The following is a 144179-nucleotide window of genomic DNA, read 5'->3' on the forward strand; positions in this document are numbered from 1 at the left end:
CACACTGAAGTTGCTGCTGACAACTGATGCTGGGACCGGACCAGAGTGGCGGCAGAACAGGTAAGTATAGTGTTTTTTGCTTTACAGGGCTAGATAGATTAGGCTTAGAAGATGGCTGTGAGTAGGTTTAGAGTTAGTTATGTGTTGACTTTACTTCCACTTTAAAGGAAAAACTGAAAATCTGATTAACTTGCACTTGTTTGAAAATAACACTTGCCTGGAAGTATGACCTATCTGCTGCCTTTTATTTTATGTAATATTTATTCACCCAATCTACTTTTTCACACACAGTCCCACACGTTCCTTTCCCCGAAGTCTATCCAGTCTTGAAGGTCGAAGTGTTCCGGCCACTCCAGTCCTGAGCCGAAATGCCTGCAGCAGCTCTGCACTGAGGTAAGTACTGCAGGGTTTCCTTAGTGGAGGGTGCTGGCAAAATCTGACAGTCCTGCATAGAAGGTTGGATATTGTGTCTTGCAATTTACAAAGCCATGTTAGGTGGCATAACCAGGTTGAAAACCTTAATTTCTTTTTACTGCATTTAAACAATTCAGCTAGGTCATCTTCCTTGCCAGCCCTTCATTGAAGAGTGAACATGTATTAGCGGTACAGTGGTGAATCAACACTCTGTTGTCCACTATTGATAGAGTGTTCCTTACCAGATCATATGCAAAGCAGCAAACCTAATCTTGGTGCAGCCCTAGCTTGAGATCTGCTGTACCAGGAATTACAGGAGTCTGATACTGAGCTATGTTCAGGTACTTCATAAGGCACATTTATTATTTCTTTAATGACTACATAACTAAATCATTCAGTATTTTTCATATCATCGTGTAGTTGAGATAAACATTGGGTTTGCAAAGAACAAATTAGAAAATCAAGGGACTGAGCTTTCATGTCTCCACCCTAAATAATTTGTTTTTCTCCTTTCCAGGTCGGATGGGTCAGGGTTGTCGCAGAGGCAATGGACAGGAAGTCAAGACTCTCAAGTGGGTTTCCCCAGTGAGCGTCCACACACTCATTCAGCCAGAAGCCGGCGAAGCAATAGTTCTGAAGCTCTGATAGAAAGACCTCCTCCTGCTGAAACCCAGGGAAAACCTTCCTTCAAGAGTTCAGAAGCCTTGAGCGATCGCCCTCAGGCTGGTTCAGCACCCACTCACCACCAACAGCGAGGGGCAAGATCCCCGGACCCCAGAACACCCAACACAAATTCCCGCCTTCCATATGAAGAGCTACTGTTAGATTACTATATGGAACGCCAGCAGCAACAGCAGCAGACAAGAGGGTGGGCAGAATCAGAAGGTCAGTGGTGGGTGGAACCTGACTCCCCCTGGTGGGCTGACCCTGATGGTAGTAGCCATTACTCTAGACGAGACGGCTACTACGAGGGATATATGGGTAGCCCAGCACTTCGGAGTCGTGCCGAGACTCAACAGCGCAGAAACGTTACTCGAAACAAATCATGTGGCCCTCAGTTGACTGATGTTGGTCATTTTCAGCAGCCCTGGCATTCCGATGGCTTCCAACAACGCAGTGCTCCCCAAGCGTCCCATCCGGGTCCTCGCTCTAGGAGTCAGCCTCGGGCTCCACCCCCTGAGACAATGGAGAGGAATGTGCACAAAGCTCTTGCACTGGAGGGGCTTCGGGACTGGTATTTGCGCAATTCAGCAGCATCTGGGGGAGTCCAAAGGGGCCCTATTCCCTCGCACATGCAGTACCAGAGATTTTATCGTCCAGGTTATCACGAGGGACACTATCAGACTGGATCTCCACTTCCACATTCAATCAGTTTTACTGGGGCCCCTTTGCATAGCAGGTACGAGGTCCTCTACTGAACTGTCTCCTACTGGCTGCTGAAAAATCTGGCCTTATCCTGGTCCTCAGAAAATTCTTCCTTACCGCAGAGTTAAAAAACAATTTTGTGTTTGTATTTGTGTGTGTATATGTATATTACTATGCAAAGGTTTTAGGCAGGTGTGAAGAAATGCTGTAACGTAAGAATGCTTTCAGAAATAGAAGCGTTAGTAGTTTATTTTCATCAATTAACAAAATAGAAAGTAAATGAATGGAAGAAAAGTCCAAATCAATATTTGATATGACCACCCTTTGCCAAACCAGGACTCCTTGTTGTTCTTTACACTGATGATAGTTCTTAATGATGTTTGCTGTATGTTTGGGGTTGTCGTCCTACTGCAGAATAAATTTAGGGCCAATCACACGCCTCCCTAATGGTATGGTATGATGACTAATATCTGCTCATATTTCTTAGCATTGAGGACGCCATTGATCCTTACCAAATCTCCAAGGAACCTCCACCATGCTTTACTGTTGCCTGCAGACACTCATTATTGTACCGTTCCCCAGCCCTTTGGCAAATAAACTGCCTCCTGCTACAGCCAAATATGTTACATTTTGACTCATCAGTCTAAAACACCTGCTGCCATTTTTCTGCACCCCAGTTACTATGTTTTTGTGTATAGTTCAGTTGCTTAAGGCTCGTACACACTTTAAGAAAATTGGGCGAGAATTATCCAATTATTGTATATTTCATTCGATTTTCGTATAGCGTGTACACAACTTTAGACAGCCGATTCAGACTTTTCATACGAGAATTCCTGAAGGGACAAACTCCAAAATTTTTCTCGTATGGGAACAGAACAAGTGATTTTTGTTTAATGTGTACTGTTTTGTACGATTTTCATACAAGAAAAATCAGAAAAGAAAGACTGCGCATTATCAGAAACAATAAACAACAACAAAGCCTTTGTCATACGAGAATTTTCGTACAAATTTTCTTTCATCGGTCCTGATTTGCTGTGAAACAACGAGAAAAATTGGACGATCGCTCGTCCGATTTTTTTATGGTGTGTGCTCTGCTTTCGTCTTCTTTCCACATTGGAGGTATGTGTTTTTGGCAGCAGTTCTTCTACGAAGCCAACTTCTGGTCAGACTTCTCCAGACAGTAGATGGGTGTACCTGGGTCCCAATGGTTTCCACCAGTTCTGTTCTGATGGCACTGGTGGACATCTTCCGATGTCAAAGGGAAGTAGACATGATGGGTCTTTTATCTGCTGCATTGTTTCCTTGGCCAACCATTGCATCTACAGTCCTCAACGTTGGCGCCATTTCTTTTTGCTTCTTCAAAAGAGATTGAACACATCTTAAAACCCCAGTCTGCTTTGAAATCTTTGCCTGGGAGAGACCTTGCTGGTGCAGTATAACTACCTTGTGTCTTGTTTCTGTGCTCCGTATTGCCATGGTGCATGACCTGTGACATGAAACGGTTTTCCACAACCTCACCTTAGTAGCAGAGTTTGGCTGTTCCTCAACCGGTTTTAAGCCTCTAATCCTACAACATCCCTGGCTTTGTGCAAGTGTAGGAATTGATGCTGGTTTGAAGTCAAAGGTTAGTCAGACCAAATATTGAGTTGTGTTAGATGTTTCTTCTGTATGCATTTAGTGAATTGATAAATTAAAAATAATTTAAATGTATATTTTCGAAAGCATTCTTACTTTACAGCATTTCTTCACACCTACCTAAAACTTTTTCACAGTACTGTGTGTGTGTGTGTGCGTGTGTGTGTGTGTGTGTGTGTGTGTGTGTGTGTGTGTGTGTGTGTATATATATATATATATATATATATATATATATATATATATATATATATATATATATATATATATAATTGTGTGTGTGTGTGTATGTGTATGTGTGTGTGTGTATATATATATATATATATATATATATATATATATATATATATATATATATATATAATATAAATATAAATACACACTGCTGAAAAAGTTATTAAAGGAACACTTTTTCGGTAGAGTATAGCATCAAGTCAATTAAACTCCTGGGATATTATGTCAGTTAAGTAGCAGAGGGGGTTGTTAGTCAGTTTCAGCTGCTTTGGTGTTAATAAAATTAACAGGTGCTTTAGATGGGCAACAATGAGATGACCTCCAAAACAGGAATGGTTTTACAGGTCGAAGCCACTGACATTTTTTTTCCCTACTTATCTTTTCTGACTGTTTTTCATTAGTTTTGCATTTGGCTCAGGCCAGTGTCACTTCTGGTAGCATGATGCCATACCTGGACCCTATAGAGGTTGCACAGGCAGTCCAACTCCTCCAGGATGGCTCATCAATCTATACCATTGCCAGAAGGTTTGCTGTGTCTCCCAGCACAGTCTCGAGAGCATGGAGGAGATTCCAGGAGACAGGTAGTTACTCTAGGAGAGCTGGACAAGGCCGTAGAAGGTCCTTAACCCATCAGCAGGACTAGTATATGCTCCTTTGTGCAAGGAGAAACAAGATGAGCACTGCCAGAGCCCTAAAAAATTACCTCCAGCAGGCCATTGGTGTGAATGTCTCTGACCAAACATTTAGAAACAGACTTCATGAGGGTGGCCTGAGGGCCCAACATCTTCTGGTTGGCCCTTTGATCACTGCCCAGCACCATGGAGCTCAATTGGCATTTGCCATTGAGCACCAGAATTGGCAGGTCAGCCACTGGCGCCCTGTGCTTTTCGTTCACCCTGAGCTCATGTGACAGACGTGAAAGGGTCTGGAGAAGCCATGGAGAATGTTATGCTTCCTGTAACAGCGTTCAGCATAATGGGTTTGGTAGTGAGTAAGTGATGGTCTGGGGAGGCATATCCATGGAGGGACGCACAGACCTCTACAGGCTAGGCATCCTGACTGCCATTAGGTATCGGGATGAAATCCTTGGACCCATTGTCGGACCCTAAGCTGGTGCAGTGGGTCCTGGGTTCCTCCTGGTGCACGACAATGCCTGGCCTCATGTGGCGAGAGTATGCAGCCAGTTCCTGGAGGATGAAGGAATTAATACCATTGAATGGCCCCCATGCTCGCCTGACCTAAATCCAATAGAACATCTCTGGAAAATGATGTTTCAGTCCATCCGACACCGCAAGGTTGCCCCTCCGTCTGTTCAGGAGCTCAGTGATGCCCTGTTACAGATCTGGGAGGAAATACCCCAGGACACCATCCGTCGTCTTATTAGGAGCACGTCCCAACATGGTCAGGCATGCATACAAGCACGTGGGGGCCATACAAACTACTGAGTACCATTTTAAGTTGCTGCAATGAAATTTCAGCAAAATGGACTAGCCAGCTGCATCATTTTTTCACATTGATTTTCGATGTGTCTTTAAAATCAGCCCTCTGTAAGATGATCATTTTTTATTTCCATAAAACTATGTGGCATCCTTTTGTTCCTAACACATTACCCAATCCATATCAGCATAGATATCCAGCATTAAATCTGATGTGTTTTCAAAAGTGTTCCTTTAATTTTTTTGAGCTGTGTGTATTTGTATGTATGTATGTATGTATGTATATATACAAAATTTGTGTATGGGCTTTTTGGGCAATATTCTTTGACTCAGTACAGCCAAATTCAACTGGATAATGGTGGGGAAAAGGGCTATGGTCTGGCTACTGAGATTTGCTGAGAAGAGTCCACAGCATCTGTGCACTATGCAGAAAGATTTTCTACAATATATGATTTTTTTTTTTTGATTAGTTGATATAAATTTAGTATATAAATAGGGGATGGGCACTCTGTTGAAGTGCTTCATTTGCATGGGCTGCATCGTGATCCTTATGACTTTCTAATTTCTTTTTCCTTTCTTCTTTGATTCTTTTCCAAACACCGCTCTCCATTTTATATTCATGTTACTGTTTCTTCTCCATTTTGCACATATTATCAATCTTGTGTCCACTCTCAAAAATGTGATCATAATTTTATTTTTTATTTTCTGCCTTTTCTCCCTGAACTTCCATTTTACTTTTGAATTTTCAATGCCCACATTGTTATCCTTCTTTTCACGTTCAAATGTTCTTACCCTCCTCTTCATTAATCTATCCAATTTTTGTGGAAAAACTTTTCCACCAATTTAATTATGGTATGCACTTTCTGCCCCCCTTCACAAACTCGGCATTACACTACTGCTTCGCATTCTGTCATCGGCCACCTCACCTGCCCGCCATGTTCCCTCCCACCCTTCCCCAATCAGGCACTTTTCAGAGTACGTCGATGAGGACCTGTACAGCCAGGCCACCATGACGAGTCGGGCACAAGGAGAGCGGTCGACAGAAGGCACACCACCAGGGACTTTAGTCTGACACTGGATGGCAGCCCTCCCGTCTTGCCTCCTACCACCAAATGCCGAAAATCTTCCTCAAAGAAGAACTAGAGACCCACACTGCTTTTTTTGGTTCTTCAGCAATAAGACTAGTTCAGGGGGAGTGAAGCAGGAGAGAAATGATCCCCGATTAATGGGCCTCATTGCTTGTTGGTTCTGTAAGTGCAATAAGTAGCCACACCGTTTTGGGCTTTAGTGTGCAGCAAGGAGAGACTGGTCCTCCTTGTCACAAATGCCAATTTAACCACTCTCTACAAGTGCCTCCCTGGTAGAGGGGGTTTTGTGATATGTACAGTTTCCATTTTTCGACCTTGTTGATAAATGTTCTGTTCTATCGTGCGTTCATTGGCATTCGTCTTTCTCAGTGTTAGGGGGAAAAAAAAGAAAACGGATAATTGTGTGTACTGTTAATATTGCTGCCTATTTGGATCTCTGTATCCTTGTGACTTAACTGAGATAGTACACGTTTATCTCAGCGTGAATTGTGACCTTCAATAGCGGGAAGAAGAAGACAAGAGAAGGCATTGTCTGTTTGCAGTAGGTAAAGACTGGTAAAATTCTATGTAAACCCTGTGCCAAACTAAAACTGCGAAGTGCTAACTGTCTGTAGTCCCTGCTGTGTAAAACACTGTATAGTTTGATAACTTGTATCTACACTGAATGTTTGTAAGTAGACACACTGGAAAGAAACCAATAATTATAGCTGCTGAAAGAAAAGAGCGAGGCTGAGCTGGACTCCTTGCCTCCATGCTGGTTGGGATCAATGTAAAAGAAGCAGTTTGTAGTATCCCTTCTTATTTGTTTTATTTGTTACACACTGAATGGTGACTGGACAACACTGTGCAATATGTACAAATGCATTTTATTTGGGGGAAACTTGTTTATTGGGCAGGACAATTTAACAATCAATTCTAAAAAATAAAGTAACAAAAATATTGCCTTTAACACATTTGATCAACATTCTGGAGTTTGTCGAGAATTATTTAAAATTGGACCACAATCACAACCTATAAGTTTCCCTCTTTTGGTGATCAGACGGTAAGTGAGAAGAATAACTAGTAATCCACTTGTGTTTTTTCCTAAATCAATTACATGCAGCGACTGTATGACCAGCTCTACTCTTAGGCAGGCCATAGATGATGCATTTTATTTTTTTTCCTGCAACCCAAGAAAATCACTTGATTTCCCCCATCAACATAGTAAAGCCTAGTAAACACGGCCTGAATGTCGGGTGACATCGGCATAAAAACCGGTCAACATTCGGCCCGCATGTGCAGTACGGCAGCCGGTCCGACAGAAGCCAGCCATTCAGCTTCTGTCTAAGGGCCATACCGAAAAAGGTCTGCCAAACCGTTCCCAGTCTGCGCTCCCGGCCAATGGCTGAGAGCGCTGATCGGAGTGCTCTGACGAATGCAGGGGGGAGGGGGCTGTCCCCCTGTGGGAACACAATAGTACAGCGGGGGAGATCGCTGTACTAATATCAGATTGTTAGTACAGCGATCAAGCTGTCAGTTTTTTTTTTTCCAACCCGTTGCTTTGAATAAAGAAAAAAACTAGAATTGTGTGCACCAGGCTTTAATGTTGATAGGGAATCCCTACCTGTGGAGCTATTGTGTTCTTCTGGCGGGGTGCGTGCTGGGAGCCATCCCTGCCAGGAGAACACAGTAAGTGCCAGTTTACACGACATGCAGTCCAGTAAAAAAAAAAATTCTGCATCAAAGATGCATGGAAAGTAGGTTATATGGTTTCCACCAGTATTTCCAGTTCCAGATAAAAAAGTAGAACATGCGTTTTTTCCTGCACTGGATTGTACTGGAATTATGTTAAATGCATTAAAAAGGCACCAGAACGCACCAAAAACTCACTGGAACACGTCTTTATTTAAGGTTAAGAAAAAAAGAGGGGAAAAATGCACTGAAACACATCAACACGCAAAAACATGCATGCAGAAAAGCGTCTGGAATGCATCCGGACTGCGTTTCTATGGTATGAACTGGCCTGAATGTTGCTAGCGGCTATAGCTGCTGGCAATATTTTCATGTAAAAATCCTACATGCTGGTTCTACCCAAGTCAAAGGATGGATCGAATTGGGTACAATTAGCCTGCTCCAACCATCTATGGCCAGCTTTATAGTTGCCTCCATAAACAACCATCCCACAATGACAGTAAAGCAGCAGGGCAATCGGTTGGCTGGTTATAGCTGAGGTAGTTTTGTCCTTAATCATTTCGCCACTCTCCGCTCTAAAGCCTGGTACACACGATGAGACGAATAATTGTCCTTTTTTTTTTTTGCATGTTAGTCTCCATATCAAAAATAAAGAGGTTACTAAAATTACAAAAATTCTTGTACGACAGAATACAAATTTGGAAGTTATGTAATGTATAATATTATATTTGTGTTGTATTTTTGGATTAAAACTACTGATTAAATGAAAATCGTACGAGCTGATATCGTACAAGAAAAACTTTCGTGCTTGTCCGCTCGGATAACTTTGCACGACGTATCCTGATTGGCTCTCGAAAGCTATGTACAAATGATCAGATTATCATACAATCGCTTGGAAAGCGGTATTTTTCATACGGTTCTCTGATCATGTGTACTAAGCTTAAAATGTTACTAGGACCCTGCATGCACTATATCTGGTCTCCCACAGTTCAGAGAACATGGAAATGCAATAGTTTTAGAAAACATAAACTGCTAAATACCTTTTCTCATCACAGTATATAGCAGTCTTGTGACTTCTATCAGTGTCTGGTTAAAGCGTGTAGGAGGAGTTTTCATTCTGCTCTAACTAGCCTATAAGGCTGCAGGACCCTCGACCCTCTCTTTCGACATTACTGATTGGCCCTGTGCTGATCACATGCACCTTCCCAAGAAAAAAAACTCTAGCAATACACACCAAACTGAGCATGTACAGCTTGTCCCCTGGCTCGTTTCCATCAGGAGATGGATTGGGGACAGTGGAAGAAGGAGAGGAACAGGATCAACACAGCCTTTTTACACAATTCAGAGTATTAACCCATTCAGTTCCACAATGAGTATAACAAGAATGCTTTACTGAATATACACACTGATTTTACTGTTGTGGGTTTAGTAACCCTATAAAGGGACTGCAAAATATTTAGAAAAATCCTGTGTTCCTGATGTTAAACTGACAGCCTTGTCCAAAGAGGTAATTGCTTCAGTGTACTGCTGTTGTATTGCGTGACAGGGGAAAAATATATTAATGAAGATTTGTAAGCTTACTAACCGGTCAACTTTCCAGGCTTCAAGACTCTTAGGGAGCCATACAAAGTAAGTGATCACACATGGAGGTACCTTAGACACAGCTAACTGGCAATTTTCATAGCGAGGTTCAGTCAATGAAAGAATTGACAGTTGTTGCTGCCACTTTTTGTAATGACAGTCACTCCCTCTCCAGGTTAAACGCTGCAGTTTTCAATCTAGTGTGAAAGGGACAGATTTGGCCAGAAAGGAGGCCCTTGTTTTTGAAAAGTAAAAAGGATCACAGATTCTACAGTGCATCCGGAAAGTATTCACAGCGCTTTACTTTTTCCACATTTTGTTATGTTACAGTCTTATTCCAAAATTAATTAAATTCATTATTTTCCACATAATTCTACAAACAATGCCGCATAATGACACCATGAAAGAAGTTTTTTTAAATCTTTGCAAATTTATTAACTAAAAAAATTACATGTATAGAAGTAGTTACAGCCTTTACTCAATACTTTGTTGAAGAACCTTTGGCACCAATTACAGCCTCAAGTCTTTTTGAGTATGATGCTACAAGCTTGGCATACCTATTTTTCCCAGTCATCTTCCAGGATGGCTTGATGAGAGATAGGCTCCTCCCACCTAGCACAGGAAACACATTAGTTTAAATATAGGTGAGAGCCAGAGGCCCTCAGTATTTTGTGTTTCCTCTGGCATACACGATCACTTCAAGAAAACTTCATGCTGTCAGGCCTCAGTGCTAGGTGACAGCAGACTACCAACCCTTGTCTTTCCTTAACAGGATGCAAATGCCATGGACAGAAAGGTGGAAGGTTATTTAAAGAATGCATGGGATGCAGGTGCTGCAAACTTTCAATCAGCCATTGCGTCTACCTGTGTAGCCAGGACATTGGATCTCTGGTTGAAGCAGTTGAGGATCCTTCTAGAACAAGACACCCCTAAAGAGGAGATTTTGGACTCACTCCCCATCCTCAACAAGGCAGCGGCTTATATTGCGGACGCCTCCGCAGAGGCCATCAGGTTTTCAACCAGATGCAAAGCGCTCATAAATGAGGCCAGACGAGCGATCAAGCTTAAAGCCTGGGCAGGAGACATGGTTTCTAAAGCAAAGTTATGCTCGTTACAGTTCAATGGTGGCGTAATCTTTGGTGAAGACCTGGATTTGGTTTTGGAGAGGTCTGCAGATAAAGGCTTTCCAAATCCAAAGAGGCAACAGTCCAAACCGCCTTTTCAAGGCAACAGTCCAAAAAGCCTTTTCAACCTTTCAGGAAAATCAGTCAGAAAGACGCAGGCAAGAAGGACCAAAATAGACCCTGGCAACGGAAGGTTAAAGGCAGAGGGGGATTTCTGTTTAATCCCTCCCAAACCAAATATAAAAGCCAGTGCCTCCCTTTCCAGGGTAGGAGGGAGGTTGGGGGCCTTCCTGCCAAAGGTTTACAACAAACGAGTTCATCCTGGATCTAATCGGCAAAGATTACAGGATAGAATTCCATCATGCACCCTCAAGCCATTTTTTTGGTGACTTCACTGCCAAAAGACTCAGATATGGCAGCTGCCATGACTAATCTAATCCAGGAGTTTCTAGATCAGGGCGTTATTTCCCCCATCCCTTGAGAGCAAGGGTATGGGGGTTCTATTCTCATATGTTCAGCAGAAGTAAACCTTTGGGGAAATACAGGTTGATCCTAAATTTAAAGGATGTCAACAAAAGCGTGGTATACAAAAAATTCAAGATGGACACGATTTTCACATAAGGGAGCTATTGTTCAGAGAAGCTTTCGTGGCAATGATCGATCTGAAAGATTCATACCTGCAAATTCCAATCAGAGACTGCTCCAAACCCATCCTCGAGTTTGCAGTAAAAGGACCAGGTCAGACCATCCTTTTCCAGTTCAATGCCCTCCCGTTCGGGTTGGCATCGTCTCCCAGGCACCTCAGGTTTCCAGATAATACCCTAGCTTGACGATCTGCTGGTTTTTGCAGAGTCATCCACAGAGCTGGAGAGAAACCTAACCTACACAATAAACCATCTGCAATCACTGGGGTGGATCGTGAACTCAGAAAAGTCAAGTTTGCAACCGTAGCAGAAAGTTGTCTTTCTAGATTACATGCTGGACTCGGTGGAAGCAAAAATATATTTACCGGAAGCAAAGAAAGATCTGTTAAAGATAGAAACTTCCAATCTCCCCCTGAGACAATCAGTATCCATCAGGGAAATGATGAGGCTTTTGGGCCTAATGATGGTATCTATCTCAGCGATCTCATGGGCTCAAGCACACATGCGAATATTGCAAAATTTCTCCCTGTCAGTATGGAACGGGCAACAGAGTACCTTGAACGATCGAGTAACCTTGCCAGATCAGGTAAAGAGTCTCTGCATGGGTGCCTGCAGGAAGACTTGTCGAAAGGAAGATCTTGGACTCCGGAAAATCCAGTCCGGATAACAACGGACGCGAGTGCGTGGGGTTGGGGAGCCCACATGGAATGTCTGTCTACTCAGAGAAAATGGGAGAGATCAGAGGCCGCCTACTCTTTCAATGTACAGTTGTGTTCAAAATGATTCAACCCCCACTGAAATTGATTGTTTTGGCCAGTTTGACATTGATTTTGATCATTCAGTCATCCTGCTTACAATTAAATCAAAGAGGCACGTGTAGGTCAGACAAATCTAACATAACATTTATAATGAAATAACCACAAATGTCTTTTCTGTGCTCACATCATTATCAGTTTTATTCAACCCCCAAGTGACATTCAATCTTAGTACTTAGTACAACAGCCTTTTACAGTTATAACAGCTTTTAAACGTGAAGCACAGCTTGACACAAGTGTCTTGCAGCGATCTACGGGTATCTTCGCCCATTCGTCATGGGCAAAAGCCTCCAGTTCAGTCACATTCTTAGGCTTGTGCACTGCAACTGCTTTCTTTAAGTCCCACCAGAGGTTCTCAATCGGATTTAAGTATGGTGACTGTGATGGCCACTCCAAAATGTTCCAGCCTTTAATCTGCAACCATGCTCTAGTGGACTTGGAGGTATGCTTGGGATCATTGTCCTGTTGAAAGGTCCAACTTCTCCCAAGCCTCAGGTTTGTGACGGACTGCATCACATTGTCATCCAATATCTCCTGGTACTGAAGAGAATTCATGGTACCTTGCACACGCTGAAGCTTCCCTGTACCTGCAGAAGCAAAACAGCCCCAGAGCATGATTGACCACCCGCCATGCTTCACAGTAGGCAAGGTGTTCTTTTCTTCATAGGCCTTGTTCTTCCTCCTCCAAACATAGCGTTGATCCATGGGCCCAAACAGTTCTAATTTTGTTTCATCAGTCCACAGAACACTATCCCAAAACTTCTGTGGTTTGTCCACATGACTTTTGGCATACTGCAGTCAACTCTTCTTATTCTTTGGAGACAGCAAGGGGGTGCGCCTGGGAGTTCTGGCATGGAGGCCTTCATTACGCAGTGTGCGCCGTATTGTCTGAGCAGAAACTTCAGTACCCACATCTGACAAATCTTTTCTCAGTTCCTCAGCAGTCACACGGGGACTTTTCTCCACTCTACGCTTCAGGTAGCGCACAGCAGTCAAAGTCAGCATCTTCTTTCTGCCACGACCAGGTAGCGTTTCAACAGTGCCCTTTGCCTTGAATTTGCGAATGATGCTTCCTATGGTGTCTCTTGGTATGTTTAACATCTTTGCAATCTTCTTATAGCCATTGCCCTTCCTGTGAAGAGTAATCACCTCTTCTCTTGTCTTCCTGGACCATTCTCTTGACTTCACCATGTTTGTAACCACACCAGTAAATGTCTAGAAGGAGCTGAGTATCACAGTCATTTTAAAGCTGCCTAATTGGTGCTTATTGGGCTTTATTGCTGCTCCCTGACATCCACAGGTGTTTTCAATACCTGATTGAAAACACTTCAATGAACCTCTGTTCTTCAGAGTGGTAGTCTTTAACCACTTAAGCCCCGGAGGATTTGGCTGCTAAAGGACCAGGGTTTTTTTTGCGATTTTTTACTGCGTGACTTTATCGGACAATTGCGCGGTCGTGCGACGCTGTACCTAAACGAATTTGACGTCCTTTTTTTCCCACAAACAGAGCTTTCTTTTGGTGGTATTTGATCACCTGTGTGATTTTTTTGATCACGCGCTATAAACAAAAAAAGAGCGTAAATTTTGCAAAAATAACAATATTTTTCACATTTTTTTATATGAAATTCCCCCCAAAAAAAAGTAAAAATCAAAATTTTTTAACATTTTTCGGCCAATTTGTTTTATGCTACCTATGTTTGGTAAAAAAAAATCGCAAAAAGCGTATTTTGATTGGTTTGCGCAAAAGTTATCGCGTTTACTAACAAAGGGAAAGATTTTTGTCATTTTTGGTGTTTTTTTTTTTAACGCGTAATGGCGGCGATCTGCGATTTTTTTTTCGGTACTGCGACATTGCGGCGGACAGATCGGACCCTTGACTGACATTTTTGACACTTTTGGGGGTACCAGTGACATTACTGCAGTAATCAGTGCTATACATATGCACTGTTACTGCAAAAATGACACTGGCAGGGAAGGGGTTAACTTTATTGGACAGGGAGGGGTTAAGTGTGTCCTAGGGGCGTGATTCTAACTGTGTAGGGACATTCCTATTGGTGTAAAAGCAAAGATCAACCGTTCTACATAGTAGAACGGACAGATCTTCACTTTTACACAGGGAGAACTGACAGGCAGCTTGTTTACACAAGCTGCTCTGTCTTTCTCCCTTCACAGGAGCGATCGCAGTGTGACTGGCGGACATCGAGTCCGCCGGTCACACGCACTGACTTGTCTGTGAACGAGCCGCGGCGGGCGCGCGCCCGCCCGCCCGCGATAGGCTCGCAAGTCAGTGACAGGCGAGTGACGTACCGATACGTCACTCTGCCTGGCCGGGGCTGACCGCCGCAGTATATAGTCGTGCGGCGGTCGGCAACCGGTTAAGGGGTTGAATAATTGTGCCAATGAAGAATTCACAAAAGAAACATTTACTACTATATTTCAAAACCAATTGATTGTCATTTTAGTTGCATATGGTTCTTTAAGAAGTCCTTGTAGGATTTCATTCTGAATACAATTACAAATGTACACTAAATTCCCTAAAACCCTTTACAGCATTGGGGGTTGAATAATTTTGAACACAACTGTAAGGGAACTAAAGGCAGTATGGAAAGCTCTTCTCTCCTTCGGACCCAACATAAAAGCGTGACCTATTTTGGTTCTATCAGACAATGTGGTGGCAGTATCCTACATAAGCAAACAAGGGGGTTCGTTGACTCCCTCCCTCATAGAGGTGGCAAACTTGACCCTTACATGGGCGGAAGAAAACACCCTCTTTCTGGCAGCCATTTGCCTCAAAGGGGAGCTGAATTCTCTAGCAGATTTCTTGAACAGGGAAAAGATTTATCACACGGCATGGAGCTTGAATCAGGAAGTGTTCAAGTCAATCTCGGAGATGTGGGGTCGCCCTCTAATAGACCTGTTTGCCTCATCCAAAAATACGAAAGTAGAACATTTTTATTCTCAATTCACAGGGACCCTTACAGTCTGGGTCTGGATGCTTTTCCATTTCCATGGTCAGATGATCTCCTGTACGCCTTCCCTCTGTTCAGGCTCATACCAAAGGTGATTCTGAAAGTCAAGTCCTCAAGAGTGAAAGTAATTCTGATACCTCCACCCTGGTCATGGTTTGCCGCTCTACAGAAACTATCAATAGCGACACCCTGGAGGCTGCCAGAGAGGATCGATTTACTGATCCAGGGAGATTTATGCCACCCACAGGTGAGACGTCTTTCTCTGACCGCTTTGCTCATAAGCAGTACCTGTTTCAGGAAAAGTATCAACACGATCTTAACCACTTTAGCCCCGGAGGATTTGGCTGCTCAATGACCAGGCTCTATTTTGCGATTCGGCACTGCGTTACTTTAATGGACAATTCTGGGTCGTGCGACACTGTACCCAAACGAAATTGACCTCCTTTTTTTAACCACAAATAGAGCTTTCTTTTGGTGGTATTTGATCATCTGTGCGATTTTTATTTTTTGCGCTATAAACAAAAAAAGGGCGACAATTTTGAAAAAATTACAATCTTTTTCAAATTCTCAAAAAAAAAAATTTAAAAATCAAATTTTTTTTAACATTTTAGGCCAATTTTCTGCTACATATTTTTGGTAAAAAAAAATCGCAATAAGTGTACTTTGATTGGTTTGCGCAAAAGTTATTGCGTTTACTAACTGCAGGAAAGATTTGTCATTTTTATTGTTTTTTTTTTTTTTTTTTTTTACTAGTAATAGCGGCAATCTGCGATTTTTTTTTTTTTTTTGTGGGACTGCGACATTGCGGCGGACAGCTCGGACCCCTAAGTGACATTTTTTACACTTTTGGGGGTACCAGTGACATTACTACAGTAATCAGTGCTAAAATATGCACTGTTACTGTAAAAATTACACTGGCAGGGAAGGGGTTAACATTACTGGTGATCAGTGGGTTAAATGTGTCCCTAGGGGCGTGATTCTAACTGTCGGGGGGGCGTGGCTTGTGAAGTAATCACAGAGACATGTGATCCTATATAGCAGGATCACATAACCTCTGTGATCATTTCAGGGAGAATGACGGACGGCTGTGTTTACATCAGCCATCTGTCCTCTCTCAGCTGCGGGAGAACGCGAGTGGCTGGCGGCCATCGGAGCCGCCGGTCACATGCACTGGCTCCCCAGCTAATGAGCGGAGCGGAAGCACCGCCGGCAGCGCGTGCTTGTCCCCTAGAGTCTCTAGAGCGAGCAACGTCGTACAACGTCACTTTGCCCAGGATCGGCTGCCTGCCGCAGTAAAACTGCGGTGGGCGGAGTTAAGTGGTTAAACAGTAGGAAAAAATCGACAAATTTAATCTATAGTAAAGTGTGGAAAAAAATCTGCTTTTGGTAGGAAGGACGATGGCGGCCATCGGAGCCGCCGGTCACATGCACTGGCTCCCCAGCTAATGAGCGGAGCGGAAGCACCGCCGGCAGCGCGTGCTTGTCCCCTAGAGTCTCTAGAGCGAGCAACGTCGTACAACGTCACTTTGCCCAGGATCGGCTGCCTGCCGCAGTAAAACTGCGGTGGGCGGAGTTAAGTGGTTAAACAGTAGGAAAAAATCGACAAATTTAATCTATAGTAAAGTGTGGAAAAAAATCTGCTTTTGGTAGGAAGGACGATAGGTTTTCTGGACCGATTATTCCGGCAGTATTGGATTTTCTGCAAAGTGGATCGGACCTAGGGCTAGCCCCCAATACTTTGAAAGTACAGGTGGCAGCATTATCCGATTTTGTATATATCTGATTGGTGGAAAATATTCTGATAAGAAGATTCATGAAGGCCGCCTCAAGAACTAGAGCGTCGCAGTCCAATAAGTTTCCTCCGTGGGACTTGTCTACGGTCCTTCAGAGTTTCTCAAAACAGCTTTTTGACCTGTTAGAGCAAAGTACATTGAAAGTCCTAACCTAGAAAACAGTTCTCTTAGTGCGGCTAATCACAGCTAAAAGAGTCGGCGAACTACAAGCCAATGTCTATAGCGGAGCGATATTGCTCCATTCTGCCTGATCGAGTAATTCTATTGCTGGACCCAGGCTTTCTCCCCAAAGTGTCAATGGACTTTCATTGATCACAGGAAATCATTATCCCATCGTTTTGTGGTCAAGCTAGCAACCCTGGAGCATGGGATTTCCATAAAATTGATGTAATCAGTGCTTATTAGATTACATTGAGTGCACCAAAGAATGGAGAAAAGTCCCTAATCTGTTCCTTCTATACTCGGGCACAAAAAAGGTTCAGCTGCTTCTAAAACTACCATCGCTAGATGGATGAAGGCTGCAATCATTGAGGTTTTTGCATCTGCTTGGCTCCAAGCTCCCCAAAATCTTAGAGCCCATTCTACCAGGGCCCTGGCTACATCCTGGGCTGAAAGGGCAGGAGCTACCCCGATCCAAACCTGCAAAGCAGCCACCTGGTCAGGTTTCCAGACATTTGTCAAGCATTACCGTCTGGATCTCTTATCCACTAGCGACCAGGCTTTTGGGGAAAAGTGCTTCAGATCTCTCCAGAGATGTTCAATCGGGTTCAAGTCTGGGCTCTGGCTGGGCCACTCAGGGACATTCAAAGAGTTGTCCTGTAGCCACTTCTTTGTTATCTTGACTTTGTGCTTAGGGTCGTTGTCCTGTTGTAAGATGAGCCTTTGCCCCAGTCTAAGAACCAGGGCCCTCTGGAACAGGTTTTCATTAAGGCCCCTTTCACACAGGCGGACCGTTCAGATCCGCCTGTTCGTTTTTTTGGCGGATCTGAATGGTCTCCCCATGCATTCCTATGGGGCATCGGATGGCAGTGGAGACATGTCCGCTGACATCCGATCCAATCCATCAAATCTGGACGGATGGAAACCCTATTTTCCACCCGTCCATCGGATCAGATGAGAACGGACCGACGGTCCGTTCCCATCCGATTTCCCCCATAGAGATGCATGGGGAACTGACAGCTGTGTCTCTGCACACAGCGCGGAGACACAGCTGTCATCCTCCTGTTTAGCGGGGGATCGGCGGCTCGATCCCCTGCTGAGAAAAACTGAGTCCGTCCAACGGACGGATAGTGTGAAAGGGGCCTAAGGATGTTTCTGTACATTGCTGTATTCATCTTTGCCTTGATCCTGACTAGTCTCCCAGTTCCTGCCACTGAATAATATCCCCACAGTATTGTGCTACCACCACCATGCTTCACTGTAGGGATGGCATTGGCCAGGTGATGAATGATGCCTGGTTTCCTCCAGACATGACGCTTGCCATTTAGGCCAAAGAGTTCAATCTTTGTTTCATCAGACAAGAGAATTTTGTTTCTCATGGTCTGAGAGTCCTTCAGCTGCCTTTTGGTAAACTCCAGTTGGGCTGTCATGTGCCTTTTACGGATAAGAGGCTTCCGTCTGGCCACTCTACTATACAGGCCTGATTGTTGGATTGCTGCAGAGATGGTTGTTCTTCTGGAAGATTCTCCTCTCTCCACCAAGAAATGCTGGATCTCTGTCAGAGTGACCATCAGGTTCTTGGTCACCTTACTGACTAAGACCCTTCTCCCCCGATCACTCAGATTGGTCGGGCGGCCCGCTCTAGGAAGAGTCCTGGTGCTTCCAAACTTCTTCCATTTACAGATGATGGAGGCCACTGTGCTCATTGGGACCTTCAATGATGCAGAACTTTTCCTGTACCTTTCCCCATATCTGTGTCTTAATACAATCCTGTCTCAGAGGTCTACAGACAATTCCTTGATCTTCATGGCTTGGTTTATGCACTGGCACCTGTGGGACCCTTTATAGACAGGTGTGTGCCTTTTCAAATCATGTCCAGTCAACTGAATTTATCACAGGTGCACTCCAATCAAGTTGTAGAAATATCTCAAGCATGATCAGTGGAAACAAGATGCATCTGAGCTCAATTATGAATGTCATGGCAAAGACTGTGAATACTTATGTATATATGATTTTTTTTCTTTTAATCATTTTTTTAAGACTTTAAACAAACATCTTTCACGTTGTCACTATGGGGTAATGTTTGTAGAATTTTGAGGAAAATAATGAATTTAATCCATTTTGGAATAAGGCTGTAACATCTAATGTGGAAAAAGGGAAGTGCTGTGAAATACTTTCTGGATGCACTGTATTTAACCGCTTGCCGACCGCCCACAGTATATTTACTGCGGCAGTCAGCCCTTCCTGGTCAAAGCAACGTAGTACTACGCCGCTCGCCCAGAAGCCTGCAGGGGGCGAGCGCGCGCTCCTGCCCCCGCTTACGGGCATCCCCGCACAAGTGACGGGCGGCTCCAATGTCTATTTTCTTTTTTTCATAGACTATAAGCTGGTGGAAGCAGATGGATAGAATAGTACCGTTTATGCAAATGTTAGTAAAAGGTAGCTTTGCAAAGCATGGTAGCATGAACCTTATAATGAAATGCAAGTGCAAATGCAGAGCATGTGACACAAAAACACAACTACTGCACCATAAAATACTCTTTTGTTATATTACACATTGTTAAAAAAAATATATATATATATAGCTGAACGCAGCTAAAAAATGTATGCTGAAGGAGTTATAAAAACCCAAAGCAATTTCAGCAGCATTCTTCTGGCACTGGTTAGAAAATGTTACAACGGTACCTTTGGATAATACCAATTTTTCCTTTGATCTAGTCTAAGTCCATGCAGCCTTGGCATGGTAGAATGGCAAACTACAGAAGTAAAAATAAATCTCATAAGGCTCCATTTTTTTTAAAACAAATGCCAGCATACTTTACAGATGTGCATTTTTGTTCTGCTTGTTTCAGGACTGCAAGGCAAACAGAATGGAATTCATTCCAATGGATGCATAGAAAAAGAAAAAGGCTGGGGCCTGACCTCCTTAAACTCATACCCGTCCTCTCCTCCAATTACTGAGTTATTTTCATAAGCAGGTTGGGAAAATTGTGGCAGGTATCTGGTTGCTATGGGCATCACTGGTCTATCAAACAGTCTGAGGACCTTATGAATGGTGACTACTACTGTACTACTGACAAAGAATCTCCCTCTATTTCATCAATCTGTGATCTAGCCAAAGAGAATACCAGTTAGGTTTTAGTTAAGCAGGCCATAGACGATTCGAATTTCGTACGATTTATCGTTCGATAAACGAAAGCGGCACTCGTGCACATCATCGAGTGTACCATCAATGTGAGCCGAAAATCGTACGACAAAACACTATTTTTTGTGCCTTTTAACCACATCTCTACCGGACACACTCCCTACTGTTCTGTGTTTTGTTATGCGAAATCATACAACTCACCCACTAATGATACGAAATTCGGCCGATTTTCGCAAAAAAACCCAACATGTTGGATATGTGAATTTTTGCTGTCGTACGAAAATCGAACGTTTTACATACCACACTAACGATACGAAAATCGTTCGATAACACTGCCATTTACGATTTTCGAACGAAATTCGAATCGTCTATGGCCTGCTTTAGAAATAAAAAGAGATCAATGGTGGTTGTGGATGGCAATTTTGGACAGCACTAAACAGACGAAAGTCGTCTATGGTCACCATAGTGGGAAACCATCAAAACTGTTGATGATTGGTTTCCTTGATCCGTTGGATCACTTTTGTGACTTCAGCATAGCCTGTATTACACACACACACTTGATAGTGCTCCTCCCTGTTATTGAAAAGTGTTGAGAACAGGGAGTAAGCCCTTTGAGGCCGGGTTCACATATGTGCTGCCGCGGTTCCCAGCATGGGGTCCAGAGCTTTCCTGTTCACTGGTTCAGGTATTAATCAGGTCTGAATTTTTGGACTGCAGTCATCCTTGCATGGCTGAGAGCTCCAGGATGACCAGGGTTAATGGTGCTTGGCATTAGTTTACTGGTCCTACCAAGAGTGATCGTTCTGTCAGCTTCTACTTAGTGGCACTGTACTGTGCCTGAAGCGTGTTCTGTGCAGGCATGGCTTAGTTGATGAGGTTACTGGGCTTGCGCACACTGCCTTATCTACTCTGTATGTTGGATGCTAATTGCATAACTTCTGATTTTCCCCTGCAAAGGTTGTGAGTACTCCTCTGGGGGCATTTTATATTATGGACCTGGCAGACCATAAGCACATAGATAAAGGGTCAGACAGGGTCAGCTGCAACTCCTTTTAGGCGCTGTAGTACAACCCCAATTCCAAAAAAATTTAGGAGAGGGCCATGTTGTAGCATTCACTCTTTTAACAACATCCTGCAAATATTTGGGAACCGAGACCAGTTGTTTCAGTTTTGGCATGTTGTCCCTTTCTTGCCTGCGCATATGCTGCTCTAAAACTTCTATATTTTTCAGCATTGATGGTGCCTTTCGAGGGGTGTAAGGTGACCTTCCCATGAGAGATGCAGCGCTGATGACAAGCAGGAAAGTCCCTCTCTTTAGGCCCAGAGGATGTGTCATCCATAGTTGGCAAAAAAAGAATGTCACATTTTCAATTTGTCTGACCACAGAACTGTTTTCCACTTTGCAACAGATCATTTTAAAAGAGCTTTGGCCCATAGAAGACAGCAGAGTTTCTGGATCAAGTTCAGATACAGTAAAACCTTGGATTGCGAGCATAATTAGTTCCAGAAACATGCTTGTAATCCAAAGCATTCGTATATCAAAGCAAATTTCCCCATAAGAAATAATGGAAACTCAGATGATTCGTTCCACAACCATTTATTCCTTATAAATTATATACATTCCGTAAAAAATCCCTCAGTTTATAGCCCATATAAAAAGATTATAGCAATGTGATAGGTTGTGTAACCATAAAATGTCCATCCACAAATGGAAGCCTCCACAAGGGGATTAAAAGCCAAATCCAGCTGGAGCTACGGAGTATAAAAGAGAAGAGAGGCGACTTTAAAGTGGAGTTCCACCCATTTTAATATCTTAGATTACATAGATGTATGTAAACTACTTTTACCAATGGAAACTTTTTTTTTTTTTTGCTAGGAAATGCCTTATTTTCTTCTTTATTCATCCTCTCCTCACTTCCGGGTCCGGCCGCCGATCGGCGATTACGTCATTCGGCGATTCGCAAGGGCTGCTGGGATGTATCTCATAGGATGAAATCTCGCATTATTACACGAGTCCTGAGCTGTACTCGCATGTATTGGATTGAGGCCGTGCTTCGCCCCGCCTCCGCCCGCCTCCTCTCAGTGAGCTGTACTCGGATGCATTGGATCGAGTCCGTGCTCTGCCCCGCCTCCTCTCAGTGAGCGAGGACTGAAAGTATTATATCCTCACTGAGCTCACTGAGAGGAGGCGGGGCAGAGCACGGACTCAATCCAATACATACAGTACAGCTCAGGACACCTGTTTAATAATGCCAGATTTCATCCCATGAGATACATCCCAGCAGCCCTTGCAAATCACCGAATGAGGTGATCGTCGATCGGCGGCCCGGACCCGGAAGTGAGGAGAGGATGAATAAAGAAGAAAATAAGGTATTTCCTAGCAAAAAAAAGTTTCCATTGGTAAAAGTAGTTTTAAAGGGGATTAAATACATCTAAAGTTACTAAAATGGGTGGAACTCCACTTTTAAGTGTAGCAATATGGTTACATTTAATTAAGGTTCAACATTTAGCAACTCACATTGTTGATGATTAAAACAGGCACATGTAAGTATGCAGGCATCTGGGGTAAAGCTGTCCACATAGACCGTCCTCCTCACCGCTGTCAGTCTGCAATCGTGACCGGGAAGACTACCTTGCAGTAGAGCGATCTGAAATTGAGGTTTGAATCGCTCGTGGAGTGCAGTGTGGAAGGGATGGTCTATGTGGACAGCTTTAGCCCGGATGCCTGCATACTTGGAAGTGCCTCTTTTAATCATCAACCATGTGAGTTGCTAAATGTTGAACCTTCATTAAATGTAACCATATTGCTACACTTAGAGGTTCCTCTCTTCTCTTTTACAGCCCATTCAGACTGGCGCGACATGACTTTGTGGGGCGACCTGTGAAGTCGCGGTGCACAACGTGCACCGCAACCTTGGCGCGACTTGCACGGACTTCATATAATTGAAGTCAATGCAAGTCGCCTCCAGGTCGCCCCAAAGTAGTACAGGACCCTTTTTCTAAGTCGGAGCGACTTGTGTCGCTCCTATTAGAACGGGTCCTGTACTACTCAATGGCAAGCGACCAACTGCGACTTGTCAGGCGACCAAGTCGCCTGACAAGTCGCGCTAGTCTGAATGGACTCTTATGCTCAGTTGTGACGTGATGCTACTTGTATATCAAGACATCGCTTGTTTATAAAGTCAAAATTTATTAAAAATGTTTGCTTGTCTTGCAAAACACTCTCAAACCAAGATACTCTCAGAGCCGGTTCACATAGGCACGACCCGACTTGCTGGACTTCATATCATTGAAGTCAATGCAGGTCGCTCCAGGTCGCCCCAAAGAAGCTCAGGACCCCTTTTCTAAGTTGGAGCGACTTGTGACGCTCCTATTAGAACAGGACCTGTGCTACTCTATGGCAGGCGACTTGTCAGGCGACCAGGTCGCCTGACAAGTCGCCCCAGGGGTCTCAATCCAAGGTTTTACTGTATTGCTTTTTCTTTGCATGATAGAGCTTTATTTTGGATTTTTGGATGCCACGGCAAACTTTGTTCACAGACAGTGATTTTTGGAAGTATTGTTAAACCCATGCAGTGATGCCCATTACCGAATCATGTCCGTTTTTAATGCAGTGCCATCTGAAGGCACAAAGATCATGGACATCCAATATTCCTTTTCCGCTTTATCACAGACATGTCTCTAGATTCTCAGAATCTTTTGATATTATGTACTGTAGATGATCATATATTTAAAGAATATGGAATTTTGAGAAACATTATTCTGAAAGTGTTCGACAATTTTTAGATGCAGCTTTTCACAGATTGGTGAATCTCTGCCCATCTTTACTTTTCAGACATTGACTTTCTAAGATGCTCTTTTTATACCCAGTCATGTTACTGACCTATTACCAATTCAGCTAATCAGTTGCAAAATGTTCTTCCGGCTCTTCCTAGTTAGTACCATTTACTTTGCCAGCTTTTTGTTGCTCTGTCCCAACTTTTTAGAGAGGAGTTGCTTCCATCAATTTTAACATTACCCTAGTTTTTCCTTTATTGTTTTTTCGTTGCCGATACCGATATTTTGCTGATTGCATATCGGTATCGGCCGATATTTTCACACATGTAAAAATTACCCAAAAAAACACAAATTTCGAGACAAATCTCCTAACAAACATGTTAATCTTTATTTATTAACATTTTTAACATTAAGTGCTCGTTCTTCACACCTTAAAGCGGAGTTCCGGCCTCAGCAATGATTTTTTACTAAAAATACCCCCGGGACAGTCAGGGCTAGTGCATTTCACAATGGAACTGAACTGTCTGAACTTCTGAACTGTCTCAGGTCGCACTTACCTTTTAGAAGAAATACTTACCTTGAATTTTTCTTCTCCAGCGCTGCTATCTCAGGTGTGGGCAGCTGAAGCCAGCGGGTCCTCTTCTGTGTCCTCTCCGGTCCCACAATGCACTGCACCGGCCCCGCCGTCACTTCCAGTGCAGGGGCATCATCCCCGCATAGCTTCTGGGCATGCCACCAAGAAGCTGTTTAGCAGGGAATGACGCGCTTGCACTGGAACTGACGAGCGGGGCCGGTGCAGGCGCATTGATTCCTGGGAGCGATGACGTTCAGCTCCCAGGAGTCCATGCAAGCAGGAAGTGACGGCGCGGGCCGTGGCCGCAGAGGGAGGAAGTGGAAGAAAGGTAAGTAAACAAAAAAAAAATTGTGATGATTCATTTATTTTACAGGTGACACTGAGCAAGCGGATGGCCCAACGTGGATTTTGAGGCCGAAACTCTGCTTTAACTGCATAAAAACTGATTGGAAAAAACTTCAATTGCAAGGAGTTGGACATTAGCATTTCACATCATCTGATTGTGCATTATGTATAATAAAGTGCTGCAGTAGTGGACTCACTCACTGCAATATAAACATTTTAATTCACTACTGCAGTGAAGTCAGCGCAAAACTGCTAGGAAAAAACTAGGCAACAGCAACAGCTATACAATAAAATACACATACACACTGCACAACTGCTATAAAAAGAGCAAGGCAACAGCTACACATGTCACAGTGGATTGGACTGGACTAGACTGGACTGGACTCTGAGTCAGTGCATAACTATCTGCACTGCAGTATGGCCCTCACTGCAACTACTGCAGTCAGTGCAATAGTGCTAGAAGAAAAGCAAGGCAAGTAGGCAACAGCTACACATGTCACAGTGGATTGGACTGGAGTCAGTGGAGGACTATCCTGCATTGCAGTATGGCACTCACTGCAACTACTGCAGTCAGTGCAAAACCGCTAGAAGAAAAGCAAGGCAACAGCTACACAGTGGATTGGACTGTGTGTACTACCACTGCAGTAGGGCACTCACTCATTGGAATATTTTAAATCACTACTGCAGTAGTGATTTAAAATTATTGCAGCAGTGAGTGGCATTCTGCTGCAGCAGTAGTCCACTGGCACTGACTCCAATCCACTGTCTATGTCTATTTTTTTTTCTCTATCACTTTTGCACTGACTGCAGTGCAGCGCATTTAGTGCAAAACTGTTAGAAAAAAAATAGACACAAGCTAGACAGTGGATTAGACAGACTCAGTGGACTGATGGGCAGACACTACACTATAGACTAGCTACACTAGCTCCCAGTTAAGTAGAACAATATTATAGTGCAGAAAGCATAACATTTCAGCATGTTCACCAGTTAAACGGCTTCGTTTCTTTTCATAAATTGCTGCCACTTCACTAAAAACACGCTCACTTGGTACTGAGGAAGGAGGAGCGGAAAGGTATCTTCTAGCATGAGAAGAAAGGGTCCTTTCACACGGCCGCTCCGTGTGTCCGCAAATCATCCCATCCGTTTGCGGATGATTTGCGGACATAATGTAAGTGAATGGCATTGCGGATGTCAGCGGAATACTATCCGCTGACATCCGATTTTCCTCCTTTCAGTTCTGTTCCGTTTTTTTGAATGGAACAGAATCCTATTTTTTTATCCGTGTAAAAAACGGAAAGGAAGGAAAATCGGATGTCAGCGGTGTCATCCGCTGACATCCGCAATGCCATATACTTACATTATGTCCGCATATCATCCGCAAACGGATGGGATGATATGCGGGCACACGGAGCGGATGACACAAATGTCATCCGCTCTGTGAAAAAAAAAAAAAAAAAGTCCCGCAGCGGACTTAAGCAGCGGAGCGGCCGTGTGAAAGGACCCTAAGTCTTTTGTAGCGTGACTCATTTTCTTTCCACCACTAAAGAGGATCACTTCTTCTGTCAACTACTGGTTCCTTCAAATAGAGATGAAGTTCATCATCCAGACTCATTATTGCTAATTCTGATGAATCCTCTGCATGAGGCCCAAATAAAACGCTGAACATTGCATCTATTTGACCACGATGAATTTTCTCTTCTGTCCGTTGTCTTTTGGGATATTTTTTTCCTGCATCCTGCTCTTCCACATCAGAAACCTTCTCTTCTTGTCCTTGACTTTTCTTTTCGTCAGGAGGAACCTCCTGCACCCTCTGTTGAATATCTTCTGTCAGCCATTGCTTTGCCTTGGCCAATACATCATCAGAGGAGAAAGGATGGTATTGAGGATCCAAAAGACATGCAAGCACAACAGTTTTATTCTGCCCATGCTTCTCAACCATTTGGCGAGGCTGTCCCTCATGGCCTGCCTACATGCTTTGATGCCACGTGTGTTGGGTCCTTCATTCTGTTGAAGAAGCATCTTCAGGACTCTCACACATAGGACCACAGAGGACACAGATGAGTCGTAATGACTGACCACCAGTGTCACTTCCTCAATGGGTAAAAGTGTCTCTATAATGTTGCCTACTATGTCCCACTGATCTGCAGTAGGGCAAGAATGTCATCCAAGTCCATATTCACCAGAATATATAGTGAGAGCTCGCTTCTGCTCCAGCATCCTCTGTAACGTGTAGCGTTGAGTTCCATCGTGTTGGAACAGCCATCAGGTTGTTTTTGGGTAGGCCAAGGTCTTCCTGAATGCACCACAGTCGCTGCTTGTCAAGAACAGAATGGTGGAAATGGCCTGCGCACTTCTTCAGCATGGTAATAATGTCAGGCAAAGCTTTCTGGTGTGACAGACCATCATTTACCACCAGTTGGAGGGTGTGTGACATGCAACTGAGGTCTGACACTTCAGCAAGTCTCATACCTTTAACCATGTTTGCTCCACTGTCTCGCAGCACAAGCATCACTCGGTCTTTGCTGATCCCCCATCTTCTAGCATGCCTAGAAACATTTCTTTAATGTACTCCCCAGTGTGGGATCCTTGCATCACTTTTGTATTCAACACCAAATGCCTTCTTGTCCATCCGCTGTCAATGTAGTGGCATGTAAGACTCATTAGTGATTCTGTTTGTCCTGACCAGCAGTCCGTCGTGAGTGAGAGTGAGTTGCCAGCATTCCCTGGTTGCAGCATAGTATTAACTTTGTCAACGACCTTTTGGTGAATCTTTTGCAGCATTTCATTTTGATAAAACTTGTCACTCTTCAGTGTGTCCCTGTGCTCAACTATGGACATCAACCACTTAAATCCAGAGTCGGACACTATTGTAAATGGCTGGTTATCAGTGACCATCATCTCAGTGATGTCCAGCAGTTGTGATCTTCCATCAGATTTTTGCCACCTGTTTTTTTTCTGAAACATATCTGTTATTGTTGCCTGGGATAGGGATGATTCAACTTGTGATTCATTTTGTTTTTCCTGTCCTGCATGATACAATTCAAGATGATGAACTCTTAGATGGGCCCAAAGATTAGCCATATTTTTGGTTTTTGCAGTTATTGATCCCATGCTTACATTGTTTTTGCATGTTTTGCACCGTGCTACTGATTTTCCTGGCGATGGAGAAGAGAAATACTCCCAGACCACACTTTTAATTTTTCTATCTCCATTGAAACAAGAAAGAGTCAGTCAGTCAGACACTAATTTAGGCTTACACAAAATGGATGGCTGGCACCCTGTGGTGGCTGGCTGGCTGGCACCCTGTGGTGGTTGGCTGGCACCCTGTTGTGGGTGGCTGTCTGGCTGGCAGCCACCGTGTGGTGGGTGGCTGGCTGGCACCCTGTGGTGGCTGGCATCCTGTTGTGGGTGGCTTTCTGGCTGGCAGGCACCGTGTGGTGGGTGGGTGGCTGTCTGGCACCCTGTGGTGGCTGGCACCCTGTTGTGGGTGACTGGCTGGCAGGCACTGTGTGGTGGCTGGCACCCTGTTGTGGGTGGCTGTCTGGCTGGCAGGCACCGTGTGGTGGCTGGCTGCCTGGCACCCTGTGGTGGCTGGCTGGCACCCTGTTGTGGGTGGCTGTCTGGCTGGCAGGCACCGTGTGGTGGGTGGGTGGCTGTCTGGCACCCTGTGGTGGCTGGCACCCTGTTGTGGGTGACTGTCTGGCAGGCACTGTGTGGTGGCTGGCACCCTGTTGTGGGTGGCTGTCTGGCTGGCAGGCACCGTGTGGTGGGTGGGTGGGTGGCTGTCTGGCACCCTGTGGTGGCTAGCACCCTGTTGTGGGTGACTGTCTGGCTGGCAGGCACTGTGTGGTGGCTGGCACCCTGTTGTGGGTGGCTGTCTGGCTGGCAGGCACCGTGTGGTGGGTGGGTGGCTTGCACCCTGTGTGGTGGGTGGCTGGCTGGCTGGCACCCTGTGTGGTGGGTGGCTGGCTGGCACCCTGTGTTGTGGGTGGCTGTTTGGCTGGCACCCTGAAGTGACTGTCTGGCTGGGACCCTGTGTGGTGGCTGGCCTGGCACGTATAGGCCCAGAGCCTGTGGCTGGAGAGCTGGTACAGTCAGGACGGAGGAGGACTCAGGCAGGGCCTGTGGCTGGCTGGTTGGACTGTGTGGGACTGGGTTGCTGGCTGGCACTGGGCAGCTGTGGGTGGGTGGATGGCCGCGGCGGCTGTGTTACAGAACATAGAGATAAAGAACGTGTCAGAGTGTTTGTTGGTCACTGTTATCATTTATCACAGAACAGATAGAATACAGAATGTGTGTCACACTGTTGGTCACTGTACTCACTAGATGTAGCAGAATTCTTCTTGTCCCGACTCTCAAGACCGACTGCCTGTGCCGCATGCAGACTCAAGTGTGGCAACGGCGGGTAAGACACTGTAGGAGGCAGAGGGAGGCGGCCTAAGAGCTGTCCAGTGTGTGGAGGCGCGTGGCGCAACATACGCGATGGCGTCACGAAAATATCTGTAAATTAAAAGGCCGATACCGATATATCGGGAAAGTGCATATCGGCCCCCGATATATCGGTGTTGCCGATAATCGGTCGATCTCTAATTTAAACATTTGATATGTTTTCTACTGTGAATTATATATGGGTTTATGAGATTTGCAAAATATTGCATTCTATTTTTATGTAGATTTTACACTGTTAGGGAAAACTCTACGAGATCTGTGAGTGCTTTATGTGTTTTTCAGCATAGATCATCCATTTCTTAGATTTGCATGGCTGCCACCTGGGTTTCTGTTCACACTTTTGTTTCATTCTTACAAGAGGATGCTCAATACTCCTCTGATTCCAGTTTCGGGTGTAAGGTGCTACAAGCTGCTCTCCGAGTCTTTCAGTCCCTTCATGCCCTGTTTGTTATATGGGCCTGTTGACGTTTGTTTGCTTTTTTTGTCTAGCTCACAGTTGGGCTGCTTTTTGCTGTTCCAGTTGTAATCATTTAGGCTGCATTCACACCTGGGCATTTTGAATTGCGGGCAGAATTGCCACGATTCTGCCTGAGATTTTCAAACTCCCAGGTGTAAATGACAAATTGCACAACACACATCTCAGATGCCATTCATTTGCGGTTCTGCTGTGATTGTAGCGTGATAAATTGCACTGCAATCGTGGCAAACCGCATCACATGAAGCATGTCGGCCAAAAAAGTTCAGGAGCTACTTTTGGCCGACATGCTTCACGCCATGCAGTTTGCTGTGATTGCAGCATGATTTATCCCACGGCAGAACCCCACAGCATTTTTTAGGTGCCATTTAAATGGATGCCATCTGAAATGTAAGTTGTGCGATTGGTCATTCACATTTGGGCGTTTGCAAATAGCAGGGAGAATGCAGCCTTAAAGAAGCCTGTGTCCTGTACTGTAAAATCAGAAAAATAGGATTTCTTTACTGTATATCACATGTACACCAAAATAAGGATTTTATTGGTAAGTGAAAGATCCTGTTTGGGATGTGTATACTACAGTGTGTTCAAGGTCCTACCAATATCCAGCAACTTCGCACAGCCATTGAAGAGGAGTGGACCAACATTCCACAGGCAACAATCAACAACCTGATCCACTCTATGCGAAGGAGAAGTGTTGCACTGCATGAGACAAATGTGGTGGTCACACCAGATACTGACTGGTTTTCTGCCCCCCCACAGAAAAAACTGAACATTTTAGAGTGGCCTTTTATTGTGGCCAGCTTAAGGCACACCTGTGCAATATTCATGCTGTCTAATCAGAATCTTGATATGCCACACCTGTGAGGTGGATGGATTATCTCGGCAAAGGAGAAGTGCTCACTAACACAGATTTAGACAGATTTGTGAACAATATTTGAGAGAAATAGGCCTTTTGTGTACATAGAAAAATTCTTAGATCTTTGAGTTCAGCTCATGAAATAAAAAAAAAAAAGTATTGCGTTTCTAATTTTGTTCAGTATATATACAATTCCAAAAGTGATAGGTCAGGCTCCATCCTGTGATAATAACACCTGAACTGTAGTATATCCTCCAAAATAAAAATTGCCTAATTACCAACTTGTAGAGACCTCTCAGGGTCAAACATGCCTGCGGCTTAAACCCAGCCAGGGCCTTGATCCATCCACAGAAAGAGAAAGATTGGCAAATCCCACCAAGCACAGGTAGCACTAACGTAGGATCAGCAAGCAGTATGCGATCACAGATGTAGACCTCCTCCAAATTCAAACAACAACTGAGGATGTCAATCACACTCATCGATGTTCCACAAAAGATATAAAAACTTGCCATAGTGTAATATCCTACAGAACATTAATAGTACTATAAAAGCTTGCACTTATAGTGAAAATAGCATAAACCACATGTAGGAACAAAAAGCCGGCCTTGTGTACATAAAAGTCTGTCCTTCCTGGATCACAAATGCGCGGTGACGTCAGCACGGCGCTCAATCTGACGTGTTTCGTCACAATCTACTGTCATCCTGGGACTCGAGCGATGTGCTGATTCACCGCATTAAATACTAAAAGCCACAACAACCATGCCTCGGTCTTAGCCTGGGACAGTCCCTCTCAATCTCTGCCATTTTGGAAAAGTTAAAAGCACTCATACTTAGGAAATTAAACCCTAAAATTCATTACTATATATGCGTGAGATATCAGGCCCACACCTATCAGATAGAAAGATCATAGCTAGGTAGTGGGAATCATCTATTCCCACACTCCACTAAAAAACGTTGCATTCAGGAGGGTTCGTTATATCAGCCTATCTTTAGCATTACACTAACTGGGTACCCTCTTATAGCCAGAATGTTAAAACAGCCCACATAAAAATAATATATATACAAAAATATTAATAGAGAAAAAAAATATTTATATAAAAATGTTTTATTAAAATTAATAATATTTTAAATATTATAAAAACATATTAAAAAATATATGTATACAACACCCCCTAGATCCAACCAACTGGAAATATCATCCCAAACAGATATGGGGTCACTAACACACAAAAAGAAAAATATAAAATTAAATGAATAGTATAAAAATGAAGACCGACCCCTAGTGGTCAAATCAGATAACTACCAAAATATTACTACAGTTATCGATCACCTGAACGAGGAAGGGGGCAAGGTTAACACTCCAATCCAATAATTTACATACACAAATAGGCGAGTTAAGAAAAAGGCACGGGAACTCAATCCCCACTACTGAAGTTTAAACAGGGGCTATAAACCTATCTCTGATTTTAAAAAAACCAGGACTGATAACAAAGACTCAGATCAAGTTTACAAAATAAAGGAACATAGCATAACCAAAATTCACAAAAACACTTCAATTCATGAATTATCTATAAACACATTGACGATGACGTCAACATTAAGGCCATAGGGGACATAACATTTAACCTTATGTATCCAAGACATCTCAAGTTTAGAAATCTCTCTCACTAGAGAGCTTCCCCTCCAGCGGGGGCTAGATGTATCTATCCCCAAAAATATAGTATCTTTGGAATCCCTATTATGTACCAAGGAGTAATGCTTGGATACAGAATGTTTTTAAAGCCCTTCCTGATTTTATAATATGCTCAATGAGTCGAACTTGAAGGCGGCGTTTAGTCCTGCCCACATATTGGAATCCACATGGGCATTGCAATTAATAGACCTCCCCTGTGCTCGAGCAAGTAACGCATGACTTAATTTCACATTCTGCTGAATTGCTAGTAGAAACAAAGCCATTTGTTCTTCTGCTCCTAAACCCATTGACAGAACACAACTGACATTTCCTACATTGATAATATATCGTAAGGTTCTGAAAAAAAGTAAGTTGGCCTACTGATGAAGGGATTGAATATATTAGGGACAATCTTATTTCTCAAGGAGGGAGTACTCGCCTCTAAAGATTATCTTTGGCTTATTAGGCAGAATGGTATTTAACACCCAATCGTTGCCCAAAATATGCCAATGTTTTTGTATAAGATGTTTAATATTTTGATGTATGGAAAAAGTGGTGATAAATGGGGCTGTAGGTGTGAAATTATTTCTCCCATGTTGGGGCTTTTACTTTAATAGGTCTGCCCTATTCATTTGGATGACTTGGCCCAGAGTGCCCTGAAGGGATTCCACATCATACCCTTTCACTACAAATCTATTCGTTAAAACCCCAGCCTGAGTCATAAACTCCTCAACCTCAGTACAATTACGTCTCAACCTCATATATTGGCTTTTGGGTACCGACCTCAGCCAGGAACTATGATGACAACTGTCTACCAGATTGTAGGAATTCCTATCAGAAGGCTTAAATTATGTAGAGGTGACCAACCTGTCTCCTCCGACTGAGATTTTGAGGTTTATAAAGTTGATCTCTTCCTGACTTGCCTTATGGTTTAATTGAATCCCTAAATCGTTATCATTCAAAGAACCCATAAACTGGGTGTATTTGTATGCCTGGTTCCCAACACACCTATTGGCCAGTTTGCAGAGCAGCAGTGGAATGCCAGTTGCTGAAATGCTGTCTTGAGCAAAGCCAGTACTGTCTGAAAGATGAACAACATTACAGCTGATCACTAATGAAGGGAGGGGGTAACAGCACTGCCAATATCTGCCAATGTTAGGTGTGAAGTTATAAGTAGAAATATAGGCAGAACTTTTTTTTATTTTGGATAGAGCAAGGGTGGGTTATAACCCCTGTCAGATTTTTTTTTTTTCATTTGTGTTCCATTGCGAAGATTTCTCTTCACTTCCTGTCCCATAGCCAAACAGGAAGTGAGAAGAAATCCCTGCAAATTAGGGATTTTTTTGGGGACCCCCAAGTAACCAGAACTAGTGTCCTGGAAGATTTATCCTCTATTACTTTTCTTGGGACAACCCAAAATGTGGGATTTTCATTTACTTTCAATGACAATGGTAAACAGGAAAAATAGAGAGAGTGAATCCCCTAATGAGGGCATAGACATCAATAAAAACTGACAGGGGTTCTAATCCTTCTATCCAAAATGTAAAAAAACTGTTTTGCCTTTGGTTATCCTTTAAGCAATTCTGTCACTGTGCAGAGGGTTATTTACCCAGTCATTGATATCATATGCAGGGGGGGGGGGGGGCTTTCTTGCTACACCCACTGACACTAATGTGGGGAGTTACTATTACTACCAATGACACCAACACTAGGACTTATTTTACTCCCGCTTTCTTTTCTGTAGGCATTATGGTACGCTGCAAAATATGCACCATGGGCAAAATTTGTGAGCAATGGAAGTGCTCAGGAGTCCATTCATTTTGAAAGGGCTGCTTAACTCAGTGCTGGGCACCTCAATGCCCGAAAAGGCAGTGTCATTTTGCTGCCCTCAAGGAGTTAAAGGGCCCTCTAATTTTCAACTTGACCAACAATCATTTATACTGTGCAGCTAGACTTCTGGAAAACCATTCCATGCCGTTAATTGAATTATTTACAACTTATATTAAGCACTTCCTGCCTGCCCGCAATGTGCTGCGGGTGGTGTAGGCAAAGAGACGTACTTGTACGCCACTGCCTACTTCTGGGTTTAGGGCGCATACATGCATACCCCCTCCCCCTGTCCGGTACCCGCTGTGATCGTACACAGCAGGAGCCTGTCAGCGAGTCACTGGCCAATGGTTCATGGCCTGGACCTGCTGATTGGCTGTGTGCAATCACAGCCCAGAGCTCTGTTTTGATAAAAAAAAACACAGAGCTCTGTAAAGAGGGGGCAGTCTGTCAGTTTTTGTATTGATGAGAAACTGAGTGATATAGTAGTAATAATAGCACACTTTAAACATAGACACACATTTAACACCTTGATAGCTGTTAACCCCATCCCAGCCAGTGCCATTAGTACAGTGACAGTGTATTATTATTACTGATATAAAGTAAAACTATAGGCAAAACATTTTTTTTTTTTTTTTTTTTTTGGATATAGCAAGGGAGGGTTATAACCCCTGTCACATTTTTTTGCCATCTGTGTCCCATTGTGGAGATTTTTCTTCATTTCCTGTCTTATAGCCAAACCAGGAAGTGAGGGGAAATCCCTGCAATTTAAGAGAATCTTTTGGGGACTCCAAGTTCACCAGAACTAGTGTCCCTATTGGAAGATCTGCTCTCTATTACTTTTCTGGGGACAACCCAAAATGTGAGATTTTCTTTCACTGTCATTTTCAGGCTGAGCTCATACTTAAAGCGGAGTTTCGGCCACAAAATCGGCATAATCGATTTTGTGGCCATCCGCTTGCTTTTCTTCACCTTTTTTTTTTTTACTTACCTTATTATTGTAGAAAGAAATACTCACCTTTCTTCCACTTCCTCTCTCGGCGGCCATGGCCCGGGCCGTCACTTCCGGTTTGCAATGATTCCTGGGAGCTGAATGTCATCGCTCCCAGGAATCAATGCGACGGCACCGGCCCCGCTCGTCACTTCCGGTGCGACCGAAAGTGACGAGAGGGGCCGGTGCAGGCGCATTCTGGGAGAAGAAGACACGGAAGAGGATTGCGCTGGCTTCAGCTGCCCACAACAGAGATGGCAACGCTGGAGAAGAAATTTTAAAAGTGAGTATTTCTTCTTGCAGGTAAGTGCGAACCGGGACAGATCAGAGGCTAGCCATTGTGGAATGTACTAGCCCTGACTGTCCCGGGGGTATGTTCATTGAAATTTTTTTTTGTGGCCGGAACTCCGCTTTAATAATGATGTGACTGACAGCAGGGGGTCTGGTGCATCCCTGTTCTCTGTTTCAGAGACGAATCAGGCCGAATCTGAATTCAGACTTGAAACTGAGCCAAAGACGCATAGGACCCCAGTGCAATGCGCTCCGTAGCCGCCCTGGAGATGTGTGAACTGGCTCCATTGAGAGCCAGGCACAATCTCCTGTCATGTGGGGCACAGACAGCAACAAAAACTGACAGAGGTTCTAATCCCTCTCCACTCTATCCAAAACTAAAAAAAAAGTTTTTAATTATGCCTTAATGTCACTAGTGATGTCAGTTCCTCCATGTCAGATTGACCGCCACATTATCGCAGCCCCATTAAAAGTCACTGATTACCACCATTAGTAGTATAAAAATTCCAGTATATATACCATAGTTTGTAGGCACTATAAGTTTCATGCAACCCAATCAATATACACTTGTTGGGATTTTTAACAAAGGCGTGTAGTAGAATACATTTTTGGCCAAAATTTATGAAGAAATTTGATTTTTTTTTCGTTGAAAGTGTTTTATAGCAGAATATTTTTAAAATATTTGGCCTTTTTCATTTATATGGAAAAAAATTAAAAATGCAGGGGTGATCAATTACTACCAAAAAAAATCTCTATTTGTGTGTAAAAAAATGTCCTATTTTCGTTTGGGTACAGCATTGCACAACAGCGCAATTACCAGTTCAATTAGGGCGGTGCTAAATAGCTAAAAATGGCCTGGTCATGGAGGGGGTAAAACCTTTCTGGAGTTCAAGTGGTTAAAATGGTGCATGACCTCCCTTCAACAAGGTGGGATGTGCTCTGCTTCTAAGGTCGGCAAAACATGGGTCGGATTTCAAAAGAATTTTCATTGGAAAATTGTATCTAAGAATTTTTTATTCAAATTTCGCACCATTAGTGGACAGCAGTAATAGCCGATTTTGATGTGATCATCGAATTTGAGTGATTGGGCACGTTGGAAATTTTTTGAATCATGTGAGAAATATAATCAAACAAAAAATGCAAGATTGCAAGAAAAGAAAATACCCAGAAAGAAGATTCCCACCCACGAAAACTATTTTCTGCTGCAATATGAGGTGAAATTGAAGGCTTAGCTGGTTGAATTTTTAAATCAATGGTGGCATTATCGGATCACAAAACGCACAAAATTTCTGATTTTCGAAAGAATTCGACCCATGTATGGCCAGCCTTAAGCCTCGTACACACAATCAGATTATCGGACGCATTTTCTTTAGTTTTTTGTGGCATGCTAGTCTCCTATGGAAAGTGAAGTGATTACTTTCATACAAAAATTCCCGTACGACAGAATTCAACTTCAGAAGTGATGTCATGTGTTGGATTGCTTTGTATGTGTTCTTTAGTTTCTGAGAATGCCTAGTCTTGCTCTTATGATTTTTTTCGGACAAAAACAGTACTAATTAAACGAAAATCGGACGTTGTGTTCGCGTACGATAAAAATTGTATAGCCTGCACCTTCAGTTTTTGTTGTCCAAAAATTCATAATCGGCTGTCGAAAGCCCCATACTAACGATCGGAAAATCAGCAGATCATTTGTTGGACGACATTTTACTTTTGATTTTCTTATAGTGTGTACAGGTCTTTATTCACTTTAATTTTTTCCTGGGTTTCCATCTCTGTATTACTACACCATCTTACCATTCCTCTGCTTTCCTGCACCCCACTTCTTACCACCCTTCCCTATTCCTGCACCCCACTTCCTACTACCCTTCCCCATTCCTGCATCCCACTTCCTACCACCCTTCCCCATTCCTGATTCCCACTTCTTACCACCCTTCCCCATTCCTGCATCCCACTTCTTACCACCCTTCCCCATTCCTGCATCCCACTTCTTACCACCCTTCCCCATTCCTGCATCCCACTTCTTACCACCCTTCCCCATTCCTGCACCCCACTTCCTACCACCCTTCCCCGCACCCCACTTCTTACCACCCTTTCCCATTCCTGCACCCTACTTCTTACCAACCTTCCCCGCACCCCACTTCTTACCACCCTTTCCCATTCCTGCACCCCACTTCCTACCACCCTTCCCCATTCCTGCACCCCACTTCTTACAACCCTTCCCCATTCCTGCACCCCACTTCTTACCACCCTTCCCCATTTCTGCACCCCACTTCTTACCACCCTTCCCCATTCTTACACCCCACTTCCTACCACCCTTCCCCATTCCTGCATCCTACTTCTTACCACCCTTCCCCATTCCTGCACCCCACTTTTTACCAACCTTCCCCGCACCCCACTTCTTACCACCCTTCCCCATTCCTGCATCCCACTTCTTACCACCCTTCCCCACTCTTACACCCCACTTCCTACCACCCTTCCCCATTCCTGCATCCCACTTCTTACCACCCTTCCCCATTCCTGCACCCCACTTTTTACCAACCTTCCCCGCACCCCACTTCTTACCACCCTTCCTGCTCCCCAATTCCTACCGCCCTTCCCCATTCTTACACCCCACTTCCTACCACCCTTCCCCGCACCCCACTTCCTGCCACCCTTCCCCATTCCTGCACCCCACTTCTTACCACTCTTCCCCGTTCCCACACCCCACTTCTTACCACCCTTCCTCATTTCCGCACCCCACTTCCTATCACTCTTCCCCATTACCGCACCCCACTTCCTACCACTCTTCCCCATTACCGCACCCCACTTCCTACCACCCTTCCCCATTCTTACACCCCACTTCCTACCACCCTTCCCCATTCCTGCACCCCACTTCTTACCACCCTTCCCCGCACCCCACTTCTTACCACTCTTCCCAGTTCCCACACCCCACTTCTTACCACCCTTCCTCATTCCCGCACCCCACTTCCTATCACTCTTCCCCCATTACCGCAACCCACTTCCTACCACCCTTCCCCATTACTGCACCCCACTTCCTACCACTCTTCCCCTTCCCCATTACTGCACCCCACTTTCTACCACTCTTCCCCATTACCGCACCCCACTTTCTACCACTCTTCCCCATTACTGCACCCCACTTCCTACCACTCTTCCCTATACAGCATCCCACTTCCCCATTCATTCATCCAACTTATCACTCTTCCCCATTACTGCACCCTACTTCCTACCCCCTACTTCTTATCATCCTTCCCCATTCTTGTAACCCACTTCTTTTCACCCTTCCCTCACCCTAATTCTCACCACCCTTCCCCATTCCTGCACCCTACTTCTTTCCACCCATCACCTTTCCTGCACCCCACTTCTTACCACCCTTCCCCATTCCTGCACCCTACTTCTTTCCACCCCATTTCTTACCACCCTTCCCCATTCCTGCACCCTCTGCATACTACTCTTTCTAACTTCTGCATCCCTCTTTATACTATCCTTCCCATTTCCTGCACCCCCTTTATCACCCTTCCCCATTACTGAACCTCTCTTATCACCTTTCCCTTTTATTGAACCCCTCTTCATCCCATCCTAATTCCTGCACCCCTCTTTCCCATTATTAAACCCCTCTTCATAGCACCCTTCCTAATTCCTGCACCACCCTTCCCCATTATTACATCCCTTTCACAGTGCCCCTGATCATCACGTGTACGAGCACAATGCATCGCTAAGACACGCCCCTTAGCCTAATTCGCGCCCTTCTGCCATCCTCCTCCGCTCAGCCCCGCCTCTGCCTCCCCACCGGCGCCGTTTGACGTCATCGGTCTGAGCCGGTCTCGTGAAGTCATACTGCGCGACGCGGGAGAGATGGAGCACCGGCTGGCGAGGGAAGCCGAGCATTCATTGTGTGATCGCCGTTCCCAGGGAGAAGAGAAGGAAGAGGAGGTACGGCTCGGGGGATTGGGAGTGAAATGTATGGCAGGATTGGGGGAGGATGCAGGCCAAGGAAGGGGGGTCCTTCTTTAATGGCTGGCACAGACAGGCAGCATGGAGTTTGTGTGCTGTACAGGCAGCTCCCCATATCTGGTGGGAGGGATACAGGCCACATGCGGCCCTCCAGTTACACTCTCCAGCATGCCATAACACTATCCAGATAACTTCAGAGTTCGCTGGGACTTGTAGTTCTACCATCTATTAGGGCCCAGTCTGTCTGATGTGTTCTTCTGCCCTCACAGCTGCTGTGCGACTGTTAAAGAAGAACTACAGGCACACTTTTTTTTTTTTTTTTTTTTTCATTTTGGATAGAGTAAGGGAGGGTTATAACCCCTGTCAGATTTTTTTTATCACCATCTGTGTCCCATTGGGGAGATTTCCCTTCACTTCCTGTTCCATAGTCAAACAGGAAATCCATAAAAATTAAAGTGACTGTAATGTCCCATTTTTTTTTTTCTTCTTTCCTTTAAAAAATACCAAACATGTTATACTTCCTCTGTACAGTTAGTTTTGCACAGAACAGCCCGGATCCTCCTCTTCGATCCCTTTCGGCTCTCTTGGCCCCTCCCTTTTGTTGAGTGCCCCCACAGCAAGCAGATTGCTAAGGGGGGAGCCGAGCAAAAGCTATTTCTAGGATTTGGATAGTGAACCGAGGCAACGGTGAATTGGTGCTCAGGGAAAAGTGCTGTTCTCTACATTACACCGCATAATAAATAACTGGGGGGGAATGTATAAAAACTAAGGTAGCGGTGTATGGCAACAAATCAGTTATTTTCTTTCGTTTTTGAAGCTTAAAGAGGAGTTTATCTCCCCCCCCCCCCCCCCCCCAAAAAATTATCAACAGCTACAAATGTAACTGCTGATTTTTTTTTAGGATACTTAACTGAGCAGGGATCTAGCGATGTCCTTACCCGAGCAGTGTCTTTAACCACTTGCCGATCGCCTGCTGCAGTTTTACTGCATGAAACGACGTAGTACTACAGCGCGCGCCACTCCCGCAGCGGGGATGCTGATGTTCGGGGCTGGGGGCCGCAAATGCCGTCTGGCACCTGCGATCGCAAAAATAAAAATCGCACAGGTGATCAAAAGGACAATGGTTTTATTTGGGTACAGCGTCACATGACCGCGCAATTTTACGTTAAAGTAACACAGTGCCAAATTGCAAAACATGGCCTGGTCATTAAGGGGGCAACTCCTTCCTGTCCAGAAGTGGTTAATTGGCTTTGGATCCAGGCTCTGGCATCCTAACAAAGGGAAACTGGCAGTGGATTCCCAGCCAGGTTCCCACTGTGCATGCGCTAGCTTGATGTGCTTTGTTGAATGGTCCCAGAGACTGCTGGGGAAGGGGGTGGGGGAGGTTGCAGAGATCATGAGTGAGAGCTGGTACCTGTCAAAACGAAGGTACCTAATCCCCCCCCCCCCCCCCCCAAAAAAAAAAATAAAGGGCCAAATGTGCGAGAAGGGGGGGGGGTGCAGGCAAACAAGTGGAACTTCCCCTTTTGAGGAAAGTTCCGTATTAAAACCGTTAGCATTTTTTATCTTAACACGTTGCGCTCAATAAAATAAACCCCTCCAGTATACTAAATTTATATAATCAAAAACTTTGCACTTGCCCAAAAATATCTTAAAATGAATGAAAAACAGCTGCAGCACTCAGAATTAGTTAACCTGTGTAAAATGTACACACACACACACACACATGTGCCTTTTCTAATCTCTAAAAATCTTTTCTAATTCCTCCCACCAGTGATATGATAGACACAATCGAGAAAATAAAACAAATTTAAAAGCTACATAATTCAGTCCATATAATTACTCGTGAAAATCCTTTGTGTCCAAAGGCACAAAGATCTGATTATGTATGTGCAACTTTCCAAGCCGTGCAAAATGCAGTCCGTCTGATAAAACCATGAAGATCCTTCCACCGATAAGTGCCAAAATCTTTAAATGTGTGTTCTCCGCTCCAACCACACCAGAGCCAAGCCAGATGCTAGAATTGTTACTCTGACACTTTTTCCAGCTTTCAATGCTGTTCGCTCCCGCTCCTGCCCTCTGTGCTGCTTCTCTGAACTTCCAGTCTTCCCAGGAAAAAGTTAAGGGTGGGAAGTGCAGTCTGGAGTCAGTATGTTGGCTTGGAGCAGGGGAGTTAAACAAATACAGTGCTGCGCAGTGTTAAACCTTCCACCCTCATACACTGTGTGCAATTAAAAAATCACAATATCATACAATCAATGGACAGTCACTAAAAATAAAATATCAATACCACACAATATCGCACCTTCTCCCATCATAAACGATGTGCATTTCATGAAAATGAATAAATACGTCAAACTAATATAAATTTGTGCAAATCAAATATGTATTCCAATGTTCTTTATTTAACCCCATGTTCAGTTTCTTCTTTTTAATAGGCCACTCAGTATGCTCAAAAATTGTCAATCTGACACCAACTCCGCCATGTGCTGTGCGGTCCCACCACCTTCACTCATATGCTCTCACCTTAATGTCTGCCCTAAATACTTTTGGGTCTGATGCGCCTTCCCTTTAAAAATGTATAATATCCCAACTAGTTGCCCTCCACGGATCAGATTTCTCAATCCACCTCCATCCAGGTAGATGCCCAATCACCTCACATTATCTATCTAAAAATAAATGAATGATCCTAGTGCTTTCCATCTAAATACTAAACTTTATTATAAACCATTCTTCAAAAATAACACTCGCGTTATATTCACCTAATTAAAGTATATGTGAACCCTCACCTCCTAAAACAACCTATTCGATTAAAATTGAAATGAAAGGCAACATTTTTGTGTATTAAAAAAAAAAAAAAAAAATTATATATACCTATATTTTTTGTAAGGGATTACATACCCTCTATTCTCCGCTGCATAAGGAGCTCAGAGAGCTAGGGGAGGAGTAACAGCAGTGCACCGGTCTTCCCAGTGAATGGCCATGTCTAGATAAGTCTAATCATTGGAAGAGAACAGGCCGAGTTTTCCAGCACAGCAAGAAAACTGACCACGCTGTGCTCTCATGTTTAGTATGGTCTGCTCTTAATGGGAAAGCAAAGGGATTGTCAGGATCACCAGGTATTTCACACAAAGGAAGCAATACAAAGAGAAGAGGATACTTTTTCAAACAAGAACATGATACAGCAGACATACAAAGATGTCAGAAATATGAAATGTTGGAAAGCTGAACTGCACAAACTACCCTTCTAGTGGGACTCCCCTACACTGCAAGGGTAAATAAAATGTCCAGGGTAGCAGAAAAAAAGGGGGCTTTTACTTACCTTATCCCTTGTTCTCCCAGCAGCCAGTCCACTTCCCTCCATCATCTAGGTCAGTGATGGCAAACCTTGGCACCCCAGATGTTTTGGATCTACATTTCCCATGATGGTCATGCACTCTGCAGTGTATTAGAGCATCATGGAAAATGTAGTTCCAAAACATCTGGGGTGCCAATGTTCGCCATCACTGATCTAGGTTGTGGGCAAGCCCTTCAATTACAATGCAGGACTGTTGGACCTGCCTTGTGTGTGCTGTCAGAGATGCGACAGCCCATACAGAGTGCTAAAGAGAAGAGGCTTAGTTTGGGGGACCAGTCGCATGGAAAGGAGGAGCGTGCGGGAGTTTGTGATAAAGTACCCTAGAATAAAATGAGCATTCAACCCTTTGTGGTGTGGTTGGGGGACTCAAGATAATGGTCCATTTAACATTCCTTTGTCCAGTAGTACCTTCGTAGTGGTCCTCTCCTTCCCAAACCGTATTTCACCTCGTCTCTAGGTCATGGTGACACTGAGATTCCACACAAACATTTGAAATTAATACGTCTGCAACTGAATAAAGCCTCTCCTTGTCCATCATGTGGTTATTGGTGGGCAAGTTCTTGACCTTCTATACTTCAAATAGCACGTGGCCAATTGATAAGCTTCAACGGACTTTCATCCCGCAGAGCTGCTCAGTGAAGCATCCTGGTCTTCCTATGGTCATTACAGCTGTACTGAACGATGCTCATGTAATGTATAGTCATCTTTTGAGCGCTGGCTGCATGAGGACTTCATCCCCTTAAGGAGGCAGCTCCACAACGGCTTGGGCTCAGGGGAATTCGGGTCAAATAATAATGGCTGTTTTACCTAGAAGAATAAAGAAATCTTTTGGAAAAGTACTGCCAGGGATACCTGTGGGTTGAAGATGAGTGTTGCCAAATACCTTCATGATAGGATATCCTGTACTTATTTAAATTAAATCTGTAGATTTAAAACAAAAAAAAGTAAAGAGGAACTAAAGTCCGCTGTAACATTTTTTTTTTTTTTTTTTTCAGGGCCCCGCAGGTGTGTTATGCCATAAAGCGCTAGGATGCACTGCATATTAGTACATTATGGCAGACTTGCCTGTCATATAGTGCCCTCCAGTGCTGTGGTGGGATCGATCTGCTGAGCTCCTGGCGCTTCCATCTTTGCCTGGTCTTCCTTCCAGCCATGGGATAGGTCAGGCTATGATGTCACTGCCATGCACGGGAGTCGCATCACCACAGCACAGCTCGGGGCTGTAAATGTTCCCTGAGATGCGCATGCACGGCTCAGTGATCATGACAGCTGACAGGCAGAACAATGCATTTATTCCAGAATAGACCAATAGGCCTCTTCTGCCATGAGTACCCTGTCTGTCAGCCATTTGTTTTACAATCAACTTTACTTCCACTTTAACCCCTTAATACTCTAAGTACTCGGGTGTCCTTCCAAACTCCAAAGACATGCTGGTAGGTTAATTGTCCCTAGTATGTGTATGTATGAATGTGAGTAAGGGACCTTGGATTGTAAGCTACTGTAGGGCAGGGACTGATGCAAATGTATAGGTATGTAAAGCAGTATATACATTGTTGACGCTATATATAAATACCTGTAATAATAAGTAAGCGCTACCGTCATCAACTCTCCCATATTGTAAAACCTTGTAGCGGTAGAGAGATTCTACTTGAGATTTTCCTCAATTTTCTCTTTAAATTTTTTTCGGTTTTCGAGATGCACTGAAATTTTGGCGGCCGAAAATGGGTGTTATCAGAATTTTGGTGTTATCAGAATTTTGGTGTTATCAGAATTTTGCCTATAAGAGAATAAAAGTGCTGATAATGGCATCAAACGCTCTTGCTGCGATTTTACTGTGTCCCTGGTGTTTTTCATAGGTCACGTGACTCAAAAACCCCATCAAAAACTTAACACGGGTGCGTTATTGATGCATTCTTGCTGCATTTTCAAAGCATTTCAAAGTGCATGCGAGTTTTTTTTAACTGAGCAACAAATGCAGCAAGCAGGATTTTTAACACAACGGAAGCGCAACTGACCAGTGTGAAGACATACATCGAATTTAAAGGGATACATTTTTCTTGAGCTTTTCTTGCGCTAAAGGTGCCAATAATTGACAATTCACATTCCTTTAAATTCATGATATTAATTAAACAGTTGAATATAATACAATTATATATAAAAATATATTTTTTAAAAACTATCATTTTTGGTTTCAGTTTTTTGTGCATCCTGCTTTTTTCGGTTTCGACACCAAAATTTCCATTCGGTGCACTTCTAATTAGTTTTACACAATGGCACAGAAATCAACCACTCATTGGTGTGTTGGATCCCTATATTCCCAGCCTCTGCTATTATTCTACCCAAATTCCTGGCTCTCACTTGCTACTCAAAGCAGCTTGCAGAACGTCTTTCTGCTGGTAAAAAAATGTGTTTTTTATTTTATTTTTATTTTTTTTACACTGAAGCCTGCAAAACATTGCACCTGCGATCAGCAAATCGCGGGTGCAATGCCAGGATCCTGCAGAATTTTAGGACACTGCCCGTAGTTCCCATATGTGGGCAGTTACTAAACTGCAGAAAGTATCGATGAACTAAGAGCGCTCACTGACTCTCTCGCAGTTCATGGAATATTGCAAGCTGCCAGCCACAATGGATGATGGTGCCTGTAGTTCATTCATTCATTCATTGAACTCTGAATGATGCAGTCATGTGGGAGGAGGAGATCCCCACCCGCTGTCACAGGGAGAGGAGACAGGAGTTGGAACATGTAACCTTTTCCATGGGTGAACTTATCCTTTAAATATCAAGCAGGACTAGTACAGAGTGTTACTGGAATGACAGCTCTGTGATTGTATCATTCGCTAACACCAGGGAAAAGATGGCAGAACTTGTTCTGAGCTTTTTTTTCATCTGCACGGCAAGGGACTTACAAGGAGATTGACCTCCAGCCCTAATGAAAATGGATATAACATACAATTGGCTCAGAATATTTTAAATCTGCAGACTAGGGATATGGTCTGTTTCACTGTCGGGGATGATTTTACCTTATTTTCTTCCCCTGTAGCCCAAGCACTATAAATGAAGTTAGTGATAGTTACTGAGAGAATGTGTAAAATCATTCTACCTCTTCCCAACTGCTAAAAACGTGATTTTGCCTATGGCTCTAATGAAGAATTTTCTTATCACTTCTTTTCTCACAGGAAGTCAGACTGGTAAAGCGTCCCAGTGGGAACACTGAGCGCATACCAACTTAACATAGGCTCTAACCCTTCTCTGCTGTGTCCAAAACAAATAGAATTCTGGAATTGGGCTTTAAATTCGTTGTAAAGGCAGAAGGTTTTTTTATCTTAATGCATTCTGTGCATTTGGATAAAAAGCTTTCTGTGTAGCAGCCTCCCCAGCAACCCCAAATATTTCCTGAGCCCCATCTCTGTCCAGCGATGTCCTTTAGTCCCTTGGCCGTCAGGCGGACACCCTCCTGATTGGCCAACTGACTTTGATGGACAGAGGCGGGAGCCAATGGCACCGCAGCTGTTTCTCAGCCAATCAAGAGAGGGGGGGGCAGGGCCGAACCACAGCTCCAGGTCTGAATGGACATACGGAGCTGCAGCTCGGCATGGGTGCCCCCATAGCAAGCTGATTGCTGTGGGCACTCGACAGGAGGGAGGAACCGGAGAAGAGGAGGATCTGGGCTGCCCTGTGCAAATCCACTGCATAGAGAAGGTAAGTATAACATTTTTTTTTTTTTTTCTTAAAAAGATGAGAGTTTACAATCGCTTTAACTGCTTGGGGTATACAATAAATACATGTTTACACACTGTTTTGTGTTCTGGAAATATTAATCTGTGTTCCATTTTAGGATCGGCCACATGCACATGATTGTGCAGTTTAATGTGCCCAAAGCGGTTGCTGACAGCTGCTAGAGCAGACTGGTGACTAGACAGTGATCACATTTCTTTTATTTGTAAACAAAGCTGCTTGGAAGGCAGCCATATTTCCCTCTCCATCCCTCACAAGTGTGTTGCAGTTGGGGAGAGGTATACACCGACACTTTTTACTAGCAGGTCGAGTGTAAAATTTTATTTAAAAGTGTTGAAGGATCACTCTACCCAAAAATGATACACTGCTAAAAAAAATTAAAGGATCGCTTTGAAAACACATCAGATCCTAATGGGGAAAAAAAATCTCATGCTGGATATTTATACTGATATGGACTGGGTAATGTGTTAGAAACGAAAGGATGCCACATTGTTTAATGAAATGTAAAATTATTAACCTACAGAGGGCTGAATTCAAAGACACCCCACAAATCAAAGTGAAAAAAATCATGCAGCAGACTAGCCCATTTTGCTGAAATATCATTGTAGCAACTCAAAATGGTACTCAGTAGTTTGTATGCTCCCCATGCGCTTGTATACATGCCTAATGTCTGGGCATGCTCCTTATGAGAGGATGGATGGGGTCCTGGGGTATTTCCTCCCAGATCTGGACCAGGGCATCACTGAGCTCCTGAACAGACTGAGGTGCCGGATAAACCGAAACGTAATGTCCCAGAAGTGTTCGCTTGGATTTAGGTCAGGCGAGCCAGGGGGCCATTCAATGGTATCAATTCCTTCATCCTCCAGGAAGATGGCGGCATACTCTCACCACATGAGGCCGGGCATTGTCATACACCAAGAGGAACCCAGGACCCACTGCACCAGCGTAGGGTATAACAATGGGTCCAAGGATTTCATCCTGATACCTGATGGCAGTTTGGGATCCATTTTCTAGCCTGTAGAGGTCTGTGCATCCCTCCATGGATATGCCTCCACAGACCATCAATGACCCACCACCAAGCTGGTCATGCTGAACGATGTTACAGGCAGCATAACCATTCTCCACCGCTTCTCCAGACCCTTTCATGTTTGTCACGTGTTCAGGGTGATCCTGCTCTCATCTGTGAAAAGCACAGGGTGCCAGTGGCAGACCAACCAATTCTGGTGTTTAATGGCAAATGCCAGTCGAGCTCTACAGTGCCGGGCAGTAAGCACAGGCCCCACTAGAGGATGTCGGGCCCTCAGGCTATCCTCATGAAGTCTGTTTCTGATTGTTTGGTCAGAAATTCACACCAGTAACCTGCTGGAGGTCATTTTGTAGGGCTCTGGCAGTGCTCATCCTGTTCCTCCTTGCACAAAGGAGCAGATATCGGTCCTGTTGATGAGTTAAGGACCTTCTACGGCCTTGTCCATCTCTCCTAGTGTAACTGCCTGTCTCCTGGAATCGCCACCATGCTCTTGAAACTGTGTGGGGAGACACTGAAAACTTTTGGCAATGGCACGTATTGGTGTGCCATCCTGGAGGAGTTGGACTGCCTGTGCAACCTCTATAGGGTCCAGGTATTGCCTCATGCTACCAGTAGTTACTGACCCTAGCCAAATGCAAAACTAATGAAAAGCTCAGAAAAGATGAGTAGGGAAAAAGTCAGTGGCCTCCACCTGTAAAACCATTCCTGTTTTGGAGGTCATCTCGTTGTTGCCCATCTAGTGCACCTGTTAATTTCATTAACACCGAAGCAGCTGAAACTCAATACTAACCCCCTCTGCTACTTAACTGACCAGATCAAAACCCCAGGAGTTTGATTGACTTCATGCTATACTCTAATTAAAAAATGTGTATTTTAATCATAGATGGGGGTCCTTGTATGCTCAGTCAATACTTGTATGCTTTTTATATTCCAGCTATGAGATTACCCCACCTATCTTATGCAATGGGTTATTTTTTTCCCACCCTCTACCTATTGTGTTGAATACAGTTAGTGAGTTTTTCCCCCTTGGTTTCAGCCTGATAGGCAGGTTGCATTCACAAAAAATGAATGTACAATTTCCCTAGATTACGTGGAGAGAATTAAAATTGATTGTAAAACAGCCAATTCAGTTTACAATTGAAACAATAGGCAAACATTTTGTTTATAGATATTAAAACATTATAAATACTTTTTTGCAGTTCTCCAGTATTCTGAACCATAGGGTTATATTTCGTCATATATAGGAGTAGGACACTAGGCAGAAAAAAGACTTGGCTACACCTATGGGCAGTCCTGGGTGGTATACATCCCCCTCTCTTTTATAGGCCTTCAGTTGCTTTGCATGCCCTGGATGTGGTTCAGGAGATTTGGGTCTATTTGGCAGTCACTGAGTCTTTCGGGGGTCAGACTCACTGTTTGATCTCCTCTTTTCCCTGTAACGGCACACTCTACTCGGGTGCTGCTTGGGCCTTCCATCATCAGGTGTCCGTGGCCCAGGTTTACAAGGCTGCCACTTGGTCCTCTGTGCAGACTTTCACTAAACTTTATAAAGTGGATGTGTTGGCATCTGCAGATGCTTCCTTTTGGCTGCAAGGTTTTGCAGGCTGCTGTTTAGAGGGTCTGTTCCCTCTTTGGGGGAGTATTGTTTCAGGTCAGCTCCAGTTGTTTTTTTTTTTTTTGAGTTCCTGTTTACCTGGTTGGCTACGGTTTAGCCTTGGGATTTTTTTTGCTGTTCCCGCCCTCATGTTTGACACTGTTTTGGGAAATCCCACGGGTCAAGAATCTAAGGAGCCCTGTCTGTCCATGAATGAAAGAGAAAATTGGATTTTTGACTTGACGTAAAATCAATTTCTCTGAGTTAATTGACGGACACAGCACCCACCCCTCTGTAGAGTTGTAAACTTCTGACACTGCTTGTCACAAAACTAAAGGATTATAGCAGGGAGGGGGAGTATACCACCTGGGACTGCCCCATAGATGTAGCCAAGTCTCTTTTTCTGCCTAGTGACCTACTCCTGTAGGGGCAATATAACCATATGGTCCAGAATACTGGAAAGCTGTGTCCCTCAAACTTGGAGAAATTGATTTTACAGTAAGTCAAAAATCCAATTTTTTTTTTCTCCACCCTTTTTATAAGCGATCACATTCCATCTGCTCCCTGGGTTCTCAGCTGCATAAGAGCTGGGGGGAGGAGAAGCAACAGCACACTGATCTTCCCCGTAAATGGCTGTGCATGGGCAGGGGGGGGTCCGTGTCTGGACAAGTTTAATCATTGGAAGAGGCAGAGTTCCCATTACAGCTGGAGAACTGACCACGGTGTAGTCAGTTTTTAAAGGGAAAGCAGTAGGACTGGCAGGAACAACTGGGATTTCACACAAAGGAAGCAATACAAAAAACTTTCATACAAGTACATGGCACAAAAGGCATTTTTTTTGCGTATAAAGTTTATTGATTTTCACATTATACAGAATACATATATTAATAAAAAAGAACACTTACATTATTCCCACCCCCTTCCCTTCGATCCCTTCTTAACACCTCCTTATCACTCCTTTTTTTCCTACTATCTTCAATTCAGTTCAGTGTGGGGCCCGTCTCAGGCAGGTGACCCAAGATAGAATGCAAATGACTAATTTCTGCAAAGCCATCAACTGCACCTGCAATACTACTCAGTCTGGCCTGGCCATCTTCTGCCCTAATGTTCAAGTACAGCGCCACATAAAGGGAAACCCTAAATGATGAAGGAAATAAACAGAGTCCACAAAAGTCTGTCTTCTGCCCTGCCCGGATCTCCAGCTTGTGACGGGAAAGGTACAGGGCACTTTTGCAGTCACTGTTGTCATAATACACTGATGCACCCTTCGGCACTCCCTTCTACAGTTTCATGGATCATGTTCAGTGAACAATCCTACTTCTGCTAGTTTCAAAATAACTATGCTAAGAAATTTTAGAGTATTTGATCTGTGTAATAAAAAAAAATCCACTGGCAAGCATGAAGACTGGCCTGCTACCTTTGTTGGCAACGTTGTATTAAATTTAAATGGCACATCAATGAACCTTGCTAGTGCACATCAACATGTATTTTAGCATGCCACAACGAACAAATGATATTCATATGGCGTCTTGATAAGAGAGGTTGTTTATGCCCCGATTCCTGGTGTGCTACCACCCTATTCAATCTGGAAAAGACACTAAATGTGTTGATATGAGGTTAGTAAGGAAACAAACCAGACAGGTGTAAAGAGGGCCGAAATAGAACAATAGGAAGTGGCTTTTCTAGTGGATGTAGTACAGTAGTAGGTTTGGTGTTTTTTCTTTCTCTAATATGGGAGCCTAAAATTCTGGCATCCCATGTAATAATGAAATGAAATACACTGCCTGGAGCAAATGTGAATGTAAAAGGTTTAAGGGCTAATTCAAGCCACAAAAATGTCTTCCAGATCAGTTTCGGATGCGTTTCTGCATGTAGGTGTTTCGGTGCGTTTTTTTTTATACAATTTCCTGCATTCCAGTACAGTTCTGTGCAGAAAAATGTAGCATGTTCCACTTGTGTGTGGATTTGTTTTTTCTGGAACTGCAAGCACTTTTGTGAACTATGCCATCATTGTACAGTCTGGGGGCCTATAAGATCACTAAAAAGTATTTAAAGCGGAACTAATTCTATTTACCAGTTTTAACAAAACCGTTACATTCCCAGGAATGTTAACTGTCACACTTGCTTTTGCTCTTAACCAAACTGTCAAACCACCAAATGGCTTGTGTCATAACTGATCACATGTGCAGCACCATGGCAGTTGTAGACCAATCAGAAGCTAAGATGGCAGATTCCTTGGCTGAAAAGGATAGGAGGATTTAGTTCCGCTTTAACACTCTTATATATTTTTACTCCTCCATAAATGCTGTACAAAAATAGGGGTGCGTTCCCAGGGTCCATGTTTGTGAAAAATAAAAAGGCAAATGTGTCTGCTTGAGACACAAGTCCATCCAATTCAACCAATAGAAGGGGAAAAAAAATTATATATATATATATATATATATATATATATATATATATATATATATATATATATATATATATATATATATATATATATATATATATATATATATATATATATATATATATATATATATATATGTATGTGTGTATGTGTGAGCAGAAACCAGCGGGAGGGCAGGTCGTGCGATACACAGCGCTCCGAGCCGGGTACAGCCAATGTCCGGAGGGACTACAACTCCCTGCAATCTACCTGTAATACACTATAGTCCTCTCCTCTTCTTTGGGTACGATCTCTTTTTGGCATTATCCCCTGATTGGAAGCCTACAGATCCCCCCCACTTTGGAAGCAGCTGATTGATCCGGTCTATTCCGAGAACCATCTCTTTCAGCCTATCAGTTGGGACCTCTGGACCAAACAGTACATGCTCACATCTCTCCACATAGTGGTAAGAGTCAACTCCTATCACTGGGTGTTCACTTGTGTATACAAGTTATTGAGAATCACTTTGGATCACTATTTTGGGATGAGGCCCCACCCACCTCCCAAAACTCCCTAACCTTCACTCCATCTTCTGAATTGAAAGACTTTTTTACAGTTTTGCACTTTTTGGAATTGAATGTACATGTTTAATTGGTGTCATCACAGACATCACCAATGAACTTTTTGTATTTTTTCATATTTAATTTGTCTTGCAGTGCTGCTTTCACCCCACTTTCATCTGTTTTTAGGTTTGCGCACCTATTTCCATATATACATATATATATATATATATATATATATATATATATATATATATATATATATATATATATATATATATATATTACACTCACACACACACACACACTCCTATAACCAGTTGATTTGGAGAGAGGCAAAAAAAACTCCAATAAAGCATGATCCAATAGGGAAAAAGATTCCTTCTGGATTCCCCCAAGAGGCATTCAGGTGTTCCCTGGATCAACTTTATCTATAAATATTAGTATCCAGTGATATTATGTGTATCTAGGAAAGAATCCAGGCCTTTCTTAAAACCATCTACTGAGCTGGCCAGAACCAGCTCTTGAGGAAGTCTATTCCACATTTTTACCGATCTTAGGCTGGCCAAATATAATATAATATAATTTTCTTCAATTTTCCTTTTTAGATTTACCAAAACAATATAATAGGAGGTCAAACCTAAACACTTTCATTGTGTATGCCCTTGCATTACATAGTTGAAGGTAAATCTTTAAAAATTTGTATAGTGTATTGCCAGCCTAACTGAAGAAACCTTTCTGTATTTGGATATTAAATCTCTTTTCCTCCATACCTAAAGAGTGCCCTCTGGTCCTCTGAGATGACCTTAAAGCGAATAACACCAAGTTCACTATATGGACCACTTATGTTGATAATATCCTCCCTTAATTTCTTCTCAAGAGAGAATAAATGCAGTTCCTTTTATCTTTCCTCATACCCGATCTCCATGCCTCTATCCGTGTGCTTTCCCTTCACTGCACTTTCTCCAGTTCCCCAATATCCATTTTGGGAACCGGTGCCCAAAACTGAACTGCATATTCCAGATGAGGTCTTAGTAATGATTTGTAGAGGGGCAAAATGATCTCCCTCCTCTATTTATTTATATAAGAGCATTTTGCTCGCTTTGGAAACTGCAGCTTGGCATTGAATGCTATTATTAAGCTTATCTGCCAGAACACCCAGATCCTTCTCCACCATTGATTCCCCCAGTTGTTCTCTTAGTGTGTATGATGCATGCATATTCTTAGCCCCCAAGTGCATAACTTTACATTTATCGGTATTAAATCTCATCTGCCACATAGTTGCCCAATTAGACAGTGCATTGAGGTTGCCTTGTAAATTGGAGACATCATGTAAGGACGTTATTCCTTTGGCTTGGTGTCATCCGAAAGCACTGAAAAGTATTTAAATCCCAGACCCTATATCATTTATAAATCTATTAAAAGGTAAGAGTCCCGTCGCTATACCTTGGGGTATACCAATATTAACTTTGGATCATTCAGAGTATTAAGCATTAACCACTACTCCCTGAATATGGTCTTTTAGCCAGTTTTCTACCCATTTACAAACTGATTTTTCCAAGCCTGTAGACTATACCTTACACATTAGCTGTGTGTGGGGAACTGTATCAAACACTTTGTCAAAATTTAAATCTACTATGTCCACAGCCACCCCTTTTGTCTAAGGTTTTGCTCATCTCCTTCATGCACAGCTGCATCTTTGCAAAGGCAGTATGAGGTCAAATAATGAACAATAGGAAAAAATGCAAATTGTGTCCAGTACAGTCTGTGGCCTATGCACATACTGCTAATTCACATATATGAAATATCCATTTATACTGGACAAGTATTAGTACAAATTAGTGATCGACTGATTATCGGCAAAGCCGATATATGGAGGGCCGATCTATCGGAATCGGCTACCAAGGTGACCGATATTGCCGATATTTCGGGAAAGTGCATGTACTGGAGTGATGCCTGCAACTAGAGGCATCACCCCGGTACTGGCGTCCATAGCCGACGGTCGGCTGTTTTGTAATGATAACCGATGCGGCTGAGAAGCCGCTCGGCTGTTATTACAAGGAGCAGGGGGGGGGGGGTGTCGTCGCGCCTTCTGCGGCTCGCCCGGGTCTCCCGTCAACCAGCCTGCACGGCTGCCGAAGGCCCGATCAAGGCCGCATTCGGCTCTGATCGGGTCTCCATCCGGAAGTGATGTCATGACATGGTACTCGGCGCCAGATTTAAAAAAAAAATTACAACATTCAAAACAGCCAAACTTGGCGTTTTGAATGCTTTTTAAGTGCAGAGGAGGGGTTTGGGGTCTTTTAGACCCCCAGATCCCTCCACAAGAGTACCTGTCAAGTGATGAAATTAAAACACATTTTTATTTTTTAAATGTATGAAAATTTTGGCCAATATTTACCGATATGCAATGGCCAAAATATCGGTATCGGCAACGAAAAACCAATATCGGTCGATCACTAGTACAAATATCCGGGCTCTTTTCCTCAGATGTTTGCTGTTCATGCAAAAAAAAAAAAACAAATAATTGGACATAACCTCAGTTGGTAATATTGGAATGTTCTACTATGTCTATTGCAACAAACTTCAGCACACTTGCATCCCTATTATGAAGTGGGCAGACAAATCATGAATCCCTAAAACCTCTTTTGATGTATTTATGCTCCCTTAGTCGGCCTCTACAACGTCTTCCTAGGTATTGCTTTCGACAAGGACATTCCAGCACGTATACAACATGTGTGGTGTTTCATATATATTGTTTAGGTGGTTATATAATTCACCTTTCTGTGCTAGCGGCTGCAGCCTCATAGCGCTCACTTGGTACATGTTTTTTAATATACAGTAAACCCCTCGCTCCATCGCGGTTCAGTTTTTGTGGTCCCGGTATATTGCGTTTTTTTTTTTTTTTTCTCTGTAATGTTATTTTACTATATAAATCATTGAAGATTAAATATTTTTGTGTTTTCCGTAGCTCTTGTTCTGTCTCCCAGTATCTTTTATTAGTTTGTATTGTTTTTAAAAGTGTGTTTAAAGACCTTTAAAGCGGAGTTCCGGCCACAAAATCGACATAGTAGATTTTGGGCCATCTGCTTGCTTATGGTCACCTGAAAAATAAATGGATCGTTACGATTTTTTTTTTTTTTTTTTTTTTGTTTACTTACCTTGTTATTGAAGAAAAATATATACTCGCCTTTCCTCCACTTCCTCCCTCTGCGGCCACGGCCCGCGCCGTCACTTCTCTTTGCATTGATTCCTGGGAGCTGAACGTCATCGCTCCCAGGAATCAATGCGCCTGCACCGGCTCCGCTCGTCAGTTCTGGTGCGGGCACGTCATTCCCTTTCTGAACAGCTTCTGGGCATGCCCAGAAGCTGTGGAGGGATGACGCGCCTGCACTGGAAGTGACGATCGGGACCGGTGCAGGCGCATTCTGAGAGAAAAGGACACGAAAGAGGATGCAGAAGAGGACGCGCTGGAGAAGAGATTTTCAAGGTAAGTATTTCTTCTAAAAGGTAAGTGCGACCCGGGACAGTACAGAGGCTATCCATTGTGGAATGTACTAGCCCTGACTGTGTCGGGGGTATTTTTGTTGAAAAAACTTTTTCGTGGCCGGAACTCCTCTTCAAAATGCTTTTAAAAGTACAGCGACAGTAAAAAAACACATGCCTACAGTGTATTTTAATAGGGTATTTCTATTTTGCAGATTTTCACTTTTTGTGGGTAGGTCCGGAACCCCCGCGATGGAGGGGGGTTTAATAAATATATATATATTGCAGACCATGTTCTTTTTGCCTCTTGGCGTTTTAACAATTGTAACTGTCGTTGGTAGGTGGTCCGGAAGTAGGATACAAATTGCAACCCAAACACCAGTTTTTAATGTCTGTGAACGAGGCCTAAAAGTTCACAAGTCAACAGGATACAAAAATGATAGTGACTGTTCAATCCAATGTACTGGGGAGACTGTCGTGTATCTCAAAGTTGTGGTAGATTATACAAAGTGGGGATAGACCGATTTATCGGCAAGGCCGATATGCACTTTCTCTGATATATCGGCCCCGGAACTGGCCGATATTGCCAATATTTTTGTGACGTCATATTGCCGCCTCCCTCCCACCCTTGCCTCGCCCTCAACCAGCCACCCACAGCCCCGGTGCCAGCCAGCCACCTACCACAGGGTGCCAGCCATTGAGCATTAAACAAAAATTAACAAGCGGATAGCAGCCAGAGTCTGCCCTGTGTGAAAGGGGCCTTAGACATGTTTGGGTATGTCAGTTACTTGGATGTTCATTTATTGGCCAGAATATTTAATTTATTCTGGCCACTGGAATGAACGTTCAAGCGGCGCTTAACGTGACTAGCGTTAACTTGTTTTTAGATGCGGTTAACTGGCGTTTAGGCCTGTTTGAGCTTTTTTGCTCAAAAGCTTCTCTCCTGGACATGCCTATGTGCATGGACACATAGGCTAACATGGAGGGGCATTTAGAGGCATGGAAAAAATAACTCGAATGCCTGTAAATTAGGTGTTTCTGAGCTGCTCTGTGCATGAACCCTTGGAGTTCCTTTATGTCCCTACTGGGGGTAGGGAAAGCATTTAATAAATGGATTGGCGGAGAGGGTTTGAGTTGTTTCTTATGAAGGAATTAAGTTGGAATAGACAAGCTGCAGTATCTCAGAGTTCCTGTATCTGCTTGCAAACCACCCGCCACGGGGGTTTTATCAATGGGCAAGACTATAAAATGTGAATTGGGGCACCTTTTTTTTTTTTATATTTTTAACAGGTAGGACGTCTTCAGGAAACATTTGAGGAAGTCTGGTCAGGGACTGTGCCATCTCTGGTCCATTTGTATCCAAATTCTAGAAGAGTGCTAGCGATACGTTTTATGTGTAAAATACACCATATAATCCTATTCTGGAGAAGGAGCCCCGTGTCAACGCCAGTTGGCGTTTACTTTTAGCTGAGGACTCTCTCCTTGCCCTGTATTTGCCAGTGCTTAGTAAATTACATGATTCCAATACCTGGAAATTCCAGCAATGTCTCTTTGCTCCTATTGTTGGGAGGCTGAAGTATGGGTATAGAAGGGAACAGCAAAGTGAACCCAATTGCTGCTCTGTGGGCAAAACGGGAGCTTAATTTAAAGTAGACCTTTACTCCATAGATTCACTTCTGCTTCCTGCACAACTCATCCATAAAATTCATGGAGGCCGATCAGTAAGATTTTCTTCCAGCAGAGGTCCAAATTGCAGCCCCCCCTCTCTTTATTCTATCCCACTCCTGTTCTTGCATCCGTGTCCTCTGCTCCTCTAATCACCCACCCCTCAGAGTAGTGTGGTCCTCTGCCCCCTTCACATCACTCCCTCAACAGCACTGCCCCCCTCCCTCCCCACACACACACACAACCTCCCCCCCTGTGCTCTCTGCCCCTTTACATCACTCCCAGCAGAAGGGTTCACTATTCCTCTACACCCCCCAACCACACGTTCACTCACTCTAGGGAAATCTGCCCCGTTGCATAACTCCCCCCCCCCCCCCCCCACATACACACTTCCTAAATTAGACCTCCTCCAGCCTTCTGTGCCAGGTCTTCTGCAACCTCACTCCTACCTCATGGGTGCAGAGAACAGGGGGTGGGACAGAGACACAGTAGCACTGCATGGAGGGCAGGAGATGCTGAAGTTAGAGTAATGAAAACAAATTATACTGCGCTTAATCAGACAAAAGAATGAGATTACAATATCAGCTGCTAGCATAAAAAAGTTGTTGTACCGCAAGCTCAGACAAATATAGCAACAGGGTATGCAGCGCTCGATATGGTGATCACAGAAATCAATCAATAATGGTAGTATTAATACTAGAAAGAAAGTCCATAGGGAAAAGGAGTCCAATAAGAGGTCCAAGACATGGGTGATGAAAGACAGAATAAGTATCCTCCACCAAACACCAGTAATAGTGGCCTCTTACCAGAGATATGTGATCCCCATTACAGGGATCTCTGTACACTTTAAGTGGGGTATCCACAGTGGGGTATCCAGGGGTGCTGCCTGATAAACATTTTATACCTTTAAATATGGGTCTAACATGTTACTAAAGGTGAGCTTGGCCTTTAGGATGGCCCGTTTCTTCTATCTACACAAATGAGTTTGGGGATAGAGCCGTGGTCTCCAAACTGTGGCCTGGGGGCCAGATGCGGCCTTTTATACGGCCCTTGCCAACAATTTTTACGGCCCTTGCCACGGATGCCAACAATGGGGCACAATTCCTCCCAATAATGCCAAATAAGTGGCACAATTCCTCCCAATGACACAAAATATGGGGCACAATTTATCCCAATGACCCCAACAATCGGGCACCATTACTCCCGCTTAAACAAATGAGGCATTCTTTATTTCTCCCTGATGTCAGGACTTTTTCTACTTCCAATTGCCTCAGTCCGGCCCCCATAATGTCTGCAGGACCGTAAATTGGCCCCTGGGATAGAGGAACTTCCCCTTCAGAACATTTCTTTAATATATTTTATTTAGAAATTGCAAGGTTACATTGTATATTAATTGCATATACATTAGTATGGTAAAACATTCTATTAGCTTCAATCACGTATTCATAGTGTATGTTAGTCAGTTTTATTGGTTCTAAAAAGATAAATAGCATTTTGAACTTATGAAATGCCTTAGGGTTTCTCCTGGTATAACTAAAAACAATAAATCTAGCCATCGTTCCAGCAGTCCTGCAACCTTACACATTTTTCAGTAATAATAAACACCGTATGGGAAGAACTAGAGAGAAAGTAAAGTTCTCCCTTTTTATTAGGGATGACTAACATCTTTAACCACTTCAGTACAGGGCACTTTTACCCCCTTCCTCCCCAGGCCAATTTTCAGCGCTGTTACACTTTGACAATTGCGTGGTCATGCAATGCTGTACCCAAATTCAATTTTTGTCACACAAATAGAGCTTTCTTTTGGTTGTATTTAATCACTGCTGGGTTTTTTTTATTCTTAAAAAAAAAAAAAAAAAAAAAAAAAAAGAAATTCTTAGTTTGTCAGTAAATTTTGTAAGTAATTTTTCTCCTTCACTGATGGGCACTGATGAGGAGACACTAATATTCTGCACTGATGGGCACTGGCAGGCAGCAAAGATGTAGGGGAGGGGGGGCACAGGCCGGGGTCACTGATGGTGTTTTTGCTTTACTGTAATAGGCACTGATGATCTGTCTCCTGATTACTTGTCCTGGACTCCTCTTTGAGAGGAGTCTCATGGAGAGCTGATCGGCTCTCCATGCCACACACTCTGACAGTGTGAGGAGCGCTGATAAACGGCAATTCCGCATTCACATGTGATTGGACACAGCCGTTACATGGGTAAAGAGGCCACGCCATTGGCTCTTTACTAAGATTGTGGTCGCGCTGTATCCTAGAAACGCAGCGTGGCAGCGATCGATGCGCGGGAGAGCTGCCATTCTGGGGCACTGTCATATAACGTCTTCTGAATGAGAGCCGCACTGCTCTGCTGTCATTTTGGCAGTGGGCGGGCGGCAAGTAGTTAAGGGAACTTAACCTAAAAGGGAAAGTTTCTCTTTCGTTCATTGACGAACGGCTTCTTATCTCCATAAACGTTGGATTATACTGCCCCCTACAGAAGTAGGACCCTAGGCAGAAAAAGTCTGACTATGCCCATGGGTAGTCCCAGGTGGTATACTCCCTATAGGCCTGTTTTTTTTTTTTTTGCCTTGTCAGGAGTAAGGACCTAGTTCCTTGCTGGAATCTTTGGTCCTGGCAAATTTGTTTCATTTTAGATAGAAATGTTTTCTCGTATGTGTGTTTCCCGGTGAGATCTACAATTAACTGCTGGACTGGGAGATAGGCTGGATAATTTAGATCCAGTGGTCACCCCAGTCTGGCCAGCAAGCACTCGCAGACCTCACCTCTGCGCTCGGTCGGCCACGACATAGCCCCACTGGACGGGGGCTGCCCTGTGAGGTAAACGCCTCGCGAGGTCTCATACGACCGGGGTCTCGGCCCGAGTTGCAGCGTTCCTCCTGGCCGTCAGCCCCCCCCCCCCCATTTTGATGGAGAGGGGTTCTGCCTGGTACAGTGCCCGTCTGGTTCCTGGTATGGTTAGTAGCTGTCCCCCTCCCCCTGGAGGGTTTTGGGGTGGACGTGTGCCCCTCCTTTTAGACGGATGGTCTCCCGGGTTCCCCTCTTTCCCGTCAGGCCCCCCACTTTTTCATCTGTCCCCCATCCACATATGTTGGGGCTGTTTGGGTGGTCTGGTCCACCTCCTGGGGTGGGGGCAGGGCACTAATCCGGTGATGGGGGCCGGGGGGGGGGGGGAACCGCCGGCATCCGGTTGATCGACTGTGCGGGGGGGGGGTTGTACCTAGTGGGGGGCTCCTGCCAGGGCCCCCCATCCAGCCTGGGTCTGTCCTTGAGGCCGGAGTTCCCTCCTGGGTCCCTTTAAGCCTAGGGTGCCGCCATTTTGTTGTAGCCTGTGTTTCTATGCACGGTGGCCATGTTTGTGTAGTTCTGTGGCCATTTTGCGAAGGGTTTACAATTTAACATAGCGGAGGCCATGACAGTTAAAAGTGGAGCCCTGTGGGCAGCAATTTCAGCAGTGGGAGCCCCTCCTCATACCCTGGTGCTGACTCCTGGATCCTTACACTTCCTAATTGCCGCACATGGAGTGCAGATTATCCTGGTGGCTGCAGGTGCCTGTTTCTGCTGGGTAGGGAGTCTGGTGAGATTCTCTGCTGAGGTTCGCTTGGTGTTTGTGTCTGGTGACCGGGTGGTACTGCCAGCACGGTGGGGGGTGTCACTTTGCAATGTGTTTAAACTTTTTGTGGGGTCACCCAGGTGACTCATGGAGTCTTTGGAGCACATCTCCCCACCATATTCCCCTCTCTGGGGCTGCGGGGCCCTCTGGGTCCCAACCATCCATCGATGCACTGATGGTGGTCCTGGAGTCTTTTTTTGTGTCCTGGTGGAGGTGGCTTTTGGGCGACGGGCTAGCAGAAAGTGCCCCCCCCCCCCCCCCCCGCCTTATCTGTCTCCTCAGATCCTGAATCTGATTCTGCCTCTGCGGAGGTAGGTCACCCTGCTGGGTCTGAAACCACGCGCCCAGAATCTTCAGATAGTGACAATGATTCCCCTATGTCTGCAACCACGCACAAAAAAGAGTGATGGTGGAAGCACTGATTCGTATCTGTGCCTGAGACCTTGAAGATGCAGCTGCAACAAAGATGCAGGTTCCCTTTTGACATTTGCAAGCTTTCCAGAGCGGCACAGGTGTTTCCTTTCCCCGCCTATTTTGACAGAATTGTCGCCAAAGTGTGGGAACGACCAAGCGTCCACTTGGGGTCCCTATGCATTTTACTAGTCGTTACCCCTATGAGGAGTCCCTCCTTAAGTGGACTGTCCCACCGGTGGTGGACCCTCCAGTTTCCAGATTGAAGAGTCCCAAGCCTTTAAGAATCCGATTGACAGGAAGGTGCAGGCTGTGGCCCGCAATATGTATACTCTGGCTGGTTTGGCACGGAGGCCGGTGTCCACCATTGCCCTGGTGTCACAAACTCTGACCAAATGGGCTAAGCTTTTTTGTCGTGACCTGGAGGGAGAACAGCTCCCCCCTGCCTTTTTTGAGCTGGCGGACCAGCTGGTCCAGGGGCTGCAGTTTATCTGTGATGCCTCTTTGGATGCAGCTCCCCTAGTAAGCTTTCTGTTTCGGCAGTGGTCCTTTGCCGTGTCTTTTGACTCAAATGCAGGTCTGCGGACCAGACTTCTAAAAATGCCTTGACTGATCTTTCCTTTCAAGGAGATCGCCTGTTTGGAGCTACACTGGATGACCTAATTTCTCACACGAGGGAAGAGTACCTTTTTTTTTTTTTTTTTTTCAGCAGGCTACTAAGGGCAAAGAACCTTGTCGCCTTCCTTCTTGGCTCATACATTTTTTCGTCCCTCAGGGTCGACTGACAATGGCTCGAAGCTTTTCAGGGCGTCTATTAGAGGATCCAAACAAACCTGGTCTGGCAAGCTGAGAGCGGGCTTCTCCAGACGCATGGACAAGGCTCCTTCAGCATGAAGGTGTGCCCTCACCCCTATCTGGGGTGGGGGGGGAGGTCTTTGCTGCTTTTTGGACCCGTAGACTTTCCTGGTGCAAGACAAGTGGGTCCACAAAGTCATTTGGTCCAGCTAAAAGATCGAATTTCGCTCTTGTCCTTTCCTTCCAACTTGCGCCTGGCTACAAGATTGAGTTTTGCAACTGTCCCTGGACCGCTTACAGGGTCTGTTTGGGGAGGTACAAGACCTGTTGCGTCAAGGGGTGATTGTCCCAGTTCCGACTTCGGAACGTTTTTAGGGTTTTTACTCAAACTTGTTTACAGGAAGGAAGGCAAGGTGCATCCAATTCTGGACCTCAAGACGCTGGACTGCTTTGTGTGGGTGCAGAACTTCAGAATGGAGTCCATTTGTGTGATGGTGGCATCCCTGCGTCGGGGATTTCCTTGCCTGCTATCGACATCAAGGATGCCTACCTTCACATGCCAATATGTGCTGGTGACCAGCGCTTTCTCTGCTTTTCCATGGGAGAGCAGCGTTATCAGTTTATGGCATTATCCTTTGGTCTTGTCTCTGCTCCTCGGGTCTTCACAAAAGTGTTAGCCCTGGTGCTAGCTTTGTTACGCTAACGGGGGAACGCGTTGCTGGGCTACTTGGACAGTCTCCTGTGAGTCTCCTACTGCTCTGGTGGAAAATCTGGAGATCATAATGTGAACTCTGCGGGAGTTCGGCTGGATTCTGAATTTTCAAAAGTCTGCTCTGGTTTCATCCACAAAGCTGGACACTCTGGACTCCACCTTAACCAGAGTGCTCCTTTCTCTGGACAAACTTCAGAAATTGCAGCCTGCAATTCGTCATCCCTATGGATTTGCATGCGGGTGTTGAGCCTGATAGTGTCTACATTTTTTGAGGCAGTTCCATTTGCACAGTTCCATACGAGGTCCCTGCAAAGGGAGATTCTGGCCAAATGGAACATCTTTGGACAATCTGATCCGGCTGAGGCAGGGAACGAGGGAGTCCCTGATATGGTGGCTTTGTTCTCCAGCTGGGCAAATCCTTTCTGCCCTTGTATTGGACAGTGACCACCACGGATGCCAGCCTGTCAAGCTGGGGAGGCTTCCTCGGCAAGCATTCTGCTCATGGGATTTGGATGCTGGAAAAGTCCAGACTTCTGATCCGAGCGATCAGGCTGTGTCTGGACCATTGGACGGATTGTCTACAGGGTTGTCCAGTGCGCATTTAATCAGACAGTGCCACGGCCATGGCTTATATCATACACCAAGGGGGCACAAGAAGTGTCCTGGCGGCTCTGGAGGTAGCCGGCATTCTAAGGTTGGCAGAACAGTTCGTTCCAGCTCTCTCCACCATACACATTCCCGGGGTGGAAAACTGAGTAGTAGTCCCTTCATCCCGAGGGGTTTCATCAGTTTTGTCTCAGGTGGGGTATCCCTGAGGTGGATCTGTTGGCGTCTCGGCTCAACCAAAAGGTTCGGAGGTTTGTGGCTCAGTCGGGGAATCCTCTGGTGGACGCCACGGACACGCTGGTGGCCCCGTGGGGTCATTATCATCTGATTTATGCCTGCCCTCCTCTCAAGCTGCTAAGACTTCTACTCAGGCTCGAGGCAGAAGGCATTCCGGTTATCTTAGCGGCTCCGGACTAGCCTCGCCGGGCTTAGTACGCCAATCTGGTGCGGCTGGTTGCCAACATTCCTTGTGGAAGCTTCCTCTCAGGGATGATCTGCTGTCCCAAGGACTGATCTTCCATCCTGCTTTACAGTCGCTGGCTTTGACAGCTTGGCTGTTGAACACAGGTGCTGAAGGATAGGGTTTTATCTAAAGCGGTGATTCCTACACTGTTAAAAGCTAGGAAATCTACCTCTAGGAAGATATCCTATCGTACATAGGATATATAATTCTATCGTACATTGCGTGGTGTGAGTCTCTTGGGTTTCGTCCTCGCTCTTTCTCAGTGGCTCGAGTCTTGACCTTCCTTCAACGGCAGGTTTCCTTGAACAGAAATTGGCCTTGAGTACCATCAAGGGCCAGGTGTCAGCTTTGGTGGTCTTCTTCCAATGACCTTTGGCACACACTCCCTGGTGCGTACCTTTCCTCAGGGTGTCAGACATTTGGTTCCTCCAGTGCGGTCTCCGTAGCCGCCTTGGGACCTGAGGTTGGTGCTTTCGGCCCTCCAGAAGCATCCCTTTGAGAACCTTTGGGAGATTCCCCTGCTTACACTGTCCCAGAAGGTGGCTATCACCTCTGCGTGTAGGGTGTCGGAACTGGCGTCATTATCCTGGTGATTCAGAGATAAGGTGGTTCTTCGCCCCTGTTCGTCATTCCTTTCCAAGGTTGTCTCTGATTTTCATTTAAATGAAGACCTTGTGTTGCCTACCCTGTGACCAAAACTTCTGATGGAAATTGCCTTGTGTGCCTTGGATGTGGTTCGAGCAATTTGGGTGTACCCAGCAGCTACGGAGTCTTTTTCAGGAAGTTGGACTCACTATTTGTGCTAACCGATGGGCCCCGTAATGGGTTGTCCGCTTCCTCTGAGACCATTTCCTGATGAATCAGACGGACAGTGATTCAGGCCTATTCCATCAAGGGTCAGGTTCCTCCTTTCCCTGTAAAGGCGCATTCTGCTAGGGGGCTTAGTGCCTCCTGGGCCTTCAGTCATCAGGCATTAGTGACGCAGGTTTGCAAGGTGGACACCTGGTCATTGGTGCACACTCGCAACGTTTTATGAAGTGGGTGTAGCCAGACTTTTTTTTTTTCTGCCTAATGTACTACTCCTGTAAGGGGGCAGTATAACCCAATGATTATATAGTTCAGAAGCTGTGTCCGTCAATGAACATCAGAGAAATGCATTTTACGGTAAGTCAAAAATCAAATTTTTCCACCACCGCCCCTCCTTTACAACTTTTTGGGCACATTTATTTCTTTGGGTAGGGAATTGGCACCTAGTTTTGACAGGCGATCCAAGCGCAAGCTGTCCCCACCCACCCTTTTGCCCACAGCATTCTGAACACATCACAGGTCCTAGAAGGCTGTGGGAACTTTCACAAAGCACAGTACGTCAGCAAATGGCTGTAAAGGAGTCACAGCAGGCTTACCGCAGTAAACACTGGATCCCGGGATAGGTAAGTGTCCTTTTTAATTTATTGGGGGAGACCTGTTTGCTGCCAATAAAGCTGTATATTATGCTTCCTTGCCCTCCACCATGGCAGTTAAGTCTTCCATCTATTTAACATCAATAATACTAGTAAACCATTGTGACAGCTGAGGGGGCTCCCACTGACGTCTGGGATGCAGACTTTTATTGTATTGACTAAAGCCCCGTATACAATCCGAAAATCGGACAACCGATCGTCCGACTTTTTGCTGCTTACTAGTCGCATTTTGAAACTGAAATTCTAACTTAAAAAAAACTAAATACTGTACTGATTTAAATGAAAATCATACAATCTGGTATTGTATGGGAACATACTTTGTTTTTCCCTTTTGGTTAATATCAAATCTGCCATAAAGGGCTCTCAAAAGCTGTATACTATCGATGATCAGATTATCGTACGATCACTTCAAAAGTGGTATTTGTCATCTGATTTTCAGATCGTGTGTACAGGCCTTTAGGTGCTGATCCGTCAGTTTTGATATGTTGTTGTGATGTAGCAGGAAGAAGGTGTGTTCATAAGGGACAACAAAGTGCGTGAATGTTTGTGGTATTTTGAGGACTTTTGTCATTTAACTCAGTGAGTTGTGTAGGCATGTCCAGAAAACAAGAGGATGGTCCTCAAAATGATGATCTTCAAAATGCCAGCATACCAAGGGTATGGATGGAGCTCTTTGGTGTAAAGGTTTGGGAACTGTATACCGCCTCCCTTTTTAAATTTTGTAGTTTTTCTCTTGATAATTCATACTTGGGTAGGTAGAAATGGTGAAATGAATAATTTGAACTTCCTCCTAGGACATGTATTCTGACAGTGGGACTCGCCACTGTCAGAAAATCCTACTCAAAACAAAGTTTTCCAGCATGTCCCTTCTACAGAAGTCGATCAAACCGAATTCTGTTGAGCGGGGACGGCCACACCCAAAATCCAATTCAGCTGGTCCCTGCTGAACCACAGGAATTTTATTCAACCTATTGCCAGCTTTAGGCTGGGCTCACATATATGCGGCCGTGGGTTTGTGCCTGGTGTCCAGTGTGCGTGTGAGATTCAGGTCCCCATTTTGGCCTGAATTTGCATCTGAAGTGGACCCAAACATGCACAGGATCCTTTTGAAATGCATTCTGCAAAAACTGAAACTGTGTGAACCGGCTCCATTGAGAGCTTGTCACACTTGCATGTCATGCGAATTGAATGCGGTAAAAACCCACATCCAATTCACATATGTGAACCTAGCCATAAACTAGTATTAAAGTGGTTGTAAAGGCAGAAGGTTTTTTAACTTGATGCATTCAATGCAATAAGATGAAAAGCCTTCTGTGTGTAGCGGCCTCCCCCAATACTTAAGCCCCATCTCTATCCAGCAATGTCCACGAGTGCTTCAGCTGTCCTGGACTCTCTCCCTCCTGATTGGCTGAGAGACAGCAGCGGTGCCATTGGCTCCTGCTGCTGTCAATCAAACTCAGCCAATCAGGAGAGAGGGGACAGGGCCTAGCCACAGTTCCGTGTCTGAATGCATACACGGAGCTGCGGCTCGGCTACCCCCATAGCAAGATGTTTGCTGTGGGGGCACTCAACAGGAGGGAGGGGCCAGCAGCTCCAGCCAGGGACCCGAGAATGATGCAGGCTGCCCTGTGCAAAAACACTGCATGCACAGAGCAGGTCAGTATAACATGTTTGTTATTTTAATAGAGATAAAAAAGACTTTACAATCACTTTAAAGGCTTGTGTTCAAAAGCAGTCAGTCTACATAATGGTAACTTCTTTTAGTTCTTGATCTATCTTCTTATCTGCATTGTGCACAACTTCCGGCTGGGGCACGCACACAGCAGTTCGCTCATGATGAAATTACATTTTTCAGGAGCACGTTTTGGTTTTCTTCTAAATGCAGATGCATTGTTTTTAGTGGTCAGTGTGGCACACAGTGTGGGGAGATATAGAGGTGACACCACTTGGGACAAAGGACACTGCAGGAATGGAAGTCAAGGGAGAGAGAAGTACAAAATGGGCCGGTCATTCGCAACAGTGAGTTGAAATAATAATTAAAAAATGATGTCCAATATAGAAGTGCATATGCTCTTAATTTTTCCTCTTTGAGTTTAATAAAACTTTAATGCATCTTAAATCATTCACGTCAAAATGTATCAGTTTTCGGTCCGTTTTCCGTTGTGTCGCCATCCGTTTTTCGTCCGTTGTCATCCGTTTTTCATCCGATCCGTTTTTTTGACTGATGAAAAATAGGGCATTCATCCGTTCAAAAAAAAAAATGGACATTGACGGAAACGGATGAAAATGGATGTTAACGGATGATCGTCCGTTGTCGTCCGTTTTTACATAGAGATGCATTGATGTCCTTTTTTCATCCGTCAACTGATGGATAAAAAATGGACAGCATGTGTGAAAGGGGCCTAAGGCCCCTTTCACACAGGTGCTTAACAACATCCACTTGCTTGGTTTGGGGGGGGGGGGGGGGGATTGTTCCACTGATCTCCGCTGGTCAGGGGTCTGCTGTGCAGAGCGGACACTGACAGAGTCAGCTATGCTATGGGGAGATCGGGTGAAAATGGACTGCCTGTACATATTTTCATCTGATCTGCCAGACCGATGGAAAATAGGACCACCATACATCTGGATTTTGTGGGCAGGATCGGGCGTTTTTTTGCAGGTGTTTGGAGGCAGGCATTGACATCTAACAAACGCTTGTAATCTGCCAAAAAAGAAGCTCATGTACTTTTTTGAGCTTCGGTTGATAAAACACTCATATGTGAACAGGGGCCATTAAAATGAATGGGATTTTGTTTGTTGGGCATTTTGAGACTTCACAGATGAGCGTTTTTACGAGCTGAAAAACACTCAGGTGTGAACAGGGCCGTACAGCAGTGATTCAGCAGCTGGGCTTACCCTGCACTGTTCTGTCTCAGCAGACTTCTTATATAAACATAGGACAAGTGATCAGCTCCAGGGACAAGCTCATTTACAGCTTGAATTTGAATGTCCATATATTTGCCACAGTTCTACTGCATGTGAATCCACCTTGGAGGCTGCATTCAGGGTACCCAAAGATGCGGAGGGGAGGGGGGGGTGTAAGTGCTCTGGTAGCAAAAGTGATAAAGTGGCACACCTGTGTGAAAAACCTCAGATGACTGCCAGCCTTTGGCACAAGACCTGTTTAGAGGTGCCTTCACTCTAAACTATGTCACTGGGGGTGTTCTCTGCAGAGGTTGGCACAGTCTGTTTAGTTCATGGCACACATTTGGGAGATAGTAAACATTCTGGGGGAATTTAGTAAAAGTGGAGCATAGTAACCAATCAGCTTCTAGCTTTAGCTTGTTCAGTTAAGCTTTGAAAATGAAAGCTTGAAGTTGATTGGTTGCCATGTACAGCTGCTTTATGTTCTGTGTGTTCCTATTCTTTGTAATTTTGTTTTAAGATGTCATCTTTTATAGAGTGAGGCTTCTCAGCTATATGGCTTTGCTTCATGAAGGTTGTCATTCGTTCTGCTGGTTTAATTGGCACGCTAGAACGTGTCCTACAGTTGTGTTAAGCTTCTGTTTCTAATGGCTTCCCCTTGTCACATATTGGGCTGTATTTCCTTCCCTAATGTCAGCTGTAGATGCGGCCGTATTTGACGGCATGATTTGTGCGTTCCACTGTGGAACGCAGCGCCATTTCACCCCCGTCGCCGGGCGTGGCTAGTCTTGGTCACCTGATTTGTATCTGTCTCTGGGGCACGTGATCTGCAGCTGTCAGAATAGAGGCGTCGGGGGCGTGGTCTATGCCCGTGTGGAACACCCCCTGTATTTAATGTGTGACTCTTCTGTGCCGCCGTGCTGGGTCATTAGTGGGGAATCTGAACAGCAATCTGTTTGAGCCCATAATGGTAGTAGGGAGTGCTTTTGGGTTTGTGCTGACTGCATGTTAACAGGCGTTTCCAGGCTGTAACATGAGACGGGTCGTGTCAGGCGTCTGTCCAGATTTGTCACAACTGAATGGTGCGCTCCACTGTGAAACGCAGCGCCATTTTAATCATAGTTTACACCTGAGTGGCTGGGCGCAGTCACGTGACTTTTGCCTGCAAGCTCGTCATCTGACACGGGCACGTGGTCTTAGCTGTCAGAGCAGACGCGGCGGGGTAGTGGGCGCGGCCCCGCCTCCTATTGGACAGTAGTCGGTCCGCCCCTGCTGTATATTGATGAGGCCGGGCGCGCTACGCTCTTCTCTGCCGCTTTCCGGGCGGCCGCCATCTTGTTTTTGTGTTAGGCCGAAGCCGGGTGTGAGGAATCGGGAAGTAATGTGGGACGAGCCCCGGGGAGATTGGTGAGTGCCTACTGCTGAGTCGGGCAGGCTGGGGATCGGGCGTTTCCAGGGTGTTTCTGTAAGAGGGGCAGGGTCACTCCAAGATCAGTGCCAGCCCGACATCTCCTGACACCCTGAGTCATCAGTACCAGCCCTGGTGTCATTTCCGTCTAATCACAGCCAGCGGATCATCGCCTTCCCTGCAGGATGGTATTGTGTGTGTGCAGAGATTTATTATCCATGTCTACCGTATATTTACATCTGTGTGTGTATGGAAGATCACCATGTACTGTGTCAGGGTGGAATATCACCTCGTGGTGTGTGTGTGTGTGTCGGGGTGGAAGATCACCTGGGACTGTGTGTGTGTGTGTCGGGGTGGAAGATCACCTGGGACTGTGTGTGTGTGTGTGTGTCGGGGTGGAAGATCACCTGGGACTGTGTGTGTGTGTGTGTCGGGGTGGAAGATCACCTGGGACTGTGTGTGTGTGTGTGTGTGTGTGTGTGTGTGTGTGTGTGTGTGTCGGGGTGGAAGATCACCTGGGACTGTGTGTGTGTGTCGGGGTGGAAGATCACCTGGGACTGTGTGTGTGTGTGTGTGTCGGGGTGGAAGATCACCTGGGACTGTGTGTGTGTGTCGGGGTGGAAGATCACCTGGGACTGTGTGTGTGTGTCGGGGTGGAAGATCACCTGGGACTGTGTGTGTGTCGGGGTGGAAGATCACCTGGGACTGTGTGTGTGTGTGTGTGTGTCGGGGTGGAAGATCACCTGGGACTGTGTGTGTGTGTGTCGGGGTGGAAGATCACCTGGGACTGTGTGTGTGTGTGTCGGGGTGGAAGATCACCTGGGACTGTGTGTGTGTGTCGGGGTGGAAGATCACCTGGGACTGTGTGTGTGTGTGTCGGGGTGGAAGATCACCTGGGACTGTGTGTGTGTGTGTCGGGGTGGAAGATCACCTGGGACTGTGTGTGTGTGTGTCGGGGTGGAAGATCACCTGGGACTGTGTGTGTGTGTGTGTGTGTGTGTGTGTCGGGGTGGAAGATCACCTGGGACTGTGTGTGTGTGTGTGTGTCGGGGTGGAAGATCACCTGGGACTGTGTGTGTGTGTGTGTCGGGGTGGAAGATCACCTGGGACTGTGTGTGTGTGTGTCGGGGTGGAAGATCACCTGGGACTGTGTGTGTGTGTCGGGGTGGAAGATCACCTGGGACTGTGTGTGTGTGTCGGGGTGGAAGATCACCTGGGACTGTGTGTGTGTGTCGGGGTGGAAGATCACCTGGGACTGTGTGTGTGTGTGTGTGTGTGTCGGGGTGGAAGATCACCTGGGACTGTGTGTGTGTGTGTCGGGGTGGAAGATCACCTGGGACTGTGTGTGTGTGTGTCGGGGTGGAAGATCACCTGGGACTGTGTGTGTGTGTCGGGGTGGAAGATCACCTGGGACTGTGTGTGTGTCGGGGTGGAAGATCACCTGGGACTGTGTGTGTGTGTGTCGGGGTGGAAGATCACCTGGGACTGTGTGTGTGTGTGTCGGGGTGGAAGATCACCTGGGACTGTGTGTGTGTGTGTCGGGGTGGAAGATCACCTGGGACTGTGTGTGTGTGTGTCGGGGTGGAAGATCACCTGGGACTGTGTGTGTGTGTGTCGGGGTGGAAGATCACCTGGGACTGTGTGTGTGTGTGTGTGTCGGGGTGGAAGATCACCTGGGACTGTGTGTGTGTGTGTGTGTCGGGGTGGAAGATCACCTGGGACTGTGTGTGTGTGTGTGTCGGGGTGGAAGATCACCTGGGACTGTGTGTGTGTGTGTCGGGGTGGAAGATCACCTGGGACTGTGTGTGTGTGTGTCGGGGTGGAAGATCACCTGGGACTGTGTGTGTGTGTGTCGGGGTGGAAGATCACCTGGGACTGTGTGTGTGTGTCGGGCTGGAAGATCACCTGGGACTGTGTGTGTGTGTCGGGATGGAAGATCACCTGGGACTGTGTGTGTCGGGTTGAAGTGATTGTAAAGCTAAAAATTCTCTATTTAAAAAAAGACCTAACCATTATACTTGGCTTTGTGTAATGGCTTTTAAGCTGCCCTGATCCTTCTCTTCTGAGGTCCCCTGCTGGCACTCCTGGCTCCTCCCCCCTGCTGGCACTCCTGGCTCCTCCCACCTGCTGGTTGCCCCCATAGCAGGTTGCATGCTATAGGGACACTTGTGCGGGTTCACTCCACGCACAGTGCTGATCAGCCCTGTTCTCACTCTCTCCTCACTGGCTGTGATAGACAGAAGCAGGAGCCATTGGCTTCCACTGCTACCTCTGAGCCACCGAGGGAAGAGAGAGAAGTGATACGGCCCTTATGCACAGTGCTGGATTGACATCAGCCTATAGTGATTGTAAAGTCCTTGTTTGTTTTTTGTTTTTTTTTTTTCCTTTCTTGCCTCCTCTGTGCAGTGGTTTTGCACAGAGCAGCCCAGATCCCTCTCTTCTGGGTTCCCTCTTCAGCTCTCCTTGCCCCTCCCTCCTGTTGAGTGCCCCCACAGCAAGCCGCTTGCTATGGGGTCACCCGAGCTGCAGCTCTGCCCCCCCCCCCCCCCCCCCGATTGGCTTTCTGATTTTGACAGCCGTAGCTGTGTCTCAGCGAATCAGGAGGGAGAGTCCCAGAAAGGCTGAGGGACTTGTGGACCTCACTGGATGGAGATGGGAATCGGGTATTGGGGGAGGAGCTGCACACAGAAGTTTTTTTACTTTAATGTATTAAGATAAAAAAAAAAGCTTCTGCCATTTTTGTATTCATCTCATTTCTATGGTTGTAATGTAGTATTATATGTGTGATTAGTGCAATGTATATAGATGTTGGTGGGGCAGATAGAATAGACGTGTGTGGTATGATCATTCAGTAAAAGTGTCCATGGTATGATCTGGGTATAATGCCATCTCATTCATCCTTGTAATGTGTAACCTCTAAATTTCTTCCTTCATAAAATTCATTGATTTCGGCAGTCACTGCGCTCATATCTTCAGTGACTGCTCCGAGGTGGGGGGAACCTCTATGAGTTAAGTCTGTGTTTACATCAAACCTGGAAGAGGGTCACATGTGGGGGGTCTTGCTATATGTATACCGTTTGTAGGAAGTATATTGTGCCCTCTGTCTCCACCCATTCATTTCTTCTGGATACCCACTCTGCCAGCCCTTGGCTGAGCACACGAGTGACATTGGTGGGAATCGGCGTAGTACAGTTTTGTAGCGCAATGTATTTTTAATCACAGTCAAAGTGAGTTTAATCCTTTTAATATCAGATTCCCGTCCTGGGCGTCTGTGGTGCAAAGCGGACCCCACCCCAAGCTCAGATTACCTCTTCCTGGTATGGATTAACCCCTTAGTGGCTGGCCTGTGACTCGGTCATGACTCGTATGGCAGGGAAGGGGATTTCCAGATGATGGCAGATGGTGTGTGCAGCGTCACAGCTAAGGCTTTCACTTTCTGGTGTTGGTGTAATCTCTTTCCCTAGAAGCAGACCACACCTGTTCCTTACTGGGCTAAAACACCATTCATGACATGCTGCTCCTCCACCAGATAGGAATTACTGTTCACATTGTAGCTGCTGGCTTTCTTGACCTTATCGATCTTTCTATAGAGTTCTATTTTTCCATGCATATCAGCAGCAGGGACCTGTGTAGGGTCAGAGGCTAGAAGCACCAGAGCTTCCCTTAAGCCTCAATTCACATCCGGCCGATTTGACGTGTCAAATCGCATGACAAATTGGAGCCGATTGCCAGCAATAACACCATCCGAATCAGTGCGATGTCGCACCATTTCCCAAAAGTGGATTCTGCACTACTTTGGGGGGCAATTTCAATAGATATCTGTACAGGAACATGTACAGATGTCGCTAATTGCCCCCCCCAACCCCACGCTGATGTACGGGTTTGAAATTGTGCTGAACTTGCATAATTTTAAACCCGCCCTCAGTGTGAACAAAGGCTATAGGTACATTTTGCAGTAATAGTTTGTGATTGACATTCTTGCGCACAGTTGTCGGTTTCACCATGCCCATTTTGTTTATTTACTGGTAATTGGAAAACTTTTTTTTTTTCCTTTGCTGAAAGTGATTTGTAAAGTACTTGTGTTTAAAAAAAAAAAAAAAAAGTACTTTACAATCACTTTCAGCTAGGAAAAAAAAAAAGAACAAACACGTTATATTTACCTGCTCTGCAGTTGGTTTTGCACAGAGCAGCCTGGATCCTCCTCTTCTCGGGTTCCTTTTTCTCTGCTTCTAGCTCCTCCATCCTCACAAGTGCACTCACAGCAAGCAGCTTGCTATGGGGGCAGCCGAGCTGTGGCTCTGTGTCTATTCAGACATGGAGATGCGGTTTGCCCCCTCTCTCTCTCTCCCCTTTGACAGCTGCAGGAGCCAACGGCATTGCGGCTGTGTCTCAGCCAATCAGGAGGGAGAGGCCCGGACGGCCGAGGGACTTCTGGACAGAAATAGGGCTCAGGTAAGTATTGGGGGTGCATGTGATAATTGTAGGCTGCAATTACTGATCCTTCCATACAAGAATTATCTTTTCTTTTGTGATGAAGCTTTGGCTCCTATGCTTTTGAGTACCTGACTGGCAGCAAGAATAGAGATAAGGAATTCTTGTACTCATTTACAACAAACCTGTTCCAGGTTTTGACTTTAATTCAAAGAGCAGTATGTAGGGAAAAAAAAATCGACTTGCCTAGATGGCTGCAGCATAGATCAGAGCTGCAGCTGTCCCCCATCTGCTGTAACATGGAGAACCAAGCGATCACATGGCCGCTGATCACTCAGTTCTCCGTCTTCCTTGAGCAGAGGGCGTGATGGTTAGCTCTGTAAAGTCAGCCAACAGCGGTGGAACTTTGCTGGAATAGCCGTCCAACGTAGTCCAACCACACCTAGTGTTAATGTAGCCTAAAGCTGCTGCAGATGACAGTCTATAAGAAGCTTGATTTGAGATAAAGATGTAATATGGATGAGCCTAGTACATTATGTTATATATATGTGTGTGTGTATCGCTATAAATACACAATATCTCACAAAAGTGAGTACACCCCTCACATTTTTGTAAATATTTTATTATATCTTTTCATGTGACAACACTGAAGAAATTACACTTAGTGAGTGTACAGCTTGTATAACAGTGTAAATTTGCTGTCCTCTCAAAATAACTCAACACACAGCCATTATTGTCTAAACCGCTGGCAACAAAAGTGAGTACACCCCTAAGTGTAAATGTCCAAATTGGGCCCAAAGTGTCAATATTTTGTGTGCCCACCATTATTTTCCAGCACTGCCTTAACCATCTTGGGCATGGAGTTCACCAGAGCTTCACAGGTTGCCACTGGAGTCCTCCTCCATGACGACTTCACGGAGCTGGTGGATGTTAGAGACCTTGTGCTCCTCCACCTTCCATTTGAGAATGCCCCACAGATGTTCAATAGGGTTTAGGTCTGGAGACATGCTTGGCCAGTCCATCACCTTTACTCTCAGCTTCTTTAGCGAGGCAGTGGTCATCTTGCAGGTGTGTTTGGGGTCGTTATGTAGGAATACTGCTCTGCGGCCCAGTCTCCCGAGGGAGGGGCTCTGCTTCAGTATGTCACAGTACATGTTGGCATTCATGGTTCCCTCAATGAGCTGTAGATCCCCAGTGCTGGCAGCACTCGTGCAGCCCCAGACCATGACACTCCCACCACCATGCTACGTCTTTGTACTCCTCACCTGATTGCTGCCCACACACGCTTGATGCCATCTGAACCAAAAAAGTTTATCTTGGTCTCATCCGACCACAGGACATGGTTCCAGTAATCCATGTCCTTGGTCTGCTTATCTTCAGCAAACTGTTTGCGGGCTTTCTTGTTCATCTTTAGAAGAGACTTCCTTCTGGGATGACAGCCATGCAGACCAATTTGATGCAGTGTGCGGCGTAAGGTCTGAGCACTGACAGGCTGACCTCCCCCCCCTTCAACCTCTGCAGCAATGCTGGCAGCACTCATATGTCTATTTCCCAAAGACAATCTCTGGATATGATACTGAGCATGTGCGCTCAACTTCTTTTGCCGACCATGGCGAGGCCTGTTCTGAATGGAGCCTGTCCTGTTAAACCCCGCTGTAAGGTCGTGGCCACCCTGCTGCTGCTCAGTTCCAGGGTCTTGGCAATCTTCTTATAGCCTAGGTCATCTTTATGTAGAGCAACAATTTTTTTTTTTTTTTTTTAAGTTCCTTGCCATGAGGTTCCGTGTTGAACTTCCAGTGACCAGTATGAGAGAGTGAGAGCGATAACTCCAAATTTAACACACCTGAGACCTTGTAACACGAACGAGTCACATGACACCGGGAAGGGAAAATGGCCAATTGGGCCCAATTTGGACATTTTCACTCACTTTTGTTGCCAGTAGTTTAGACAATAATGGCTGTGTGTTGTTGTTTTAAGGGGACAGCAAATTTACACTGTTATACAAGCTGTACGCTCACTACTTTACATTGTAGCAAAGTGTAATTTCTTCAGTGTTGTCACATGAAACGATACAATAAAACATTTACAAAAATGTGAGGGGTGTACTTTTGTGAGATACAGTGTGTGTGTGTGTATATAATAGTGTGTGTGTGTGTGTGTGTGTGTGTATTCTTTAAACACGCAATATTGTTGCACTGAAGTCTGATCAATCGGGTGTTTTTTTTTTTTTTTTTTTTTTTTTTTTTTTTTGCTCTAAGGAATCCTCTATTGTTAAGCTTTGAACATGCAGTTTTCCTCCCATGAGTCCTGACACTAAGAGGCCTAGTGACTTGAATGACTCTGTACACAAAGTGCTTAGTGAAGCTGTAGTTCTGCTGCATGCTGTGCTGACATTGCAATGCTAGTTCAATAGAGATGCATCATGCAGCACTTGTGTGTTCAAACCCTATGTAATCCTGTCATTAGAGTATGGTGGGTGCCATTGCTGTTCTTTTCAAAATACCCTTTGCCTGGCTGCTAAGTATCCATAACCAGGCAATATCGATCAGCTTCAGTACTTTGTGTCATTCATCTAGAATCAGCATGCAGACCAGGAAAGCCATCTTTAATGGCTCTCATGGGGAGTGAAGAAAACACACAGCACTTATGGGTATGGAGTAATATGTGACTGCTGGAGCTCATACATTTTATAATACTCAGCTTTCCAAGGACCCTGCAGTGAGGCTGAATGAAGTCACAGGTGCCTAGGTGAGCTGACTGGAAGTCGTAGTGTTAAAGCAGAAGTAAAGTCCGCTTTGTAATTTTATTTATTTTCCTACGGGTAAGCATATAATGAGGCTTAGCTGTAGGTAAAATTAAGATCTCCTAAACGTGCATCGTTTAGAAGATATTGACACTGGATGCAGCCTGTGATGTCACTGGCGCATGTACTCTAAAAGTCTGGCATACCGTGCCGTGTGTTCAGTGCTCTCTGTGCTGAAGCTAAGGGCTCATGCGCGCGTGAATGATGTCATAGCTGCCCTGGTCACTCGTACAGCCAGAGCTTGCAAACCTGGAAGGAAGAGAGGGGGAAAGATGGAAACTCTCTTGTCAGCGGTGACAGCGCACCACTAGAGCAGTGGTCCTCAACTCCGGTCCTCAGGGCCCACTAACAGGCCAGATTTTAAGTATTACCTTGGGGAGATGCAGGCTAGAATATTGCAATCACTGAGCAGCAAATGATATCACCTGGGATGTATTTCAGTTATCTGGCCTGTTAGTGGGCCCTGTAGGCTAGGGTTGAGGACCACTGCACTAGAGGACCAAGGTAAGTAATTTATAAAATGTGCTAGTATGTGATGTATAATAGCACGTTATGAAATTGCCTTACAGGGAAATTGTATTTTTACTGCTTCAGTTTACTACTGCTTTAATGCAGGATCTTTTGTAATGTTTAACAAATGGAATCTTAATTGTTTGTGTGTTACCTTTGCACTTCAAGTGTTGAGGAGCGACCAGTTCCACCATTTCATACTTTTAATTTTTTATTCTCAGTAGGAAAGGTTTATTGTTGGCTCATACTGATCTCTAGCTGATTGGTTCTGTTGGCGTCTGTCTATCCTGACTTCTTCATATTCTCCAATTTAGAGGTCCAGCTCGCCGCTGTCCAAGAAGCGACGTGTGGCTGTATCGGAAACCGGTTCAAGTAGCTCCTCCACTGTTTATGTGAGCACAGTAGCGGAACTTTCAGCCAACGTAAGTGCCCCACAAACAAGGCCTTAAAAATAGTTCTCAAATACTATACCGGTCTTCAGAGATTGTAATCATTTGGCTTTCTTGCAGGGCATGGCTCGAAACAGCAGTGAAGCAGAGATTGATGAGGGTCTCTATTCCCGTCAGCTGTAAGTATCCTTTCACTCCTGTGTCTTAGTTGAATCTGTAGACCAGCTGAAACTTTTTCTGTTGTGGCAGTCTGGAAATGATAGGACCTGTCGGGTTTTTGCTTTTTGTCCCTTTTTGGGGAGATTTCAACTCCCTGCCTCTCCCAGGTGAGGAGGAGTATACCTCCTTTCAGGTTTACTGCCATTGGGGGTTCTTTTGGAGAGTTTCCTTCGCTTCATGTCTGGTAAGTAGATTGTCCCTAAAACATAAAATGACAGGAAATCTCTAATGGAGCCCTAGATGGCAAAACTGACATTGGTTCTAATCTTTCCCCATTCTCTCCAAAACAGAAAAAAAAAATTTCCTGTATCCTGACAAGTCTCTATAGGTTCTTAATAGTTTATTACCGTTCCAAGTTGCGTCTGCAAGCAGGTTACATGAACATCTTAAAAACAAAGACAGCATTGTAAAGATTAGCCGATGGATAACGAGCACCTTTTTCCAGATGCAAAAGTACAGGAAATTAGAAAATGGCCACCAAATAGACAGTCCCTTAGAGTCCTCTAATCCTTTGCAGTTACATGGTTGGTCAGGTTGAAAAAAAAGACTCGTCTGTGGAGTTCAACTGCAAAACAAAAATGCATGAAAACCTGAATCATCAGAAAATAAACCCCCAATTTATGTAGCGGAGGGCAAAAACCTTATATTGTATGGTCCATTTTTCACCAATAGAGAAAAAAGCTGATCTCCAGCTTTCATTTAACTTTAAATGGTTTGTTTTGACCAAGCTGGTCCGAATGAACTACTATTTACCTCACCTCAGCCTTAGCTAATACTATACAGCACTGTGTTTCAGCAGCGGGACAAGGGCTTGAATGAAGACCGTTTCCTCTAATTGGCTGAGATGGAGTTTGACTTCATCAGTCCATTTCAGCCAATCAGAGGAAGCTTTGTATTCATTCATAGAAAACAAAGCTTCTTGTGAATAACTGAGCAGCGCCCAGCCCAACTTGAATTTGCTCGGGAGCAGTATAGGAATGGCTCTTCCCGCTGCTAGTACACAGCCATGTTTACTGTACAGCTCAAATATTACTGAGCGCACAAGAGTCCCAGGAACAATCCCCCGACAGCAGGTCCCCAATGATATCAGTCCGAAAAGTCCCAAAGCCTCAAACATCCAACTTTACTCTCCAAACAGGTGAGTGGGTTCCAAAATCTGTACTCTCCCAGGCTATTACCAGATCTATTGACCCATTCATAAAAAATTTGGTTCAATAAAGCCTTTATTCTCAAATCCTTCTGTCTTCTCTATTTACTTGGTGTTCTACTTATTATATAAAAATAAATCAATATGTTCACATGTGTATGTGTTAACCATAACGTGGAAAACACCAGTGCTCCATGCGTTATTCTCCCCTTCAGTTAGGTTCCCACCTATGCATTTTGCTACAGTCCATTTAACAATTTTAATATGGGTCACGTTTACATTTGTGCGTTTTCAACCGGTGCGTTTTTGGAAAGGGTCAGGGACTTTTTTGCCCGCAGCAGGTTGCGTTTTTAGTTTATAGACTTTAAATGGAGACGCAGTGCTTGCGTTTTTTTGTGTTTTTGCTGGTTTCTCTTATATGACCGACAGTTCCCAAAATAAGAAAATGCATAAACCACAACCTGCATAGGTGTGAACTTAGCCTAAATGCTTACCAAAAGCACAAACTTTATCACACATCTCAAATTCTTCCAATTCAGAGTTCCTCTCCTCAGTATCTCTCCAAGAAAAGAAAATCTATAATATTGTAGTAAATTCAAAATAAACTGCGCGATTTATATATTTTTCTTTCTTGGGGAGATACTGCGGAGAGGTGAATTGGAAATTGGTAGAATTTAACTTTGAGATGTTTGATAAATTTTGTGGTTTTGGTAAGCATTTAGGCTAAAGGGGAGAACCCACGGAGCACTGCTGTTTGTTTATTTATATATATATATATATAATTTTTATTTATTTTTTTTCTACTCTCTTTTGGGAACACATGGGGGAATTGGGAAGAACACCTAATAAAGATAGATGACACAAGGGTTGGAGAGTAAAGGCTTTATTGGACCCAATTTCCTTTGAATGGGTCAATGGATCTTGTGTCTGTGGAAATTTTGGAATTTTTGCTTGTTTAAAGACTAAAGTTGTTTGTTTTTATGCGCTGGACTTTTTGGACTGATATTGGTGAAGAAAAGTTTTTGAATCAGTTTGATCCAAACAAACTGAAACCCGGAGAGATCAGCTTTAATAGCCTACTCAATTGGTATGCTACTTACTGTATGTGAATAAAAAGATTTTAAATCTGCTACATGCATTGTGCATTTGACTTGTGCCAGAAAGAGTTGGGCAATCCTGGCTAGTGTATAGTTGTTTTAGGTTATGTTAAAGTGGAGTTTTAGTCAAAAACTTAAGTCCTGCTTGATCACTTCAGGCTGGCCCATTTTGCGGGTATAGCTATATAAAACATTAAAAATAGGTGTCTATACTGTTTATAATCCAGTAATACAAATGGCCCCCTGTCTCTGATCCTCCTATGGGCACTTCCTTTTTGGGTGATCCAAGATTTAAAGAGGCTTTCAATTCTCCGCAACAATTCACATGGTGGTCTGACAATAATAAGTTAACCACAATCTATGACCTATTTGATGGAGGAATTTTCCACTCTTTAGAAAAACTAACAAGCACCAATCAGATTCCTCCTTCGGAAAAAAAACTATGAACTGGTTAAAAATTACTTTACATCTCTTCACTCTCAGCCTTCTGGAGCGCCTCTGAGCACCTTCGAACACATTTGCCTGAAAAACCCATTGGGTAGAGGCCATATCTCCACTCTGTACAATACTCTAAATACTCGTGACACGGAGACAAAATTAAAATATATGACAGATTGGGAGTCGGAATTACAGGAATCCTTTTCAGTGGGCGACTGGCAGAATATATGGCTGAATTTACGGGGCTCCAACAGATCGCTGGGGGTGAGAGAAACTGCTATTATGTTATATACAAGGTGGTACTTTACACACGTAAAGTTAAACAAGTTCTATCCAGAGATCGCCCCTGACTGCTTTAGAGGTTGCGGTGAGCTGGGCTCTCTGAGGCACATATTCTGGGACTGTCCCAAGATACAAAACACCTGGTCAGAGGTCTTGGGTTTAATAGAGAAGGTTACAGGCAAAGATCTCACTTTATCAGCAACACAATGTTTACTGTTCAAAGGCATACCAGATCTCTCCATACAACTGACCCGTTTAACTCATACGATTTGCGTAGCAATGCTATGGGCAATCACCAGGCAGTGGAAAGAACCACATGTTCCTTTCACACTGGTCACTCACAGAGTTGAGGACATTGGATCTATGGAAGGATATCATCACACTATAACAAATACTAAAAAAATATACAACCAGAAATGGACCCTCTGGTTCCTGTATAGGTGCTCCCAAATAACCTAAGCAATAACAATAATTCGACTCCCGTATGTGGAGTAAAACTAGATTGATCCCATCAAGCACCCCAAAGAATAAATATTTCATTCCCAGGTGGCGGATAGTATGGGCACCCCCTCAAGAGGCAGAGAGGGTGTCTAATAGAATAGTTCAACCTTTTAACCCCCCATCTTTCCTCGTTTGTCGTGTTAGATTTTACTCCGGTCATCCGGTTACGCATACATGGTTAGGTAAGACTCTTATTTGAGCTTAAACTCCAGATAAGTAAAGCTCACCTTATCAGGAAGATAAAATAAGAAATGGAAAAATTATAATCTGGCAGTTTACATGTGCAATTTCCATTGTTATATGTTGTATGATTCTTACACTGTACTTTCAATGTTCACTTTGAAAATTTGACGTTGTATAATTTTCTATGTTCAAATTCAATAAACGTTTATAATCAAAAAAAATAAATAAATCCAGTAATACAGTCTCATCCTGTTCTGCACATGCTCAGTTGCTCTCTATTTTTAGGCACTGCCCAGTTTGTAGAGGCCGATCTGCTGACAGCCTTAAAGCAGAATGAAACATTCCTATCCTTTACTGGCAAGGAGGCTGCTTCTGTTTGATCTGTAACTCATGGTGCTGCACATGTGCTCAGTTAGGACTTTAGCCATTTGATGGTTTGACAGTTTGTTGGAGGACACAAGCAAATGTGACAGTTAGCAATCCCGGCATACCAGTAATGGGTTTAGTTCCTCTTTACGATTTACTGCTGTTCAGGGGCTCTGGGCTTAAGCAAAATGGCCGTTTCTAGGAAGAACAACCAGTAGCAATGCTGTAGGCAATTTACAGCGCATGCTAATTTTGGTAGCATATTTATTAATGGGGAATGTATGTTCCTTACTAAAGACCGTTTTTTTTTTTTTTTTTTTTATCAAGTTATGGGTAAAGTTCCGCATTAATGCCAACCTGTCACAATAGAAAAAAACTTCTGGCTTGTGGAGTTAGCACACACCAACACCCCATTAGAATGCTTCACAAGGACACATCTCCAGTGGTTCACTGATACTATTAAGGCGTTTGGGAGCGTGCCCAACAATACTAACTTTATAGAAAAAAAAAAAATTTTTGTTTGCAGAATTGGTGGCATCTTGGATAGCAGCACAGGGGAATTTTGAGCTTTATAGATGTATGTGCTGGCACCTAATAAATACCATACCTGCTTTAAAAGCACACAGGTAGCTTTTACTGGGTGATAGTCTTGTTAGGTTGGCATGGTGTTTGGGGAACCATACTTGTTTTTAGAACATGCAGAGATAATATGCCTCCCAGCTGGTGTAAGGTTTTGCCTGGTGCTCCTCTTTCTTGGTGTCATTACTTAAGCAAATTTGGTTGCTTTTTTTTTTTTTTCAGCTATGTCTTGGGCCATGAAGCGATGAAGCGAATGCAGAACTCCAATGTTCTCGTCTCAGGGTTGGGCGGGCTCGGTGTCGAGATAGCCAAGAATGTTATCTTAGGAGGTGTGAAGTCAGTCACCATCCATGACCAAGTAAATGCTGAATGGAGGGACCTTTCCTCTCAGGTATCCAGAGCTTTGTGAAGTTTCTGCTCATTGCATATAGCCGATGGGTTATTGTAAAGTTTGTAATTGTAACTTGTCTCTGGCAGTTCTATCTCCGAGAGGGAGACATCGGTAAGAACAGAGCCGAGGTTTGTCTTCCAAGTCTGGTTGAGCTGAACCGTTATGTGTCTGTATCTGCTTCCACCAAGCCCTTGAGTGATGACTTCCTCTCTGACTTTCAGGTAAATACAACTTTAATACAGAATGTGGATATTTCAAATGTTTGCTTACTTGTTTTAGTCACTGACAGTATAAAAAACATTGGATCAGGCAAACTAGCATTTTCAGGAGAGGAGAGCAAACACTGACCACATTTCTCTCAACACGCTTCCATGTTTTAGTAGTAAGAGGCAATTGACAGCATGGATCAGTGCAGTGCTATAGTAGGCTTGAGATGTTGATCCAGACACTGTTTCCTCTGTCTTTTTGCAACCATCTTCTCATTACTACCCATTCCATCTCTTTGTAGTTGGTGATTCTCACAGATGCCACTTTGGAGGAGCAGCTACGAGTGGGTGACTTCTGCCATAGTCACAACATCAAGTTCATTGTGGCCGACACATGGGGCCTCTTTGGGTGAGTAGAATTACATTTGTACATGGTTTGATTTCCTATAAAATATATTTTACAAAAAAAAAAAAACCCATAATATACATGAAAAGATGGCTAAATAGGAATTCTAAGAAGAAAACTCTACAGTATCTGGTACTTGTTCTGTCTGAAATTTTTATATTTAAGGTTTATGTACACTGACTAGAACTCAAATCTTACGTGCTGCTGTTCCCAGTACCACACACAGGTAGAGTAAGAGGAACCCTGAGCCAAAGCTATACCTCTCCTCCTCCTCCTCCACAGATTGACAGCAACTGTTTAGTCAGCGTGGCTTTTGTTGTATGTACCTCCTCGAAGGGTTGCATATAAGGTTGTAGTTCTAGGTGGAAGTGCGCAATTAGTGGAGACTCCAAGGGTCCCGGCAGGCACAGGAGCATCCACATACCTGGAGTCGGGTAACGTGCCTGGGGTGGGGTGGGGGGAATCTAAAACTACAAGAGCATGTAAGTAATGCTATTATCAGCTCCTTTTAGAAAAAAAATACTATCCTTTTTAAGCTTAGCCGGGTAATATGGGAAAAATGCACAAAGCTCTGACTGCTAGCCAGAAATTGTAAACCTGAAATGTTCATATACCATATTTGTTAACCTGATTTTTAAAAAAGGCATACAAAAACTCTGTACTTTACCTTTTTTAAAATGGAAGTAAATTTGCAATGTAAGAAACTTCTGGCAGATATTTATGATAGAGACTGTGTCTCTCCCCCTGCCTGCTAGCTTTTTACAGCTTGTATACTGACAGCTGCTCAGTGTCTGGCATCTTTTAAATGTCAGGCTGAATGAACGCCTGTGCGCATGCATGGGAGTTGCATCATCAACCAGCCCTGACCAGTCAAGATGACCGACCAAAGCCTCCTGAACCTGCAAGAGGACATTAGGAAGATTGAAGTGATGAGCTTCTTGGCCAAATTCCAGCATTGGTGGGGGCCTCTTTACAAAGGAAGTGTGCCATAATGTGCAAATAAGCTGTGTATACTTGTAAATTATGATACAGGCTCCTGTGGAGAGCTGGCGGGGAATTCCCTTCACGAGTGTCAATCAGTGAAAGGTGTTAAAAGCCTATCTTAGTTTACTGTGCCTTTTTAACCACTTTACCACCGGAGGATTTTTCTGTCTTACGTCCAGGCCACTTTTTGCGATTCGGCACTGTGCGACTTTAACTGACAATTGTGCGGTCAAGCAACGCCGTACCCAAACAAAATTTACATCCTTTTTTTCCCCACAAACAGAGCTTTCTTTTGGTGGTATTTGATCACCTGTGCGATTTTTTTTTTTTTTTTTTTTTTTTTTTTTTTTTTTTTTTTTTTTTTTTTTTTTTTACTTTTTGCGCTATAAACAAAAAAAGAGCAACAATTTTGAAAAAATAACAATATTTTTCACATTTTTTTTATATGAAATCCCCCCCAAAAAAATATAAAAATCTAAATTTATCATTTTAGGCCAATTTGTTTTCTGCTACATATTTTTGGTAAAAAAAATCTTGTTAAGCGTATTTTGATTGGTTTGCGCAAAAGTTATTGCGTTTACTAATTAAGGGAAAGATTTCTGTCATTTTTGGTGGGTTTTTTTTTTTTTTAAACGAGTAATGGCAGCGATCTGCGATTTTTTTTTTTTTTTTTTTTTTTTTTTTTTTTTTTTTTGCGGGACTACGACATTGCGGCGGACAGATCGGACCCTTGACTGACATTTTTGACACTTTTGGGGGTACCAGTGACATTTCTACAGTAATCAGTGTTATAAATATGCACTGTTACTGTAAAAATGACACTGGCAGGGAAGGGGTTAATTTTCTTGGAGAGGAAGGGGTTAATGTATGCCTGGTGCTTACTGACGTGTGGGGGGGGGGTGACTGAGTGACACAAGGACAGATCGCAGGTTCAGCTAAGCTGAACCCTGCAATCTGACCCTGCCTGTCACTTAGGAGATCCGCCCGCTGTGTTTACACAGGCGGGCGGATCTCCAGACTCGATTCCCCGACGATCGGAAGAGCAGCGGCCATCGCCGCTGCTCCTCCCCTGGCCCGACTCCCGCTGTGACTGAATACAGCGGGAGCGAGCCTCCGGCGGCGCGCACGCACCGCCGAGAAGGGGGAGTGTCTGCCGACGTAGGTCTACGTCGTCAGACCTACAAGAGCCACTTTGCCGCAGTAGAGCTCTAGTGAGCAGACGGCAAGTGGTTAAATAGCTTGGGTGGAGCTGGCCCAAATAGAACTATTTGCTTCACGAACAGATGTGCCTGCTGAAAGTACTTTTTATAACCTGTATGTCTCAGCTATGTACTACATTGTGTTCCAGCAGAGAGGTACAAGGACTGTCCCACTCCCATAACAAAATTGAGTTGGACCATTTCTTGCCGCTTTGCCTTATCCCGTCAGAGGAAGCTTTGTATTCATTGATAGAATACAGCGCTTCCTGTGAATGGCTGAACAATAATCCGCCTGGCTCAATTTTGTTTCGGGAATGGGAGCTTAAAGTATGTGTCTTGTTGCCAGAACACAGCTCTGTATACTTTATGTAGCCTCAGCTACATACAGTTTATTCATCGTACCCAGCAAGCTAATCGGTTTGTGAAGGAAATAGTTATTTTTTGGGTAGTCCCCAGTACAGTTAGACTTTTTTTAAGATGCTTATTTTTATCTTGGCTTTAGTTGAAGTTGCAAGCTGCGAATATTCTCCAAATCAAAGAATTAAAGGCCTATTAAACTTGACAAAATAATTTACTCCAATAAAGTCTTGTCAGGAACTGGGATATAAATGGAGAGAGATTTGGGTATATAATTTTTTTGTTTAACTCTTTTACAGGCAGCTGTTTTGTGACTTTGGAAAGGAATTTGTTGTGCTGGATCCTAATGGAGAGCAACCACTGAGCGCTATGATTTCAATGATAACAAAGGTATTCAACAATTCAGTTTTGATTTTGGAACAATGTGCATTCTGATAGGACCAATTGCTCTCGGATAATATAGTTATGGGTTGCTGTTGCTACTGCTTTCTGAGAGCTCACTGAGACTATTGCTAACACAACCTTGGAGTCATTGCCTCTTTGCTATGCAGACACCAGAACTTCTGTGTATTTTCTTTCTATTTAATTATCTGTAGTCAAAGATTCCCCCCCCCCCCCCCAGGATTATGCAGGGCAAAGAGGAAACGACCAACTTTTTTTTTTTATTATTGGAGCTTACTTAAGTGTCCAGTGACAAGAGGTAGCTCAGTTTGTTGTGTTAATCTATATTATTGCCTTCCAGGATAACCCCGGTGTTGTCACCTGCCTAGATGAGGCTCGTCACGGCTTTGAAAGTGGTGACTTTGTTACTTTCACAGAAATACAAGGCATGACAGAGCTGAACAATTGCGAGCCCGTGGAAATCAAAGTGCTAGGTGAGAACTGCATCTAAGTCTAGAAAGCCATGTTGGAACTATAGACTTCTCTCCTATATTTTTAATCTTCTGAGATGTGAGCCCCCTAGCTCCCTGCATTGTTAAAACTGTACTTCAGGCACAAAAACTTTAATTGAAATATATTCCCAATTAGTCACAAAGGTTATAAATCCACTTGTGTGCACCAAATGTCATCCTAAGTTCAGATATGACCATGTAAAAGCAGATGGAACATCAATGCTGTACTGTACATAGCCTCTGCAGAACACCCAGGCACCAGCGAGTCCACCCATTACAGGCTCTCTGCAAAAAATTGAAGGTTGGGGGGAGGATACCAAGCCAGTCACCCTGCAGCTGAACAGTTCTGCAGTGATTGGTCTCATTACAGAAATCTTTTGCACAGGGAAAAAACAAGTCTCATGCACAAATATTGCATAAAGTAGACTAGGACTTAAAAGATAGGTTCACCTGTGTGGTTAAAAAAAATAAAACTTTTTTGCAAGTAAAACAAAATGTGCATTATTTTATAAGAAGCCTTCAAAGCATTGCACCCACGATCAGTGGATTGCGGCTGCAATCTCAGGCTTTTGAAGACTGTCAGTGTACAGAACTCTATGAATGAATGATGCTGGGTGGGCATAGCTGAGGTCCCCCCCCCCCCCCCCTAGATAGTGCCAGCGGCTGCAGGGAGAAAATCCCTATTTTGTACACTTCAAATAAAGTTTGTGCAAAAAAAAAGCGCTGGCAACAGGGACTTTGGGATAGGAAAAAGGATCCAAAGCTGTAGATAACAAGTAGTTGCTAGTGTGTCCACTCCCAAAGTTTGTTGTGTTTGTATGGTTTGAAATCTGTCGGATATGGGGTAAACCTTTCTTTCTTTTTTTTTTTTTTTCTCTAACTCTAAGTGTGACTTTTTTTCTTCTGTTTTAGGACCTTACACATTCAGCATCTGCGACACAACCAGTTTCTCAGACTATGTTCGTGGGGGAATTGTCAGCCAAGTCAAAATGCCAAAAAAGATTGGCTTTGTAAGTTTTGTGCACACGGGCTGAGAACTATTTCCTACCTGTGGTGGCTCTGCCATGCCGCTTCCCTTCATACACTGGCTCTCCCTCGCCTCCTCTCCTTTGTACACTGGCTCTCCCTCGCCTCCTCTCCTTTGTACACTGGCTCTCCCTTGCCCCCTCGCCTCCTTTGTACACTGGCTCTCCCTTGCCCCCTCGCCTCCTTTGTACACTGGCTCTCCCTTGCCCCCTCGCCTCCTTTGTACACTGGCTCTCCCTTGCCCCCTCGCCTCCTTTGTACACTGGCTCTCCCTTGCCCCCTCGCCTCCTTTGTACACTGGCTCTCCCTTGCCCCCTCGCCTCCTTTGTACACTGGCTCTTCCATGACTACGTTTTCATCTTCTAACAGAAACCCATGCGGGAGTCCCTCCTGGAACCAGAGTTTCTGATTACAGACTTTGCCAAGTTTGACCGCCCGTCCCAATTGCACCTAGGCTTCCAGGGCCTTCATGCCTTCCAGAAGAAGCATGGCCGACTTCCAAAGCCTCGTAATGAGGTGAGTGTCAATTGCGATTTATTGCTCATTTACCACAAAGGGTATCAAAGCTCTTTTTGTCTAAATATGTGATTTTATTTTTTTTGGTGATTTCAAGGCTGATGCAAATGAAGTTTTGGCTATTACCAAAGACATTAATCAGCACTTAAACGGATCAGCAAAGCAGGAAGAGCTAAAAGAGGATCTGCTGAGAAAGTTATCCTTCCAGGCTCTTGGAAACCTGGCTCCCATGAATGCATTTATCGGGGGGCTTGCTGCACAGGAGGCCATGAAGGTAGTGTGTGCATTTTATGACTACTTTTTTGGTGTTCTTCAGTTACTGGGTTTGCTGACTGTCCTGTTGTCCTCAGGCACTTTCAGGGAAGTTCATGCCGGTTATGCAGTGGTTGTACTTTGATGCCTTAGAGTGTTTGCCAGAGGAAAACGCGGATGCCATACTGACTGAGGAAAACTGCAGCCCTGTAAGTTGCTTGAAAAGATCATTAGTTGTTGCTTTCAAAGATCATTAGTGGACTATGGACAACTAACCCTTCTTTTTACTCAGGATTTTAACATGTCTGTTTATTTACTCCATAACAGAAAAATTGTCGCTACGATGGACAGATAGTTGTGTTTGGGTCTGAGCTACAAGAGAAGCTTGGAAAACAGAGGTATTTCTTGGTGAGTTGCCCCTGAGATTATTTCAACACTTTTGGACTTTTGTCTAATTCATCTACAAGTAATGTTGAGTGTTGCCCTAACCTCCCCCCCCCCCCAGAAGGATGTTCCCATATGTCTTCTAGGTAAAGCAGTTACACCAGGGCTATATCTGCAGTCCAGACCCTGATATCTATCTTCTTTTTTTTTTTTTTTTGCCAGCAATGCATTGCAGTGTAAAAGCAGTCCTAGCAGCTAAAAAGCCGCTGGATTGCTTTTACGTGTTGTAGGATGAGGTTCCCCCATGCTCTGTGCTATGGAATTGTGTTCATAGACAGCACGGCCCCATGCTCTCCCTCATCATGGGATTTGACTGACAGTTGTGGGAGATAATGACTCCTGCTACCTCAGCAAAGCCTGAGCGAGTTGGGAGAACCACTATAGAGGGGCACAGCTCTGGATCAAGTGAGGGCTCAGGTAAGTATATGGGGGGGGGGTTTGAGGGGGCATACCGCTACCGAAGTAGAGTTTTTTTTTTTTTTTAACTTGGTGTAGGGAACACAAAGTAAAAAAAAAAAATGTTTAGACTTTAAAACCACTTTTAATGTACCATTTTGTTTGTATCCCTGTTCCTCAGACTAGAGTCTAGATGTATTTAAGTTGATGAGGATATTGAAACCACAAAGCTGTTAAAACATGGATTGAGATCTTCAAATATGTAGATGTTTGTCACAATAGATTCATTGTTGAAAGTGATTTTTTTTTTTTTTTTTTATTTATTTTTAACCTTTTCTGTATTTTTTGTGCAGGTTGGTGCTGGTGCCATTGGTTGTGAGCTTTTGAAAAACTTTGCTATGATTGGTTTGGGGACTAAAGATGGCGGAGAGATTACAGTCACTGACATGGACACCATAGAAAAGTCTAACCTGAACAGACAGTTCCTTTTCCGAACGTGGGATGTTACGGTGAGTGGGGGCAAAAGGGCAGGTTTATCCTTTTATCTGCTGGCATATTGTTTTTGTTTTCATCAAATTGCAGCTTTAACCCTTTTGGTACATGCTAAAAAAAAAAAAATCTATAAAAGTTTACCAAAATAGTTCAGAAACCTTAAACTTGAAGAATTATGTTCCAATAAAATGACAGTATGTAATCGATGTGTCCTGTCTCCTAACAGAAAATGAAATCTGAAACTGCTGCACAGGCCGTCAAACAGATGAATCCTGACTTGAATGTCACTGCTCACCAGAATAGAGTGGGACCAGACACAGAGAAAGTTTATGATGACGATTTCTTTGAAGCACTAGATGGTGTAGCCAATGCACTTGATAATGTGGATGCCAGTGAGTGATTTTTAATCATTACAAGCTTTTTCTGTTTGATATGATTATCGCAAAGTGAGCCCCTTGCTGTAACAGTGGAGGAGCTGTTCACCGTGTAGCTTTCACCTGTTGGTTTTTTGTCTTTTAAAGGTTTTTGTAGGTGTAGGCTAGCTGTCTCAGAAGTTACTGATGTTTGCTGGTAACTTTAAAGGTAAGTCCACCCTTACACTAAAATCGCAACATCTGCAGGCAGGCATCCATGATCGAAGACTAACCTTTCTAACCCCGTAAAGCAAGAAATTGGTATACATTTTTGAAGCCGATCCAGCGGCGGAAGCTTTGCAGAGGACACAGCCAACAATGGCTGTGAAATGAATAGTAAGTGATGTCACCCATAGAGTTACTATGGGGCTTCTGTTGTCAGGTGCCTCCTCTGCACCCCCCTACCCAGCAAAGCCATCGCCAACAGCTTAGCGTGGGCCCGGACTGGAGCGGCTTCAAAAAAGAAGTATACTGACTTCTTTAAAGGGCTAGATAGATCGGGAATGCCTTTATATGTAAAGATTTTAGTGTTGGGATGGACTTCCCCTTTAATGACAGGAACTTCAAGGCACCTGTACATACTGGTGTTTCATTCCATCGCATTAACATGTTTAGGCTCCATACAGCAAACTCGCACTTTGGAATGAAGCGTTTGTAACTGAAATGGTGATAAGCTCGCTATATAATGAGGTGCTGGATTCATGAAATTGATTGGTTAACGCAAAGAAGTACAAAAACCCTTAATTGGTAATGTTGAAAGTCGAGAAGAAATTCTTTTCTACAATGGTTAATCGGGGAACTCTTAAAGTGGTTCTAAAGGCTGAAGGTTTTTTGGCAGGAGCGCCAGTGGGGGATCAGAGAAGAGGATCGGGGCTGCTCTGTGCTAAACCATTGCACAGAGCTGATAAGTATGACATGTTGTTTTAACCACTTCAGCCCCAGAAGGTTTACCCCCTCTTCATGACCAGGCCATTTTTTTGTGATACAGCCCGGGTTGCTTTAATTTAAAATGCAAGGTCATGTGACGCTGTACCCAAATAAAATTGGTGCCTCTTTTTTTCCCCCCCACAAATGGAGCTTTCTTTTTTTTGGTGGTGTTTGATCACCTGCAGTTTTATGTTTTGCGCTATAAACAAAAAAAGCCCGACCATTTTGAAGAAAACATTTTTTACTTTCTGCTATAAAACGTATTCAATAAAAGTAAAAAATCTAAATTTTTCATCAGTTTGGGCCAATATGTATTCTGCTACATGTTTTTGGTAAAAAAAAAAAATGAAAATCCCAATAAGCGTATATTGGTTGGCTTGCACAAAAGTTATAGCATCTACAAACTATGAGGTTTGTTTTTTTTTTTTGGGGGGGGGGGGGGGGAATTTTTATTTTATTCCTTTTTATTTACTAGTAATGGCAGCAATCAGCAACTTCTAGCGGGATTGCGACGGACAAATCAGACTTTAAGTGGTCTTTTTTTGGGGACTGGTGACACCCATACAGTGATCATTGCTAAAAAAATATACACGGTCACTGTACTAATGACACTGGCAGGGAAGGGGTTAACAGGGCGATCAACGGGTTAAATGTGTTCCCCGGGAGTGCTTTCTAACTATAGGGCGAGGGAGTGAGTGCTTTGACTGGGGGAAAACAGATCGGTGTTTCTGCTTAGCAGAAACGCAAGATCTCCATCTTCCTCTCTCTCAGAATGGCGATCTGCCTTGTTTACATAGACAGACAGCTGTTCTGCCTCTCTCTGGAATGTTCGCCAACCTGCTGATTGGCTTTCGCTGTGTCCAATCACAGCGGGAGCGGGCAGGCACAAAGGGCATGCACACCTGGAAATTTAAATGACGTACAGGTACATGATTTCACCTCACCCTGAAGGGCCACCCTGCCACAGTACAGGTACTTGGGACGGTCCGGAGGTGAATTTAAAAAAAAAAAAAAAAAAAAAAACTTTAATATTACGTTAAATCCTGTCCATAGGAGGAAGGACACTAGGCACTGTAAGCATCCCTCACTCTTCATCAATGTCGCACCTGATTTGGAGATTTGCTGTGGGCGCTTACTCCTGAATTTGAAGGACCCTTCTGACGTTCCCACCTCTGGTGGTGTCAGGGCTTTTTGGTTTCCAGGTTATTGAACTTTTTTTTTTTTTTTTTTTTTTTCCTATCTTGGGTTATGATTGAACTGCGGTTCCCTGTCACCACACACTTGCAGCCTCAATCTTTGTGTGTGTATATGGGTACTCTTGTCACACCTCCCGTCCTGCAACCATACTGGTAAAGGAGACGGCAGACCTCTAGGCTCATTGTCTCTCAATTTTTTTCTCTTTGTTCATTGAGGGACACCGCTTTTCTTTTTATATTCAAAAAATAGACTGTGTGCTCCTTATAGGCCAGTGGACATTGCCTTGATTTCTGCAGCGGCAGCCACTTTGCGATAGACCTTTTTGCATAGCTTTGCAGGGGAGATGACTGGGGATGAAGCGGCGACCATTTCTCTTAAGGCCATGCAACAGCGTCCATCATACCTTAACTCCAGAGCTGGGGCTGATATCTGAGGCAGTCCCAGGGCACTCCTTGTGGCACACTTCTGGCTATGGGGGCAACACCTGTGGATTGGCAGCCCTGGCATTCTCCTTGGTGGCGAGTCGGTCCTGGGGTACCTCTCTTGCTGTGCTTGGTGGTTCAGGGGGTGGTTTACTTCTCCTCCTATACCCTTGGGAGACTTTTTCTAGTAGCGTCTTGCAGGGCTGTGCACTCACATGGAGTGCCAGGAAAACCACTCCAGACCCCCTCCAGGAAGAGGCTGGCCCTTCAGGGCTCTCAGGGTCTTCGGCCCTTATAGATGGCGTGTCTGTCCTGGAGTCATTGGTCACACATCTCGTTTCCAACAAGTGGATCCGCGATCTGGTGACGCCCAGTTAAAAAAATCAAATTTCATTCCTTTCCACCAGAGAAGTTCTTTCCCTCCAATCTTCACCTTTTACCCCGGCTCCTTCCAGCTCTACGAGGCGACGCAGGTCCTGCTGTGTCAGGGTGTAACTGTTTTGGTATAATAACCAGAACAGTTTCCTAGTTTCTACACTGATCTGTTCATGGTTCTCAAGAAGCATGGGGTTTGCCCGATGCTGGACCTCCAAGACCTTGAACACCTTTTATGCCGATTCAAAAGTTCAATATGGAATCCATTCAATCAGTGGTGGCCCTTCTAAATCTGGAGGATTTCCTAGATAGCAAGGAGGCTTACCTTCACATCCCCATCTGTGTTGGGGCATAAGTGTTTCCTGTGCTTTTACAATCGGAGACCCGCATCGGTTCGTAGTGCTTCTCTTTGTTCTAGACTCCTCGGGTATTTACCCCCAGCCCTTGCTTTACTAAAACACCAGGGGATTGCTGTGATTCGGTACAACCCCTGGCAAAAAGTACAGTCGCTCTTGGAAAATGTTCCTTCAATTGTTTGTGTAGAAAAAAAAATTGCAGACATGCCTCAAAACTATTTTTATTTTAACCTTTCAATCTTCTGGCTTCAAGAAACACTTAAAAGAAAACTGTAGTCAATTGCAACTGTCTTTGCAGTACAGGCAGCAGAGGACAAAAATATGGAATCCCTCAATTCTGAGGAAAATAATATGGAATCACCATTTACTTTGCAGTTCTAAAACAAACCTCTGCATCAGATTACATCTGCTAATTAGTCTGCAGTTAAAGGTGCTTGCACACCTTGGTGAGCTGTTAAACCAATCTGATTGACATGAATCATGGCTGCAACACGAGCGATGTCAGTTGAAACAAAGGAGAGGGTTTTTAAAACTTTCACAAGAACATAAAAAATCACTGGATGGGTTGTTCCCATTCAGCTGTGTATACAATCTGGACCAATTGCAAATGAAATGGGAAGGTTGGTAAAGGGATGCGTAATGGTAGACCAAGGAAGACCTCAAAGCGTCAAGATAGGAAACCTAATGCAAAATGCCTAAAAAAACAGCAAATGCACAACAAAAAAAATAAGGGAAAAATGGTCAAACTGTAGTCAATGTCTGTAACTGAACTGAAAGACATTGCCTAAGGGAAATTGAGGTTTACATACAGAAAAGCCAAATGAAACCATCAACGCCTAAACAGAAAAAAAAACAAGGTTACAGTGGGCTAAAGAAAAGCAATCCTGGCCTGTGGATGACTGGATGAAAGTGATATTCAGTGGTGAATCCAGACTCTGCATTGGGCAGGGTGATGATGCCGGAACTTTTGTTTGGTGCCGTTCCAATGAAATGTAGGAAGACTGAAGAAAACATGCAACTTTCCACAATCATTGATATGGGGTTGCATGTCAGGTAAAGGTACGGGGGAGAGGAGTCATTAAATCTTCAATAAATGCTCAAGTTTATATTGAGATTTTGGACACTTTTCTTATTCCATCAATTTAAAAGGATGTTCGGTGATAACATTTTTTTAGGATGATAATGCATCTTGCCATAGGGCAAAGGCTGTAAAAACTTTACTTCAAGAAAGACAGACATATAATGTCAATGGTATGGCCTGCAAATAGTCCTGACCTCAATCCAATTTAAAATCAATGGTGGAAATGAAAGAAAATGGTCCATGACATGGCTTCATCCTGCAAATCTGATCTGGTAACTGCAATAAGAGAAAGTTGGAGCTGGATTTATGAAGAATACAGTTTGTCGTTAAATTCATGCCTCAGAAAATTCAAGCTGTTAAAAAAAGCCAGAGGTGGTGCAACACTGTCCGTTTTTTTTTTTTTTTTTTTCCATGATTCCATAAAATTTTCCGCAGAATTGAGTGAGTGATTCCATTTTTTTCCTCTACTTGATCTGCAAGAACAGCTGCAATTGACTAGTTTTCTCTCCTTTTTTTTTTTTTTTTTTTTTTTTTTTTTTTTTAGGGTTTCTTAAAGCCAGAAGTTGGGAATGTTAAATGAAAATAGTTATGAGGCATGTCTGATTCGTGTTTTTTTTTTTTTTTTTTTTTTCTACACAATTAAACAATTGAATGAAGAATTTTCTGGTGACTTCAATACTTTTTGCCAGGGGTTGTACCTAGATGATTTGATCTTGCAAGCAGAGACTTAATCAGACTTGCTCAACCGTGTCCATATCGTTTAACATTTCTTGCAGGATTCCAGATTAAATTTGAACTTCGGAGAAGTTAGTCCGCCTTGACCTCGACTAGGCATCCAGAGTAGGCCAAAGTGTTTTTCCTACCGGACAAACTCGAAAAGCTTCGGACTATGGTCAGAATACTCTTGTACTGCCAGTGGTCTACCTTGTGATCTTGCATGCAGGCTCTGGATCTGATGGTATCCACCTTTCGAGGCAGTCCTGTATGGGCAGTTCCATTCAAGGACTCTGCAGAAAGCTATTCTGTCGAAGTAGATTTCTCTCGACTCAAGGTTGCTGGACTCCGGGGGAAGCTCAACTGTCCAATGTTCTGGAGCTATATACAAGACCCCAAATCCCTCCTTTGGCACTTAACAGCATTCAAACTGCCAAGTTTGGTTGTTTTTGATTACTGACTTTTTTTTTTAATCTGGTGCCTTTAAGGCTCCAGTAAACCCGGAAGTGATGTCGTGGGCGCTTGGGCCTACTGGTGGGATGAGCCCGGGTGGGGCACCCCTGGGGGTTGTCCCTTCTCGCTGCTTGTGATGACAATCAAGGAGCTGCTTAGCCGCATTGGAGGTTATCGCAAGAAAGCCGACCATCGGCTCTAAAAAAGGGTACCAGGGTTATAGCTGCAGTCATCACTCCGGTACAACCACTTGAAGCAGAATGATGTACAGGTACGTGACTTTGCGCCAAGTGGGTAATGAACGGCATAGGTTATTCATAGCACATCCACAGTGGAATATGGGAATAAGCGGACAATCCAGAAGATAGCTGGAAAGCGTAAAACTTCTGAAGATTGCCAGATGTGTCTGGTGCAGTATCCTGTAGTTAGTCTCCGGCTCATCACGGCTCTCAGGTTCATTGGCAGACACAGCACTCTGTTGGAGTTTGCTTCGGACACTGCTTTATTATGAACTGGTTGCCTATGCTGTTTATCGGGGGGTTTTATGCAGAGAGGACTGACTATAGGAGGGGGCTGAGTTTTCTTGCGTCCTACTCTTGGTAGGTGGCGCTATAAAACCCTATCCGTCACAAAGGGAAGCTGTGTCTGTCAATGAACTCAGAGAACGGGGTTTTATGGTAAGTAACAAAAATCCTGAGGTGTGTGGGCCTCCTTCCTCCTCCTTTCTTCTAAAATTACCTGCAATCGTTGGAGCCTAAAACAAGCACATTACAGTATTAAAGCCATTTAAATGGAGATCTATATGGTTTAGAATGTCACTGCAGCTGGACTTTCTGAATGCTTTCCCTCACTCGGTCTTGTGTTAATTAGGAATGTATATGGACCGTCGCTGTGTCTACTACCGAAAACCACTTCTGGAATCTGGAACGTTAGGAACAAAAGGGAATGTCCAGGTTGTCATACCTTTCATCACCGAGTCCTACAGCTCAAGCCAGGATCCACCAGAGAAGTCTATACCCATCTGTACCCTAAAGAACTTCCCAAATGCCATTGAACACACGTTACAGGTAGGCTCATCTATAATGGACAATGTATGAAAAACATGGGTAATGCACTGACCTATTCTATAAAGCTGAACTCTGGGGAGAGATGTAACAGCACTTTTATAAATGTATTTTTCTACCTTGCCTGAATATGTTCTTTTTCCTTACATCACAGCAGTCACTGGGAAATCTCCCTCTGATTCCTGTATTTACATGGCTGTGTCCTAGATTTTCTGTTTAGTAAGCGCTGGCCACCATGCCTGCTTTTTCCACGCATCACCAGTTGTGTAATATAGCCCCTTGGTAGTTCTACAGTACAAGCCGCAATGGTTGATTAACCGCTTGCCGACCGCCGCATGACTATTCACGGCAGCGGTCAGCCCCTCCTGGGCAAAGTGACGTGTATATATACGTCACTCGCCCGCGAGCCAATAGGGGGCGAGCGCGGTTTTGTTTTTTGCGCCATAAAACAAAGACTGACCATTTTGAAAAAGAAGAAAAACATTTTTAAAACCTCAAATTTCTATCAGTTTAGGCCAATTTGTATTCTGCTACATATTTTGGGATAGCTTTATGGACTTTATATTTTTTTTTTAGTAATGGCGGCGATCAGCAATTTTTAGCGGGACTGCTACATTGTAGCGGACAAATCTGACACTAAGTGACACTTTTTGAGGACCAGTGACACCAATACAGTGACCAGTGCTAAAAATATGCACTGTTGCAGTATAAATTACACTGGTAGGGAGGGGGGTTAACATCAGGGACGATCAAAGGGTTACGAGAGGGTTAGAGAGATCTGTGTTCCTGATCAGTAGGAACACAAGATCTCTAGTCTGACAGAACAGCCGTCTGCCTTCTTTACATAGGCAAGACCGCCTTTCTGTCATAATCCTGAACGATCGCAGGTGGCCGGCTGGACCTGCTTATTGGCTCCTGCTGTGTCCAACCACAGCGGGAACGCGGCTTCGGAGGCACATGCCACCTAGAGCCTTTAAAAAAAATATATATAATTGATTTTGCGCTTAAGGGCCGCCCTGCCGCAGTAAATGTAAGTGGGGCGGTCATAAAGTGGTTAAAAACAGCCTGCAACTCAAGTGGTTAAAACCAGCTCATAGTTGCAGTAGCAACTGTGATCTTGGTAACGTTTATTCAGCTAGAGATTTAGCAAAAGTTTTCAGGACTACATGTGTGGTACGTTTAAAAAAAATGTTTTTTTAAAAGCGACGATCTGTGCACACACAAATGTGTATGTAGGGTTCCCATGTGTACGTAAACAGTAACTGCAAAAACATCAGGCATTGCCACGAGCATTGAAATAGGAGCAATACTTCTAGGGCTCTAATTTGAGGACTTGTTAAAGGTTTTAAATGATCACCTATGGACATTTTGGGTACCCCAGTTTTATCTGTAATCAAGATAAAGCACAAGGAGTTGCCTTACTCTTTTGTACCACTAAGTGCCTTTTAAAATTTTCACCAGCTACTAACGTTAAGGGCTCAGGAACCAAAGGTGACATGATCTGCTGGGAGAGAGGAAAGCAAGCACATTCAGACTATAGGAAGCACAATCCCACTGCTGCTCAAGCTCGCGAAGAACCACGTTGAGCTCCAGTCTGTTTCCACTACCTGATTAGTGACCTGGCTGCCTAAACCCCGATCAGCACCAGCTGCTTGGGTTTCAAAGTATCTAAGGCCTTGCCTCACATTTGAGGCTTGTTGCATTACTGCTGCACAGAGCATGTCTTCACTAAGAAACAGAGGAGTAAGCCCTGCTGCCCAGCTCATAGATTCTCTAGTGGTTTTGGGGGTGTTTTAATCGGTATCCATACTGGTGCCTTTGATCTGAAACCTGGAACACATATTGTTAGTGTCAGGCTTATTTGAATCTTCCTCACCTAATCTATGTTCACAGGGACCTCCACATCCACATAGGACTCTTTGGCGGGGTGAAATGTAAAATACGATGGAAAGTGAAGTGCCACACAACTGCTAATCGGTCCAGACTTTATTCCAATAAGTCAGGTGGACATTCCAAAAAAATAGCCATCAGGGCTAAATCTGATCAGATTGGTGGTAGACGGGTGTAAACAGACACATCCTTTTACATCTGCCTTTCCATAGAGGAGAATTGAGGGTACAATCAAGTCTGCCTGAAAATAGACAGGTGGACCCGTTCGCACTGCTCATGTGAAAGGGGCCTTAAGGACCTAAACACAATCAGAAAATCGTAATGAAAAATACAGCTTTTAAAGCGATCCTTCGATAATCTGAAAGTTGGTACAGAGCTTTCGAGAGACTATCCCAACTGTTCATCCAATATTATTTGATCGGACAAGCATGGAAAAATATTTTGTACGATTTTTAATAATCAGTACAGTTGTTTGAAAAAACAATACAACTCATTACATCACTTCGGAATTTTTATTCTGTTGCACGAGAATTTTCAAGAAACTTCATTTTCAGTTTGAGATTTAAAAAAACTGACAGTTATTTGTCTGATCTCTTCGTGTGTACTTGGCATTAGGGCTCGAACAAAGCAATGCTCGTTAACACTCCTATAGTATTGTGTTTCTGAAGCGTTAACGCAGGCATGTCCAGCATGTGGCCCGGAACCGCAGGCAATGCGGCCAACTGACCCCTGCCAATTTATTTATTTTTTTCCTGGGGAGGAATGAAGTTGGGTCGGGGGCATGGCCACAGCGGCTTCCAACTAACGGTAGGCAGAGGCTGCCTCAGAGGGGAGGGGGGGGAGGCGAGCATGTGCAGTGTTTGACTCCTACCTCCATGACCACGTCAAATCACTGAAGTGGTTAGTGTTCCTAATATCTCTCAGAACAAGTAAATGTCTGTATACGGATTCCATTTCATTTGATCATCCTCTAGTTCAGTGGTTCCCAACTCCGGTCCTCGGGACCCACCAACAGGCCAGGTTTGTAAGATAACTAAATAACATCACAGGTGATCTCATTTGCTGTTCAGTGATTGCAGTATTGTAGTCTGCATCTCCCCAAGGTAATACTTAAATTCTGGCCTGTTGGTGGGTCCCGAGGACCGGAGTTGGGAACCACTGCTCTAGTTGTGTTAAATTAGTGTGGGGTGCGTGTTGGCATTTTATTACTTGTATACCTTAACTATGGTATATATTTAAATGCGGCCTGAGAAAATTTCTCTACACTCAATGTGGCCCAGAGAAGCCAAAAGGTTGGACACCCATGCGTTAAAGCTTTAAAAAATTGTTGCTAAATACCCATGAAAGTGTTGCATTTCTAGTGGGAAGTGCTTCCCCTTGAATTGATGTAGAAATTATCCACTTTGAGGTGTGGGTAGGTTGTGGTATGATAACAGACATGTTTGTGAATTCTCTGCAAGCTTAATAGTAGTATTATTATATAGGATTTATGTAATATAGCACCAACAGTGTGCACAGCGCTTTACAACCTCAATCAGTACAGTTGCATTACAATTCAATAGAAGAAGAATCAGAAGGCCCTCATTTTTAGTTTACATTCTAAAAGATGGATTTGTCTGCTTTGATCGCTTTGACACTTGACTTGGTCCAGCTCAGCTTTGCTGAAACAAAATGCATCGCCACCAGCAATAATGCTCATTGCCGCTGCTCCTGCCTGGCACTGGCATTATTGCCCTTGGTTGATGCTTTTGCCTGTACACAGAAGAAATGGTGTTTACAACTCGGCTGTTCTGTTCTATTGGGAAGTATCTAAAGCTGTTCTTTCCTAGTTCTCGATTTCCCAGTGCATTCTGGGATACACAAGCTTTCACTGTCTCTTCCCTTAATGCCCGGTTAACACTTCAAATGCTTTACTAACACGTCAACAGCACTGTGTGGTGCCATTGTAACACTCAGGGCAGGCTTTTGAAGGGCGGTTATGAGGCTTACAAAATGCTGAATAAAAACATGGTATGGACACACGTGTCAACGAGCACTGAGAGATTTGTTGCCCATGCTTTTTTTGGGACTGCTTATTGATGGCCCAAAGGTTAAACCCCCTGTGTTTCCCAACAGATGGCAAAGCAAATTAGGATTTTTGTTCTCGCTGTAAAATCCTTTTCTTGGAGTCCATTAAGAGACATCCGTTCCACCCACTGTAATTCTGATCATTCTCTCCCCTAACAGAAAATCAGAAGTTCCCCTATAGTGGAACTTTTAAGCACTTAGTATATATTACAACTGTATTTTATAAAATCTATTTTCTCTTACGTCCTCCGACAGTCGCCGCCTCTTCATATTCGTCACATATGGGGTATTAGACTTTGCTCCGAAGGAGTAGCTAGGCAACAGAATATGTTAACAATAAAGCTTTAACATATCCCACCCTCAAGGGGTGGTCCCCTCAGTCAATACCCTCCTACTTCCTGCAACCATATCTCAGTTTTAATGTCTAGCTTGTCAGGAGTGGCTGGCTCTCTCTGTGCTGGGACTTTCTGTCCCAGACTCTTTCTTCTTTTTAATATTTTGTTTGAGTTTTTCTCTCTACCTTTATTTAGCTGTTATTTTGTCAGCGTTAGTTAGTTCTTCGGACGAAGAGGATCATGCGGACTGGGTCTCGGGCTGATCCCCCTGGTCGCAGGTCGTGGGTCAGTGGCTTCCCAGTCTGCCATCGAGCGTTCAGCCAGGTAACGCTCCTGGCACAGTGAACGACCCATCCCTGTTCGGTGCAGGGATGATTGGTGAGGTGGCTACCTCACTGGACGCTGTGCGGTTTCTTAACCCCCATTTTGTGCGTCTTGAATTGCGACTCTCCCTGCCTCATGTGCAGCGGCTTGTTCGCCTGTGCGGGTCCCCCACGCCATGTGAGGTAAGTGTATCTATGTGGGGACCTGTCTGTCTGGGGGGGTGTCAGTCTGGGACTGTGTAACCTGCCTCTATTCACACTGCTTGTCTCCCTATCTCTCGGCTGCATGCTGTGGGCTGCAAGGGGGGGGGGGGGAGCTGTATGACACTGTGTGTGTCAGACTGGTCAGTGTGAGAAGCTGTGTGCTGTGGGGCATGTTTTTTTGGCATGTTTGGGCACTATATGGCGATCGCTGCGGCGATCTGACATGTATTCTGATATTGGAATGTAATGTGTGTTTTAATGCACTGTGGAGCGGCGGTTTCGGCGCCAAACGACGCCATTTTGCCTACACCCGCTCCGGCCGCATGGTTTACATGCATGGCGGCCATTTTCTTGTAGCCTCCATAGGCTTACATAGAAGCGCCCTGGCAGCATCACTTCCTCTTTCCTGGAACACCGATCGAGGCAGCAGCAGCGGCGAGGGTCTCCTCAGGTTTTATCCTTCTGTTCTTGCTATCCATTGCCTGTGTTCAGTTTGCATATTCCCTGTGGGGGTCTCATTGTGCTTGAGTGTGGTGCGGTGGGCTGCGCTTGCCGCGCTTGCTTAAAAGGGGCAGTTAACCCTTGGTTGTCTGGCATTACAGGGGCGATGGATTCTCAGGAGGGCAAATTTCCTACAGTATTGGTGGAAAGCCAGGGGACCGCTGTTTCCCCCCCAGGGGGGGATTTAGCCACTATTGTGGCTGGCCTTGCTGCTCAGGTGCAAATGCTGGTGGCTGCTCAATCTACTAAAAGGCCCAGAGTTGCTCTTTCCTCTGATTCTGAGGGTGAAGGTGATGGGGCTGTTCTGGCAGGGGCCTCCTTATCGGGGTCCCGCTCCTCTCTTGATCTAGTGGGGTCTGAGGTGGAGGCTGAAGTTGAGGGGGTTGATAATTCTCCCCCTGGCTCGCCTGAAGAGCTTGCAATCATGGATGAGTTGATTGCTTCCATTAAGCAAACGCTGCGTTTGCAGGACGAAGTGTGTCCCCCCGCTGCCTTGGCGGCTTATGGGACGCAGAGGAAACGCAGGACGCCGCAGGTTTTTCCCTGCAATGCTGATTTTCAGCGCGCTGTTAAGGATCAATGGCGCGATCTGCGCAAGCCTTTTGCGGTACCGAGTAAATTCAAGCTGCGTTATCCTTTTTCGCCTGCCACTGATGAAAGGTGGTGTGTGCCTCCACCAGTGGATCATGCAATTGCGGTTTTGAACAAAGCCACTGCGATTCCTGCAGAGGGTTCCCCTGTTTTCCGTGATGCCACGGATAGGAGATTGGAGTCTCTTGCCCGTCATACTTATTCTGTTACGGGTTCTATGCTTAAGGCTCTGTTTGCTTCTCTCATGGCGGCCCAGGCGATCGCAAGTTGGACGCAGATGCTTAGGCGCGTCCTAGTGGCCGACTCGGCCTCGCCGGCGACCCTGGATATGGTGGATCAGATCCACCAGGGTGTCATGTATCTGTGTGATGCGGACCTGGACCTGATTCCGTTGGCTGCACGTGTGCACAGCGTGGCGGTGTTGTCTCGCCGCCTGGTCTGGTTGAAATGTTGGTCGGTGGACCAATCTTCACGTAAGACCTTAGCCAATCTGCCTTATGATGGGTCTCGCCTTTTTGGGGAGTCCTTGGATGTGTTGATTAAGGGGATCACCGGGGGTAAGAGCACTCTCTTGCCCCATTTCCCCAAGGCTAAGGGGGCTTCTGGGAAGAAGCATGCTAATTTTCGGCCCCCTCAGGGGTCCTTTCGTGCCTTTCGGCCGCACTACAAGGGCAAACCGTTCAAAGGTCAAGGCTCTCAGAAGAAGCCCTGGTCTGGTAAACAGAAGTCCGGCCAATCCGGACCTGCAGCCCATAACAGTTCGGCCTGAAGGGGCGCCCTCACCCAGTTTTGGGGTGGGGGGACGCTTGCTCGGTTTTCTTCAGCCCTGGTTGGCCCGTGTGCGGGACAGATGGGTTCTGGTAATCGTTCGATCTGGTTACAAGATCGAGTTTCTCTCTCGGCCGGAGAGCAGATTTTTTCCCTCAAATCTTCTACTGTCTCCAGAGCGCTTGCGGGACCTGCACCTGGCGGTGCGGGACCTGAGGGCTCAGGGAGTGGTGGTTCCGGTGCCTCATCGGGACTGGTTTCGGGGGTTTTATTCCAATCTGTTCACCGTGCCCAGAAAGGAGGGCAAAGTTCGTCCGATTCTGGACTTGAAGGCTCTGAACCGCTCTGCGGGTTCGCAAGTTCCGCATGGAATCCCTGCGGTCGGTGGTGGCTGCCCTGGCTCCGGGGGAATTCATGGCCTCCATCGATTTGAAGGATGCGTACCTTCACATCCCCATATTCGAGGGTCATCAGAGGTACCTTCGATTTGCCATTGCGGAGGATCACTACCAGTTCGTGGCGTTGCCCTTTGGTCTCGCCTCGGCTCAGCGGGTCTTCACCAAGGTGCTTGCACCGGTTCTGGCATTATTGAGGGCCCAGGGCGTTTCTGTCCTGGGGTATCTGGACGACATTCTGGTTCGGTCTGCGACCAGCCAGGGTCTGGAGGAGGACCTGTCTGTCACGATGCAAACTCTACAGGAGTTTGGTTGGACGATAAATTTTCCAAAGTCGACACTGAGTCCGTCGGTTCGTCTCCCCTATCTGGGAATGATACTGGACTCGGTGCAGGCGAAGGTCTTCCTGCCGGAAGACAAACTCAGGACTCTCCGGGAGGAAGTCAGGTCCCTCAGGGACGTTCCGAACTCGTCTCTGCGGACGTGTATGAGATGTCTGGGATTGATGGTCTCGGCCTTCGAGGCGATTCCTTTCGCACAGTTTCACACGCGGGGTCTCCAAGCGGAGATCCTGTCCAGGTGGGACGGGCGACCTCAATCTCTGGATCTTCAGATCTCGTTGAGTCTTCGCACCAGGGAAAACCTTCTGTGGTGGCTCCAGTCCCCGTTGGTGTCCGGGGGCAAGTCGTTTCGTCCGATCTCGTGGACGGTAATCACCACGGATGCCAGCCTGTCGGGCTGGGGTGGAGTTCTGGGCGTTCTGTCCGCTCAGGGGACTTGGTCGGAGGGGGAGTCTTCCCTTCCGATCAACATTCTGGAATTGCGTGCGATAAGTCTCTGTCTTCATCGCTGGACGGACCGGCTGCAGGGTTGCCCGGTTCGGGTGCAGACGGACAATGCCACGGCGGTGGCCTACATCAACCACCAAGGGGGCACCAAGAGTGCCCGAGCGGCTCGAGAAGTGGCCAACATTCTGTCTTGGGCCGAGACTCATGTCCCGGCGATAACGGCGGTTCACATTCCGGGAGTGGAGAACTGGCAGGCGGACTATCTGAGTCGCCAGACCCTGGATCAGGGGGAATGGTCTCTCCATCCGGCTGTCTTCCAGACGTTGTGCGCGAAGTGGGGTCTTCCAGATGTGGACCTGTTCGCGTCTCGCCTCAACAACAAGGTGAAGAGGTTCGTGGCAAGGACGCGCGACCCTCGGGCAGACGCGTCGGACGCGTTAGTGGCCCCGTGGCATCAGTACAGGCTGATGTACGCGTTTCCACCGATTCAGTTGCTGTCCAGGTTCCTTCGCAGGTTACACTCGGAACGCAGCACGGTGATTCTTGTGGCACCGGACTGGCCTCGCCGGTCCTGGTACGCAGACCTCGTGAATCTGGCGGTCGACGCCCCGTGGCGTCTGCCTCTTCGAGACGATCTACTGTCTCAAGGACCGATATACCATCCTGCTTTACAGTCGCTGGCTTTGACGGCCTGGCTGTTGAGACCGAGGTCCTGAAGGAGAGGGGTCTCTCTCCGGAGGTCGTCCATACCTTAATCAATGCGAGGAAATCTTCCTCGGGGAAGGTTTATTACCGTACTTGGAAGGCCTATTTTGCCTGGTGTGAGTCCAGGGGGTTTTCACCCCGCACGTACTCGGTGTCCCGTGTGCTGTCTTTCCTTCAAACGGGTGTTGATCAGCGTTTGGCGCTGGCTACAATAAAGGGTCAGGTGTCTGCTCTGGCCGTTCTGTTTCAACGTCCCGTGGCTTCCAACCCATTGGTTGGCACCTTTATTCAGGGTGTGCGGCATCTGGTTCCCCCGAGGCGGGATCCTCTGCCCCCTTGGGACTTTAATCTCGTTCTATCTGTGTTACAACGTGCTCCTTTTGAACAGATCAGGGAGATCTCGTTGTCTATGTTGTCCAAAAAGGTCGCCTTTTTGGTGGCGATCACTTCGGCTCGCAGAGTGTCGGAGCTGGCGGCTTTGTCCTGCAAGTCTCCGTACCTGGTTATTCATTTGGATAAGGTGGTCTTGCGACCTAATCCTTCTTTTCTTCCGAAACGAGTTTCGGACTTCCATCTTAATGAGGATATTGTCTTGCCTTCGTTGTGCACGAAGCCTAAACATCCGAAGGAGGTGAGATTGCACTCTCTGGATGTTCGGGCGATAAGGGTTTACCTTAAGTCGACTGAGTCTTTTCGAAAGACGGACTCCTTGTTTGTTCTTCCAGAGGGTCCTCGGAAGGGCATGGCGGCTTCGGCCTCTACCATCGCCAAATGGATCAGGCAGACCATTGAACAGGCCTATGCCTTGCAGGGGAAGGTTCCCCCTGTGCCTGTGAAGGCGCACTCGACTAGATCTCTGAGTACGTCTTGGGCCTGTCGTCATGGGGCTTCTGTAGCCCAGGTGTGTAAGGCGGCGACTTGGTCGACCGTGCACACTTTCACAAAATTCTACAAAGTAGATGTTCAGGCATCGGCGGATGCTTCCTTTGGCCGCAAGGTTCTTAGTGCGGCTGTTCCCTAGGGTCCCTTGTTGGGGACTCCTGGCTGTTGGGATAAGTTTTGTATCCCCTGGTTTTTTGTCTTTTCCTGGGTTGTTGCTCCTGTTGAGCACTTGTTTTTTGCTGTTGCCCAGCTGGTTCCTTCCTTTGGTAAGGTTCCTCCTTTGATGCGGAGACTGCGTTGCCTTTCGGCGCGAATGCGTTTCCCACCCCTCATGTTTGCACTGCTTTGGGACGTCCCCATATGTGACGAATATGAAGAGGCGGCGACTGTCGGAGGACGTAAGAGAAAACGGAATTTTTGTAAAATCTTACCTGTAAAATTCCTTTCTCTGAGTCCTCCGACAGTCGCCGCCCCCGCCCCTCTTTTGGGGTTTGATTGTGTACTCTACTGCTATTCCACTAAAACTGAGATATGGTTGCAGGAAGTAGGAGGGTATTGACTGAGGGGACCACCCCTTGAGGGTGGGATATGTTAAAGCTTTATTGTTAACATATTCTGTTGCCTAGCTACTCCTTCGGAGCAAAGTCTAATACCCCATATGTGACGAATATGAAGAGGCGGCGACTGTCGGAGGACTCGGAGAAAGGAATTTTACAGGTAAGATTTTACAAAAATTCCGTTTTATATTGCAGCCAGAAAAACACTTCAAACAGAGTATACATGGAATACTATGTATACTCTGTTCAAATTTTTTTTCTGGCTGCAATATGAATAAAATTGATCGTATGTATTACAACTGTGTTTTTATAAAAAAAAAAAGTAACTAAAAAGTCCCACTATAGGGGAACTTCTGATTTTCTGTTTCAATTAAGGGATGCGGCACATTATGGAGATTATTCACCAGTCTCCTTAAAATTCTCTCTGTACTGCTTTGCTTCAAAGCTTGAAACATTCTGTAGAAGGGTTTCCTAGACTGGCCTGTATTTTTTTTTTTTTTTTTTGCAATGTCAAATCCTCCTGTAGGTGGCATTATAACCCAAAGGTGAAGGATATTGTGCCTTCAGTGGAATTCAAGAAAAAGATTTTACAAGGGAGTACAAAAAAAACATACATTTTTCTTTCTTTCATCTCTTAATTTACCATACATGTTTTCCTTTTATAGTGGGCTCGGGATGAGTTTGAGGGTCTCTTCAAGCAACCCGGAGATAATGTTAATCAATATTTAACGTGAGTAGCAAATATTTTATCTTCACAATCTGTTTTCCAAAAGCTACTCCCATTTGTAGAGTTAGACATTCACAGGTCCCTTACAAAGCTGAATGTGATACGAAGAGGCTTCGCTTAGCACTCAACCATAATAGTAATCATCTCCCTCGGTTAGTTCTTATGGTGAATGTCAAGCAAAGAAGACCATGGAGAACTGATGGGTTCTATTCCTTTTTCTTGCCTAGCTCAGGGATAAGAAGTGACAGTTCTTGCTTTCTTGACTTCTGTATTTTTTTTTTTTTTTAATTCTTCTTTCTCAGAGATCCAAAGTTCATGGAAAGGACATTGAAGCTGCCAGGTTCTCAACCCCTTGAGGTGATCGATGCTGTTTACAAAAGCCTAGTTACAGACCGGCCCAAGAGCTGGACCGACTGTGTGTCCTGGGCTTATAATCATTGGCACACTCAGTACTCCAATAACATCCGTCAGCTGCTGCACAATTTTCCCCCAGAGCAGGTGTGTGGCTCGTTTAAATCAAATGCAGTGAAGTCTAAGGCTTTGCATAACATAGAGTTCTTAGAAATTGTATTAAGATGTGTGTATAATATACAAAGTATATACATTATCTCTGTATATGTGAGAGAGATGCGCGTTTTCAGTTAAAAAGCAGACACGGCTTTAACTGTCATCGGGCAATAAGCCTTAATGTCTATCTAGAAGAAATATGACAAAAACTGTAAGCGGTATCTGATTTGTGACCTGTATTTCTTGTCTATTTAGCTGACCTCATCTGGTGCTCCTTTCTGGTCCGGCCCCAAAAGATGTCCCCATCCTTTAGTTTTCAGTGGAAACAATGTAAGTTCTCTGATATAATCTAAGACAACTGTTCTAGTTCTTCCAGTGGAGCTTTAAAATCTGACATCTTTTTCTGTTATCCCTAGTCGTTGCACTTGGATTACATCATAGCAGCTGCTAACCTCTTTGCAGAGACATACAGTGTCAGTAGATCCACGGACAGAGCCGCTGTGCTAGAAATTCTGAAAACAGTCAAAGTGGCAGAGTTTACACCCAAATCTGGGGTCAAAATCCATGTGTCGGACCAAGAGATGCAAAATGCACATGCCTCCCTAGGTATAATCACTACACATGTTCACTTAAGTATACAGCTATCCTTACCTGTCTGAACAGCTGTTCGTTTTGCGTAATGGTAAATTGTGGCATGACACAGATCTTTTAAAGGGGTTGCAAAAAGTAAAATTCACAATAATAACTTAGAATTTTTATCACACAGCAAGTGTCCATATAATGAACAAATAAATAGGGCAGAGTAAGACAAGACTGAAAATCATTTAATTGGCTTTCCAGCACAGGATAATACTGGGTATTGTGGAAAAGTACGGAGAATGGCAGGCCACCTGTATTCTAATTTAGCAGCTCAGTGCCGCTGTGTATCTGACTCCCCCCCCCCCCCCCCCCTTTGTCTATGGCTTGTGTGGGGTGAGGAAGGAGGGTTATTGCGGGAGGACTCATTTTTTGGTGGAATACTTGGCAAACTTAGCACACACACGCACACATTCACAACCCCTTTCTGATTTGATGTTGGTTGCCGCATTTTGTACATTGTTTTGTTTCTTTAGGTTTTTTGCTGACTAAGACTTGATATCAGTGGAAGTTCGCCCCACTGCCTTACAGGCTACCGTACCTCACTAACTGTAATGCTTTTTCTCTCTGATAGATGACAGCCGTCTAGAGGAACTGAAAAGCAGCCTACCCCAACCAGACAGTCTTTCTGGGTTCAAAATGTTTCCTATTGAATTTGAAAAGGTAAAGTGACTAGCTTGTCTTTTAGGCTTCGTTCACACCATCTGTGCAGAAAAACTGATTGGGGAGGGGAGCACAGATTTTACTTGCAGAGATGCAAATTTACATCAGTTTTCGTGTACAGTGGCATTTTTATGTACGTTGACATCAGTGTTGTTTGTTTTTTTTTTTTTACACTTTTTTTTGCAAGCACAAATAGACATCACATCCGGTGTCATCCCTTCCTTTTCCCATTTGTACAGAGAGAAGACCATTTGGATAGTTTATTGCTAGTGTTATTGTAGAGCTTCCCTTTACATCAGAGTTCCCATCCTCTGTTCATTACAGAACCACCCTTTACACTATAGTCCTTATCAAACCCCTCTTTACATCCTAATTCTTGTCAGAGCTCCCTCATCCGGGTAAGTTCACATGCTTGTGGGTGAGGAATGCATGCATAATTGCATGCGTTCCTGACCCAGAGGGACAGTGGTGCTGCTTTTTTGCAGCAGCGTTGGGTTGCCAAACATTTTTAATGGCACTAAACTGCATGGTGCCATAGCACCATTTTGCTGTGTTTTTTTTATTTTTTGTTGGGCGATTTCCTGCTTCATGCAAGCTACAGCGGCCCATTCATTTGAACAGGCTGCTATGCCTACGCTAATGCGGCATGTGAGACCCACATCTCGAACCTAGAACCTAGGCTCACTTTTTTTTTTTTTTTTAGTCATTCATCCGTGTCCCCCCTCACCAGAGCTGCTCGCCATCAGTGTTCCCCACGCTGAAGCTCCCACATAAGAGGTCGTCCACTCAGTGATCCCCTCAGATTTCTTCAGTCTGTTCTTACAGATGGCTGGAATGGGAGCTGGGACTCAGTGGGCAGGACTCAGTTTATTTATTTTCTATGGAGTGTGCTTCTTTCATTTTCAGTTTTAGGTGCGGAGCTGTGCAAAATGAACAGGACACAGAAAACCATTGTTTTCTGTGTCTTGCCAAGACCTGCGTTTTTTTTTTTTTTTCTTTTTTTTTTTTTTTTTTTTTTTCCAGTGCTAAAAACCGCAGGTCTCTATATGATGTGAACAACCCCTAATCTTTTAAGTGCTGGGTGTTCATGATTGGTCTTGTCTGTTACAGGACGATGACACCAACTTCCACATGGACTTCATTGTAGCTGCTTCTAATCTGCGGGCAGAGAATTACGACATCCCACCTGCAGATCGCCACAAGGTAAGTGTAATGGGCTGAGTTCCTGATAACCTTTATGCTTATGTGGAGTAAAATCAAAGCCTTAGAGGTCAGCCCTTAACACATTTTTGAAGTGTAACTTTAGGTTTTTAGGCATAATGTTCTTTTAACTTGGTCCTTCAGCGACAGCATGGAATGATTGCATTCTTGGGGTAAATGTCTTTAATTCTCAATTGAGGGTGAAAGGATTATTTATTTTAACATAGATAATGTGATCATGGTAAAAAATGGTACTCTAGGTTATATGATGTACAGCCGATGGTGTTAGAAGTTTGAGATACAACACTTTTTTTTTTTTTTTTTTAATTAATGGCTGCTCTGTGACATGTTCTCATTTTGTTCCATTTAACCTTTTTGCAGAGCAAATTGATAGCTGGGAAGATCATCCCGGCTATTGCTACAACCACCGCTGCGGTGGTTGGCCTTGTGTGTTTGGAGCTTTACAAGATCATTCAGGGACACAAGTCGCTGGAATCCTACAAGAATGGCTTCATGAACCTAGCTTTGCCTTTCTTTGGCTTCTCTGAACCCATTGCTGCCCCCAAGCACAAGGTAAGGCCCCTGTTAGGTCTGGGAAGCACTGGTGAGATCTGTACCTCACACCTGATCCTACCTGAAATGTAAGATTTTGACTTTTGAAAGTTGGGTATAGAGCCAGGTCATGGGCAGTGATGGGGTATAAGCCCTGCTTTGCCTCATCCTAAAAAAAACTCTTTTAAAGAGAACTCTGATCCAGTTTTTAAAGCCCCCATTATTTTTACTCTGACGTTTATTCCTTTTCTAGTACTATGAAAATGAGTGGACACTGTGGGACAGGTTTGAGGTGACTGGCATCCAAGACAATGGGGAGGAAATGACACTTAAGCAGTTCTTGGACTATTTCAAGGTGAGTTACTTCCCTAAACATTGCCACGGAACCTAATGTGCAAGTTGCCTTCATTATGCTTGTAGTAGTGGCACACTTTCCTAGGGATAATAGGACATTTGATCTTTCCCTGCCTACAGAGCTTAAAGTCTGGAAGCCAGTTATCTTGCCAGCGTGTGTGTTATTGGGTCTATTTCCTGCCACTAACCAGGAGAGAACAAACCCAACTATGCATGTAATGTTTGTGCTTCGGAATAGACTCGGGACTCCAGTGTGGCTGTACTATTTAGCCCTGGTTTACACACATGCGTGATAAAATTGCATTGCGATTTATGCATGCGTTTGTGTGAATAGCATTGCGATTTGAGTGTGATTTCACTAGAGGTGCGTGTTTTTTTTTTTTTTTTTTTTTTTTTTGGCTTCTGCATTTCCATGGACGTCAATGCAAGATTGCCCTCCATGGACGTCAATGCAAGATTGCCCGTCCGCAATCCTATGTGAACACTGATCTGTGCATGCCACTATACTCTTATCACTTGCGAGTCAGGAATGCACAGGACCGGTTTTGGAATCGCATTCAAAATATAATGCCTGTGAATCGCATAAATGTTAGACCTCTCAAAAGGAGCACATAATGTCTAGCCTGTCATGTGTGAACCGGGGCTTAAACTCTGTGAGAAGGCAGTAGGGTGTAATAACTGACCGCAAAAGGCAGAGCATAGAAGACCCCCCACTCGCTTAATTGTTGAAACCAAATCTGCAAACATACAAACCGTTACATGAGAGGGAGGAGGTAACTGGTACAATATGAAGATTCTGAGCCGTTTGGTGTCTTTGGTTGGCGTGTTTTCTACCAGCTAGATTTGACTATAGCCTGTTTGGCTAGATAGCCACTCTCCTGTTCTTCTTTCCTCCTCCCCTTTCGTCTTTTCTCTTATGTCTGTTCTCTTCCCTCGTCTCCATTCCATATTCCCCAATGTCTGACTATTGAGACTTTATTGAGCCACCACATATCTGTAGTTTCTTTATACTTTGCTCTTGCTCATTGAAGAGCAACCTGATGCTGAGTAATATCATTGATACACTTTAGTCACTTTACGATCCTTGTTTTTTTTTGTATCAATATTTCCATGATCTATTGACTACCCAACGACTTATTTGCAATCAGTGACAGGTCTATGAAAAATCATTAAAATGTATTGAACCATAACAGGTAACAGAAGCTCTTGTTCTTGTGGGCCCATTCATGATTAACAATGTACAAACAATGGTCTACTTGTTCCCTTCAATAGATAAGCAGAGTGTAGAAATGTCATCACACCAAGCATTCCTCAAAGGGGTGCAAAGCTTTATTCACATGGTGCAAATACGGCAATGTTTCAGAGCCACGCAGGGCCCCTTTGTCAGGCAAGTGACAGTGCAACACAGATCACCAAGTATTTACCAATCCACTAATCGGTGCAAACAATTGAGGCCTAACCCCACCCCCTGACGTCAAAGTGACATCATAAAATCGCTATTAAACTCAGTTTATATATGAGATTACTGCCAAGAGTAAAGATGCAATTGTTAAAAAAAAAAAAAAAGTAGAAATCAAAAACTACAGTAGGCAATAAGCTTATGGAGAAAGATGCTGGTCATTTTTTTTAAAGTTAAACCTTTATTTGTATAATGAACAAGCCTGCTGGCTTATACCCAGCCATGGGTTGTACAGTCCAGGGATACTGTGTATTAATGTTGCCTAGCTGCAGGGAAGCGTGTCCTTTACCCCCCAATGCTGTGCACGCTGAGGCGCAGTAGCGGTAAATCGCGTGGACAGGTTGCGTGTCGTTGCCCTAGCAACGTTGAATCCTGTTGTGGCTGCCAGAACGGATAGAGGTCAGGACCATACTGAGCGGAAGTTGGAGCCATCTAGTGTCTGAAAGAGAGTGCAAGTGCTGTGTAGGGAAGTTTATAGGAGGCAAAATACACAGAACAGAAAGCGGGAAAAACAAGAGAAGGAACTGCAGAAAAAGTGGAAAGCGCAAAAGAAGAATATATGAGAATTAAGTGTTTGACAAGCAGGGAGATACTGGGAAAAAATAGGCAAATAATGTTAAAAGCTGAAAAGGAGAATGAAAATGAAAAAATAAAGCCTAAATAATGTAAAATTAAATACATGCTCACATAGAAGAAGCTATTTTGGTGCTGCCTTGCATAGGTTTTCTTTTTCAACCAATTCTGCTTCAAACAAATAAAGCACTTATCACTCTCCAGACCTGATCGGTGTTAGAGATGTTTTGAAGTGGCTGTCCAAGATTGGTCTTTTCTACAGGCTGTATCTGATGCCGGCATTTTTTGTATTGAAGTAATAATGTGTCTGTTCTATCTGCAGGATAACCACAAGCTTGAAATCACAATGTTGTCCCAGGGGGTCTCCATGCTGTACTCCTTCTTCATGCAAGCTGCTAAGCTGAAAGAGCGTCTCAAGCTACCGTACGTATCTCACTTTTTCCTAAATCTGCACCTTGAAAAATTATTTGCATTTACCATGAAACTCCTGTCTAGGGCAGAAAGTTTAGAAGAAGCAGCACATAATGTAAAATGCTTTTGTGTGTTTTTTTTTTTTTTTCCTTGTATAATTAGTAGGTTCACTGTGTATATTGGATACATGTCCTTGTGAGGCCCCCTTATTCCTCTCCCTGCCTATATAACACACTTGTTCTGTTTTACAGGATGACTGAAATTGTGACTAGAGTGTCAAAGAAGAAGATTGGGAAACATGTTAAAGCACTGGTGTTCGAACTATGTTGTAACGATGATCTTGGAGAAGATGTGGAGGTCCCTTACGTGCGTTACACCATTCGCTGAACATAGAATACTGGTTTTGATGCATATGTCAGGGGATTTGAGGCAGCATGGAAAAAGGGCACTCTACCCAAGTACCCTTCTAGGAGTGCCCATTTCAGGCTCGGTCTGCTTCCCCTTGATGTATCCAGAATAATTGGCCCAAGAAGTGCCAGCCTGCAACACATTCTGTTCCATGTCTTTGTCTCGTTAACTTGTTTCATTCTTGTTTTTGTTAGCTGTGTAGTGCACACATTTGCTTAGTGTTTCTAAACCCAAGACTTTAAGATTTGGATGGAGTGGAGAAGGGTTAGAACCTCTGTCAGGTTTTTGTCTGTCACCTCTGGGAAGTTTAACCCTCTAATTGTCCTGGGGACCATTGTCATAGTGACATGATGGGAAATCTAAAATGGAGGTGTCTTCCTATTGGAAGGATTTTTCACTTCACGTTGTGTCTCCAAGGGAAAGCTCCCCAATTGGACGCAGACAGAAAAAGTTCTCACACTCTATCCAAAGCTACCAAAAAAAAAAGTTTTGCATTTAGATATACTTTAACCCTTCATGCCTGCTGGCAGAAGGGTTAGTGACTGACTGGAGCTTATCCACGCAGAGTTCTGGTTGTACAGCTGCATGGGGGAGCGTCCTTGTCTTGCCCACACCACCACCCAGAGCGTGCCAGTGATCTGAGGGCCTTATCTTATAGAAATGTTTTCTTTATACTGTGAGTTCTGCAAAGAAATTAAAAAATGTAAAACTCAAGCTGTTGCTTCTAATGTCTTAAGTGTCTGGTTCATCTTACTGAGAGAGTGCATTTATAGAACTGCAGACTGACCCTACTGTGGATAGCATTGATAACGGTTAAAGAAAGGGGGAAGAGCAATTTTGCCATAATGGGTTTTGGCATGATTGCCTCCAAACTGCTCTGTTCCAGCAATGACAGCTGTACTCATTCCCTGGCTGTTCAAAGGGTGCTATCTTTACTGGGGCTTCTCCTGTTAGCCATATATTTTTCTTTTATTGTCCATAGAGGCATACAGGTCAGGTTATACTGCCACCTGCAAGTTTCTGGTACACTGGCAAACAGCAATAAACCAGCCCCCATATAACCCTTTCTCTGCTCAACGTGCCTCGTTTTTTTTTTTTTTGCTAGTGTCCTAGGAGGTTTGTCACCTTTTCTTCAGTTAGCTAAAAGTCTTAAGTTCTCCTTTTTGCAGGTAAAAAAAATAAACTATTTTTTTTTAATTTCTTACACTGTAGCCTGTAAAGCATTATTGCACCCATAATCCGCAAATGGCGGGTGCAGTGCCTGGATCCTGCAGACTCCCTGTCATCGGTCTGCCCATACCTCCCGTTTGGGCAGACAGCTACTGAACGCCCGGCAGGAAGAATCAATTAACTGGGGGTTATGTGGGCAGGTGCTCCTCTCTAAATACAGGTGTAACATTAACATGTTACCAAAGGTGGACTTAAACCTTTAAACAAATTTTCTCTTACATCCTCCGACACTCGCCACCCACTCATACTGTCTTCACCAATGGGTATTGACCTCTTATTCATAGGAGCAAGCTAGGCATAAGACTGGTTAAAAATAAAGTAATTTACATAGACACACCTATGGGGCTGTCCCACTGGTCCAATACCCCCCTGCTATCAGGCATCCCAACTCAGTTTGTCTTCTGCCTAGTTAGGAGTAAGATAGGCTCTCCCTGTGCTGGGGCTACAGTCTCAGCCTTCTATTTCTTATGATTTTATTTCTGCTAATGTTTTTTTTTTTTTCTTTGCATTACTAGCTGTTTATCAGTGTTTAGTTAGTCACTTCTTCAAGATGACGGCGTCGCTGAGCTGGGAGTCGCACTGGTCGTCCTGGTATCCCAGGACAGAGGGCCTTCTGGAATCCCAGCCCGCCATCGAGCGTTTAGCAGGCTATGCATACGCCCTGGTCTCGCAAACGACCCATCCCTGTCCTCATTGCCATTAAGGAAACACTACATTTAGAGGATGAGCCCAATCCTCCGGGAAAACGGTCCTCCTTTTTGGTACCTACAGATCCTGTAAGGTGGCGCAGGTATTTCCTTGCCCCGCTGAGTTCCACAAAACTGTGAATGAACAATGGCGCAACTGGAAGCGCACTTTTGTGGTGCCAAAGAAGTTTCATCTCTTCTACCCCTTTGCGTCTCCTACGGATTTGCGCTGGTCTGTGGATCACATTGTGGCCAGATTGAACAGAGCCACTCTGGTACCTACCGAGGATTTTCCGGTGTTTAAGAATCCTAAAGATAGGAGGCTGGAATCTCTTGCCCGACATTCCTACATGGTGGCGGGTTCCATGCTTAAACCTATTTTTGCCTCTGTCATGGTGGCTCAAGCCGTGGCGGATTGGACCAAGGTGCTCAGACCCACCCTCGTGGCTGATTCTGCCCCCCCCTACTAGCTTGGGGATGGTGGACCAGATATATCAAGGGGTCATGTATTTGTGCGATGCGGCCTTGAATGAGGCCCCATTAGCTGCGCGTTTATCTAGTGTCGCAGTACTTAATCGCCGCTTGATATGGTTAAAAAGCTGGTTGGCTGACCAGACATCCAGGAGGACGGTGTCTGACATCCCTTATGCTGGGTCTCGTCTTTTTGTAAAATCCCTGGATGAATTGGTTAAAGGTGTCACTGGGGGCAAGAGCACTCTGTTGCCCCAGAATCCTAGGGGTAAGTCATTCCACGGTAAGCGGGGCCCCTCCTTTAAACCAAATCAGGGGTCCTTTCGTGCCTTCAAGGCGCAGGACAAGGGGAAAACTTTTCAAGGGCCAGGGTGGCCAGAGAAAGTCCTGGGCGGGCAAGCCAAAAGCCGCCCAGGCTGGTGCGGCGGCACAGTCTGCCACTGCCTGAAGGGGCGCCCTCACCAGTTTCTGGGGTGGGGGGACGCCTGCGCGGTTTCCTCCAACCTTGGCTGCTCCGGATTCCGGACAAGTGGGTTCAGGAAATCATTCGATCAGGATGCAAGATCTAATTCCTTTCGCGACCAGGGGACAGATTCTTTCCCTCAAATCTTCATTTGACCCCAGATCAGCTGCAAGATCTTCATCGGGCGGTTCAGGATCTACTCGCCCAGGGGGTAATCATTGGGACAGATTTCGGGGGTTTTACTCAAATCTGTTCACTGTGCCCAGAAAGGAGGGCAAGGTGCGTCCGATTCTGGACTTAAAAGCTTTGAACCGCTTCGTGCGCATTCAAAAATTCCGCATGGAATCGCTCCGCTCGGTGGTGGCCTCCCTGAGTCCCGGAGATTTCCTGGCTTCTATCGACCTAAAGGATGCGTATTTATACATCCCCATATTCGAGGGTCATCAGAGGTACCTCCGATTCGCTATTGCGGAGGAACACTATCAGTTTCTGGCGTTACCTTTCGTTCTCTCTTCGGCTCCAAGGTTTTTTACCAAAGTGCTGGCTCCTGTTCTGGGCCTGTTACGGGCACAGGGCATTGCGGTCTTGGGTTATCTGGACGATTTCCAGTTAAGATCGAGTGCCAGTCAGAGCCTGCTGCGCGATCTGTCCACTACGGTTCAGACGCTCCAGGAGTTCAGATGGACCATTAACGTTCAGAAGTCGACTTTGTCTCCTTCGGTTCGTCTCCCATATTTGGGAATGGTTTTGGACTCCGCCCAAGCGAAAGTGTTTCTGCCAGAGGACAAGCGCCGGACCCTGCAGAGCGAGGTCAGGTCCCTCAGGGACAACGAGTCCTCATTGCTCAGGACCTGTATGCGGTCCCTGGCATTGATGGTGTCAGCCTTCGAGGCTATACCGTTTGCACAGTTTCACACGCGGTCTCTGCAAGCGGAGATACTGACTGGCAAGGTGGGACAGGCTCCCTCAGTCCTTGGACCTGAGGGTGTCTCTGAGTCACCAAACCAGAGTGGATCTTCTGTGGTGGCTTCGGTCTCCGGCTGTAGCGGAGGGGAAATCCTTCCGGCCGTTGCTGTGGACGGTAATTACCACGGATGCCAGCCTGTCGGGCTGGGGTGGCGTCCTGGGTAACCTGTCTGCCCAGGGCACTTGGTCGGTGGAGGAATCATCCCTACCGATAAACCTCTTGGAACTGAGAGCGATCAGGCTGTGCCTGCTCCATTGGTCGGATCGTCTTCAGGGCTGCCCTGTACGGGTGCAGACGGACTGCCACTGCGGTGGCTTGCATCAATCACCAAGGGGGCACCAGGAGTGACTGAGCGGCTCAGGAAGTGACCATCAATTCTGTCTTGGGCCGAGACTCGCGTACCGGCGATTTCGGCAGTTCACATTCCGGGTGTGGAGAATTGGCAGGCCGATTATCTGAGCCGCCAGACCCTGGACCAGGGGGAATGGTCCCTGCACCCTGAGGTTTTTCAAATGCGGTGTGCGAAATGGGGATCCCCTGATGTAGATCTGTTCGCCTCCCGGCTAAACAACAAGGTGGGAAGGTTCGTGGCAAGAACGCGCGATCCTCTGGCAGACGCCTCGTATGCGCTGGTGGTGCCTTGGCGCAGGTATCGTCTGGTGTATGCCTTTCCCCCGATTCAGTTGTTGTCCAGGTTCCTGCGCAGGTTGGTCTCGGAACCGAAGTTGCTGATTCTGGTGGCCCCGGACTGGCCAAGTCGGTCCTGGTACGCGGACATCATTCAACTGGCCATCGAGCCTCCGTGGCGGCTACCGTTACGAGACGATCTACTGTCTCAGGGATCGATCTTCCATCCTGCTTTACAGTCGCTGGCTTTACCGGCATGGCTGTTGAAAGCCAGGTCCTGAGAGACAGGGGTCTCTCTTCTGAGGTCATTCCTACCTTGCTCAAGGCTAGGAAAGCCTAGTCCGGTAAGATCTATTACCTTACCTGGGAAGGCTTATTTTGCCTGGTGTGAGTCCAGAGGCTTCCCGCTTCGTTCCTACTCGGTGGCAAGGGTGTTGGCCTTCCTACAAACTGGTGTGGACCAGCGCCTGGCGTTGTCTACGATTTAAGGGCCAGTTGTCTGCACTGGCTGTCCTTTTCCAGTGCCCATTGGCATCTTAACTCTTTGATTCGCACCTTTATTCAAGGTGTGCGTCACTTGGCCCCTCCTCGGAGGGCGCCCCTACCTCCTTGGGACTTGAACTTGGTTCTGTCTGTTTTGCAACGTTCTCCCTTTGAAAACGTCCGGGAGATTTCTTTGCCTCTGCTGTCGAAAAAGGTTGCTTTTCTGGTAGCGATCACTTCTGCACGCAGAGTGTCGGAGTTGGCGGCCTTGCCGCTCCCCTTACCTGGTGGTTCATAGGGATAAGGTGGTCTTGCGACCCAACCAGTCCTTCCTTCCAAAGGTGGTTTCTGATTTTCACCTTAATGAAGACATTGTTTTGCCTTCGCTTTGTGCGAATCCTAAACGTCCTAAGGAGTTTGCCTTACATTCCTTGGATGTTGTCAGGGCGATCAGGGTTTACTTGTCGTCCACTGAATCCTTTCGGAAGTCGGATTCTCTTTTTGTCCTTCCTGAGGGACCTCGGAAGGGTATGGCCGTGTCTGCGGCGACCATTTCAAAAAGGATCAGACAGACGATTCTGCAGGCCTATTCGATTAAGGAACGGGTACCGCCGGAAGTGTTAAATAATTTCTTCTCTTCAGTCTTCACAAAAGAATCGGGGGGCTACACGAACCTTGCTTGTAAGGCCGAACTAAATAATACACCCCAGGAAGTGCCGCCATGGCTAACAGAAGATAGACTTAGAGCTAAACTAGAGAAACTTAACATAAATAAATCCCCGGGACCGGATGGCTTGCACCCGAGGGTTCTTAATGAGCTCAGCCAGGTGATTGCCAGACCATTATTCTTGATCTTTAAGGATAGTTTACAGACGGGTATGGTGCCAGCTGATTGGTAAAAAGCCAACGTGGTACCAATATTTAAAAAGGGGCAGAGATATATCCCGGTTAACTATAGGCCGGTCAGCCTAACATCAGTAGTCTGCAAAATTTTGGAGGGGATGTTAAGGGACCACATACAAGACGTTAGTAATGAAAACGGTATTATAAGTAGAAATCAGCATGGATTCATGAAAAATCGTTCGTGCCAAACCAATCTATTAACCTTCTACGATGAAGTGAGCTGCCACCTAGATAAAGGTAAGCCTGTGGGTGTGGTGTATCTGGACTTTGCAAAGGCCTTTGACACCGTTCCCCACAAACGCTTACTGTACAAACTAAGGAAGGTAGGTATGTACCATAAGGTGAGTACCTGGATAGAGAACTGGCTCCAGGGGAGAGTACAGAGGGTGGTGTTTAATGGGGAGTACTCGGATTGGGCGGGTGTGGAAAGTGGGGTCCCCCAGGGTTCTGTCCTGGGACCAATCCTGTTTAATTTATTCATAAATGATCTAGAGGAGGGGATATCTAGTACAATCTCAGTATTTGCAGATGATACTAAACTGGGCTTGCCAATATCTTCTATGCAGGATGTGGAAACCTTGCAAGCGGACCTGAACAAAATAACGGGGTGGGCAACTACATGGCAGATGAGATTTAATGTTGAAAAATGTAAAGTAATGCACTTGGGGGCCAGAAACCAGAAAGCAAGCTACTCACTAGGGGGGGAACCTCTGGGTGAGTCTAGGATGGAAAAGGACTTGGGGGTACTGGTAGACAACAAGCTTGGCAGTGGCATGCAATGCCAAGCCGCCGCAAGCAAAGCCAACAGAATACTGGGATGTATAAAAAAGGGGATTCACTCCAGAAATAAAGAGATTATTCTCCCACTCTACAAGACTCTGGTCCGGCCACATCTGGAGTATGCTGTCCAGTTCTGGGCACCGGTCCTCAGGAAGGATGTGCTGGAACTGGAGAAAGTCCAGAGAAGGGCAACAAAAATAGGGGAATGGGGGACATCAGCTATGAGGAAAGACTACAAGCACTGAACCTATTCTCTCTGGAGAAGAGACGATTGAGGGGGGATATGATATCAATGTACAAATACTGTACTGGTGACCTGAGCATAAGGAACAAACTATTCAGAGAAAGGAGATACAATAAGACACGTGGCCACTCAATAAAACTAGAGGAAAGGCGGTTTAACCTTAAAGTGCGCAAGGGGTTCTTCACTGTAAGAGCGGTAAGGATGTGGAATTCTCTTCCACAAGCAGTCGTATCAGCAGGGAGCATTGATAGTTTCAAAAAACGATTAGATGGACACCTTAAAGACCACAACATACAGGGGTATACAATGTATGGTTAAAAGCGGACACACACACACATCATAGGTTGAACTGGATGGACTGATGTCTTTTTTTCAACCTCACTAACTTCACTAACTATGTAACTGTTAAGGTTCACTCTACCAGAGCGGTGAGTGCGTCCTGGGCCTTCCGGCATCGAGCTTCGGTGGCCCAGGTGTGCAAGGCTGTGACTTGGTCGTCAGTGTACACCTTTTCAAAATTCTACAAACTTGATGTTCTGGCATCGGCAGATGCCTCCTTTGGCCGCAAAGTTCTGTGTGCGGCAGTGCCTTAAGGGGACCCTAGTTTTGCAGGGCCCTGGCTGTTGGGGTTGTTTTCCCCCTTTGTTTATTTGCTTTCCTGGGTTGTTGCTCCAGTTGAGCTTTTCTGTTGCCCAGAGGATACCTTTCTGCTCACGTAAGATCCCTTTCTCTGCGGTGGGTGCTGCGTTGCCTTTCCCACCCCTCATGTCTACACTGCTTTGGGACATCCCATTGGTGAAGACTGTATGAGTGGGCGGCGACTGTCAGAGGACGTAAGAGAAAACTGAATTTTTGTAAAATCTTACCGTAAAATTCCTTTCTCTGAGTCCTCCGACAGTCGCCGCCCCGCTATTTGGGGTTCTTTGGACTTTAAAACTGCTTGCTACCAAACTGAGTTGGGATGGCTGATAGCAGGGGGGTATTGGACCAGTGGGACAGCCCCCATAGGTGTGTCTATGTAAATTACTTTGTTTTTAACAAGTCTTATGCTTAGCTTGCTCCTATGGATAAGAGGTCAATACCCATTGGTATAGACTGTATGAGTGGGCGGCGATTGTCAGGACTCAGAGAAAGGAATTTTACGGTAAGATTTTACAAAATTCAATTTTTCTCCCTTACGCTCATTGACGGACACAGCTCCTGATCTTTATAAACTTTGGGTTATACTGCCCCCTACAGGAGTAGAACACTAGTCAGAAAAATAATCTGGGAGTAGCCCCAGGGGGTATACTCCCTCTCTCTGCTATAGGCACTATTTTTTTTTTTCTGCCTGGTCAGGAGTAAGGAACTAGTTCCTTGCTGGCATCTCTGGTCCTGGCAAAATTTTTTTTTCTTTTTAGATTTTTTTTTTTTTTTTTTCTACCTGTTTTTCCTGTGAGATCTAAAATTAACTGCTGGACTGTAGAAACACTTTTTCCACTCTGGATGCCTTGTGAGTGCCAAAAGGACCTGCGTCCTCCATCTTTAAGGTCTTGCGCACAGATACAATCAGTGCGTCCCCCAGCTCCTTTTCATGCGTGATTGCAGAAATGGAGGAATCCTCACTGTCTGAGGATTCAGGGCACGTGGTCGCAGACCCTTGCAGGGTGACCCACGTCCGGGGCTGCCGAATCGGCATCTGAGGGGTCAGGTGAGGCAGGGGGCACTTTTTTTTTGCCAGCCTGTCGCCCAAAAGCCAACTTCACCCAGGACACAAGACTCCAGGACCACCATCAGTTCGACGATGGATGGTTGTAACCCGGTGGGCCCCGCTGCCTCAGAGGGGATCAGGAGGGGAGATGTGCTCTAAAAGACTCCATGAGTCACCAGGGGGACCCCACAAAAAAGTGTAAAACACTATGGGACACCCCCACTGCTCTGGCAGCAAACCCGGTTGCCAGTCAGAGCCCCAATCAATCCTTAGCAGAGAGGGAGAAGACCCTACCAGACTCACCAGCCTTCAGAAACCAGGCACCGCAGCCACCAGGGGAATCTGCACTGCACGTACGGCGATCAGGAAAGGATCCAAGAGTCAGCATCAGGGGATAAGGGGCTCACACCGCTGAAATCGACAACCATAGGTCTCCACTGTCATGGCAGCCGCTATTTTCTATGACAAACCACTGCAAAATGGCCACTGGACTACACAAACATGGTCGCAATGCATTGCGGCACAAAAACTACAAGAAAATGGCGGCACTACGAGGCTCCCAGGAGGGTTCGGTTTGCACGGTTCCATACGAGGTCCCTTCAAGGGAGATTCTGATCAAATGGGACAACCAAATCCAGCTGAGCCGGGTGCAAAAGGGTCCCTGATCTGGTGGCTTCATTCTCGGCGCTTCAGCAGGGTAAATCCTTCCCTTGTACTGGACGGTGGTCACCACGAATGCCAGCCTGTCTGGGTGGGGAGGCGTTCTCGACAAATTCTGCTCGGGGTCTGAACCCTGGAAGAGTCCAGACTACTAATCAATATCTTGGAGCTCCAAGCGAACAGACTGTGCTTGGAACATTGGACATATCATTTTCAAGGATGTCCAGTGCGCAGTTAATCAGACAACGCCACAGCCATGGCTTATGTCAATCACCTAGGGGGCACAAGAAGTGTCCTGGCAGCTCTGCAGGTAGCGGGCATTCTCAGGTGGGTAGAGCGTTCGTTCCAGCCCTTAGTGGCCCGGTCATCTTAGTGGCACCAGACTGGCCCTCGCCGGGCTTGGTACGCTGATCTGGTCGCCAATGTTCTTTGGAACCTTCCTCTCGGGGAGAATTTTCTGTCCCAAGGACTAATCTTCCATCCATCCTTTACAGTTGCTGGCTTTGACGGCTTGGCTGTTGAATGCTAGGTACTGAAGGATAGGTGTTGGTCTGAATCGGTGATTCCGACGCTGTGAAAAGCTAGGAAATCTACTTCTAGGAAGATCTACAAAATTTGGCCTAGAGTACCATCAAAGGCCAGGTGTTTGCTTTTGGCGGTCTTCTTTTAATGACCCTTGGCCACACACACCCTGGCGCATACTTTTCTTCAGGGTGTTCGCCATTTTGGTTCCTCCAGTGCGGTCTCCGTTGCCACCTAAGGACTTCAATTTGGTGCTTCCGGTCCTCCAGAAGTTTATCGAGATTCCCTTGTTTACGTTGTCTCAGAAGGTGGGAATGAAGACATTGTGTTGACTGACGGGGTTATCCTGACGTTTACCTTGGTGGTTCAGAGATGAGGTGGTTCTTCGCCCCTATCCATCATTCCTTCTAAAGGTTGTGTCTGATTTGCATGAAGACATTGTGATGCCTTCCCTGTGTCCCAGGCCAAAACATCCTAAGGAAATTGACTTTCATGCCTTGGGCGTGGTTCGGGCAATTAGGGTGTACCTGGCAGCTATGGAGTCTTTTTTAGCAAGTCAGACTCACTAGTTGTTCTTGCAGATGGGTCTCTGACAGGATTGTCTGCTTCCTCTGCGACCATACCCAGATGGATCAGACAGATGGTGATTCAGGCCTATTCCATCAGGGGTCAGGTGTTCCTCCTTTCGCTATCAAGGCTCACTCTACTAGGGCGCTCAGTGCCTCTTTGGCCTTCCATCATCAGGCGTCAGTGACGCAGGTTTGCAAGGCAGCCACCAGGTCATCGCAAAGCTCTATAAAGTGGATGTGTTTGCATCTGCGGATGCTGCTTTTGGCCACCAGGTTTTGCAGGCTGCAGTTTTAGAGGATTTTGTCCTCTTTGAAGGGTGTATTTTTTTTTTTTTTTTTTTCAGGTGGGCTCCAGTTTTATTTCGTTGAGCCCCTGTTGCCTGGTTGGCTACTGTCTTTAGCCTTGAATTTTTATGTTTGTTTTTTTTTTTCCCTGCTACTGCTTTGGGAAGTCCCAAAGGTTAAGAATATCAGGAGCTGTATCCGTCAGTGATTGAAAGAGAAAATGGTATTTTTGACTTACTGTAAAATCCAATTCTCTGATGTTCATTGATGGACACAACCCCCACCCCTCTGTGGAGTTGTATTTTCTCTCACTGCTTGTAAGAAAACGGAGTACCTATAGCATAGAGGGGGGTTTACCCCCTGGGACTGCCTTTAGGTGTAGCCAGACTTTTTTTTTCTGCCTAGTGTGCAGTATAACCCATCCATTGCTCCAATGTGTCCATCAATGAACATTGGAGCAATGGATTTTACGGTAAGTCAAAAATCCAATTTTTCTATCTTTTGGTAACAAATGAGACCTTTGTGGTCTGCAGCCAGTTTTCACTGCACATTTTTTTATTTATTTTTTTTAAATCCAATTTTATTTTCTGCTATTGAAGAGCTCAAAGTCAGAAAGCGGTACAGAAGCAAACATTCGTTACATAAGTAATGATAAATGTACAAGCACTGCATTGCAACAGCACTATAAAATAGGCTATTAAAAAATATTAGATGAATGACTAATATACAGCAGGCATATGCAGTGTATGCAGTCAATGAAACACTAAGGTAAAGTGTATATGGGCTCCAAAAAGATAGACCTCTTTGTGTACATTCACAAGGTTAACCTAAGTCGTCCCCAGCCTCAGGACAGTGGTTCCTCCCATTGATTTGTATTTTTTTAGGGGAGTGCCTCTGTTCATATGTAATTTTTTTTTTCAAAGGCTATGAGCTTATTAAGTTCAGGTATCCTTAGCTGAAGTTTGACATACTAAAACTGCAGCAAAGTATAGACAAGGCAATGAAAAACTGGCAATTACAGCAACTATCTTCCACTTTGCTCTTGTTTAAATGCCCTAGAACATTTCATGAAACCGATTTAACAGAATTGCTCTAATCTCCATTTACGTGCACAGAATCTTGTGGCTAAATCCTGGACAGCTGAATCTGCCTGAAATGCAACTCGCACATATGCCTTTTATAAGAAGATGTCGATTTTGGAAAGGCACTTTTCCATTTCATAAAAGATGTCTCAGGAGGGAAGATTTTACTCCTACAACGAAAGATCCCCCCCTCAAGAGTCTCTACCTCCTCAAAAGGCAGAGTACCTATCCACACTACTCAGACTTCAGCTTTAAAGCCCAAGTTCAGCCCTTCCTTTCAGGCCAAGACTTGGGTTACAAAGCCCAATATGCCTATCTTACATGTTCCCATTTATTCACCTCTTCTGCATTTTCTGCTTTTGGCAGTAGCAGACAATCGCTTCCAAGTTTGTTGCACTGCTCTTTGACCTATCCTGTGCTCCCACAGTGTATTCAATAAGGTCCTAGCATCTTTTCTCACCCTTCTCCTTTAGAACTTGGGCAATCCAAGTCAAAGGCTATCCAGACTATCTCTTGAGGAACTCTTCCAACTTTCAGGAAACATCCATGGGACAATTCAGGTGCTCCAAGCTTGGTTGCATGTTCAATTTCAAAGGATGCGCTCCAGCTTTCTTTAGGGCTCGATCACACCATACATGCATGAAAACTGATGGGTAAACCACACAGATTTCAGATTGTCACTTTTCATGCACATTTCAATGAGAGTTTATGCATGTTGACCTTTTAGTTTTCATGCGCGCCTGTTATGTGCCCTATTTACACCAATTAATATCCGCTTTTTTTTTTATATACTTGTGCAAAAAACTGCATACATGTTGCAGATTACTGCGCAGAAAGAAATCTGCACATTGTGGTGTGAACAGGGTACATAGAACAATTGTTTTGAGCCCTTGCAGTACATGTGCATAAAAACTGACATCTGCACCATGGTGTGAACGAGGCCCTAAAGTGGAACTTTAGTCAGAAAATGAAGTCCTGCTACATCACTTAATGCTTGCCCCTTTTGCAGGTATAACTTGGGAAAACATTAAAAATAAGTGCCTATGCTGTTTAACCACTTCTGGACCAGAAAGGTTTTAGCCCCTTAATGACCAGGCCATTTTTTGTGATTCAGCAATGCGTTACTTTGAAAATTGCGCGCTCGTGCGACACTACTGAAATAAAACTGATGTCCTTTGTTTTTTCCCCCAAATATAGCTTCCTTTTGGTGGTATTTGATCACCTCTGCAAGTTTTTTTTTTTTTTTGGCGCTATAAACAAAAATAGAGCAACAATTCTGGAAAAAAGCAATAATTTTCACATTCTGCTATATAACATTCCCAAATAAAAAATGTAAAATCAAAGACCAGTGACATTACTACAGTAATCGGTGCACAGTAATCAGTGCTAAAAATATGCACTGTTAATGTAATAATGTTATTGTAATAATGTTATTGGCAGGAAGGGGTTAACACAGTGGGTGATTATGGGGTTAAATGTAAGCCTAGGGGAGTGTTTCGAACTGTGGGGAGAGGGGCTTTTGAAATGATCAGAGACCTGTGATCCTATATAGAAGGATCACAGGCGCTCTGTGATCATTCCAGAGAGAACCACGGTCAGCTCTGTTTACAACAGCTGACAGTTCTACTCTCTCAGCGGGAAACGGTCGTGGGTGGCCGGCGGCAATCTGAGCCGCTGGCCCTGTGCATTGGAGTCCCTGCTGTCAAGTCGGGGTGGGAGCGCGTCACCGGCGCACTCTCCCCCTAGCAGCAGGTGCGTGACCTACGTAGGGGCTTCCTGCCGTAGTGAAACTGGCGGGCGGTCCTTAAGTGGTTAAAGTGATGCTAAAGGCACAGTTTGTGTGTTTTAAATAACCATGTCATACCTGCTCTGTGCAGTACCAATCCTCACCTTCTCGGGTCCCCCGCTGGCCCTCTTTGGTGCACTCATGTATGCTCGCTCCCGAGCTGCCTCTGTGTGTCCAAAAGACACAGAGTGTGTTGCTAGGGTCTGCCCTGCTCCCTCACTTAATGGGAAGACTCCTAATTTCACCTATTGTCATTAGTGCATTTTGCTGAATGGTGACAATTTGAAAAAAATGTTTAGCTTTTCAACAACATTAGGGCAAAGTTAAACTATCAACCTTGCCCATCCCTAATTAAGAACTATACACACAAGCAACACTGCCAGCCTGGGATTGATATTTATTTTTCTGTCCTTGTTACTCTACAGTTTGCGCTGCTTCCCGAGCTGGTTTCCTCCAGATGCCACTGTGCAGGGTGAGGAATCTAGTCCAGCTTTCTGTTTGTAAATGTCTCAAAGTGTATTTTGAAAGGGCCTCCTGTACCACCAGAGTGTGTGGTTGTTCATTTACAGTGTGGAGTACTTTGGAGCCACTTTTAGTGAAATTATGTGGCGCTGAATAACAAAAATAAGCCTGTCACATGCTAACTGCATGTCTCAAAAAAAAAAAAAAAACGGTTTCATACTTTTTGTGTTTACCCACGTTCACATTGGTCTGATTTAACATGTCCCAAAAGTTTCTGTACTACTTTTGACAACGTCAGGGGCAATTTCCATAGACATCTGTACAGGAACCTGCACAGATCTTTGAAATTGCCCCTGAAGTCGGACTAAAATGCCGGCTTGAAATTGTGTTCAATTTCAAAACGGCCTCAGTGTGAACCTGGGCGTTAATTAGGGGGCGGGGGGGGGGAGATTAAAATGTGTCAGCACAACCTCCACTTATGATACAAAATAATGCACATAAAAAATAAAATTCAACACAAAATCAATCTTGGTTGCAGCTGTACCCTCAGTGATTTCACCACACTAAAATAAAACCAATAACCTATGTAGTGCAGCACAACTGAACAAACGTGCTAAATCTTCCAAATAAAATATATCTAAATGATAATTAGTGAAATATGGAACCAGGCCTTTCAGAGCTGGAAAGAAAATGAAACAAACGAATAGTCCATAGATGTGCTCCTCAACCAACAGTGCTCTTCAATTGATTCTTTTGTTTCCAAATATTGAGTGCACCACCAGGTGAAAAGCCTACTCCCCTCTTATACAAATATACATGCTTATCACTCCTGCGATTCCCCCTGGGATGGTTACCTCTCCTGGGACTAGGCACTATTTTTACTCATATCTCAGCACATGTAATAAAAAGGCAATTGCATAGTGCTCTCCATTTGAACAGTTTATTAAAAGCCCCCTCGTAAAAATTGCACTTCCAAGCAAACCAAAAAAAGCGCATATAACATTCCATTTAGCTAGCTCACCACTCCACATCGCCTGTGGTGGCAGTGTGATGTCACAGGCTCAGCTCCTCCCTCCTAGACATGTAGCACCCTCTCATTGGGCTTCCTCGATAGGTACTTGTATATGAGGTGAGCAAGTTTTTCACCTGGTGTTGGTGGTGCACTCAATATTTGGAAACGAAAAAATCGATTAAAGAGCACTGTTAGTGGAGGAGCACGTCTGTTTATGGACTATTAATTTATTTATTATCTTTCCAGCTCTGAAAGGAGTGGTGTTCTATATTTAACTAATTAACATTTAGATATTTTTAGTGTAGCACCCTCCTAGGTAAGTGATAGAGAGAGAGTATAGTTTTGAATCCTTTCTGCTTGCCAGAGGGATTGCAAGTAAATCTATATTGTTCTTTGCCTACCAGTGAGCAGGATCTGCTAGTGAGGTCTGCTCAACGTGCTCAGGTGCAACTCAGTTTGTCTGAAGAGTGTTTCACACTGGTCCAATAGAGAGGTACAGTGGGTACGAAAAGTATTCAGACCCCCTTAAATTTTTCACTGTTTGTTATATTGCAGCCATTTGCTAAAATCATTTAAACATATTGGACTAGATGGGACTTTATATGAGACCCAAGCTGGTGTTGCCCGGCGTCTCCATCCCTATAACAAAACACAAAATGAGGTTGAAGGATTGTAAGAGGTGCATGAAAGTCAGCCAGCCCCCAGTCTGATGTACTCACCCTCCAGTCTGTCACCAACCAAATAAAACCTGTCTCTTGGTACAAAGAACAGGGGTTTAGTTGACACACATTTGCAAACGCATGTGAAAGCTGCAGAGCCACTTCACGGCACCCTATTATATCTGCAGTCCTACACTCTTAATTTAGTGTCCTCACACTGGAGGCACATGGCCGCTAATGGGTGGATGGGGGAACAGGTGAGAGGGAGAAAGCCCAACCTCCCCCAACCCATCCTTATCCACGACTGGCTGTTGTCTCAAAGACTCAAATAATTCCTATCTATATGCTGCATCCACTAAGGGGATGGAGGTGTAATGCTTTTTAGCTGGTCTTTTCCAGTTTGCACCATGGTTATAAACCTAATTATTTGAGTCTTTGAGACAACAGCCAGTCGTGGATGAGGATAGGTTGGGCTGTCCCTCTCACCTGTTCCCCCATCCACCCATTAGCGGCCATGTGCCTCCAGTGTGAGGACACTAAATTAAGAGTGTAGGACTGCAGATATAACAGGGTGCCATGAAGTGGCTCTGCAGCTTTCACATGCGTTTGCAAATGTGTGTCAACTAAACCCCTGTTCTTTGTACCAAGAGACAGGTTTTATTTGGTTGGTGACAGACTGGAGGGTAAGTACATCAGACTGGGGGCTGGCTGACTTTCATGCACCTCTTAAAATCCTTCAACCTCATGTTGTGCTAAAATCATTTAGGTTCATTCTTCTTCTTCCTCATGAATGTACACATAGCACCCATACTGACAGAAAAACACAGAATTGTTGACATTGTTACAGATTTATTAAAAAAGAAAAACTGAAATATCACATGGTCCTAAGTATTCAGACCCTTTGCTCAGTATTTAGTAGAAGCCCCCTTTTGATCTAATACAGCCAGGAGTCTTTTTGGGAAAGATGCAACAAGTCTTTCACACCTGGATTTGGGGATCCTCTGCCATTCCTCCTTGCAGATCCTCTCCAGTTCTGTCAGGTTGGATGGTAAACGTTGGTGGACAGCCATTTTTAGGTCTCTCCAGAGATGCTCAATTGGGTTTAAGTCAGGGCTCTGGCTGGGCCATTCAAGAACAGTCACGGAGTTGTTGTGAAGCCACTCCTTCGTTATTTTAGCTGTGTGCTTAGGGTCATTGTCTTGTTGGAAGGTAAACCTTCGGCCCAGTCTGAGGTCCAGAGCACTCAGGAGAAGGTTTTTGTCCAGGATATCCCTGTACTTGGCCGCATTCATCTTTCACTCGATTGCAACCAGTCGTCCTGTCCCTGCAGCTGAAAAACACCCCCACAGCATGATGCTGCCACCACCATGCTTCACTGTTGGGACTGTATTGGACAGGTGATGAGCAGTGCCTGGTTTTCTCCACACATACCGCTTAGAATTAAGGCCAAAAAGTTCTATTTTGGTCTCATCAGACCAGAGAATCTTATTTCTCTCCATCTTGGAGTCCTTCAGGTGTTTTTTAGCATGTGTCTTACACTGAGGAGAGGCTTCCGTCGGGCCACTCTGCCATAAAGTCCCGACTGGTGGAGGGCTGCAGTGATGGTTGACTTTCTACAACTTTCTCCCATCTCCTGACTGCATCTCTGGAGCTCAGCCACAGTGATCTTTAAGTTCTTCTTTACCTCTCTCATGAAGGCTCTTCTCCCCCGATAGCTCAGTTTGGCCGGACGGCCAGCTCTAGGAAGGGTTCTGGTCGTCCCAAACGTCTTCCATTTGAGGATTATGGAGGCCACTGTGCTCTTAGGAACCTTAAAGCGGTTGTATCCCGCTTTTTGACACTTTTACCTACAGGTAAGCCTATAATAAGGCTTACCTGTAGGTACAAATAATATCTCCTAAACCGGCACGGTTTAGGAGATATTTACAGTGCATGCAGCCGCTCCTGCGAGCGCTCTGAAGATCCGGGGGGACCTTCAATTAACTTGCCGGGAGCTTGCCGGAAAAATCACTCCCGCGCGCATGCGCGGGAGTGACGTCATCGCGGCTCCGGCCAATCAGCGCGCTGGAGCCGTCTCTTCCGGCCAATCAGCGCGCCGGAGCCGCCGAACCCGGAAGAGACGACGAGGGATCATGGCAGCGCCCGCATCGATGTCCGGGGGTCCGTGTCGGGGCTTCGTTTTAAGGTAAGTTAAACATAATGGGCTAGTATGCGATGCATACTAGCTCATTATGCCTTTGTCTTGCAGGTTTTTTTTTTTTATTTTTTTTTTTTTTTATAGGGTTTACAACCGCTTTAAGTGCAGCAGAAATCTTTTTGTAACCTTGGCCAGATCTGTGCCTTGCCACAATTCTGTCTCTGAGCTCTTCAGGCAGTTCCTTTGACCTCATGATTCTCATTTGCTCTGACATGCATTGTGATCTGGAAGGTCTTATATAGACAGGTGTGTGGCTTTCCTAATCAAGTCCAATCAGTATAATCAAACACAGCTGGACTCAAATGAAGGTGTAGAACCATCTCAAGGATGATCAGAAGAAATGGAAAACACCTGAGTTAAATATATGAGTGTCACAGCAAAGGGTCTGAATACTTAGGACCATGTGATATTTCAGTTTTTCTTTTTTAATAAATCTGCAACAATGTCAAAAATTCTGTGTTTTTCCGTCAATATGGGGAGCTGTGTGTACATTCATGAGGAAGAAGAATGAACTTAAATGATTTTAGCAAATGGCTGCAATATAACAAAGAGTGAAAAATTTAAGGGGGTCTGAATACTTTTCGTACCCACTGTATATTGGACAGTGGGAGGAAACCTGACAAATGAGTACACAGGCATTTAGGCCTTGGTGGTTGGCAGAGGAAAGTGCCTCGGTGCATGATGGGATACTGTAGAAATGCCAGGAGCACATGTGCTCGGGGTCTTTCAGCTGGGGAGCGGAGGAAGGGGGCGGCTGCCTCCCCCTTTGTAGAAGTTGTCGTACAGCCTCAAGCAGTCAACCTGAGGGCCTAGAGAGGAACTGAACCCGAAGGTCATGTAGAGCTAACTGGAAGGATCTAATTCTGCATTCAGTGAGTACAGATCTGTGTCAAGGGGCTTGACCTGAGGGGGCTATCCCTGCAGCTACAAGAGCCAGTGGACAGGTGTCAGTAAAGGGGATGCTAGAGAATGTCCTGAAGATAAAGTAGATCATCAAGTCTATTGCTGAAAGAGCGAGGAGACTTGACCCTTTCTAAACATGTGGCAGTATGGACTAAGCAGTGTGACTACTTCCACAAGTAACCTGGTGAGGCCAAGTGAGAGTTGTCCTTATCAACTGTAAATCCTTTGAGTTGGAGTATCCCACCATTTACTTCTCCCATCCAAGTTCCACAATAAATACTAAAAATTAACACCCCTGGACTGTTTGAGTAATGAGCCATTGGGGAGTAAGGATGAATGTGTGAACTGTACCCTAAGTGACTGTCTGCTGGTAATCAGAGAAGGCCCAACAAGTCCTCATACAGAAAGCCTTACTGGGACAGTGCTACATTTAGTTTGGAGGATTTTTTATCACATATTCAGTTGCCCTGCACTATATAGGTTATAAATTGTAAACGTACCTGCTCTGTGCAATGGTTTTGCACAGAGCAGCCCCAATCCTCTTCTTCTGGGGTCCCCTGCCGGCGCTCCGGTCTCCTCTTTGGAAAGTGCCCATGGGGGCATGCGTGCATGCTTGCTCCCGAGCTGCCCTGTCTGTGTCTATTGACACAGCGGGTGGCTCGGCACAGCAGTTGAATGACATCTGCCCAGGGAGGAGTGAGACAGCGTCTAGAGCTGGATCAGACTCCGGTAAGTATAAAGGTAGGGGGGCGGTGCGGGATTTGTAGCACCAAAGGTTTTTCACCTTCATGCATAGAATGCATTGGGGTGAAAAACCTTAAGGCTTTAGAACCACTAAGTGATACTAAACTCTGCCCCATAGTTGATGTCAGTGGGAGGAATAATGCCCCACTGTTTATGTCAGTGGAAGGAATAGTTATGCACAGGCCAGATAAGGGCAAGAAAAGGGCCGCATTTGACCCCTGGGCCACAGTTTGGAGACCATTGGTGTGTACCTTTTCAGAAACCACCTGCAAAGAGATAAAAAAAAGGTCAATTTTTCTTAAATATCACAAGAATTGCCTATACCGAATCAGTCAATAATACAATTTTATGCTAATCACATATGAAAAAAGTGAAACAATACATACTGAATATTTCAAAGCACTCCTTAGGGCCTGGTTCACACCTATGCCTTTTTTTTTTTTTTTTTTTTTTTTTTTTTTTTTAGTGCGTTTTCAGAAACACACTACAGCAGGGCTCAAAATTTCAAGTCCTAGCTAGGCCTTTAGAGTTACTTGCCACTTGTTGCCCCACCCAAACCCTACCCTGCTCCGCCCCTAAACATGCCCTCGTAAAATATCTCATAAAATTACACTGTTAAATGTTTTATGCAGAATTAAGTTACAAAAATAAATATTAACAACAACTGAGAGAGACAGGGTTCAACAGAGAGAGAGGGGGTTTAACCGAAAAAGACAGGGGGGGGTTGACAGAGAGAAGGGGTGACAGGGAGAGAGAGGGGGATGACACGGAGAGAGGCAAAGGGGGTAAAAGGGAGATAGGCAAAGGGGCTGACATGGAGAGGGAGATTACACGGAGAGAGGGGGTGACACAGAGAGAGTAAGAGAGAGTGGTGACACAGAGAGAGGGGGGTGACGGAGGGAGAGAGAGGGGTGAAACGGAGAGAGAGGAGGGAGGGACATAGGGGGGAGGTGACGGGCGGGGGGGCTGGTGGTCGACAGGGACAGAGGGGGGAGGTGACAGGGACAGGGTGGATGGCAGGGACAGAGGGGGGAAGATGACAGGAACAGAGGGGGAGGGGGGTGACAGGGACAGAGGGGGGAAGATGACATGGGTGGAGGGGGGTGACAGGGACAGGGGGGGAAGTGGAGGGGGGGGTGACAGGGACAGAGGGGGGATGAAGGGTGGATGACAGGGACAGAGGGGGGGGTGACAGGGTAGGGAGGAGTAAGTCCGGTCACAGTGCTCATCTTGCTCACTCAGTTCACCATGTAGCTGCTGGCTGCTAATGAAACTTTCCGGCGCACACATCTCCTTCACAGACAGCACGCACGGGCTGCACTAAGTGTGTGGGCGGGCACAGGGGGAGAGAGAGAGGGGGGTGGGAGAAGGCAGAGCAGATGCAGCCTCTCCCATTCCTGGAGGGGGGGAGCTGCTCACTGGGCTATGAAACACACACACACACAGCCTTGTGACAGGAGGGGCAGGCTGAACGGAGGAGCTGCATATTCCCCCTACAGTACAGCCCTGTTCTTACTCGCCCTGCTCATCAATCCACTCCCAAAATGCAAGCAGGCGAGTGGAATTTTTGAGGGCTGCACTGCAGTCCATTTAACATGGTTTCCTATGGGACATGTTCACATCTGTGCATTATATGGAAAGGGCCAGGGGCTTTTTTTTCTGGTTTTTGGTCCCATAGACTTTAATGGATCAAAACGTGCATTGAAAAATGCATAGCCCCCAACTGTCCCTGATTTGGAACAAAGTCCCTCTTGCCCTCCTCATTTGCCCCTCATTTTGGTCTGATCTATATGGCTGTATATAAAATGCACTTTTTATCAAAAGGTGTTTCCCAGTGCTAAACCTTTCATCCAATTTCTAAATTGCTTCATTTTCAAATTCCAAAAGCCAATATAAAGAAACAGTAGTGGTAAAAAAAAAAGAACTTGTGGGTTTAACCAATCATTTCTATTTGTATAATTCTCCTTTAACCACTTGCCGACCGCCGCACGACTATTTACTGCGGCGGTCAACCCCTCCTGGGCAAAGTGACGTAGGGGTACGTCACTTGCCCACGAGCCTGTAGGGGGCGAGCGCGCGCCCGCCCCCGCTCGTTCCCTGACATCCCCGTGTGTGGACATTGGAGCCGCCGGTCACTGGTGATCTCGTGCAGGAGAGGGAGAAAGGCAGACGGCTGATGTAAACACAGCCGTCTGTCATTCTCCCTGATGTAAGTGCAGAGACTATACGATCCTGCTATGTAGGATCGTATGTCTCTGTGGTTACATCACAAGCCACGCCCCCCCCAGTTAGAATCACGCCCCTAGGGATACATTTAACCCACTGATCACCAATAAAGTTAACCCCTTCCCTGCCAGTGTCATTTTTACAGTAACAGTGCATATTTATAGCACTGACTACTGTAGTAATGTCACTGGTACTCCCAAAAGTGTCAAAAATGTCAGTCAGGGGTCCAATCTGTCCGCCGCAATATGGCAGTCCTGCAAAAAAAATTGCAGATCGCCGCCATTACTAATTAAAAAAAAAAAAACAATAAAAATGACATAAATCTTTCCTGTAGTTAGTAAACGCAATAACTTTTACGTAAACCAATCAAAATACGCTTATTGCGATTTTTTTTTTTTACCAAAAATATGTAGCAGAAAACAAATTGGCCTAAAATGTAAAAAAAGTTTTGATTCTTACATTTTTTTTTGAGAAAAAAATGTGAAAAATATTGTTATTTTTTCAAAATTGTCGCTCTTTTGTTGTTTATAGCGCAAAAAGTAAAAATCGCATAGGTGATCAAATACCACCAAAAGAAAGCTCTGTTTGTGGGGGAAAAAAAGGACATCAATTTCATTTGGTTACAGTGTCGCACGACCGTGCAATTGTCCGTTACAGTCACGCAGTGCCGAATCGCAAAATAAGGCCTGGTCTTTGAGCAGCCAAATCCTCCAGGGCTTAAGTGTTTAACCACTTGCCGCCCGCCGCATATATACTGCGGCAGGCTGGCTTGGCTGCGCAAATCGTGGGAAATGCATCTGTATTTGTTGTCCATAACATACGCCTGCTCATACCATAACCCCACCACGGGCCACTCGATTCACAATGTTGACATCAGCAAACCGCTCACCCACACGACACCATACACGCTGTCTGCCATCTGCCCTGTACAGTAAAAACCGTGATTAATCTGTGAAGAGAACACCTCTCCAAAGTGCCAGACGCCACTCAAGTTTCTTACGATGACGAACTGCAGTCAAATCGAGACCCCGATAAGGATGACGAGCATGCAGATGAGCTTCCCTGAGACGGTTTCTGACAGTTTGTGCAGAAATTCTTTGGTTATGCAAACCGATTGTTACAGCAGCTGTCCGGGTGGCTGATCTCAGATGATCTTGGAGGTGAAGATGCTGGATGTGGAGGTCCTGGGCTGGTGTGGTTACACGTGGTTTGCGGTTGTGAGGCTGGTTGGATGTACTGCCAAATTCTCTGAAACGCCTTTGGAGACGGCTTATGGTAGAGAAATGGACGTTCAATTCACGGGCAACAGCTCTGGTGGACATTCCTGCCAATTGCACGTTCCCTCAAAACTTGCGACATCTGTGGCATTGTGCTGTGTGATAAAACTGCACATTTTAGAGTGGCCTTTTATTGTGGCCAGCCTAAGGCACACCTGTGCAATAATCATGCTGTCTAATCAGCATCTTGATATGCCACACCTGTGAGGTGGATGGTTATCTCGGCAAAGAAGAAGTGTTCACTAACACAGATTTACACAGATTTGTGAACAATATTTAAGAGAAATAGGCCTTTTGTGTACATAGAAAAAGTCTTCTTATTTATCTTATCGACACAGGGCATGACCATGCTTGGAACATAGCTTCTCACTTTAGACCCTAGGAGTCCAACCGGTTAAGTTATTCCGTGATCCACTTCCCTGCTCCTTTTTTTTTTCTCTCTTTTTTTTCTTCACTGCCTTGGAGGGTCGGCACCCTGATGCCCTGCCCTCCTCTTTCCAATAAAAACAAAACGGTACCGGGTTTGGGTCTCTTACACGTGGCCTGGCCTGGGCCGGAACATACGCTCAGCTATGTATGTCTTATCCGGAAATCTGCTTTTTTACTTCTGCTGATGTGGTGTGTTTTGCCTTTTTGTGTGATTGTACCCTCTTCATGCTTTAATAAAGTTTGTATTTGGAAAAAAAAAAAGAAAAAGACTTAGATCTTTGAGTTCAGCTCATGAAAAATGGGGGCAAAAACAAAAGAGTTTTGTTTATAATTTTGTTCAGTGTAGCATGCAATGCCAAGCTGCAGTTTCCAATGCGAGCAAAATCCTTTCTTGTATTAAGAGGTATGGACTCCAGTCAGAGATATAATTTTGCCCCTGTACAAATCATCAGTAAGATCTCATCTGGAATATACAGTTTAGTTTTGTGCACCAGTTTACAAGAAGGGTATCGGGGAACCGGAAAGAGTGCAGAGAAGGGCAACCAAACTGATAAGAGGCATGGAGGAGCTCAGCTATGAGGATAGATTAGAGCAGGGGTCCTCAAACTACGGCCCGCGGGCCGCATGGGGCCCGCCAGGGTCCTGAACCTGGCCTGCCGACCGGGATCAGCATGGGGCTGACTGTCGGTCACTCACTGAAGCTGTAATATGTTTCAGAAAATGGTGGACCCGGGGCGCAGAGCACTGCGCCCTAGCCCACTCATTTGTGTGACAATAGCGAATGAAAATTCACTATTGTCACATGGATCCTCCTCCTGGCCAATCAGATTAGCCAAAAGGCGAACCCATGCCATTGGCCGAGGAGACGGGAGGGCTCGGAGACGTGGGAGACTGAGGAGAAGCCGCCCGCCACTGCAGGTAAGTGCACTGGTCTCTCTGGCAGTCTCTGCATGCTGGTCGCTTTGCATTGAAAGGGGACATGCTGTGGTCACTCTGGCATTGAAAGGGGGCACGCTGTGGTCACTTTGCATTGAAAGGGGGCACGCTGTGGTCACTCTGGCATTGAAAGGGGGCACGCTGTGGTCACTCTGGCATTGAAAGGGGGCACACTGTGGTCACTCTGGCATTAAAAGGGGGCACGCTGTGGTTGCTTTGCATTGAAAGGGGGCACGCTGTGGTCACTCTGGCATTGAAAGGGGGCATGCTGTGGTCACTCTGGCATTGAAAGGGGGCACGCTGTGGTCACTCTGGCATTGAGAGGGGGCACGCTGGGGTCACTCTGGCATTGAAAGAGGGCATGCTGTGGTCACTCTGGCATTGAAAGGGGGCACGCTGTGGTCACCCTGGCATTGAAAGGGGGGCACGCTTTGGTCACTCTTGCATTGAAAGGGGGGCACGCAGTGGTCACTCTGGCATTGAAAGGGGGCACACTGTGGTCACTCTGGCATTAAAAGGGGGCATGCTGTGGTTGCTTTGCATTGAAAGGGGGCACGCTGTGGTCACTCTGGCATTGAAAGGGGGCATGCTGTGGTCACTCTGGCATTAAAAGGGGGCACGTTGTGGTCACTCTGGCATTAAAATGGGGCACGCTGTGGTTGCTTTGCATTGAAAGGGGGCACGCTGTGGTCACTCTGGCATTGAAAGGGGGCACGCTGTGGTCACTCTGGCATTGAAAGGGGGCACACTGTGGTCACTCTTGCATTGAGAGGGGGCACGCTGGGGTCACTCTGGCATTGAAAGAGGGCACGCTGTGGTCACTCTGGCATTGAAAGGGGGCACTCTGTGGTCACCCTGGCATTGAAAGGGGGGCACGCTTTGGTCACTCTTGCATTGAAAGGGGGGCACGCAGTGGTCACTCTGGCATTGAAAGGGAGCACGCCTGGAGATAAACAGTTGTGTTCATAGGTTTACATAGCCTGGCAGAATTTATGATTTGTTGGCCATTTTTAAGAGAATATGAATGATAACACAAAAACTTTTCCTTCTCTCATGGTTAGTGTTTGGCTGAAACCATTTATTATCAATCAACTGCGTTTACTTTTTTTAAATCATAATGACGACAGAAACTACCCAAATTACCCTGATCAAAAGTTTACATACCCGTGTGATTTTGGCCTGATAACATGCACACAAGTTGACACAAAGGGGTTTGAATGGCTATTAAAGGTAACCATCCTCACCTGTGATCTGTTTGCTTGTAATTAGTATGTGTGTGTATAAAAGGTCAATGAGTTTCTGGACTCCTGACAGACCCTTGCATCTTTCATCCAGTGCTGCACTGACGTTTGTGGATTCTGAGTCAAGGGGAAAGCAAAATAATTGTCAAAGGATCTGCGGGAAAAGGTAGTTGAACTGTATAAAACAGGAAAGGGAAATAAAAAGATATCCAAGCAATTGAGATCACCAATCAGCAGTGTTCAAACTCTAATCAAGAAGTGGAAAATGAGGGGTTCTGTTGAAACCAAACCACGGTCAGGTAGATCAACTAAAATTTCAGCCACAACTGCCAGGAAAATTATTCCGGATGCAAAGAAAAACCCACAAATAACTTCAGGTGAAAAACAGGACTCTCTGAAAACATGTGGTGTGGATGTTTCAGGATGCACAATAAAGGGGCACTTGAAGAAAGATGGGCTGCATGGTCGAGTCACCAGAAGAAAGCCATTACTACGCAAATGCCACAAAGTATCCTGCTTACAATACGCCAAACATCACAGAGACAAGCCTCAAACCCTCTGGCACGAAGTCATTTGGAGTGATGAGACCAAAATTGAGCTCTTTGGCCACAACCATAAACACTACATTTGGAGAGGAGTCAACAAGGCCTATGATGAAAGGTACACCATTCCTACTGTGAAACACGGAGGTGGATCGCTGATGTTTTAGGGATGTGTGAGCTACAAAGGCACAGGAAATTTGGTCAGAATTGATGGCAAGATGAATGCAGAATGTTATAAAAAAATACTGGAGGAAAATTTGCATTCATCAGCCCGGAAGCTGCACATGGGACGTACTTGGACATTCCAACATGACGATGATCCTAAACACAAGGCCAAGTCGACCTGTCATTGTTTACAGCAGAATAAAGTGAAGGTTCTGGAGTGGCCATCTCAGTCTCCTGACCTCAATATCATTGAAAGTAAAAAGGAATGACCGCACTTCCGATAAAGTTCAAAAATGGAGTGTATTTATTCCACATCAAACGAATGGCAAAATAAAACGTACACACTGTGAGTGCAGGACAAAACGGTAGACGCGTTTCACGACTGGATGTGTCGCTTACTCATTACCCAGTAATGAGTAAGCGACACATCCAGTCGTGAAACGCGTCTACCGTTTTGTCCTGCACTCACAGTGTGTACGTTTTATTTTGCCATTCGTTTGATGTGGAATACATACACTCCATTTTTGAACTTTATCGGAAGTGCGGTCATTCCTTTTTACTTTATGTGATTCTGGATTACGGATCCGACCGGCACCTGATTCCTGCTTCGCCTGGAGCGGTCTCCCCAGCTTGGACTCTGCTCAATATCATTGAACCACTCTGGGGAGATCTCAAACATGCAGTTCATGCAAGACAGCCCAAGAATTTACAGGAACTGGAGGCTTTTTGCCAGGAAGAATGGGCAGCTTTACCATCTGAAAAGATAAAGAGCCTCATCCACAAATACCACAAAAGACTTCAAGCTGTCATTGATGTAAAAGGGGGCAATACACAGTATTAAGATTTTGATTTAAAAAGAGTAAACACAGTTGATTGATAATAAATGGCTTCAGCCAAACACTAACCATGAGTGAAAGAAAAGTTTTTGTGTTATTATTCATATTCTCTGAAAAATGGCAGAGAAATCATAAATTCTGCCAGGGTATGTAAACTTATGAGCACAACTGTACCATAAGTGTGCAATTGCAAAATGATGTGAGTTTTATAAATGTCCCCATTAGGAAATTGTTGCTCTTATTTTACAGAGTGATTGGCATGTGCCACCGTTTTGGGTTGCATGACAAGTACAGCACTTATGTTGCTAAATGTAGATGGAGTGTAGGTGTGAGCGTGTATGTAAGGTGGTGACAGGCAAAGTACGGAGAGCGTACATCAGAGTGAGATTTGTTTATTCTGTTGTTTAGGGACTATTGCGATCAGAATCTGTCTTTCCCTCTTGTTGTGCAAGAAAATCAGAACAAAAAAAAAGAAAAAAAACCTAGAGTAACACATTACTTTCTGCTTTTAAATAATGATACGTAATTTGAATTTAGGAAATGGATTAATTGCAGCCGTAGATATGGATTGGACCCAGTAGGGGAGAGTCGCAAAGATGCATGAAGTGTAAATCCTTTCAAGACATACAGACTACACAAATTAAAGTACTTTACATAGATACATGCATTTTCTATTTAAACTAATTTACTCAAAGGCATAGTTCACCTTTAGCAAAAACTGCCTATGCAGGTAAGGAGAATCATTAAATCAAAAACAAGGTCTACTATAGGTGTAAGCCATTTATATGACCCCATGCAGCCTGACTGACAGACTCCCAGGGATTGCATCTTCCTGTCCTACCTTGTTACTAGGATGTTGCTAAGACACACCCAGCTATTACTGTTCACATTCAGTATCACAAGCACAGAGCTGATGCATCAGGGGAGAGAATGTGCATTTAACCACTTGCCGTCTGCTCATTAGAGCTCTACTGCGGCAAAGTGGCTCTTGTAGGTCTGATGTAGACCTACGTCGGCAGACACTCCCCCTTCTCAGGGGCTCGCTCCCGCTGCATTCAGTCACAGCGGGAGTCGGGCCAGGGGAGGAGCAGCGGCGATCGCCGCTGCTCTTCCCCGATCGTCGGGGAATCGAGTCTGGAGATCCGCCCACTTGTGTAAAAAAAGCGGGCGGATCTCCTAAGTGACAGGCAGGGTCAGATTGCAGGGTTCAGCATAGCTGAACATGCGATCTGTCCCTGTGTCACTCAGTCACCTCCCCCCACACACGTCAGTAAGCACCAGGCATACATTAACCCCTCCCTCTCCAATAAAATTAACCCCTTCCCTGCCAGTGTCATTTTTACAGTGCATATTTATAGCACTGATTACTGTAGTAATGTCACTGGTACCCCCAAAAGTGTCAAAAATGTCAGTCAAGGGTCCTATCTGTCCGCTGGAATGTCGCAGTCCCTCAAAAAAAAAAAACGCAGATCGCCACCATTACTCGTAAAAAAAAAAAAAACACCAAAAATGACAGAAAACTTTCCCTTAGTTAGTAAACGCAATAACTTTTGCGCAAACCAATCAAAATACGCTTATTGCGATTATATTTAGCAAAAATATTTAGCAGAAAACAAATTGGCCTAAAATAATAAAAAAAAATTTGATATTTACATTTTTTTGGGGGGGAATTTCATATAAAAAAATGTGGAAAATATTGTTATTTTTTCAAAATTGTTGCTCTTTTTTTGTTTATAGCACAAAAAGTAAAAATCGCACAGGTGATCAAATACCACCAAAAGAAAGCTCTGTTTGTGGGAAAAAAAGGACGTAAATTTCGTTTGGGTACGGCGTTGCATGACCGCGCAATTGTCAGTTAAAGTCGCACAGTGCCAAATTGCAAAAAGTGGCCCAGACATAAGACAGCAAAATCCTCCGGTGGTAAAGTGGTTAAGGGAGTTTGAATCAGAGAAAGAGCTCACTCCTGTGATGGTGGAGGTGAGCAGTAACAGCAGGGTGTGTCTTAGCAACATCCTAGCAGCAAGTCAGGATGGGGAATTGCAATCTCTGGGAGTTTTTCAGTTAGGCTTTATGAGATATGTAAATGGCCTACAACCTATAGCAAGGACATTATTCAACTTTGGTCAAAGCTACAGAGTGTGTTTTTGTCTACAGGTGCCCCTTATCTGCATAGGCAGTTTTTTGGTAAAGGTGAACAAACCCTTTAATCTGAATGTGCATGCAGATTTGTTTTAAATGTGTAATAAATACTCAGTGGCCTCTTTATTAGGTACACCTTGATAATACTGGGTTGGACACCCTTTTGGATTCAAAACTGACTTAGTTCTTCGTGGCATAGATTCAACATGTTGGAAACATTCCTCAGAGATTTTGGTCCATACTGACATGATGGCACCATGCAGTTGCTGCAGATTTGTCGGCTGCACATCCATGATGTGAATCTCGCATTCAACCACATCCTAAAGGTGCTCTATTATATTGAGATTTGGTGAGTGTGGAGGCCATTGGAGTACAGGGAACTCATTGTCATGTTGAAGAATCCAGTGGTGTGAAGATTTGAGCTTTGTGACATGGTGCATTATCCTGCTGGAAGAAGCCATCAGAAGATGGGTACACTGTAGTCATAAAGGGA

General features: G+C 45.0%; 2 protein-coding genes across 5 annotated transcripts in view; both read left to right on the forward strand.

The window, feature by feature from the left end:
- The window catches only part of CCDC120 (coiled-coil domain containing 120), an 81591-nt gene extending 74906 nt beyond the window's left edge, over nt 1-6685 (forward strand). For both annotated transcript variants that reach the window (XM_082262597.1, XM_082262598.1), the window contains exons 9-11: nt 292-393; nt 932-1813; nt 6045-6685. In XM_082262597.1, the coding sequence (XP_082118723.1) occupies nt 292-393; nt 932-1813; nt 6045-6153 (1093 nt within the window). In that variant the 3' untranslated portion in view covers nt 6154-6685. The remainder of the gene's footprint in view (nt 1-291; nt 394-931; nt 1814-6044) is intronic.
- A 32430-nt stretch (nt 6686-39115) lies between these two features.
- Nucleotides 39116-114970, forward strand: UBA1 (ubiquitin like modifier activating enzyme 1). Of its 3 annotated transcripts, none has more exons than XM_082262819.1 (26): nt 39116-39257; nt 77524-77631; nt 77719-77777; nt 82633-82801; nt 82888-83022; nt 83310-83416; nt 86253-86343; nt 86696-86828; nt 87759-87856; nt 88242-88388; nt 88486-88662; nt 88739-88849; nt 88968-89048; nt 89834-89989; nt 90199-90364; nt 96781-96977; nt 107646-107710; nt 108010-108205; nt 108470-108544; nt 108631-108820; nt 109425-109513; nt 110624-110716; nt 111095-111286; nt 111519-111620; nt 113974-114074; nt 114314-114970. In XM_082262819.1, the coding sequence occupies exons 1-26, from the start codon at nt 39180-39182 to the stop codon at nt 114447-114449; spliced, it is 3252 nt and encodes a 1083-aa protein (XP_082118945.1). In that variant the 5' UTR covers nt 39116-39179; the 3' UTR covers nt 114450-114970. The 3 variants fall into 3 exon arrangements, with proteins under 3 accessions (XP_082118945.1, XP_082118946.1, XP_082118947.1); XM_082262820.1 differs by lacking the exon at nt 39116-39257 and adding an exon at nt 69631-69653; XM_082262821.1 differs by lacking the exon at nt 39116-39257 and adding an exon at nt 69653-69658.
- Nucleotides 114971-144179: the final 29209 nt, after the last annotated feature.

This window comes from Pelophylax lessonae (genome assembly GCF_965119305.1).
Source record: "Pelophylax lessonae genome assembly, chromosome: 7".
In the NCBI taxonomy this organism is placed as follows: Eukaryota; Metazoa; Chordata; class Amphibia; order Anura; family Ranidae; genus Pelophylax; species Pelophylax lessonae.

Bases quoted from the DNA above. Each gene is read 5' to 3' on its own strand.
- UBA1 (XM_082262819.1), top strand. From the start codon at position 39,180: ATGGAGCACCGGCTGGCGAGGGAAGCCGAGCATTCATTGTGTGATCGC. The intron at 96,978-107,645 runs GTAGGCTCATCT...TTCCTTTTATAG, and splicing joins CCATTGAACACACGTTACAG to TGGGCTCGGGATGAGTTTGA. The intron at 107,711-108,009 runs GTGAGTAGCAAA...CTTCTTTCTCAG, and splicing joins AATGTTAATCAATATTTAAC to AGATCCAAAGTTCATGGAAA.